At 38.2% G+C, this 116,028-nt stretch overlaps 3 protein-coding genes across 7 annotated transcripts; 1 reads left to right on the forward strand and 2 right to left on the reverse strand.

Moving 5' to 3' along the window:
• The first annotated feature begins 7,206 nt into the window (after nucleotides 1-7,206).
• Nucleotides 7,207-27,751, forward strand: ift20 (intraflagellar transport 20 homolog (Chlamydomonas)). Of its 2 annotated transcripts, none has more exons than XM_039757099.1 (6): nucleotides 7,207-7,223; nucleotides 7,416-7,543; nucleotides 12,116-12,267; nucleotides 12,379-12,464; nucleotides 20,364-20,467; nucleotides 26,707-27,751. In XM_039757099.1, exons 3-6 carry the CDS (start codon nucleotides 12,141-12,143, stop codon nucleotides 26,786-26,788), a joined length of 399 nt encoding a protein of 132 aa, XP_039613033.1. In that variant the 5' UTR covers nucleotides 7,207-7,223; nucleotides 7,416-7,543; nucleotides 12,116-12,140; the 3' UTR covers nucleotides 26,789-27,751. The 2 variants fall into 2 exon arrangements, with proteins under 2 accessions (XP_039613033.1, XP_039613032.1); XM_039757098.1 differs by having other exon boundaries at nucleotides 7,213-7,274.
• A 28-nt stretch (nucleotides 27,752-27,779) lies between these two features.
• tmem97 (transmembrane protein 97) lies at nucleotides 27,780-34,166 on the reverse strand. The gene is made up of 3 exons (XM_039757101.1): nucleotides 33,830-34,166; nucleotides 30,812-30,956; nucleotides 27,780-29,828 (listed from the first exon to the last, which is right to left on the reverse strand). Exons 1-3 carry the CDS (start codon nucleotides 33,947-33,949, stop codon nucleotides 29,548-29,550), a joined length of 546 nt encoding a protein of 181 aa, XP_039613035.1. The 5' UTR covers nucleotides 33,950-34,166; the 3' UTR covers nucleotides 27,780-29,547.
• Nucleotides 34,167-37,861: 3,695 nt separating this feature from the next.
• Nucleotides 37,862-93,729, reverse strand: si:ch211-167j9.5 (tyrosine kinase receptor Cad96Ca). Of its 4 annotated transcripts, XM_039757105.1 has the most exons (13): nucleotides 86,583-86,776; nucleotides 82,647-82,895; nucleotides 69,351-69,437; nucleotides 68,864-68,966; nucleotides 66,766-66,973; nucleotides 64,530-64,668; nucleotides 64,197-64,295; nucleotides 63,868-64,028; nucleotides 61,012-61,149; nucleotides 60,806-60,917; nucleotides 53,868-53,967; nucleotides 42,634-42,733; nucleotides 37,862-38,722 (listed from the first exon to the last, which is right to left on the reverse strand). In XM_039757105.1, exons 3-13 carry the CDS (start codon nucleotides 69,415-69,417, stop codon nucleotides 38,663-38,665), a joined length of 1,287 nt encoding a protein of 428 aa, XP_039613039.1. In that variant the 5' UTR covers nucleotides 69,418-69,437; nucleotides 82,647-82,895; nucleotides 86,583-86,776; the 3' UTR covers nucleotides 37,862-38,662. The 4 variants fall into 4 exon arrangements, with proteins under 4 accessions (XP_039613039.1, XP_039613036.1, XP_039613037.1 ...); XM_039757102.1 differs by lacking the exons at nucleotides 82,647-82,895; nucleotides 86,583-86,776 and adding an exon at nucleotides 93,533-93,729; XM_039757103.1 differs by lacking the exon at nucleotides 82,647-82,895.
• Between the last annotated feature and the right edge of the window lie 22,299 nt (nucleotides 93,730-116,028).

The raw sequence follows: 116,028 nt of genomic DNA on the forward strand, positions 1-116,028 counted from the left end.
GCCATTTAAACCTTTGTGGGTTATTAATAGAATTTTATATTCAATCCTGTAAGACACAGGGAGCCAGTGAAGGCGGAGCAGGATGGGTGTGATGTGCTCACTGTTGCTGGTTCGAGTAAGGACTCTTGTGGTAGAGTTTTGAATAAACTGTGCTGTGATATGAAATTAGAAGGGGCACCTGCCAGCAGAGATTTACAATAATGTATGCGGGATATGATAAAAGCGTGGACAAGTTTCTCAGCATTAGAAAATGAGAGGAATGAGTGAACATGGGATATGTTACTGAGGTGAAAGTAAGAAAGTTTCTTAATGTGTTTTATGTGGGTGGAATAAGAGAGGGAGAAATCAAAAATGACACCGAGATTCCTTGCATCAGAAAAAGGTCTAATGAGATTGCTATCAAGTGACTGAAAAGGAGCTCATTTTCTTAAGTAGCGCTTTAGTGCCAATTTGCAGGAGTTCAGTTTTTGTTGCAATTTAATTTTTTAAAGAGTTCTGCTCCATCCAGGCAAGTTGTGAGCTGAGAAAACTCTGATGAAGTTGCACTTTTGACATTGAAATAGAGTTGAGTGTCATCTGCATAAAAATGATAACCCAGTCCATAGCTACGAATAATACGGCCAAGGGGAAGCATATAAATACAGAAGAGAAGAGGGCCGAGGACAGAGCCCTGAGGAGCTCCTAGTGTGACTGGTGCTGAGCTGGATCTGCTGTTGCCAAGACTAACAAACTCTTGCCTATCAGTCAGATAGGACTTAAACCACTGGAGGGCAGTGCCAGAGATACCCAGCATGTTCTCCATTCTGGACAGTAGAATGTCATGTCTGACAGTGTCAAATGCTGCACTGAGGTCTAACAGAATTAATATGCTGTAAACAGTTTATGTTTGGATTTTAAGCAACATTGTTCATAGATTCAAATGGTCACATTGTTATATATAGGCTTAAAAAATTAAGGTGTAAAATATAATTTAAAACACTTTGATGTTGTCTTTAATTTGGACAGGATGTAGCTAATTTATTAAGAAGTCACTTCCTAAATATATATAAATCATGAGACATGAATTCAGATTTTCCATCCATTAAAATTGTTAAAAAAATCATTATAGTTTATAAATAATATTTAAATGTGCTGACTGGATAAACAATGGATTATGATCATTATCATATGTTTCTTTTTTTGCTTTATACACTAAATTAGCAGTATCCTGGTGACTGATAAAAGAAGGCAGCTTTTTATCTTCAGTGATATTTACTTTCAGGCTACTCTTCCTCTAAAGCAGAGATTTCAACATTGGCAGCTTGCCTCACCACAAACACCATAAACTATCCATGTTGTGGATAAGAGGGGTTAAAAGGATTTACTGAGAGAGACTTCTCAGAATACATAACATCAATTACTCTCTTTACAAAATATTGACAACTTGCTAAAGAGGCACCAGCAAAGCAAAACCTATTACACAATTAAGGACAAGAGGACAAATTAATGCTGCAGATCGTTACAGAAATGAAGAAATTACAAGGAATGAAACAGCCCTCATCACAATTAAAAAGAAGTTAAATAATTATAAGACAAATCCTGACAGCTAAAGTTCAAAACAAGATCCCAAAGCAATGTCTTACCAGAATTAGAAAAAATGATAGAAAAACTCAATCACAAAAAGAAAGATAGTCCTAGCCTAATCTTGATAATACTTCTACACCGGGTAAAATTCCAAAACTAAACTAAATCCTTCTTCAAAACTAAAATTTCACAATAAAAAAACACTGTAAAAATTACCTTTCAAAGAACTGCCCAAACTTGAAGACTGACACGTACAAAGATTAAACAAAGAAGAAGACAATGCTGTAGCCAAAAGATGAGGCCAGAAGGACCCTTAAACACAATAGTCTCAGGTGACAGCCATAACAGTTGCACATCTGAGTAAATGGGGCCCACTCCTCAGGCTCAGTTAAAAGCAAGAGGGGAAAACAAATACAAAAAAATAGCAAGGCAACTAATAAGAAGTCAAGCAAAATGACACCTTTTATTGGCTAACTGAATAGATTACAACATGCAAGCTTTCAAGGCCTAAAGAAGGGGCCTTAGCTGCATTGAAAGCTTGCATAATGTGATCTGTTCAGTTAGCCAATAAAAGGTGTCATTATGCTTGATTTCTCATTGCACCCATAATAGCTAACACAGCATAACACCCTACTAGAAGGGAACTAATAGAAAACTATGAACAAAACTAAAACCAATAACTGATGGAGATTATAATTTAGTAAAAAAAAGGAAAAAAATAAAACATTTAATGAAAATTAAGCAAGGGCCAGAGCCCCAGTGAAACAGTGACAAACCAATTAACACAGTGGCCAAGTTAGTACAACTTGTTAAGGCCTCATATTTTGTGGGAGGCAGTACCATCTTGATCTCAAAGATAAAAGAGGCCCTACATTCTGCACTTCCATTGAAACAGAAATGAAAAGTGTCACAGTCCTGCTGCTGCAATACCAAGAAGTTAACATTTCATTATAACTAGTGTTGTATTTAATGATAAATCAAACAGCTGTTGTTCTTCTGTTGTGCTCAATGTGCCTTTGGTGATTTATTTTTTATATTAATCCTATACCAAAATTAATGATGAAGAACTTGATTATCACTTGTGACAGTGAGGCTCTGATCCACCTCTTGAACCCTCAGGTATCACGCTGGACTCTAGGTGAAGATATCACTAGTCTTCTTTTATCGACTTTTACATGCACCATGCACCCTCCTCTGCACACTATTCATACCTCAAATAAACTATTAAACACAATCACAATTATCACTCCTCCTCGCCCAGACACTTTGTCCCCCTCTACCTCCCAGCTCAGCTCAGCGTCTGGGTTTTCTCTGTGTCCTTTTATATCCCCTGACCCGGAGGTGTTCCTGCCCAACAGTCCACAAGTCCTTATTCCTTCCAGGTCAGGGTAAACAATCCATATTTTCCCCCCGGAAGCACGCCGTCTCTTCCTGTCCTGGGATTGTGACGCACTTCCGGGGTATAGGGCACATACGAGTCCACGGGCCCCCCTACAGTGACCCCCAGCGGCCCCCACAGTATCCAGCAGGGCCTCGCGTAAAGACTACAAAGTCCATAAGGCCCTACTGGAATTCAGGGCCCGTCCACGCCGTCAGGAGAGCTCCTCCTGGCGGCCTGGGGGTGAGGACCGGAACTTGAAGCCGGCCATCCACGACACACTATTGAAAAATGTTGAATTTAATGCATGTTTAGAATGGAAAATAAAAATGAAAGATTCACATAAAAAGTAAGACTTGTTTAAGGGACCAAGTAGGATGCAGGAAAAATATTTTTAAAATGTATGTATTCCCATAGTGCAGTAAGCTGGTCTGAAATTAGACCAAAATATTTTTTTCACATTTGAGAGGTCTGCTGGCCAAACCCTGACGCATTTTCTTGTTTGTTTGTAACCCTTTGAAAAGCCCTGTGTAGGTATCTAAACATGGAAAATACCAGTATGCAAAATTTGAACCTGCATTATTGATCCACCTAACCTGCATGTCTTTGGACTGTGGGAGGAAACTTATGCAGACATGGCGAGAACAAGCAAACTTCCCTCAGGGAACACCCTAGACACAAATCCCAGTCCATCGTAGGGTGAATCTATGTCCACAAACACACACACTTGGGCACATTCAGCCACATCAGTTATCCTAACCTGCATATTGTTGGACCGTGGGAGGAAACCAGAGAACTCGGAGGTAACTCACGGAGATAAGGAGAGTATGTAACTTCACCAAGAGCACCAGGGATGTGAACCCCATTTTCATTATTGCGAGGCAGCAGTGCTGAGTCTGTGCCACTGTTCCACCCTGTACTGTAAATATGCTTATTTGGTGTTTACATTTTGTGAAATAGTGATGAAAATAATAATTTACATAACTTTTTTAATTATCTACAGGCCTGTTTTGTTTGACAATAGAAACATATGAAATTAAACAAAACTGAATATAAACACCAAGCATTTCAATAAATATTATTGTAAAATAGTGTAAGTTGGTATTTTGTTCTTTTTAGCTGGGTGATCTTCAGTCAAAGTAGCTTGCAATCATCATGTTTCTTTTGGTTTTTTTATTGGGTAATATATGTTTTTGCTACATTGACAATGAACTGGCTTCCTTGTCCAGTGTTGATTCTTTCCTTTGCTGGATGATGCAATGATAGCCCAGCCACCCAACAATTATGTGAAAGAAATAGTACTTTCAGAAACTTAATGGATAGATTGATCTATGCATAATTAATTAACTATTTTACTTTTTAATATTTGTTAGATTCTTATAAAATAATCAGTGAAGTAATTTGTAGTCACAGTTTGCAAAGACCACGTGTTTGGTGACCTCTATACACATAATTTCCCTTATTAAACAAATTCATCTATTGGTCTTATATTGAAGAGGACGAGTAACAGTGAAAGTTGATGCTTTTAATCTAATGTTCATCACTTTATTTCTGATTTTAACTGACAGTGATATTATGTATATATAGGTGTAAACTATCCATTGTGGAGGACTGCCGGCTTTGTGCTCCCGCCCTCACCCCCAGGCCGCCAGGAGGAGCTCTCCCGACAGCAGGATCGTGCCCCAAGTTCCAGCAGGGCCTCATGGACTATGTAGTGTTTATACACAGCCCTGCTGGATACCTTGGGGGCCACTGGGAGTCGCTGTAGGGGGGCTTGTGTGCACTTGTGTGCCCTGTAACCCGGGAGTACGTCACAGTCATGTGACAGGAAGGAACGACGTGCTCCCGGGTTGAAGAAAAGGACTGTTTACCCTGACCCGGAAGGAATAAGGGACTGTGGTCTGATTGGACAGGAACACCTCCGGGTCAGGGGCTATAAAAGGACGATGGGCCAGTCCAGACACTGAGCTGAGCTGGGAGGTAGGAGAGCGAAGTGTCTGGGTGAGGAGGAGAGAAAATTGTAGTATTGTGTTGGTTTACTTTATGAATAGTGTGGAGGGTGCTTTGTGCACGTTATTCTTAAATAATAAAAAGTCTTGGACTTGTATCCGGTATTTGGCACACACCCACACACCAGGGACAATTTAGAATCACCAATGCACCTAACCTGCATGTCTTTGGACTGTTGGAGGAAACCCACGCAGACACGGAGAGAACATACAAACTCCACGCAGGGAAGACCCGAGAAGTGAACCCGGGTCTCCTAACTGCAAGGCAGCAGCGCTACCCACTGCACCACCGTGCTGCCCATGTAAAACTATAATAATTAAAAATACAGTTTACTAACTTTCTTTCATTTGGATTCAATCCAATTAAATATTAGTTTTATATAGGCAATAGTCAATTTATTAAGGTGTCTGTTTCCAGATATACTGTATATAAATTATTAGACATCAAATTTTCTGTCACATAAAATAGCTTTAAAAATGAATGTGCTTTTTGTAACAATGCTATTTCTTCATTTTATTTTATGATATTCTTACTTCACCTGGCAGTGTTAGCAATATAGCTTTATACATCCTTGTGGTAACCATTTCATGTATCTTCCATGGATACAGCATGAATGTAGCAACAGGTAAATGTAGTAACATAACCCAATAGAACAGGAATTGCGAAGAGTGCATAGAATGTGTGGTGTCAACTACTTGCCAAGTGCATAAACAATCCCTCCATCCATTTTCAAAACCACTTAACCTGAGCAGGGCTCGTGGAATAGATGGAGCCTATCCCAGCAAGCAACGGGACAAAATAGGAACAATCCCTTGGCAGGGTTACAGGCCCATTGCAGGATGAACACACACTGCAGCCAGTTTAGGAATGCTGGTCCATCTAACCTGCATGTCTTTGGACTGTGGAAGGAAACCCACATGGACATGGAGAGAACAGGCAGATCATCCACATTAATGACACTGATGGCTGCCATTTGGTAAAGTATCTCCTAAATGAAATCACACCTCATTTGAAAATGTGGCTTATCTTTCACTGTCATTAAGTCAATGTATTTTTTATTTTTTGTAGGATCTGGGTTATTTACTTTCTTATGCAATGCATTCAGTGGTGTTTTCAAAAGGTGTTTATTTGAAGTGAAACGTGTACTGTAAAAAAATTTTAACTAAGAAATTTAAAGAAACTTTGCAATAATAATAATAATAGGCACTGCACTATAAACAATGACTAACTAGTAGCCAATTAATATTTGCTTAATGGTAGTAGGGACGTGATTCCATCCATCCATTTCCCAACCCGCTGAATCCGAACACAGGGTCACGGTGGTCTGCTGGAGCCAATCCCAGCCAACACAGGGCACAAGGCAGGAACCAATCCTGGGCAGGGTGCCAACCCACCGCAGGACACACACATACACACCCACGCACGAAGCATACACTTAGGGCCAATTTCATCCATCCATCCATCTTCTAACCCGCTGAATCCGAATACAGGGTCACGGGGGTCTGCCGGAGCCAATCCCAGCCAGCATAGGGCACAAGGCAGGAACCAATCCTGGGCAGGGTGCCAACCCACCGCAGGACACACACAAACACTAGGGCCAATTTAGAATCGCCAATCCACCTAACCTGCATGTCTTTGGACTGTGGGAGGAAACCGGAGTGCCCGGAGGAAACACACGCACACACGGGGAGAACATGCAAACTCCTCGCAGGGAGGACGGGACGTGATTGAAATGATTAAATAAAGGTAATTTTATTTAATCTTTAAGTTGTTTTTCATTTTTTAACTAATTAATATATCTGAATTCCTTTCCATTTTTAATGCATTTGCTAAATTAATACAATGTAGTAAAACAAAGGTTACAGTAGATAAAAGTGTTAAGAAAAAATACATACTCATATATATAAGAATATAAATATATTCTGGAAATAATTATAATAATAATAAAATTAAAAATTACCACATCGCTCAATGAAGAGATTAAAGGTAAAAAAAAAAACCCGTCTGTTTTATGAAATGAAGGAAACTTTATCTCCCAGGATGCCTTGCATTTGGATTTTACCAACGACCATACGTCAAAATTGAAATTTGTGTATTTTATCTTTGGAAACGTTAATTGAGAATGAAATAAATACAGTTACTTTTAATTATACAAAACGTGCCTGATTTTTTTCTAAATATAAATACTGAAAAACGGAATATTTTGTCCAGTTACCGTGTCACCCCCGCATCAATGACTTGAAGCAGTCGGATCTCATTACAATTGTTTTGGGTGAGCTGTATTTTCATTATGTTCAGAGATGAAGATCTGTATTGAAAACAAGTAATGACAATTATATTTACATAATTTTTTCATGTATATTATAATTTTAACGTAGTCATTAACAGAATAATCTGTGTTTTTCTATTATTTTCATAAATGTTTACAATTTCTTCCCCCTTCTTGTTTCAATGGACATGTCAGATAGACGCTGCGGAAGTGCCATGTTGGTAAGCGGAATACAGTTGGAGCGTCGCCTTAGTAGCCGGGGAAACAAGGAGGAGTTTGAAACCGATATCTAGTAGTGTCTCGAAGTTAACGGTTAAAGTCAGGTAAATTTATCTTTTTCTTGCTCCGATTGTTTTTTACTGAGCCGTTTTATTTGTTTCAGTGTAATTCTTGCCCAAAGAGAGAAGGACCTACTTAAGTTACTGGCTTGGATGTAACATCTGGCCACGTCTCCGGCAGTGCTCAGTCTTATTTAGGACTGCACAGTTTCCAAAGATTTGCTTTGATCTTGTAGATTGTGTTTTTAATGCGACACCAAAGTAGATATTGTGTATAGTCGCGCTTGTATCTAACTGTCCATAATCTCTTGTCCCCAACTTTTCATATTGTGCCTACTGCATAGGTAGTCACACTTGTTGTTGACACGTGCATACACGGTTACAATATTTTTAGTTAATATCTTGTCTTGTGCTAGTTGTGACTTTGAAAAATTAACTTGACTTTTTGAAAATATTTCAATTGTAGTAGTTGTTAACCCTTTTCCTACCGGAATTCTCATTTGGCAACTCTCTTTAAACTTTTTTTTAGAATGGGGGCGGGTCAGATTTGGCGATGAGCGATGTTGTTCATCTTAGCTTTAAAAGAATAATTTTCGTATTTAGTATAACGCATTCGTACCTCGACTCTTCTGGGATAACTTGTCAACCTCCAAGTTAAGACCACTGCTGTAACATGTACATTTAAAGTTGTATCTTTTGTAATCCTGATTGTCTTTCTTTTTTACACATGTTCAAGGTGTGTGTTGTGCGATCTTCCAGAAGTGAATTATTCTTCATTATTTTGAGTCAATTCATTTCGTCGACAAGTATAATACCTGGAAAGGACAGACTAGGGCACCTCAATACCGTAATGATTTCAAAGTTCCTCCGGCTTGAATTCGGTTTGACTCTCTGGGTGGAATTTTTCTCCAACTGTTCCGCGTGACGTGGTTGTTGGATGAACTGGCACCCATTCCAGTCCAGGTTTGATTCCTGTCTTGGGCACACTGCAGCTGGAGTGGGGCTGGAAATGTGTTAAGGGGGATTGAAAATGTCATCTTAAATCAAAATAACTGCAGTGCAGACTTAAACCCAACTAGGATATTCTTCTTTTGAAACTTTAGTCATTTGCAAATGTTCATGCATTTGCTTAAACAAATTAGCCATCCAAATCGTCTGGGCTCTTTAACTGTGACACTTTTAATTGCAAATTATGCGTTTCCAAGAAGTGTTTACGGGATGTCATTGAATTCAAGTTTACATAGCTGAGAGTGGCAATCCTCGGGCACTGCTGGGTTTTACTCCAAAAACGGTTTCCAGTTTTCTTCTTACGTCCTCAAAGTCCGCTAATCGTTCATGATTAATTATGTCGCCATGTCTTAAGTTCGATCCTGCTTTGCAAATGATGCTGACAGGACTGGCTTTAGACTCCCATTCATGATGTAAAAATAAGTGGGTTCACAAAATGGTGCACAGATGATGCAGTAATGTGTAGCATCAATTGTACATTCCTAATTGACTGGCACCCCAAGGACTACAGTGGTATAAAATTGTCAGATAATACCAGACTTTTAAAATTGTTACAACACAACATTTTTTATATTTATATGGTATATATTATGTCTTACAAAAAGATAGACAATATCCTATTATTATATTTATCCTTATCTTTCCCAGCAATGCTGAAAGTGATTGCTGTTGTCTAGGTTCAAATGAACACCCTAAAGTAATATTTAAAACAACAGAATCCAGAATAGTGTTATTACCATTAAATACTTGTCTATTCTGTATGACTGCTTTTTAACTTCTGTCAGTTATGATGTCACATTCAGGATTAAAAATAACATGACCTGCCAATGCAATGAAAAATCTATGTTTTTTACTATAATAAAAATCTGGTTAAAGGACAACAAATAATTAATTTAAGTAGAAGTTTGGGTCCACATTTTACCATACACAAGAAAGAGAAATTACACATTCAATTAAGAAATATTTGTCATTTTAGTCACAGTGGTATTGTAAGCTGTGTATAGTTAAATATCATAGAGCCTAAAAACGTTGCAAATGCAAGTAGTGAAAGGGTTTATTTTTGATATTTTATATTTATGCCAAGTTTCAGCTGACAGTTTTTATTACTTTTTAAAAAAGTTAGGTGTTAAGGAAGGCTGAATAAAAATTAACACAAAAGAACGACTACAAAAAATGTATCAAGTACTTCATGCATAGCCATATAATAAGTAAATCTTAGTCAATTTGAGGATTGAGATGTAATTAACTTATTTGGCATAATTATATTTATCATGGTGTATGCATGTATTTATACACTTGGTAGGGGTCTGACAGCAAGGCTTTAAAAGTTGGCAATGAACTTTAAATAAACTGCTGACATTTTTTAAGAAGTTAAGCATTTGAGAGGTGCTGAAGATATATTAGCACCTTTTAACTGCACTCAATACAGTCCATAATGTAAGATGGTAAAAGTGATGTGCTTCCTAGTGTAATATAATAAGCATATAAATATGTGAGTGCAGGATAAAGAAAACAAAGTTGATTCTGTCTTGTACACAGCAAAAACATGACATGTACTAATGGGCTGTTCATCTTTTGTTTTGTAAACTCTACACATTAACTGACAGTTTCTAAATTATACAGTGGTGTGAAAAACTATTTGCCCCCTTCCTGATTTCTTATTCTTTTGCATGTTTGTCACACAAAATGTTTCTGATCATCAAACACATTTAACCATTAGTCAAATATAACACAATTAAACACAAAAATGCATTTTTTAAATGATGGTTTTTATTATTTAGAGAGAAAAAAAATCCAAACCTACATGGCCCTGTGTGAAAAGTAATTGCCCCTTGTTAAAAATAACCTAACTGTGGTGTATCACACCTGAGTTCAATTTCCGTAGCCACCCCCAGGCCTGATTACTGCCACACCTGTTTTAATCAAGACATCACTTAAATGGGAGCTGCCTGACACAGAGAAGTAGACCAAAAGCACCTCAAACGCTAGACATCATGCCAAGATCCAAAGAAATTCAAGAACAAATGAGAACAGAAGTAATTGAGATCTATCAGTCTGGTAAAGGTTATAAAGCCATTTCTAAAGCTTTGGGACTCCAGCGAACCACAGTGAGAGCCATTATCCACAAATGGCAAAAACATGGAACAGTGGTGAACCTTCCCAGGAGTGGCCAGCCGACCAAAATTACCCCAAGAGCACAGAGACAACTCATCCGAGAAGTCACAAAAGACCCCAGGACAACGTCTAAAGAACTGCAGGCCTCACTTGCCTCAATTAAGGTCAGTGTTCACGACTCCACCATAAGAAAGAGACTGGGCAAAACGGCCTGCATGGCAGATTTCCAAGACGCAAACCACTGTTAAGCAAAAAGAACATTAGGGCTCGTCTCAATTTTGCTAAGAAATATCTCAATGATTGCCAAGACTTTTGGGAAAATACCTTGTGGACTGATGAGACAAAAGTTGAACTTTTTGGAAGGCAAATGTCCCGTTACATCTGGCGTAAAAGGAACACAGCATTTCAGAAAAGAACATCATACCAACAGTAAAATATGGTGGTGGTAGTGTGATGGTCTGGGGTTGTTTTGCTGCTTCAGGACCTGGAAGGCTTGCTGTGATAGATGGAACCATGAATTCTACTGTCTACCAAAAAATCCGGCCATCTGTTCGTCAACTCAAGCTGAAGCGATCTTGGGTGCTGCAACAGGACAATGACCCAAAACACACCAGCAAATCCACCTCTGAATGGCTGAAGAAAAACAAAATGAAGACTTTGGAGTGGCCTAGTCAGAGTCCTGACCTGAATCCAATTGAGATGCTATGGCATGACCTTAAAAAGGCGGTTCATGCTAGAAAACCCTCAAATAAAGCTGAATTACAACAATTCTGCAAAGATGAGTGGGCCAAAATTCCTCCAGAGCGCTGTAAAAGACTCATTGCAAGTTATCGCAAACGCTTGATTGCAGTTATTGCTGCTAAGGGTGGCCCAACCAGTTATTAGGTTCAGGGGGCAATTATTTTTTCACACAGGGCCATGTAGGTTTGGATTTTTTCTCCCTAAATAATAAAAACCATCATTTAAAAACTGCATTTTGTGTTTACTTGTATTATATTTGACTAATGGTTAAATGTGTTTGATGATCAGAAACATTTTGTGTGACAAACATGCAAAAGAATAAAAAATCAGGAAGGGGGCAAATAGTTTTTCACACCACTGTATATATAGCTGATAAGCATATACTGTTTTTATCAATACCTACACTTCTAGCGAATATACCTGTAGTTATGAAACATGACCTAAATAGAAACATGAACTGAATTTCTCCTGATAGGTCCAAGTAAGAGGTGAACACTGAAATACATGAGTTTACTGATCACAATATTTACTCTGCACGGAACACCAAATGAAGCAGGGTGAATTGCAGGCCTGCTCCACTTTGACACTGCTGCCTGCCTCCTTGCTGCTTGCTGAAGCCATTGTTGTTATCAAGGCCTGGGTTAACAACCCCCTGTTCTGTCGAGTGCATGGGTTCATGGTTACAATCTGTGTAGAAGTTTTTATGTTCTACCGATGTCTCTTTAGTTTATTGTAATTTTTGTGCTGCTGCAGGTTTTAAGGTTAAGCTTTGCAAGCTATGGCCAAAGACCCCTTAGCCGATGCAGGGCTTCATTTTGATGAACTGAACAAGTTGCGTGTTCTAGACCCTGAAGTTGCACAGAAAACAACAGAGCTTAAAGAAGAATGCAAAGAATTTGTAGACAGTAAGTCACTGCCAACTGCACTTTTTAATGTGATCTACTTTTATTAGTGAAATATTATTGTATACTTCAGTTAATATATTGGTTTTTTTTGTTTTTGTTTTTTTTTTTTAGAAATTGGTCAGTTTCAAAAAATTGTTGGAGGCCTAATTGAACTTGTCGATGAACTGGCTAAAGAAGCAGAGACAGAAAAAATGAAGGTAAGACTTTATAGCAGTCATTCATATGCCTGAGAGCAAAACTTGAAACCATCTGTTAAAGTGATCTCAGATACACAAATGTTAGCTTATAGCAACCAATGTGTAAATTCTTCTTTAACTCAAAGTTTTGGGAATGCGTTTGAGAAAATTGAATGCACAGTGACAGAAAATGCCTTCTTAGGGATGTGCTGAGCCTTGGTTTATTTCTTACTTGTGTTTAAGTTCTCCATTACATTGCATTCTGTTCACAATGACTGCTAAACTGGTATACCTTCCAAAAGACCTTATGGATCACGCTCTGTTGTGTTCTTGAGTATTAAAAGCAACATTTATATCTTGCAGAAAGTAATTGCTTAAGTCTTACATTTGCTTTTTGAAGTCTTTTGAATTTTAAAATCAGTTTTCTTCTTTATGTGGAATGTTTTAAATATAAGTACATTTTTTATTCTGGTTTCACCTGTGCACATCATTTAGGCACATTGTTGACAGTTGCAGTCTGTCTTAATGTCTCGCATTTTCTCTGTCAATGATAATTTGTGCATGGAGTGTGAAGTTCATTCATTGCCAATGAGTCATCTATTTAAAAAAAAAAGTTCATTGATTTATTCCTAATTCAGCTTATTGATTTTATTATCACCTAGTAACAAAAGAAATAGGTCAGAGTTGTGCAGCTCCCATTATGATAGCAGCCTGCCCAGTAAAAACTGCTTTTAAAATAGAAAACAGTTAACTTTCTGCCAACAAATTGCTCAGCAGAAGTGTGTCAAGAAACACTACTGGGCTCCTTTATACCAACAGCAATATGTCAGCTTAATTCCTCACTGGGACCAAGACTGGGATTGCCAAGTCAGAATTTCCTTTTTTTTTTTCTTGCTTTACAGTCATTCGGGTGTGTGTTTAGTCTAAAGTATGTGTGTAACTTACTTACTTATCTACCTATTTATGTATTTATTTATTTAAAGAACTTCTATTAAAAGGCAAGTTTTCCCTTGGGAACAAATAAAAGTTCTGTCTATTGATCTATCTACAGTGATGCTTGAGTGTTAGTGAAATCTTCAGAATTTCTGCATAAATAATGATTTAAAACATCATCAGATTTTCACAGAAGTCCTAAAAGTAGATTTCGAGAACCCGGCTAAACAAATCAGACAAAAATATCTTACTTGGTCATTTATTTATTTATGGTTCACATGGTTTTGCCACTCACAGATGTGTAATACTGGGTGATCTTTCTCAATAAATAAATGACCAAGTATAATATTTTTGTCTCATTCGTTTAGCTGGGTTCTCTGTGTCTACTTTTAGAACTTATGTGAAAAACTGATGACGTTTTAAGTCATATTTATGCAGGAATATAGGAGATTCTGAAGGGTTCACTAACTTTCCAGCACCACTGTACTTATCTATCAGTTGATTGCACACCCAACCACATATTAGGTTATGTTAATTATATTCTTACCCATTTTCAACAGCTTTGCATTTATAATCCAGACAGTGTTTACCATGTCATCATAATATCTATTAAAACAAAAAAAAACAAGACTTAATTATTTTGTTTTGGAAAAGTGTTTTAAAAAAAATGTAAAGCTATTAGACTCCTTGTTTGATCCTTCTTTCTTTCATTTTTTGTAGCAAAAATGGTTGTTGTAGTTTGTAGTCATTTTCAGTGTATAGCTCTATATCAAGTCTTTTATTTGCTTTTCCTGAGACTTAGTTGAGGTAGGTAGTGTGTGTAATACCCCATGGTAATCCAGGAGGTCCTGTTACTGCTCCAGTGTTGGCTTGAACACTGACATTTTACTTTGAAATAATAATAACAATGGCTTACAAAATGTACATGATAATGTATTTAAAAGCAGCATGTACTCCTGTAGTGTCTTATTAAATTAGATTATTTGTACTGTAACTAGTCATCCCCCGCGGCCTCGCCCACGTATTAGTGAAACAGGACAGTGAGGAGGGCCCCGCCCAGCTTTCTACTCCTGACGTCTCTCCTTCCCCTTCCCTCGGCCCACAGTCTCTGTCTCAGATTAGCGCAAATATATCGCTCCTGCAAGCGAACTATGATTCTTAGTGCAATGAGAGAAGTCGCAAAATCAACCGGAATGTTCAAGCAAATTACAGAAAAAAAAAGGATTTAAAATCCGTGAAGTAGTTCTCTCGTGAAAAGTGGACAGACATACAAATGGGTCTAAAAAACTATTAAGAAATTTCGAACTTTGGCCATGAAATTTTTAAAACCGTTTCTTAGCGAGCACCTATGGGCCAAGGGTAACCTACATTCCAAATTTCAAGTCCCGAGTCTTCATGGTTCGGGAGATTTCGGGATGAGTGAGTCTTTCGTGATTAGTTTTTGACTTTAATATACATAGATTGTATATTCAGTAATGAATTAAAAAAAAACAATAAAGCAAAAAGTGTATGCAAATAGATTAAGGATTGCTATGCTGCTTGTAGAGAGGCCTTTTTTCCCCCTTCATTTTAGCATTCATATTTGTTCTCCAATTTCCAATGCCATGCACAATTGCAAGTGTACAGTTATACATACATTTTTAATGAAGCTAGTACTACATTTCTTTGCAGAAGTGTTTTTCCCCCCATTTTTGTAATTTTGCAGATTTCCAGCACATTAAAATATCTTTAGTAAGTAAACACACTGCACTGACCTTAATGAAAAGTGGAAACATGTTAGGCAGGTTCAACATACTGACGGAACAATACAAATTGTTTATGATGAGTTAGCTAAAGCATAATGGATGTGTCAAGCAGCCCTCATTGTAAAGTACTGCCCAGCATCCCCTATATGCAGGTAATGGGGCTGCTTTAAATTAAAAAAAAAATAAAACCTCTTTTCCAGGATATGTGGCATTTAAGGTTTCATGGCTACACTTTTTCCCATGTTTATGGGGCTTTATTCCTGGTATTCTGGTTCATCTCTCACACAGGTTAAGTTAATTAGCAGCTATGATCCAACTTAAATATGTGCTAGAGAGAGAGAGGGAGTGTGTGTGTGTGTGTGTGTGTGTGTGTGTGTGTGCACCGTACAATGGGCTAGCCTCATGTTCAGAATTGCTCCCTGTCCCGTGGCTAGTACTGTACAGATCTGCTCCAATCACCTGTAACTCTAAAATTGGGTTAAATAATTTTGAAAAACTGATCCACTAATAGTTACTTGCTTCAGTGGAGACAATATCTCTCTATTATAATAAAAAAAAACTTGGGTCGAGATGTCATTTTTTCGGAGACACTTTAACGTATCACGAGACAAGGGAGTGAGACAAAAGGACAGCTGCTCAACAGGCTTCTAAATGATCGACGCACAGCGTCGGCACAAGAAGCAGCAGCAAGCCAAATAATCAAGCATAGAGGAGGTAAAAAAATGTATTTGTTTCCCATTGTATCACCGTTTAAGAGGGGGTTTTGGGGAGCGAACGCATCTCCTTAGTGTGCATTCAGCCCCCCTCTTCACAACGCGAGAGGTAGAGACGCGAAGTAGCTGGCACGTAGCGCGCCCAGGGGTGAAGGGGGAATAACTCATTCACTACAGCTTTATTACTGGCAAATATCAAGAAATAAAAAATGAATAAAATGAAAGTAACAATTTATTTAAATTGTATATCCGGTTAACCAAACCCGGGGGTGGGCAAACAAAGTGAGCAGGGGGCAGAGCCCCCTAGTACTAATAAACAAACTGCAAGTAAAGATTTTATTAAACACTACACCCATATTACATAATCAATACTGAAGGACCGCTGAATATATTACATTTCATTTAATTCTTTATGTAGTCCATTCTTTTCCTATTGGTGTTAAATAAATTTTGTAAAGGATAATTTAAGTAGCAGTAGCTGACTCTACTATTTGCTGAGTGTAAGCATTACATATTTCCATTGCTAAACGGCAAATAAAATAACTAAGTTAAAATGTTAGATATTGTTGGCCAGATATTCTCTTATTCTTTTCTCTGGAATAATTGTGGCAGCCTGTTTTCATCCTAGCCACTTAAACTTTCATTGAATCTCTAATTAAAATCCTTACCGGATGCTCAGTAGAAAGCATGCAGTCAGACTGCTGAATAATTCTTTTATGTCTATAATTTGCTATTCTCTTTTTTCAGTTCTTTTAAGATTTTCTTTAAAAGCTTGTGGGTGGGTGCAGTTGAGCATAGTGCCAATATAGGTTGGGAGCTTATTTTGTGTACAATTTTCACAATTTAAATGTGTGTCTGTTATTATTCAAAATACAGTATATGTTTTTATTTTCTATTTTGATATTTAATTTTAATTAATTTTTATAAAATTTGAAGATTTTTTGGGGGGGCTGTGACACTGTGATAAACGGCCGGCAACTCAATCTGGCCGGGATGTCCCTGAACTAACAGGATACTGCCTCCCCTAGAATGCTAGGTGGCAGCTCCCCTGGACGGTAGCCGTACCCCAGATTCCCTCGTGGCATCCTGGGACAAAGAGTCCGTTTCCTCAGCCCTGTTGGGTGCCGTGGGTGCCCCCAGGGGAAGCTCATAAAGGACCTAAGGACCACTACTTTTCGTAGAACCGGAATTACTTCGGAGTCAGGAGGATGGAAGCCCACAGTACTTCCGGGCTGTTTAAAAACTGATGATGTTTCATTTGACCCGGAAGAAGAGGAGGAGCACTTCTGGGTCAAGGAATATATAAAGTATTGGTCGAGACTCAGCAGATGAGCCAGAGTTGGGAGGGTGTGTGATGGAGCTGCTGGGAGAGGAGGATTGTATTATTGTGATTATTGATTATTGGATTATTGTTAATTGTGGCGACTGTGGTGCTTTGTGCACTTTATTGGAGAAAGTAATTAAAAATTCTAGTTGGCGCTTTTAAACGTGTGTCCTGAACATCTGTTTGTTGGGTTTCACTGGGCAACATGCGCCCTCTAGCATCCACAGTGTATAAGAACAGTATAGTGAGCTGGAAACTAAGGCTGAAATTCAGTGTTTTTACTGCATTTCAACTACTCCATGGAGTTCAAGGTGTACAAGAGTCACAGCCTATATTGCTTGCAGTTAATTCAGGATAAAACCATTTCTGGAAAGATTAAAGTCTTAGTAATGAAATGAATGATAAATAAATTAAAGTATATAGCAGATTTGCAAATTTGCTAAAGTAATTCTGGTGATACCACAGTGAGTAGCACTGATGCCATATAGCTGTATAGCCCCGTGTTTGTATGCTGGCTTGGGATTTGCGCACATTCTTCTCGTGTTTGGGTGGGTTTCCTTCTCTCATCCCAAGTCATGCTGAGAGAATTAGTGACTCTGATTTGGCCTGTTATGAGTGCACATGTGTGAGTGTACCCTGTGATGGACTGGCACCCTAGACAGTGCAGTTTGTACATTGAACACACTAATGTTATGATCTGTGAGGTCCCTGCACTAAACTCGATTAACTGGCTTTAAAATTCTTGGTACTGTATATATAATATACTGTAGGTGGCTCTGGGTGACATGGTGGATTAGTAGTTCATGCTGCTGCCTCACAGCTGTGTGACCCTCAGTTTGATGGGCTTCTTCACTGTGCTGTGTGGAGTTTGCGTTCTCTGTGTTTAAAAACTAAAATGCTTTGGTTGCACGCACTACTGGTTAAATGTTTTAGAACACCTTCATTTTTTCAGGTTTTATGGAAATGCATGCAGTTAATATGTTAATGTCTCATGAAATGAAGGGGCAGAATAAATAAGCAATGGCAAATAAAAAATAACTCAAGGAATTATCAAGTGTACAAAATTCTATACACAAAGTAGCCACCTTCTGCTGATATAACAGCCAAAATGTGGCAAATGTTTTGACTCAGAATGCCAATCAGTCTCTGCGAGTCAGCAACTCTACCCCCAGCAAAAAAAACCCAGACCGTCACACTTCCACCTCCATGTTTGACAGTTGGTGTCACATACTGAGGAACCTTTCTTTCATTAAATCGACGACATACAAACACCCTGTGGGATGAACTGAAGATCTCAAATTTTGATTTATTGGCCCATAAGACTTTCTTCCAGTTTGCAGTAGTCCACAGCCGTTATTTCAAGGCCCTATTTTGTCCTTTAAGGAATGAGTTTCTTACTGCCACTCGCCCTGTCAAACCTGCAGCACAAAGTCTCCTCTTCACAGTAGAAACTGAGACTTTGTGTTTTGACCACTGTTAAGCCGTGCTTGAAGCTGTTGTGCAGTGAGGTGTTATCACACAAGCTGGTGACCCTCAGAAGCTTTTCTTCTGATTGGGTTGTGACTTTCGGTCTGCCAGATCTTTTCCTATCACAGTTTCTTCCAGTTACTAATTGGCTTTGGAATGTGTAGGACACCATACTCACTGACACTTTGATTTATTTATTTTTTTGCAATTTCTCTAAATGAAAGCCCTACACTTCTAAGGATAACAATGCTGTGTCTAATTTCTTTAGTTAATTGCTGTTTTCTTGCCATTATCACTGAAATTTCTACAGAGTAATATTGTCTAAGTAGTTCTTCAGAGGGTGTAGTAACAGTCTGTTCCAACTCTCCTTTAAGGCAGACAGAGAGGTTGCAAGTAATCAACAAAAGTTGGGACACCTGTACAAATTGCTTGCTTCAACTTGCAAGGCTTAATTTACTTTAAGTACTGCAGAGTATCTGTAGGTTGTAACCTATTAGTTGTTCTTTGATGAAGGCCCATTTGTAATATTCTGAAATTTCTTTTTTTTTCCAGTTTTTGCTAACCTAAACTTTAAATATAAAGTTTTTTTGGTCAAAACTTCAGCTGATTAAATTTGAAGAAAAATCAAGGTGTTCTAAATCTTTTGACCAGTAGTGTATATGTAAAAACCACTTACCATATATACTCACTTATATGTCAGGTCTTGAAACCCGACAAATCGATCATAAAATCAGACCCCGACTTGTACACCCATTCAAAAATGCGATACTTAATTTTTTTGCCACCTAAAATCTCGCAACAGTTTCTCAGACACATCGAATTTTGTTGCAGCAGCACCGTTACCGATTTCTTTTGCCACTTCAACAACTTTTAATTTAAAACCAACTTCATATTTTCTTCTGATTGAACGCTCCATCATAGATAAGGGATGCTCTTACGATAAAGGTGCATGAGAGTGTGAGATACAAAAAACGCAAATCAGTGCAAACGTTGCTTTGGAATAGTTCGGGTATTACTGTGTGCACATGTAGGCACAATAGAGAGAGAGAGGGGTTAGGAGCAGACGCTGATACAGCGTATTGCCACACCCACATAAGAAAAAAAAGGCTGCTTGCTCCATGGTTACTCTCTCAGGTGGGCGTTAGCATATCATAATCCCTTGTACCAATAGCGTCAGTTTTCCACATTCATCTTGTACGACCAACATTATAAAATACCAGAAATTATACTGTAAAATCAAGTCACGGCTTGTCCATGAGAGAACTTAAACGCGAGTATATACGGTACCTAATACTTGGAAACAAATTTTGTATTAATTACAACAGCAGATCTGTTTTTGAATTGCTCTCAGTCCTCCTAGCACATCAATTGGCCATTTATTTTTTCAAGATCTTATTAAAGATGTAAAGAACTGACATGATAGGTATTGATTTCTGCTTCTACATCAACAAAACAATTTTCAGCAAGCGTGCAGACTTTAAATATCCACTGTGTATGGTTGTCTGGTTATGACATTCAGAGTATGAGTAGAGAAGGAAGCCACCACATTATAGGCAGGGGTTGACCTTTGATCAAGAAATCATTCAGATGTAAGATAACAGAAATGACTTCCCCAGAAAGTGTTTAAGAAAAAGTACAAGAATAATGAAAACATATAAATGTAGGTATTTTTATCAATGTGCAAAGATTATCTGTAAAGTGTGTGTGACTGATTCCTGTCTTTTTTTTATTTCAATAGGCCATTGGTGCCAGAAATTTATTGAAATCTGTTGCCAAACAGAGGGAATCACAACAGCAGCAGCTGCAGGCACTCATTGCTGAAAAGAAAATGCAGCTGGAGAGGTTTGTGTCTTTAATTATAGACTTACAAAAATGATATGTGGTGTTTTGTCATGAAAAACTTCAGAGCATAGATGCAAGTTGTTACCAATTTTAGATTTCCCATTTTTATCTTGAAATTCACTGCACTCAGGCATTGGCAGTTTTTTGACTGCTGAAAGTCAGCTCTCCAGAAAGTGACGTTATGCTTGCGCTACATTCATTCAGCAAGTCCTTTTCACTGCCCAGTTGTACAATAAACACATAACTGTTTAAAGAAGCTGAAGATATGTGCCTTTAAGTGTTGAAAAGTTTCAGTTCTCGATAAAGGTCTCAATTATAAAGGCGTTTTTTAAGGTAAATTGTCATACTTTGTGAAATACAACCTGGTCTAAAATGATCTGATGACATCTCAAAAGACACAGGGACTGAGGCTGTAGAGATAATACCTGAATATTACTACCAACAGTTGTATAAGACGCTCATCCATATTAAGTCTCAACTGACCAACACTGTAAAAAGATTTCTGTTGTAACGTCAGCAGTCAAAGTGCCCTAGCAATGGAGCTTTTTTTTCTGTGGTGGCACATATTTTATAACCAAAAACATCCTAAGGCACACCACTATTTTACTAACCACAAACGTTACATTGCGTACATTTGCTTAGCTGTCCAAAGGGGTGGGACTACCAGAGAAAACTGTAAAAAAGCAGCTCCGACATCAGCATTCACAGACCACTTTGGTTGCATCGCCCATCTCCTTTGTCGTTTGCAAGTCCATCTCTGCCTCAGAGGCAATTCATATGCCCACTATCCACTGGTCCTGTGAGACTCACTGGTGACCACACACCCAGGTAGACGGACTCCAGCAGCCGGGAGACACATCTGACGTGCTCTAACATTGCGATCGCAGAGCTGTTTTTATGCTAGCTTCTCCAGGTAGACTTGTCCTCCATGGACAGGTCTCGACCACCCAAGGATCTTGTCTCTTTTTGGTTCAGACCCAAGTGCGCTACACTATTATTTCCATGGCACATCTGGGTAGCTTTCATGGCACACTGATTGAAAAACACTGGTCTAGAGGGTCTTTGTCAATATTTGTTACACTCTGATTTCCACCTTGTCCTAGTAAATTAACCCTACTTTTACAGTTTTAAATGTGTCTATTAGCAGGAGAGGGGGAATCTCTTTTCCACACTTCTGTAATCTAACAGATATCACTGAGCATATACTCATATACACTTAAGGCCACTTAATTAGGAGTAGCTCTCGTTTGTACCAGTTATGACCCATGTATGTCTACAGAACAGTTTAAATTTCAGAGACATAGATTAAACAAGGTGCTGGAAGCATTGCTTAGATCAGTGGTCTCAAACTCGTGTCCTGGAGGGCCACAGTGGCTGCAGGTTTTCATTCTAACCCCATTCTTAACTGTTGACCAGTTTTTGCTGCTATAATTAACTAATTTTCCTTTTATTTTAATTGGCTTGTTTTTTAAGATTTGTTCCCCTGATGATTCCTCTAAATTGCTTCATTTCTTTCCTTAAAAGGCACCCAAACAGAAATGAAATGTGACATGAGTGAGCCAACAGAAGACCAACTGAGTCAGGGACTCAAACTCCAACCAGTTGCTTAATTAGGCTCTGATTCTTGTCATTAATTAAACCCGTTCTTTAATTCGATGTCTTGTTGCTGCTCTCATTATGCAATAGTTCAGGCGCCAAGTCCAGTCCTGAAGGACCACCGTGGCTGCAGGTTTTCATTCTAACCCTTTTTTTTAACGAGTGCCATGTTTGTGCTAATTAACTTCTTGTGAGTTAATTTAAATTGAATTGCTTTTTTAAGATTTGTTACCCTGAACGTCTTCATCATTCCTCTGAATTGTTTCATTTCTTTCCTTAAATGGCACCAAACAGAAATGAAATATGAAGTGAGGGAGCAAACGGAAGACCAACTAAGTCAGGGCCTCAAACTCCAACCAATTTCACTCTAACCAGCTGCTTAATGGGGCACCAATTCTTGTTGTTAATAAAACCCGTTCTTTAGTTTTGTGGCTTGTTGTTGCTCTTATAGTGCTTTAGCAGACATTTCCAAAATTGTTGATTTTCTCTTTTCTAAGGGCACTGTTAAAGTGTTTTGTGGACCTGAGCAGATCAGCATTCCTGAGACCTTTACCTTTCTTTATTTTCAGATACTGTATGATGGACACAGTTTGCTGGTCATGTTTTGGCTCATTTTGTATCTAATTATTGTTTGGCTGCTGATTAAGGAAAAAAAACAATTAAGGGGTCAGAGTCTTCAAGAGAAAATCAATTAAAATGAATTCAAAAGAAGTTAATTAGCAGCAAAAACAGGTCACTAATTAAGAAAAGGGTTAGAATGGGAACCTGCAGCGACTGTGGCCCTCTAAGACCGGAGTTCGAGACTACTGGTTTAGATTTTGTTCCAAGCAGACTCAACAACACACAATTCGTGCAAGTTCTTTGGCTACACATTCATTGTATAATCCTCTCATTCCACCTCATATTATAGATTTCTTATTAGACTGAGAAATAGGTACTGTACAGTCCAATGGATTAAACTGAAGTGCCAAAGGTGTCTGTGGCAATGTGGTGTAGTGTAGTGGGTAAGACTTTGAAGTTCAGACTCTGAGGTTGTGGGTTCAAATCCCACTACTGACACTGTGTGCCCATGAGCAAGTCACTTGAACAGCCTGTGCTCCAACTGGAAAGTCAAAACAAATGTAACCTTAAATGTTGTCTCGTTGGATAAAGGCGTCAGCCAAATAAGTAAATGTCTGTGAAACCAGCTTGAAATGATCCATGCTTGGTGACATGGTACATAATCTTTCCAGAAATGTCCATTAAAAAAACAGACTGTGGCCATAAAGCTGGGGTGTCGAACTCCAGTCCTGGAGGGCTGCAGGTTTTCATTCTAACCATCTTCATTACTGACCAGTTTTTGATGCTAATTAACTTCTTTAGCCTTAGCTTTATTTAGCTTGACTCAGGCCCCTTAGTTGTTTTTCTTTAATTAGCAGACAGTAATGAGAGATAAAACAAGCAGGACATGACCAGCTCACCTGTACTCATCGAACAAAATCTGAAAATAAAGAAGAAGGTCTCAGTAAGGTTGATCCCTCAGGTTACCAAAACATTTTAGGATTTCTTAGAAAAAAAACAGAATATCAACAGTTTTGGAAATGTCTGCTGTGGCAAAAAGAGAGCAGCGACAAGCCATGGAATTGAATAACGGGTTTAATTAACAGCAAGAATCAGCTTCTCATTAAGGAACTGGTTGGAATTTGAAGCCCCGATTTAGCTGGTCATCTGTTGGCTCGTTTCATGTCTCATTTCTGTTTGGCTGTCATTTAATGAAGAAAAGAATCAATTCAGAAGACTTAATCCTTAAAAACAGGGCTATTAAAATAGAGGGAAAAGGAGTTAATTAGCAGTGAAAACTGGACACTGATTAGGAAATGAGTTGGAATGAAAACCTGCAGCTACTGCGGCCCTCCAGGCCCAGAGTTTGACACCCGTGCCATAAAGGGATGGATGTGTTCAGCAACAAAGCTTAGATAATCTGTGGCATTTAAATAATGCTGTCTGTGTTAAGGCACCTAATTGGTGTCAAAAAAGCATTTCTGAAACCATTAAACTTCCACCACCAGACGGAATGGATGAAATAACACAAGTTGGATCCTTAGATTTGTGCTGTTTGACACCACCTTTTGCAGATTGCAGGAGAAATTGAGATTTGTCAGACCAAGTAACATTTTTCCAATCTTTATTCCTCCTGTATTGCTGATCCACTCCAAAGTTCAATATGTTGTGCATTCAGAGATGCCCTCCTGCACATCACTCTTGGAAACACCTGAATATTTATGGAGTTTCTGTTAGATAGAATGAGTCTGGCAATCCACTGTGACCACTCCAATTAACATGGTACTTTTGCCCACAGAACTGCCATGCTCTCTGGATATTTTTTTACATTATTGCCCCATTCTCTAAGTGTAGGGAAGTTTATGAAAAATCTCCAGGGGGCAGCTGTTTCTCAGATGCTGGACCCACCATTTTTGGCAGCAGCAATCATATTACAGTCAAAGTCACTTAGATAACGAGGCTTGCCAATTCTGTTGTTTGGTCAAACAATAATTACAATTTTTGATCATGCCCACATGCTATATACAGTAAAGTTTTATTCTATTTCACACTCGCAGTGCAATTATGGTCTTTAAAATATGTGAACAACAAGTCTCATTACAGAAATGTAAAATCTCACTATTTTTCCTTCTTAAATTTAGTAAACCCTGCCCCTCAATCCTATCCACCCCAGGACCAGTGTGTAGAATGAGCGTGTTACTCGTTCAGTGTTAAAACATTTTGTGTGGTGTTTGAACAAGAAATTAGCACTGCACTTTTGAAAATGCCTCCTCAACATTTGAAACTTAGCCATTAGTTGCAAAGTTCATATTCTGTGCAATATTTATTTGTGTATTTAAGGGGTTTATACAAATAAAATCATTCATCGTATATAAATCTGCAACAACTAACCCATCATTCATGTGCATTGTATGAAGAACACTTTGTGCAGGGTACAGTATGCATTAATTGTATATAATGTGGTGCCAAAATAAAATAATTATATTTAAGACTGTATTAAGGTTAGCTAGACTTGTATGGTCGTATTATTTAAAATTCATGCTACTACCGGCACACAGTACTGTGCCAGACATACAAGTAGTGATCACCCAGAGAATTTCTATAGCTTAAGTGTTTAAAACGAAGATAAAATGTCAATTTTTCACTCCCTATGACTGGGGAACTACCTGCTAAGCTTATCATAAACTGTTTCAGAGACTTGTCCAGAGAAATTTCTTCAGGTGTGGTTGATGCTTGCTTTTCTGCATTAACATAAGTAGATTTTATAGGCTATATTTCTTTTTTTTTATCCTAGTCTAATTTTAATTGTGATTATTGTCCTGAAAGCTTTAATCAATAAACCTTATTATATACATATATCATTCATTCTTGGTGGAAGTAAATGTTCATAATAATTAATCTATTGACTAAATAAGCTTTTATGATTTTCCTATAAATGCATCCAAAGCTCAAATGTAGGGTGTAAGACAATAATATGCTTATGTTATTAGCTGAATAATTCAGTCTGAATTTGACATTAACAGGTACATTTTAAAACAGAAGCATAGCACCTGCTGACTCAATAACGAATATCAATGGGGAATTTTAATTCGTAAAAACGGTAGTGGACGGCAAATATTGGATGCAAAAATAAAAAGAACTGGGCAGAATTTCTTTTCAATAAAGACCTAATTTAAGATATCTGCACATGCATTTAGTAGAATTATGTACTAATAAGTAACGTGAAACCTAAGAATTGCATCAAGATCGTCTTATGTGTAAGATTCATGATAAAAAGGTTAATAACACAATGATTTGGATGTTTAATCTTTTACTCCACACACACCACCTTTTTTAAACCTTGTGAAAAAATCTAATTTCTAACTAGATGTGTTCATTAAAATCCGGTATCTATGCAATACATTATGACATGTTGGTTATTATGCAGTTTTTGAGGGATTTTGTATTGTTTTAAAGCGATGGTATTCTCTATGAAATTTGCTATAGATACTGATTGGTTTATCTCTCTACTATATAATAAAACACTAACCAGTCCCTCAAAGCAAATCTGATTGGTCAGTTTGGCTTTGATGATGTGATTGAAAGGGGAAGCATCGGAGGCATGATGAGAGAGTCCGCTTCAAAGATGGGAAGAATATAACTGGGCATGAGGCAAGAAATTAGCTAGTCGGTGACGCAGGGTTTACGGAAACGCAATCGAGAGAACGATTGCTGGTTAACAGAGGGAAGGAGCTGAATGTAGATGAGAGCAAAAGACAACAAATATTTTCAAATTATTCTATAACCTGTCTCTGACAGGTAGCATGGCCAGTTGAATTAAAAAATTCTCAGTAATCTAATGATTTAAGTCCCTGGTTACTACTTAAATTTAAAACACAAGTAGATTTAGATTTTATGGGAAATGAATAAGTAAGAAAACACCTGAGTAAAATGCAATGCACTTTTCTTAGATTTGTTCAATTTTCCTCCATCTTGCTGTACATTTTGAAGATACATTTAATACTGTGTGCAATACATATTTTCTTAAATTTGTCTTATTTTTATAATACTCTACATACTCTGAAAGGTGCCTTGAATCTGTTTTGTCATACCCCATTTTCCAGGTATCGAATAGAATATGAAGCCCTTTCCAAGGTTGAAGCAGAACAAAATGAATTCATTGACCAGTTTATCCTGCAGAAATGAGGTTCCTTTTGAGTTGTTCATCGTTTTTGGTTCAATGAAGATGCTGACCCAGCATTCCTCACTTAAGACCTGTGGATACTGATATTAAAACATTGAAAACGCCTTTGTTGTGATAAAAACGACCACATCAAAATGGACAAAAACGACTGGAGAAAAAATGAAAACCATGACATTCCAGTGGAATATTTTTTGAAATCTTTCCTCAAAAGGAGAACAAATATTTTGGGGGCATTAAAGCATGCCAGGAGCATAGCCACTTAAAAATGAAACATTTCATATATTTATATTATTGTATTATTTATACTTCACCACCTTAAAAAAAGAGAGCTCTCTTTTCTAGTTTATATATACTGATGAAATTACTAATATTAGAATGGTAGTAACAATAAGAATAAGCAACATATTTTAAAAGCATTTTGTTCTCTTGGTCAAAGAATTTGCACAAATGTTTCCTTTTTACACAGTTTAAGGAAGCGGCAGACCAAAGTAAATGTTATTATGTTCAGATGTGAACTCGTGGTTAATTCATAATGTTTAAGGTACAATGAAATCAAGTACTGTACATCTGTTTTCTATTTAACCTTTTCCTGGATGTTATTCTGCTTCCGAGTGGCAATATGGTTATCTAGTAGATATCAGATTATTACTATACTGTATAATTATGTAATATACCTTATTCTTATTTGTTTTAAAGTCTCCATTCACTGTGTGCAGAGCCAGTTCAATCGTTCTGCCAGTATTTTCCTGATTGTACAGAATATTCAACAAAAGATGTTGTACAATGGCTAACTAACTGCTGATAACTGGCAGTACGACAGACAACCCATCTACTTACAGTTCGCCTGTGCCTACTACGAAAGTGTGTAAGGCACGAGTATTTTATAAGGAATTATTTTAACAAATAGCAGCATTCTAGAGTATTCTGCAATTTTTTTAAAAGTTTTTTACATTATTCCAGCATTAAATGTTATTTTTAATAAAACATTAAAAAAAACAAAAATTATTTTATTTATAAATCAGTCACAATTGAACAAGTAACAAAATAAAAATAACATTTAATGCTAACACCCCCAGTTCTATTGTGTAATCATAAAGTGTTTGTTTGAAGTTTACTCTCATTACTCTGATTTTATAAACCCAATACAACAAATTTTATTCAAACAGACTTGAATAATAATGTGTACCTTATTCTCAACAAATGTAAATCTTCATATGCTCAAGAAGAAACAACTGTGTTTTAAAGAGTGCATATCAGCAGCAACAAAAAAAAGAAGCATTGGTGGGAATTCAGTGTTTTCTGGATTTTGTTTTCCTGTTTCAAGCCAGCTGCTTCTACAGAACCTACAATTCAGTGTTTGCAGATCAGGGAGGGGTCTGTGGTGTCATTCATTCCTATAACTTACTTTCAAGCAAAATAGCTTCATTTTTATGAGATTTATATATATTTTTGTCAGGTAAATGGTATTTATTTCTGAACGCAGATTTATTTTTTCTCCTCACAATAGGTCTTTATTGTCACATGTACAGAGTACAGTGAAATTCTTGCTTGCATGTGTTAATCTCGTAACATGTCATAATTCTCTGGTGCTATGATTACAGATGTGACCCTTCTCTTCACTTCAGGTATGCTAAAGTAGGGTATTGGTCACCTTACTTTACCGTTACACTCTCTACATTACCTCTCTTGTGTGCAAGTTCTGAAAACAAGCATGTTAGCATGAGGTTGATCAAACTCCACTCTGGCTAGACAGATTTGGACATCAGGAGTGATGAACAGATACTGTGTTTTATGTTAATTTTAAGGAGTTGAGACATGGATATAAATTTTAAATAACTCTTGACTTTTACACAAAAACAATTAATGCATAACGTTCCCATATTCTCATAAATTTCAACGGAATTATTTTACTGGATTTTGGAGTGGCAACTTTGGACTGAGTGTTGACATTCTTAAATTTACCAACCATTATAAATCTTGTCATGGAATGCCTCTTAATGAGGATTTACAGTTTTCTAATGACAGAAACTAAAATTTGCCTTAAACGTTTTACCTCTTTGTAAAGGAGGCAACAAATGTTCTGGTTCATTGAATGATGCCTGCCCCTACAATTTCATATTAAAGAGATGTTCTAATATTTCCCCATTTAATAAGAATGTAGGACTGTGCAGTGTGTCAGCTCATGTGATTTTCTTATTTCCCATCTATGTTGAACTTAATTATTTTTATTAATGTGAATTGATCCATTTATTTTACAAAAAATATGATGTATTTTCAAAACATTAACTTTGGATATATAATATTCATGTATGTAGCTCTGAATATTGGAACCAGAATGAGTGAAGGAATGTGACTTCTAGTCCTGGTTTTCTGTGGGATATGCATTATGTTAGTCTGAACTGTAAAGAAAGCAATACAAAAAAAAACTGGTAATGGAAGAACATAAGGCAAGGCCTGGCATTATCATTTATAAAACAGTTTTAGCATTATAAAAAAGTGAATGAAATTACTCTTTGCATGGGTACAAAGTAAAAATCCAAATAGAACAATTAATGGAACAAAAGATCACCTGGAACAAACAGAACCCGTTACCCTTTGACTAGAAGCAGACCTGATCTGGGTGAATGTCCAGAGCAGTCTTGCCAATAGAACAACCTCTGATGACCATGTAGTGTGTGAGCCCTTTACTTTGTAAAGGCATTTCAATTCAAAAAAGTACTGCATACTTCTAAAACACACACTAAAACAGCTATCCCCTTGCTCATTTGCCTTTCTTTTTGTCCACAGATCCACCTTTCCCACCGCGCACCTGTATGTTGTAGGCCTTACTATAAAGCATGGTGAGCAGGATTAAGATGGGAATGACCAAATAAGGTATATAGATGCCCATAAGTGCCACTCGTTCTCGTAGGGTCTGAGGCCCTGGGAACATTCCATCCTTGGGGAACTTGTGAAAGAGAATGTGACCAAGGATGGGAATCAGGCTGGTGGCCACATGAGTGGAGTAGAGAATAGCTGGAGTTCGGATCCATCTACAGTTTCCTAAATAAAACCAATAACAAAACAAAAATCAATATAGCAATTGTTGATGAATACTTAGGAGTATAATATTAGTGACATGTTAGTTTTAACTATTTGATAACTGAGGTTTGGAGTAAGCATTGGTACAGCTCAATGGCGCACCCACCACATGACAAACCCACTCTGGATCCCAGATTAGGACCCGAGTGCAGCCATGCAATGGGTGACACCACCTCAGCACCACACTAGTTCAGATGGAATGGAACAATGGGAGGTTTTTTTATGGTGGCTGGAGTGCCAATTCTGCCACCAAACCCCAGGTTTTCACTGCAGGTTGGAGGGCCTGACATGCAGGGCTGGATGCAGATTAACATCATACCCAGGATGGAGCAAATTGTAGGTTAATAGCTTTGCCCAAAGGCCCAACAAAGTAGAGTCACATTTATGGGATTCAAATTGGCAACCTTCCGATTGCCAGTGCAAATCCCTAACCTCAGATCCACCACTTCATAATTCTTACCAAATATTTGTGATAATGAAAAGAATTACAGAGAAATTTAGTTAAGTTTAACCTAAGGCTTCAAAATACACGATCATTTAAAGGTTGGACATATATGTACAGTAAAATAATTCATTTTTCAAATGTGCTTATCCCCATATAAGGTTAAGGGAATCACAGCATATTGCAACAATAGTGTGGGAAGCAGGAACCAGCTGTGACAGAGTGCCAATTTCATCTATCATCCAACCTGCTATATCCTAACTACAGGCTAACGGGGGTCTGCTGGAGCCAATCCCAGCCCTGTGTTAGCTTGGATTGGCTCCAGCAGACCCCCGTGACTCTGTAGTTAGGATATAGCGGGTTGGATAATGGGAATGTAACAATTTAATGCATATAACAAGAAAAACAATAAATAAGACTTCAGTAACAGTGAAATAGAAGGGAGACCTCAAAAAGCCATTTACAAATCAGCTTGGACAAAGTATTTTTAAATTGGTCATACCTTTATAAAAAGCGTAAGCTGCAATTGGGAAGAAAGGCAGCTGTAAAATGGCTTCACAAAATATGAACGATTTGAACCAGGAAGGAGGATTCATTATCATTGGATCCTTGTACGTCTGGGCATACCACTTCAGAAGATCTTTTAGCTGAAAATAAATGAAACATACTCAACACATAAAATAAAAAGTAATGCAACTGTAAACTGATCTTTACAATGGTAGTAAAAGAAATTTAGAAATCCACAAAATGTGATTTTATTGCTTATTTAAATACAGACGTTGAAAATATGATACTGATTATGTAATTATCCCAGTTAATAGATGGCACAGGATTTAGCACTGCTGCTTCACAGCTTCCGGATTTTGTCTTTTCCACCACTGTCTCTTTGGAGATGGCATGGATTTCCTTCAGGTTCTCTAGTTTTCCTCAAAACAAAAAAAAACCCTGCAGATAAATGAGAGCAGTTGTCCCCACAATGGACTTCTTCCCAAGTTTTGGCAGAGTCCTGATTGATGCTGATGATCTAAGCTCATTCAAAAATAAGAGATTAGAGGAATATTAACTTAAGGTACATTTTTTTTTTTTTTTGCTGATGGTGTTTACAATGACCCAATATAATGATGTAGAAGTGAAAAGAACCCATGAAGCATGAGACACTAAAATGAGTGAATTTGAAACTGGGAGTCCACGTTCCATGTACAGTAGCTTGCACAGTGATTAGATGCTCAGCTTACCCACTCTCTGTAAAATTGTTTTATTAATAATGAAACTACAGAACGTTTGTAATCCACAATAATTAAATTAGGGCCTGAAATGTACCAACTTGGGTGGCATAGTAAAGCAAGGTTTAGGGACTCCAAGAATATGGCTTTGATTGAAGCTTTCCTTTTGCTACCCCCAGCTTTCTTGCACATTGCAGTTCCACGCACATTAGCGTGACTGGCAAGTCTCAACTGTCTCATGAGTGTCAGTACATGCACTTGTCCGAACATCGTTCAATCATAGACTGGTGCCAAATCCCAATTTAATATTCTATTCCTGAAATGGGAATGGAAAACAGATGGGAACAGCGTATAGGTGGGATGGTTGACCTTAAGATAAACAGAAACTTTTTAACCCCAAAAAAACTGTAGAGTTGCAACAGGAGACAAAAAATGCATACATTACATTTAACAACTTCCTCCAGGGGACAAAAAAAAAGTTTGTTTGTTCTATCTATGCAAGCAAGGCAGCAGGCTTTGGACTTCAAACCTAAGGTTGTTGGTACAAATCCCGCTACTGACATTTCACTTCACCTGCCTGTGCTCCAATTGGAAATAAACAGATGAAATGCAACCCACTATATCTGAAATGTTGTAAGTTGCTTTGAATAAAGGAATCTGCCAAATAAGTAAAGGTAAATACACAAATATAAGTTCATTAACAAAGTGTAGATATTTTCTAAGCGTAGAGTGATTAGAATTTAACACACTTTTAGGCTACAATTTCATAGTATGGGATGTCAATCATTGGCACAGTATATTTGCACATAGCGCAATTTTCTACTACGGTATATGCTTAGACCAGCTTAGTGCCAGTCAGCACACAGGGAACAAGACCACCTCTGCCAAGTGGTGACTCATCATAAGAGCCTGATGGCTGACAGTAGAAACGAATTCACAAAGCACTCCTTGGAGCAACACAGTGTGTAACTGAATATGCTTCTGCAGGGGGTTTGAATCATTGTCCAGAATAGTAAGCAGCTTCTTGAGTGACCTCAGTTCTAACACGTCCTCCAGTGATTCCCGAGATCGGACCATCCATTTTAATCAGTTAAGGTGGAAAAGACCACTCAGTCGCTGGCTTAGGGGTACTGGACTAATGGTTAGTCTAAAACTTGAACAGCAAATAATCAGCCCTATTTTTCTTCCATTCGCCTATCCGTCAACTTACTTTATAACCTTAGTATGTGGTCCAGGGTTCAAGTTCTGGTAGCATCTGCTGCAGAGTGCAGCCCATCTTTAAACAGTCGTGCAAACTGTGTCAGAGCTAACACTTGCGCACCCACCTTACCACTACTGCAATTAACTTTCCAGAAAGGTACAATTAAGTAAAAAAAATCTAGCAGATTCGCATCATAAGCCCACGGGGTTAGAAATTTTCTACTCATTTGTTGACATCCAGGTATCTGTTCTCAATTCTGATTTAAGTCTGACATGTCTGAAGATGGCGGTAGAGTCAAAGAAACAATATTAAGGAGCGCTTTTGCTTTGGAGTTTTTGTTGTTATTATCGAGCGAGAGAGGGAGAGCGGTACTTTACAGTAATGATTGGCAATATAGCTCTACGCCTCTAAAGGATGTAGCTCACTGTCTGGAGTTTTTATCTGATCTGCGTGTCCGCCTGCCTGTATTTTCTTGATGTTCTGCACTGTTAATGCGGCTGGGAAGAATAAATGGGATGAACTGATGTGCACGGACACTAATGCGCGCAACGGTGGGATGGCTTCTTCTCCCAGCCTCCGGGTGACTCCCACCTCGCTTCAGGGTCCAGAATAGATTAGTCACTAGTCCCTAGGGGGCTTTGATGGTAGATGGATGGGTTATTTAATGTACTTGCGTGGCATCTTCTGGACCTAAAAGTGACTAATTTACTCACAACAAAAGTGAACGAAATGTTCATACATTTTCCGTAACTGGTGCATTAACTGGTTATGTGTTTCAGTGCATACTATTATCAAATGAAAGCTGTACTTGTACACATTTATCACCAAAATTATTATAACCATTTAGATATACAAGTCTTAACATATCAATTTTAAAAAACGCGACATTCACCAGATACCCTCGTACCAACACTCGGGGGGGCATCAAAGCCTCCCCACATGGACCGTTTAATGACAACGTGCACACGAGTTTCGCTTCTAATCACATATTTCAATGAAATGCAGAAAATGACGCTTAATTTTGTTGGCTCGGCAACGGATGACACATAACCTAACTTCTCTCGCCCTCCCGCGCGCCCTACCGCTCAGTACTTACGCTCTGTGGATAGACGTTGCTGGGCAACAGAGCCTGCAAATCAATGAACACAGTAATCGGGATGTGAGATGCAAAATACAAGAAGAACACCCACTCCAGAAAACGGGTGCAAGCAGCCATCGCGGCACAATTTAAGATGAATGACCGAAATGAACAAATAAGCACACCCCCTGAGATAGTCTGACAAATAAGCGGACGGCTGTGGAGTTGTTATAAACCCTTTAAATTCAAAACGGTTTATAAATCTAGGTGTGCTGAAATAATAACAAAACAGTCAGTCCTCCGCGTCCGAACGAATCTGGAAAGTGCCTTTCCAGGAAGAGACGATGGGCGCCCGATGCTCCAGTAGACATCTGATTGGCCGCCTCGTTTATACTCGGCGTCTCATTGGCTAATGTTTCATCTTTTGTGGCGCGTCAAAAAGTAACGCTTATTGGCTGATGTCTTTGCGTTCAAATGACACGACTTGTTTAAAAAGCATTGGTCGAGGCGAACAGTACAGACACAAGCAGAGAGCCGAATGATGCACAACGCACTGCGAAACTAAGAATAAATTAATCAGAAAAGCAACAAGGAAAAACGAAAACAATACATAAAAACATACAAGGAAAAATTAATCCAAATTATAGATAAAGGACTCATAAATTTAACCAGCCCAGATCTTGACACCAGTTGGTTTAATTTCTACTGAACTGAGCCTAAAATGTCCACAGTTGAAATTGTAACCACGTAAATCGTTAAGAAAAAGTGAACTTTGAACTATAACGTTTATTAAATACAGTTGTAATAATAAATGAATTTAGTTAATTGCACTAGACAACATCAACAGTGCTTAACATGTCACTTCTCTGTAAATTGGTTGCCTGAACAGATCTCCTTCTACATAACAAGTCTATGCTTGTTTCTGCACTAAGGTGCAGGTTGTTTTCTTTAGACATTTGATGAAATACTTACTACATACCATGTTTAATTTCTTTGGTTTTGGGGTGAGGAGGAGGAGGAGGAGAAAGTTTAGAAGCTGCCCAGCCAAATAGGGTAAAACCTGCACACTTCTTGGCCCAGAGTTTTCCTTTATTCTTGGTTTATTTGAAACTTTCTGTCCCTTCCAGATCGCATCATGATACCTGTCTATTTAAATATTTCAAAAATTAAAATACCAAAATGGTTGTTTATGTGCTGGTGAATAGAATAGTGGAGTCAGAGGTCTTACATGTTTTTGGAAGAAGCCAAACTAAGTTATTTAAAACAACATAATATTCTCAGGCCTACTTAAGGGTTACATTTGGGAGCATTTCCTCGTGGACCAGTCATTCGCATATATAACAGAGCTAAATCACCAGATACAAACTGGTACTCACTCCCTCCAAATGAAAAACACCCTAGGCTATAAAGCATTCCACCTCTGTTTTGGAGTTAATGGATGAGTGATAGATAGATAGATAGATAGATAGATAGATAGATAGATAGATAGATAGATAGATAGATAGATAGATACTTTATTAATCCCAAGGGGAAATTCACATAATCCAGCAGCAGTATACTGATAAAAAGAAACAATATTAAATTAAATAGTAATGAAATTGAAAAAAGAAAAAAAAAATAATAATAAAAATAAAAAAAGCAGACAATAACTTTGAGTAATGTTAGCATTTACTCCCCCAAGTGGAATTGAAGATTCGCATAGTGTGGTGGAGGGACGATCTCCTCAGTCTGTCAGTGGAGCAAGACAGGGACAAAAGTCTGTCACTGAAGCTACTTGAGTGCAGTTTCTACACATGACCTGGAAGGGAATCCATCTACTCTAAGACAGACTTGGAACAGCTATGTATTTGTCTGTTTTTTTACCTTCCCAGTACATACTGTAGACATGTATATTATGTAGACATACAGTATATTTAGATGTCAACATTTAACCTTCAAGTTTTCAAGACATTTACACATTAGGCCACTTGTCAGTCAGGGTATGAGTTCTTGGGCACAATAATTCAAACATCAATCACTCCATCCAAATGAAATTTGCTCCAGTTATTAGCCATTTGATTTGATTCAATAGATTTGACTCTACATCGATACTCATGTAGTACAACTAAGGAGGTAGAATCAATTTTTAACAGCATACTATTCCTCCCATTCATTCCACATTATAAAATACTGGTTGCAAATGTTTACATCTTTATGTACAATGCATTCAGAAAGTATTTAGAGCTCTTCACTTTCTGCACATTTTATTGTGCTAAAGGTTTTATATTAAACACATTTGCAGTTTTTACTCTATAACCCACACATTTACAGTATACTCCATAACCCATGATGACAAACTGAAAAAATGTTTTCTGTAAGGTTTGCAAAGTTATTATAAATCAAAAACATAAGTCTCTTGATTCATGTAAGTACTGTATTTAGACTCTTAATTCAGTACTTTGTAGAAGCCCCTTTGGCAGCAATTACAGCTTTGAGTATTCTTAGTAAGTCTCTACAAGCTTTGCACATCTGGATTTGGGAAGTTTACCCCATTCTTCCTAACAGATCCTCTCGTGCTCCATTTGAATTGGATGGGAGGTGTTTGTAAACTCCCATCTTCAGTTCTTTCTCCACAGATGTTTTATGGGGTTTAAGTGTGGGCTTTGTCTGGGCCATTCAAGGACAGTCAGTCAGTTCCAAAGCCACTTCAGCATAGTCCTGGCATTATGTTTCAGGTCATTGTGCCAAGAGGTGAACTGTCACCCCAATTTGAGGTTGTGTGCAATCCAGAGCAGGTGTTCTTCATGGACCTCTCTGCATTTCGTTGAACTCATCCATCATTTAATTCTAACCAGCCTCCCTATCCCTGAGGCTGAGAAGCACCCCATAGTGTGATGCTGGCACCACCATGCTTCACTATAGGGATGATATTAGGCAGGTGATGAGCCGTGCCTGCTCTTCACCAGGCATAGTGCTTGGAGTTGTGCTCAAAGTCTTAAATGTCTCATCAGACCAGACAATCTTTTCCTCATGCTCTCAGAGTCCTTTGAACTGCCTTTTACTCAAAAGTGGCTTCCATCTAGCCATAAACACCTGATTAACGGAGTGCTGTTTTTCATTGGTTCTCACATTGAAGCAGAGGCCTTCTGAAGCTCTGTTAGAGTGGCCATTGGGTTCTTTATCACCTCCCTGACCAAGACCCTTCTTGCCCAGTTGCTCAGTTTTCCTGGATGGCCAACTTTAGGAAGAACTGTGGTGGTTCCATACTTCTTCCATTTCACAATTATTGATGCCCCTGTGCTCTTGGGAACACGCGAAGCTTTAGAAATTGTTTTGTGCCCATGTCCTGATCTATGCCTCATCACAATTTGCTCACAAAGGTCTACAGAGAGTTCCTTGGACATTGTGGTTTGTTTTTCGTCATGACATGCATTGTCAATCGTGGGACCTTATATACACAGGTGTGTGCCTTTCTAAATAATATCCAATCAATTCAGTTTGCCACATGTGGACTCCCAATCAAGTTCAAGATGCATCTCACGGATAATTAGAGCAAACAGAATGCACTTGTTCATAATCTGGAGAGCCACAGCAAAGGGCTTTTCCACATATATAGATGAGTAGTTTGAGTTTTTGATTTTCTAATAAATTTGCAAATGTTTCTGAAAACATGTTATTTTGTCATTATGGGACAGTGAGTGTAGACTAATGGGCGAAAGTGACAAATTTATTCATTTAAAATTAATAGTATAACATTATAAAGATCAGAAAGAGCAGGGGTCTTAATACTTTCTGAATCCACTATAAGGTGAATGATTGGGTTTTTAGCTTCATTTTCCAAGGTTAATAAATCTTGATCCCTTTGAGATGATTGCAAAAAAATAATATGTCTATCAGGTAGGTTACAGATGAATATAAATTAAACAGAATCCTGATCTTCTTACTGTGAAACAACGTCCAAAAGGACATGGGACTGGAGAAAAGAACAAAGGCATTGCTGTATAAGTTTATTGATATTCCACAAGGGAGGTGGCAGATGAGTTGCAGGGTATCTCAGGGTGCAAGTCCAGGTTCATTTTTGGATAGATGTTTTATTCTTTAAATGTGCAAATGACTTAGTCAGTTCAAGCTAGATGGGGTCTCATAATACAAGTGGGATACAGTTCTGACTGTTTATGCAGTTTTGATTTCATGTACAGTTCCAAGTGCAATCACAACTGACAAACACCTTTAAAATAAGCCACAAGTGTTAACAGACAGTTTAAGGGCCTCAGTGTTAACATCACTGCCAAAATCTGAGAATGAAAATCATGTGAAAATATGGGTGCCTGGTTGAATTCACACTTCTGCCTATGCTTTTTCAGCTTATGTCACTGTACGTTCAGCCCCAATATCCAGTTGATTTGTTCCATTTGTAGGAAAGCAAATAAATGTCTCTTTTTAAAATATTTGACTTGTGACATTTGTAGCAGACTGGTGGACAAAGAGTAAGGTACAGCAATTGAAATAAGAATAAAATGACATCAACTGGCTACTTACGGTCAGGGACTCGGTCAGAGTGAAGAGAAGATAGGTAGCCACTGACCAAGGATCAACAAAAAGTGAGACTATACCATTTGGATTTCACAAAGAGTGCATACAATGCATCTTGTTGTTCACTGTAATGAACAGGTATGAATTCCTAATTTTGAGGAGCGAGTCAACAGTTTTTAAGTGGTGCACTGAAATCTCACGCTGTTACTGCGATAAAGTCTGGTGGTGGCCCATGTCCAGAGCGACTGCAGTCTTTTGACTCATTGCCAGCACTTGACCTTTCAAAGCCTCGTGCATTCCCAACACAAGCAGAGTGGTCCCCATTGTTTGCTCTCTGGTCTATGAATCCAAGTCTTCCATATCATCTTCCATCGGCATGTTGTCCACCTTCACATAGTCCTATTTCAGAGACATTGAAACATTGCAAAAAAAAGAATGAATAAAATATAAAAGTCAATGCAATTGCTGTATTTTTAGTGTTTCATAGTAGCAGAATTTCAAAATCCAGTCTTTCCACCATCTATCTATTCAAATACCCACTTAATAAAATTCAGGATTGCCCGGAGCCAAAGAAGCAAGAGATACATGACGTGGATTTGTATTTAAACACTGAGACACCGGCAGGCACACAGATGAGGGCAATATAGATTTTCCCAAACATGACAAGAATGTGCATGCTCCACACACACGGTCCCCTTGCCCTTATATGGAAAGATAATTACCCCAATATGAAGGATGTCAAAAGGTATCACTGAGTGTAGCACAGCTTTATGTGTTTGAGTGCCATGATTTTGTTCCTTTAACACTTTGTGCTACATTTCTGTCTTCTTCTTCTTTAGGGTTTGCCACAGCAGATTATCTTCTTCCATATCTTTCTGTCCTCTACATCTTGTTCTGTTAAACCCATCACCTGCATGTTCTCTCTCAGCATATCCATAAACCTTCTCTTAGGCCTTCTTCTTTTCCTATTGCCTGGCAGCTCTATCTTTAACATCCTTCTCCCAATATACTCAGCATCTCTCCTCTATACATGTCCAAACCAACGCAATCTCGCCTCTCTGACTTTGTCTCCCAACCGTCCAACTTGAGCTGACGCTCTAATGTACTCATTTCTAATCCTGTCCATCCTCGTCACACCCAGTGAAAATCTTAGCGTCTTTAACTCTGCCACCTCTAGCTCTGTCTGCTGCTTTATGGTCAGTGCCACCGTCTCCAACCCATATACCATAGCTGGTCTCACTACTGTCCTGTAGACCTTCCCTTTCACTCTTGCTGATATCCGTCTGTCATTAATTACTCCTGACACTCTTCTTCACCCATTCCACCCTGCCTGCACTCTCTTTTTCACCTCACTTCCACAATCCCCGTTACTCTGAATTGTTGATCCCAAGTATTTAAACTCATCCACCTTCGCCAACTCTACTCCTTGCACCCTCACCATTCCACTGTCCGCCCTCTCATTTACACACATGTATTCTGTCTTGTTCCTACTGACCTTCATTCCTCTCTTTTCTAGAGCATCTCCACTTCTCCTGGGTCTCCTCTACCTGCTCCCTACTATCGCTACAGATCACAATGCCATCAGCAAACATCATAGTCCACGGGGACTCCTGTCTAATCTCGTCTGTCAACCTTTCCATCACCATTGCAAATAAGAAAGGGCTCAGTGCCGATCCCTGATGTAATCCCACCTCCACATTGAATGCATCCGTCACACCTACCGCAAAACCTCACCACGGTCACACTTCCCTCGTACATATCCTGCACAACTCTTATGTAGTTCTTTGCCACTCCCGACTTCTTCATACAATACCACAACTCCTCTCGAGGTTGTATGTATCCCATTTTCCTTTGGAATATTAGCTATTGCCCATCATGATGAAACACCTTGGCATGGCCCATGGACTATTGGGTGATCTGCCTACCCATTAAATACTTTTCAGGCCTCACTCCATATTGATTTACAAATATTAAGTGAATTATTTAAGTAACATTTTACTAGCTGTTATAGTGAAGCACCTTTTGATGGCATGCTGTATTACATGATTTGAAAATTGTTCATCTGGGTCAACTTAAAACTTTTTTTGGGAAGCTTGTAGCTCATGTCAGTTAGTGCTTTTCAGGGCATGTATGAACTTAGAAGCAGTCCTATTCTATCCCAGCTTTCTTTATGCATGATCTTATATAGAGATCCTCAGACTCAAAGCTGTAGAACCACAGCGTGTGCTGGTTTTGAGATAAATAACAGTGATACATTGGCTGTTGACTGGGTTTGCATCCATACCTGAGAATTATGTGTGTGAATTTTGCACACTCTCCTCCTGTCTCTGTGGGTTTTTTTTTTCTCTTGGTACTCTGGTTTTACTCTTACACCCCTAAAATATATATTTTAAGTGATCTGGGAATTCTAAACTTGCCTTAGAGTGTGTGAGTCTGAGCATGGCCTCAGATGGGCTGGCAGTCGGTTAAGGGTTAATTCCTGCCTTGTGTGTGATGCTATTGCTGTTCTGAAGCTAAGGCTGATGTGGAGAAAGTAAGAAAGAAGGAACAGGAATGAAACCGATGTCAAAAATAAAGCATGGGTCAAAACTAAAACAATCAGTTCAATTTTTCATCAAGCTACAAAGGGAGAGTAATAATCAAAGTCCAAAGAGCTAAATGCAAGTCTTTTGCCTGAAAAAATCTTTAAGGAAGTTGCACAGAGTAATTCACCAGGAATCCACCAACTTGGAGAGTGAGATCCCTGTGGTGCCATCTCATAAACTGAAGACATCACCTAATGCGACTTCGAGAGGCACATCCCTCCTGATCACATTCAAGCAACAGGAACTCAAAATGGTGACATCCATAAAAACAAAAATGGCATTGAAGCAAAAATAAATAAATAAAGCTTGAGCCAAGATAAGTATTTTAATGCTAGAAAATAATGTTAACCCTGAATTCCCAGATGTTCAAAACATACATTCATACTAAAGACACTGGTTAGAAAAAAAATGGAAATGCCCATAAAAAGTTAAAATCTAATGAAATCCTAACATATGGGGTAACTGTCATCATTACAACTTAAAGAGCTCTTATCTACCACAGAGTAATAATAATAATAATAATAATAATAATAATACATTTTATTTGAAAGCGCCTTTCAAAACACTCAAGGACACTGTACACAGTAAAAAATAATAATAAAAGTAAGAAAATAAAAAGCAGGCAAAAGAGCAGGTAAATTACAAGATCATAAAACACAAAACATAAAACAGTTCCAAGATAGGAAAATGGAGAAAGTTATGTGGGATAAGCTATTTTGAATAGGTGAGTTTTTAGTCTAGACTTAAAAAGAGAGAAAGAGGTGATGTTTCTTATTTCAGGAGGTAGGGAATTCCAAAGTCGAGGAGCAGAGCAACTGAAAGCCCTGCTCCCCATAGTGGCAAGACGGGGGACAGGGACAGAGAGAGAAAGAGAAGAAGAGGATCTGAGAAGAATGCTTAATGGCTACAAATTCAACACTTTTCATCAACCCAGTTTCTACTGAGGAGGAGAGCCAGTGTTAACTATGGAGTATTTAAAACATATTACAACATTAGGCCAACCAATAAACATCTGGCCACAACACATTTTGTTTTTGTCTCTTAATTTGTGCTTACAGGCTTTATAGCAACAACAACAATAATTATTTATTAAGCACATTTTCATACAAACAGTAGCTCAAAGTGCTTTACATAATAAAGAATAGAAAAAAGACACAATAAGAAAAAAAAATAAATCAACATTAATTAACATCGAATAAGAGTAAGGTTCAATGGCCAGGGGGGACAGAAAAAAAAAAAATAGCGACATCTTAACCAGTAAGGACAGTAAAAGAAGACAGAAAAAAAGAAACAAAATAGTAGAAACCTTTTTAAAGTACAGCACTGCTGGATATTTTACATCTGACAAACTCAAAATTTTATACCAGCCATCTAAATACACAAATGTAGCTAAAGACACAGAAGCTGGTTTCTGATCTAGAAATTGTCATGAATGAAAATCATCCATCACTAAAAAATTCATGATCAGAGAGAAAAAGGTAGTAGAGTGGATACGATATTTGAATAAAGATGACTTCAGACAGTTTTTAGAGAAAAAAATGGCACAAAAATAGTGTGTGGTACAAGGCAGAGGTAAAATATAATCAGCAGAATCTGTGAAAAATTGTCCATCTTACTTGCTTAAATGAATTCCTATAAAAATGGAATGCAAACATCTATAGGTGATAAATATTTCAGAGATAAAGGATCGGAGATAGTAAAATAAAAGGTTGCATCTGTACTCACTGCTTCCATCTCCAGGATGTCCTCCAAAGTCTTGACTATACTAGAGAAGGTGGGGCGTAGAGTTGGGGACGTGATCCAGCATTCCTGCATTATCTGAAAGCTGGTGAGAAGGTAACAAACAGAAGAGCTATTACGTCCAATTAGACTCGGCCTTTCTCCAGTCATCCTAAAATGAATTTTCTACTTACTGCTGAATAATCTGGCAGCCTGGTGGCAATAAATGCTCCTCTTAAAAATTTAAAGAGCTATCTGACAGATTTAGAAGGATGTTTCAAAAAGACCCACCATATTTCATTGTGTTCAGCACAAACAATAATGCAGCTCAAAAGATGGCTGTAATGATGGTGTGCATACACATGAGCAGCACTTCATACATTATATTGCTGACTGTGTATGGAGCAATCTGGCAGAAAGACTTCAGCCCATCACAGGGTACAGTCATCCACACACCCCAAACAATGACAATTTAATGTCACTAGATTACCTAAAGCATTGGTTTGTAAGCTTGGTCATGGTTGTTCTGGAGGGAGTCTGTTGTTAATTGAATGGTTTGTTTCATTCTGCTATGTCAGAAATTGCGGACAAGGTGTCTTTTACATTTTTGGGACAGTTAACTGAGCATTGTATGGAAAGAAATGTATAATTACCTTTGAAACTTTAACTTTTTTCTCTATTGTACAGTCAGGTCCATATGTGTTTGGACAGTGACACAATTTTCATAATTTTGTCTCTTTACACCACCACGATGGATCTGATATAAAGCAATCACTATGTGACTGAGGTGTAGACTTTCAGCTTTCAGTTAAGGGGTTTACCAAAAATAACATATGACAGTCATTGTTACACATGGTCCTCCTATTTTCAGGGGTTTAAAAGTATTTGGACATTTGACTGATAAGCTGTTCCACAACCAGGTGATAGCGGTTCCCTCATTATTTCATTAACTATTAAGCATGTCATTGGAGTTGATTCCAAGTGTGGAATTTGCATTCAGAAGCTGTCTCTGTGAACTCTCAATATGAAATCCAAAGAGCTGTCCATGCAAGTGTACAAACAGGCCATCATTAAGCAGAGAAAACAAAACAAACCCTTTACAGAGATAGCAGAAACACAAGCAGTGGTCAGATCAACCATCTGGTACATTCTTAAACAGAAGGAACGCACTGGTGAGCTTAGGAACCCCAGAAGGCTTGGAAAACCACAGAAGACAACTGTGCAGGATAATTGCAGAATTCTGTCCTTGGTGAATAAGAAGAAGAACCTCTTCACAACATTTAGCCAAGCTAAGAACACTCTCCGGGAGGTAGACCTATCATTGTCAAAGTCTGCAATCAAGAGAAGACTTCATGAAAGTAAAGACAGTGGATTTCCCAAAAGGTGCAAACCACTGATAAACCTCAAGCATAGGAAGGGAAGATTAGACTTTGCCAGAAAACATTTTTTAAAAGCCCGTCCAGTTATGGAACAATTTTCTTTGGACTAAGGAAGCTAAGATCAATATATACCAAAATGTTGGAAAGAGAAGAGTATGGAGAAGAGAAGAAACAACTCATGACCTGATGAATACCACATTATCTGTGAAACATGGTGGAGGTAGAGTTATGGCATAACCATCCATGACTGCCAATGGAAGTGTGTCACTGGTGTTTAATGATGATATGACTGCTGGCAGAAGTAGCAGGATGAATTTTGAAGTGTACAGAGCTATACTATCTGCTCAGATTCAGCCGAATGCTGCAAAACTGATAGAACAACGCATCACCATACAGATGGACAATGAGCCAAAACATACTGTGAAAGCAAACCAAGTGCACTTCAATGCGACGTAATGGAATATTCTTCAAAGGCCAAGTGAATCAACTGACCTCAACCCAACTGGACATGCATTTCCCTTGCTGAAGACAAAATTGATGGCAGAAAGTCCAACGAACAAGCAGCACCTGAAGAGAGCTGCAGTAAAGGCCCGGCAAAGCATCACTATGGCGGAAACCCAGCACTTAGAGATGGCCATGGGTTCCAAACTTCAGGCAGTCATTGGCTGTAAAGGATTTTCAATTAAATATTGAAAATGATCATTATATTCATGATTATGTTAGTTTGTCCAAATACTTTTGAGCCTCTGAAAATAGGGGGGAACATGTATAAAAATGGCTGTCATTCCTAAACGAATCATATGATATTTTTGGTAAACCCCTTAAATGAAAGCTGAAAGTCTATACTTCAATCACATAATGATTGCACAGAGCCAAAATTTATAAATTGTGTCACTGTCCAAATACTTACGGACCTGACTGTAAATATTGTCCTTATCCACTACTTAATGAAGAACATTCAGATGAAAACTGCAAGTTAGCTGATACAAGTATTTGCCACCATGCTGTATGCACCTCATTTTTAGAAAGCTTCCAGATAAAAAAGGTTAAAAACAATTACTTAGAATTCTTTTGTGTGGTTGGTCTTACTTCCTACTTTGAGGAAAGTCTGTCCTGGTTTTGTTTTTGTTTGTTATGGAAAATCATATAAACTGGGCATCATTATTAAGGGAATTAGTACAGTAGATCCAGACTGTTACCTTAAAATGAGCTCAGCAAGAACATGATGGCACAGATGGAAATGTGTAAAGTGTTTCTTCACACAAGGAATGATAGACATATAGAATAAATGACAAAGTTTTGTGGTAGAGAGTAAGCTGTTACAGACCTTCAAAACTTAATGTTATTTTGGTGGAATTAGGTAGATAGGATTGGTAAGTTTTGTTGTGCTGAATGGCCAATTTCCATTCAAGTTTTTCTAATGTTCAATTTTCTTACCAGGTTCATGAACTTCATATTACAAGGGCATTAAAACTGGTGGGTGCAGACAGGACAGTCTGTGTCACATGTTACAGATGTTCTATTGGAGAACCATGTTAGTGAATTACATATATTTCTTCCTAAACCTAGTACTTTTTTCTTTCTTTATTTTTCTGATGAAATTCAATTCTAATGTTGAATAGTAGTTGAGAGTCTGCTCCACATACAATATTTTCCATGATGAAATGTTGTATGCAATGTCAGTTTTAGGGTCATGTAGTCCCATTTCTCTCTTACCGGTGCTATCACCTCTAGTAAAACTGTTTTGAGTGCCTTCTGCTTCAGGCACACTACTGACATACAGTATGTTCAGATATTTTTTGCAAAAGACTTTGCAGTACTAGTGACCATATGGGTACACCTTTTTGGCTTACAGGATTGAGGTGAGTTGGGAAAACAATTGATAAAAGTCATCTCCACAGTGAAAAATAAAAGGAAGGGTAGTGACACAACATTCCAGCCATGAACCTTCATTTGTGTGTGAGGTCTTAAATAATAAGTAATTATAAGTAGCTAAAAAGAAATCTGTGCTATCATACCATAACAAAAGTATTAAGACATCAAACTGAGTGTCTCTGTCAAACAAATAAAGACCCATAGAAGCTCGCCTTGCATTAAAATAGAGAAACGTTAGAATACCATAACTCACACAGCTACTGTAGGTTAACTTAATTGTGAGGGCTGTTCATATGGTCTCCATACTTTTTTAGATTCTGAGAGTTTGGAACATTGCAACCTTTGTCCTGGTGGTTTGGTATCATATTGACCTTGCTGTGAGTGTCGGTGGTGTCTTTACTTCACCAAAGTGTACACGAACAGATAGAATACAGAGTGCTCGATCGAACAACTCTAAAACTAGAAATTTTATTGTGTGTTTTGAGAAGTTACAATTTTAATTAAATGTAATGTCACTTCTCAGACAGAACCAAGAGATTATATTTGAAAATAACCTCATTCGTATTTTCCATGATTTCTCACCCTCAACAGCTGCTAAGCATGCCTCTTTTTATAATATTAAACAGCGCTTACGAAAAGCCAATATCAGATACAGCCTCTTGTATCCTGCCAAACTGAAAGTGGAGATTCAAGGCAAACATTATATATATATATATATATATCAGTAGAAAGTAAACGGATAAAGAGTTAAAAAGCTGATCCTCACACTTTCCTGAAATACAGTGCATCCGGAAAGTATTCACAGCGCATCACTTTTTCCACATTTTGTTATGTTACACCCTTATTCCAAAATGGATTAAAATCATTTTTTTCCTCAGAATTCTACACACAACACCCCATAATGACAACGTGAAAAAAGTTTACTTGAGGTTTTTGCAAATTTATTAAAAATAAAAAAACTGAGAAATCACATGTACAAAAGTATTCACAGCCTTTGCTCAATTCTTTTGTCGATGCACCTTTGGCAGCAATTACTGGCTCAAGTCTTTTTGAATATGATGCCACAAGCTTGGCACACCTATCCTTGACCAGTTTCGCCCATTCCACTTTGCAGCACCTCTCAAGCTCCATCAGGTTGAATGGGAAGCGTCGGTGCACAGCCATTTCAAGATCTCTCCAGAGATGTTCAATTGGATTCAAGTCTGGGCTCTGGCTGGGCCACTCAAGGACATTCACAGAGTTGTCCTGAAGCCACTCCTTTGATATCTTGGCTGTGTGTTTAGGGTCGTTGTCCTTCTGGAAGGTTCTCCTCTCTCCACAGATGACCTCTGGAGCTCTGACAGAGTGACCATCGGGTTCTTGGTTACAACCCTGACTAAGGCCCTTCTCCCCAAATCGCTCAGTTTATACGGCCGGCCAGCTCTAGGAAGAGTCCTGGTGGTTTCGAACTTCTTTCACTTACGGATGATGGAGGCCACTGTGCTCATTGGGACCTTCAAAGCGGCAGAAATTTTTCTGTAACCTTCCCCAGATTTGTGCCTCGAGACAATCCTGTCTCGGAGATCTACAGACAATTCCTTTGACTTCATGCTTTGTTTGTGCTCTGACATGAACTGTCAACTGTGGGACCTTATATAGACAGGTGTGTGCCTTTCCAAATCACGTCCAATCAACTGAATTTACCACAGGTGGACTCCAATTAAGCTGCAGAAACATCTCAAGGATGATCAGGGGAAACAGGATGCACCTGAGCTTAATTTTGAGCTTCATGGCAAAGGCTGTGAATACTTATGTACATGTGCTTTCTCAGTTTTTTTATTTTTAATAAATTTGCAAAAATCTCAAGTAAACGTTTTTCACGTTATCATTATGGGGTGGTGTGTGTAGAATTCTGAGGCAAAAAATGAATTTAATCCATTTTGGAATAAGGCTGTAACATAACAAAATGTGGAAAAAGTGATGCGCTGTGAATACTTTCCGGATGCACTGTATGACCGTGAGTCGTACCCTGTCATGGCATCGTAAAAAAGATATCACTGGCTGTCTGATCCGCTTGCAATGACACTGGTACCGTAATTATACATCCTTTTTCCTTCTCGGTCACTATCTGTTTTTGTTTTAATTACAATTTTACATGTTTATGTATGTATGTGTGGAAGAAATTAAATTAGTAACCCTTTTCTTTTTTTTTTTATTTTTTTATTATTCTAAAGGAGACTGTTAAACATCATACCCTTGGTTTATTGTTATTATTATTGCACTAGGGCTTCCTATGCTTATCCAGGGCCAGTATTTAATACCATTTCCTGGGTTTACTATCTTAACATTTCAAGAATGTTGAAGATTTTCTTTTCTTTTTTTGTTTTTGTTATGCTTATAGTATTTAGACTGTATTGGCAATAGATATCTCAATTTTAATTCACATACACCGCTGCTAGGGGGTTTGTTTTGTTTTGGACGTGCTCTGTCTCTAGGTATGTCAGAGGACTGGGACTTTGTGAAGTGGGGTTCAGCCTTACATGGGGAGGCAAAGTGGGGGGAGGGGTGGACAGTGACTAGGGAGGGGGAGAAAGAGAGCAAGCTATCTCTAATCTATCCTTTTAATCCTTATAATTATAATTACCAACATAAAAATAGACTGCATAGCAATAACCCCTGGGAAAATTGGAAATCAAGTTTAAAGCTGTCTCAATTTTGGTTAAGACTACAAAATGACATCAAAAATTCTCTCACCTAACAAGTCTAAACGCTAAAATAGTATTTTTACAGGAGACTCACTTATTAAGCAAGGATCAGTTCTGGCTGCAAAAAGAATGGACTGGCCAAATGTTCCATCTTTACATCCAGCTTTATAAAAAAAACTAGAGGTATGGGAATCCTTATACATAGAACAGTCTCATTTGTCTCATCAGTCTCTCACATGTTGTATCTGATCCAGAAGGGAGATATGTGATTGTTATGGGTAATTTATTTAATTGTAAAGTGATTTTGATAAATGTTTATGCACCCAATGTGGATGATAGGGAATTCATCCAAAATGTATTTGCATCCATTCCCAATTTGAACACTCATAAAATTCTAATGGCTGGGGACTTTAATTGTGTTCTAATCCAGACCTAGATAGGTCTCCTGTCACAGGGGCAATGACATCTAACACTGCAAAGACAATTACACAATTTGTAACTGACCACAACTTATCAGACCCCTGGAGATTTCTAAACCAAAATTCAAGAACATATTATTTCTACTCACCAGTGCATCATTCTTTTTTCAAGAATTAAACAAAAATGTTTGTAGATTGCCATTTCTTGCTTATGAAGTACAACACTATTGTTATTTCCAACCATGCCCCTCTGATCTTGGAGATAAAATCATTATGCCCCACATACTCATCTCGCAGATGACGTCTTAACCCACTGTTATTAGCAGACGAGAACTTTACAGAATTTATAGCAAAACAAATCAGTTTTTTTCTAGAGACAAAAATATCCTCAGAGGTCTCTGCAGGAATACTCTGGTAAACCCTGAAGGCCTTCTTAAGAGGACATATTATCTCATATCTTTCTCACAGAAATAAATTGGAAACCAAACAGGTATCAAAGTTAATTATGAAATTACTAGAATAGATCAAGAACATGCCAGGTGTCCAAGTGAGGCTCTTCATAGGACAAGGCAGGCTTTGCATTCAGAGCTCAACCTCTTGACAACTAAAGAAACTGAACAACTCATTTTTAAATCAAGGCATCATTACGATGAACATGGGGAGAAAGCTAATAAGCTTTTAGCTCAACAAATCCACATGCAAGAAGTTCGCAACGCAATCCCAGCAATTACCAACACAAACGGAGATAGAATCATTGGCCATAAAAATATAATGCACACATTTAGAGACTACTATAAATCCTTATATTCTACTGAGTTTAAAGAAGACAAGACACAATCTAATGCATTTCTGGATGCATTAGAGATACCACAAATAGATACTCTTAGTGTAGAGGAATTGGATAAACCGTTGGCACTATCAGAATTATTAGATACTATAAAGTCACTTCAGAATGGGAAAGCAGCAGGCTCCGATGGCTACCCTGCCGAATTTTATAAGAAGTTCTCCAGTCAGCTAGCTCCCCTCCTATTAGCAACATTCACAGAAGTTAGAGACAATACAATTCTACCTCAGACTTTTCGTCAAGCATTAATCACTGTCTTTCCTAAACAAAATAAGGACGTATTACAATGTGCATCATACAGACCAATTTCACTTCTGAATAATGATGTTAAGATACTCTTCAAAGTCCTAACTAGAAGGATGGAGAAAGTGCTGCCTTCAGTAATATCATAAGATCAAACTGGATTTATTGAAGGCCGACAATTAGCGTCCAATCTTCGACGACTGTTTAATGTAATATACTCACCCGCAAAGTCAAACATCCCAGAGATTTTATTATCCTTGGATGCAGAAAAAACATTTGATATGATTGAATGGAACTACCTTTTCACTACATTGGAGAAATTTGGGTTTGGCCTGAACATCTGTGAATGGATCAAACTGCAGTATACCAATCCAGAAGCTTCAGTTTGTGTTAACAACATTAATTCAGACTACTTTAAACTAGAACGTGGTACCAGACAAGGATGCCCCTTGTCACCACTACTTTTTGCAATTGCCATTGAGCCACTGGCAGTTCACTGTCAAATTGCTTATGAGATAAAGGGGATTATCAGAGAAGTAGTTGTACAGAAGATTTCTCTGTATGCAGATGATAAGGTACTGTATATATCAGACCCACAAAATACTGTGCCTGCAGTCTTAACAGCACTAACAGAATTTCAAAATATTTCTGGTCTCAGAACTAATTTGATTAAAAGTGTGCTCTTTGCAATGAATTCTCAAGCACACAATATTAAATTGGACACCTTCCCTTTTATCATTGCAGATCAGTTTAAATATCTAGGGGTAAACATCACAAGTAAACAAAGTTCTTTATCAACAAAATTTCATTGTCTGTATGGAAAAAATCAAGCAAAACTTGCATAGATAGTCAACCCTTCATCTCACTTTAGCTGGAAGAATTAACATTGTTAAGATGAATATCCTAAGCTTCTCTTTTTATTTCAGAATAGTCCAATACTGTATACATCAATAAATCGTTCTTTAACAAATTAGATTCAACCAATACCACATTTATTTGGAATTCAAAACATCCATGTATCAAAAGAGAGACCCTACAAAGGCCAAAGGCAGAAGGTGGCACGGCTCTACCTAATTTTCAGTTTTATTACTGGACAGCAAACATACAAGCTATAAAAACCTGGACGTTGACACAAATAGATGAACATACACAGGCTTGGTCCGCAAAAGAAATAAAATCCTGCAGTTCCTCTTTATATTCCCTGCTTTGTGCCTCAATAAATGCAAATTATCGCCAATATACTAATAACCCAATAGTGCTTCACTCACTCAGAATATGGAACCAATGTAGGAAGCATTTTAATTTAGAGAATCTTTTATCGGTGGGACCTCTGCATGAGAACCACCTTTTTCAACACTCGCAAGCATATGCAGTTTTTAATGTCTGGAAAATATTTGGGATTAAATCACTTAGAGATCTGTACATAGACAACTTTGCATCCTACAAACAATTACATTTTAAATTTAACTTTCCAGCAACACATTTCTTTCACTATCTTCAAATTAGAAACTTTGTTAAACAGAACCTGCCCAATGTTCCTCATCTCCCACCTTCCTCTATGCTGGAAGATATACTGATCAGTTTCAAGGACTCATACAGCATCTCTGCAATATATAAAACCATTTTACAGTCTCTCCCTTTCAAAGATCCAAGAGGACAATGGGAAAAGGATCTCTCCCTCAACATATCAGAAAATGAGTGGAAGGTAGCACTGCATAGAATTCACTCGCGCTCCATATGTGCATAGCATACAATTATTCAACTCAAAATTCTATATCAAACACATCTGTCTCGCTTAAAATTGTCCAAAATGTTTCCAGGGCAGGATCCAACCTGTGAACGCTGCAATCAAGTTCCAGCCTCACTGCGTCACATGTTTTGGCCCTGCATCAAATTAACATCATTCTGGACCAAAATCTTTAAAAGCCTTTCAGACAGCTTTGGTGTCACAATCCCTCCTAATCCACTAACAGCTGTATTTGGTGTACTTCCAGATGGGCTTAAGTGGAGATGGACAAACAAACTGTAATTGTCTTTACTACACTACTGGCACGCAGACCTATCTTCTTCAACTGGAAGAATCCTAACTCTCCCCTTTTAAGTCAGTGGGTAACTGATGTTATATATTATTTGAAATTGGAAAAAATCAAATTCTCACTTAGAGGATCTGTGCAGAAACTTTTCAAAACCTGGCAGGATCTAATCAATATCATTTTAGAATAAGAATTTAAAGCACTGAGGAGGCAAATTCTCTCCCTATTCTTTTTTCTTTTCTATTTACCTATATTCACTTATTAATTTATTTATTTACTTATTTTTACTAGGTTTAAGTTTTATTCTGCTGCCCATGCTCTCTTTCTCAGGGGTGGGGGTTGATTTGTTTTCAATCCTATTCTTGTAAAATGGATCTATTTGTATGGAATGTTGTGTGATTTCAATAAAATCAATAAAGTAAAACAGAAAAAAAGAATGCAGAGTGCTAATGATGCTTCAGCATCAGCAAGTGATAAGAAATCGGAAGAAGCCAACAGATGAGCAACGACAGAGAAAAATCACACCACAGCTAGAAGAGGTTGCTATTTGCAGGTGATGAGATGAAAGAACTGGTGCCTAATAGTGTTTGCATTAAATCAAATCACATCTTTTTAAATAATTCATGATTTTTTTTTAAGGAAGGAAATATCAGCTTTAAATGAGATACCCCCATTAGCCCCCTTGATGGGTGGCCAAAGTAATTCAGCCTCATTCGTAAATTCTTTGTATAACTGTACTGAGAAGCACAGAGAGTGTTTTGAGAATAAATGAGCTTCGGACCCTTTGCAGAACAGTATTACAATCATGCTTCTGGAATTTGGACACTAACTCCTTGAATTATGTTTGATGGTGTGGGTGATGGGCTTATGGTTAACCTCTAGATTTAAATTAATTTATCCCGTATATAGGGTGAAGCCTGTGTTTTAGGCTTGTACACTATAGTGGTATTTTATGTTTTACTACTTGAAAACAACCTCACCAGCCAATGGACATATTTAGGAAAAGTTAGATGGCTGTGGTTTACAAATGTATATTTAGATAACCACAGTAAAAAATACCAATTCTGCAAGCTACATAAATTAAATTGCTAACCGAGGGGCGAGTTCATTTTTGAGAATTAAGGTCATACTGTAGATCAAAAAGTCTGGGTTTAACTAACAAAGGTAAATGCCAGACAACAAAGGAAAAAAACATTAAAGTAGGACTATTTATAACCTAAAACATTTTAGGCTGTGTTCACCATGAAAGGTGCCAATAAAGATTATTTCTGCAAATGTTTGCTTAGTGAAATGTGTAATGAATTTGTAACATACCGATTAATATTTTTGTAGTTAAAATAAACAAGCGTACTTATTGTTATTGAATTTTTATTGCTTATTTGCTTAGACTCCTTACCCTAAGTCAATTGCAAGATCAGGATACTTCACAGTTGTTCACATGCAGTATATGTTTAGCTTTACAGCACATGGAGAAAGTAAGACTTAGCAAAAAATAATTTGCAGAAACACAGTTACTCAACAGTGAGGTGTCAAAGTCCAGGCCTATGATAAATAAGTGCAAAGATCTCTCTTTGTCCCTTGTCACTTCTAAAGATAGCCTCATTTCCTAATGAACTCTGATCCACATAGACTTGTGGCTTTTCAAACTCATCTAATGACTGACACACACCCTTCCCATTCAGCACTGAGTCAGTGAATAGATTTTTCTACAGTATTTTCTATTCAGCACTAAATAGATTTTTCATGAAAAATGTAAAACTTACACTTCAGCTTTACAGTTTTCAGGATTCTTCAACCGGTATCCAGAACAGACGTGGAATACCACGTCCTCTGACGTGTGCAGATGGTCATAAGGTAGACAGCCTAGAATAAAATACATGAAAAGGCTCATGTTGGTGGAATACAATATTTTTATTTCTTTTTTTTTTTTTTTCTAATAATAGTCGACCTGCTTATATTTTATTCTGTGTAGTTCAGTACATGATAGCAACAGTTTTAGGACAGTAAACACCTCTGGAAAGAAAATCAATCCACCAAAGGGCACATTCACTTATACTGCAACAATCAATCTGACGATCACTTAGATATAAAGGAACCCAAATTACCTTAAGGTAAATGCACACAAAAACAATCTATAGGTGGTTCACGCTGTACATCAAGAAGAGCAGGTTGGGGTTTAAACCCAGCTTTCTGATGCAGTGAGAAAGCAGCAGTCATCAAAGCACCACTGTGTCAGTCCTCTCAGAACAATAGTAGAATTCATTTTAAAAATCCACAGTACATATTTTATTAAACAATTGCAATAATACATAGTTTTTTTAACAGGATCCCAATATTTTGTAAAATATTGAGCACTATAAGGTGGTATGATATAAAATGGAATGTTAACACTTTTACACAGCTTGGAAATATGGGAACTCTGATTTAATTTTTAGAAGCACCAGACTGCTGCAGTGTGCACGCACTTTTCCATCATTAAACACCATAAGGTTTCTACTGTTGTCTCAGCAGCCAGCTATTGTGATTCATACATGCATACTGGATTACCAGTAAAATGTCAGTTACGTTGCCATTAAATGGTTGGTTTAATAGTGTTCTTTATTCACTGTTAATTTTACTTTTTCATATTTGTGTTACATTTTTAGCAAGACCCTAAAGGCACTGACATGGTGTGAGACTGTGCTTCTTAACATAACACACAAGATTGCCCTAATGTAGACATTACAGGTAAATCAAAGCAAAAACCTTACTGGTGTCTGAGGTAGGGACTCTTTCCTTTTTATTAGTCTGCTTGCTTTCTACTTAAAGAATTTTATGCTTTGACATTTTTTCATGGTCCCATGATGGTGCAGTGGTTAGCTCTTCTGCTTTGCACCACCAGACACTTGCGTCTGAATACTGACCCAAACACTGACTGCCTACATGCTTTTTTTCTCCTTCATCCCAAAGACATTTAATAGATCAACTGGCCCAGATGAGTGAATGTGGGTGTGTGTGTTCTGTGATGACCTGGTGGTTCATACACAGTTGTTTCCTGCCTTGTGCATAGTGTTGCTGGGGTAGGCTCCATTTCTACGACACCTGAACAACATTAAGTGGGTTTGATAAGAGATGAGGGGTTTGTTCATTTCATTTAATCTTAACATTACTTCTTGCAGATGTGGTGCTGATTGACTTTGATCTGGAGTCAGGTCTGTAGTCCATTGACATGCAGCCATACCAGCTTTTAACACTACTGTATATTTTTTTGGTTTGAACACATCTTTGCATCCAAGTGTTAAATTTTGAAATGTTTCGTTCACGTCCTGTGCCAATTTATTTATAATACTTGGAGCTAGCACCCAAACCCAGCCACAGGGGATGCACAAACCAGTGTGTTTCTTCGTGCCGGTCCCAAGCCCTGATAAATAGGGAGGGTTACGTCAGGAAGGGCATCCGGTGTAAATTTTTGCCAAATCAATATGCGGACAACAATACAAATTTCCATACCGGATTGGTCCAGCCCCGGGTTAACAACGACTGCCACCAGTACTGTTAGTTAACAGGGTGCTGTCAGAAATTGGGCTACTGTTGGCCGAAGCAGAAGAAGGAGAAGAAGAAGGGGGGAGATGTGTCCGGAGGCAGGAAGAGAGGAGGAAAGTAAAGAGAGTGCAACTGGAGAGAGTACATGCAGGTGATGGGTGTAACAGAACATGATGCAGAGGACAGAAAGATATGAAGAAAGATGATCTGCTGTGGTTAACCCCTAATGGGAGCAGCCGAAAGAAGAAGAAGACATGGAGCTAGCACCCACAAATCTAAAAAGAGTTGCCCTTGCGTTTAGTGGCAGCATGATGACTTAGCTGATAGTTTTGCCTCCTGATATCTTGCATGTCAGCCAAACTATATTTCATTTGTGTGGAGTTTGTGAATGAATGTACCTGGTGACTGACTAGCATCCTACCTCCTGAGGCTTTTGAGGTGGGCTCCATTTCCCTAGAGACTCAACTAATATGAATCAAGCTAAAACAAGGACCAGACTTTACATTTCAGTGTCAGTATTAAATGTAGTCTTGCAGGACTTACTGAACATTTCTGAATAATTAGCTTTCCTTTTATATGATGTAAAATGTTATAAGTTATCTGCATTATTTTTACTGAGCCTTACTTATATTGTTGTGTTCTGTTCAATTGGTGCAAACTAAAAAGCAACAACATGGCAAACAGTCTTTTCTGTAAGGTACTTTCAAACAATCTGTGTCAATAAGGTAAGAAATTATACAATTATGTATAGTTTAGGCACATTTTTCTAACCAAGTTTTGCTTTAGAACAGAGAATTTGCCAAATCTTGAAAAGATGAACAAGTCTCTATTGTTTCTAGACACAGTATGCTTAAACAAATACCTGCAAATGTGAACTGTACAGCATTTGAGTAGATCTGTCAGATTATTAGGCTTAACCCCTGAATGCTCTTGGGTAGAAGTCATGAGGTAGAAGTACATAATAAACAAGAATAGTTATGTCACATATCTGAAACATTAAAATGTGTGCTTCAATTTAATTGTTTAAAGTCTAAGGCTCCAGCAGACCCCCGTGACCCTGTATTTGGATTCAGCGGGTTAGAAAATGGATGGATGGATATTCTCAATTGTAACAGAAATTTGTCTCTTTTCACCCTTAAAAATAGCTCAATAGAAGGCTAAATTCCTAGTAAAGAATCTAAATAACATCAAATTCATAGTCACTGGCCTTAAAATAGTCTAAAATGATATCCCGGGTAATGTTCTCCCCGTGTCTGTGTGGGTTTCCTCCCACAGTCCAGAGACATGCAGGTTAGGTGGATTGGTGATTCTAAATTGGCCCTAGTGTGTGCTTGGTGTGTGGGTGTGTTTGTGTGTGTCCTGCGGTGGGTTGGCACCCTGCCCGGGATTGGTTCCTGCCTTGTGCCCTGTGTTGGCTGGGATTGGCTCCAGCAGACCGCCATGACCCTGTGTTCGGATTTAGCGGGTTCGAAAATGAATGGATGATATCCCATGTGCTTATGTTTGAAATTGGTCATTTTTAACTTTCTCAGAGTGACTCTTAAAAGTCTCTGGCTGCTGGTAAAGAATCATATCTGAGAAATATTATCATATTTGTTATCAGCAACCTCAAAAATCGCATAAAATGACACTCTATATGCCGATAATACTGATCCTAATTATTTACAAAATTTTTGTGACTCCTCATATCCCATTAGGGGGTGATATGACCCACACAACATCAAGCCCTTCTGATCATTTTTGCTGAAGACATCTATTGGTTTACTCTTTATCATAAGGTGTCATTTCCTGCCTAAAATAAGGTGCAACAATGGCCTAATGGTTTTCAGATCTAGAGAGCTAAAAATAGGAGGGAACACCAAATAGCTCAACATCTTGCATAACTCGACTTCCGGACAAGTCAAAGAGTCTTTCATAGGTGGGGGTTTTCTCACCCCGGTGAATCAGGAGGCGCAAGTGATTTCAAAGCGTTCATAGGTATTTCTTTTGAACACAATAAATTCGATACAAAAGTGGGCTTAAGGGCTCTAAAACACCTATTTGCGCTAAAACCCACAAAAATGATAGAAGCTCCACCACCAAATGTCAAACTGTGGGCTTGTTCTTAATCACCACTCTAAAGGCTTAAGTAATTAAACAAGAAGTACAGTAAGGAAAAAAAAGACCTTCTGATTGCAGTGGTAGGTGCAATGAAAAAACAGCCGCTGCCATTCTGCTGAGTGACACGGCTTCACAGAGATGGCGCAGCTACCAAAGAAAGCAAAGAACGCATTTGTATTTTAGAAGTTCATTTTCTAAATATATTTAGAAAATACATTTTACTGCAGATCTGTTAAAATGTCTTACTTTTTGATTTGGCCATCATCTCTATTTTAAGTATATGCAGATGAACAGGAAGTTGTTTTCTGCTATTTTAAAATGCAATTAAAGTATCTGTCTTTTACTTTAGGTTAGGACACTTACTATAAGTTAATTGGCAGTTCTGAATAGGCACTGTGTAATGTCTAAGTGTGAGTGTGTGCATGTGGGGGCCCTGAGGTGGACTGCTGACCTGTCCGGGGCTGTTTCCTGCCCTGTGTCCAGGGCTGCCCGGATAGGCCCAGGCTCTTGAATTGGATTAAGGGGGTTAGGGAATGTTATATTAAAACTTTAAATGACTCCGTTGTTTTAGTGTGCATTTACAACCTCTGATTACTGAAGCTAAAAGCAGTCATTTAATGATATTTCAGTGCACAATCCTAATTACTTGCTTCCTATTTCCTATCCATTTCAAACGTAATAACAGATTTCGTTAGTTGTAAGCAAATTCGATAGGGGGACCATGTTGTTTGAAGCCATTTTATTTATCCAAGTATAGAACATAAATGTTACTAGAATTCATGATACAGCATACGCTTTCAAGGCTGTGACGACAACTTTAAGCAGGCAACTGATATCATAATAAATTATTAACGCAAGGCAAGGTTTTTGGATGTGTTTCAGAGCTCTGTTTGAGGGTCATACGTTAAAGATACCGGTCTGTGTTCCTTTCATGGTGTTTTGTCTTTTTCATTGTTTTATTTGCTTTAAAACATAATTGCATCAAAATAAAAATACATTGATGTTTGAATTTTAGCAGAAAAACAGGATATCTGTTAGGTTTCTTTTATTTTTCATTTTTTGTTTTCCACCTTTTTGCAGTTGCTCCATAGATAAATTGATAAGTACCATCCATCCATCCATTATCCAACCTGCTATATCCTAACTACAGGGTCATGGGGGTCTGCTGGAGCCAATCCCAGCCAACACAGGGTACAAGGCAGGAAACAAACCCCGGGCAGGGCGCGCCAGTCCACCGCAGTGGTAAGTACCATGTTTTATTTTTTTTGTTGCTGTTACACTTCCAGCTTGGTTTTGTAAGAAGGTGATCTGAAATGCTCAGTGAATCCCTTTGTAGATTTCCAGCAATTGCTCTCCATGAGCTGCACTTCTGTAACTGTTTTTGGAGAAATTCAATATTTAAATTTATATGCTCTCTGTCTGTGGGCTGCCTATTTCTTTTTACTGCAAGTCTTCATCCTACTGGTTTTGAATTGCTGTACAAATGAAATGTGTGGGCTTAAGGCTGTCAGTTCCTATTGGTGGGCAGAGGAGGTGAGAGGAAGCACACATTCCTCATGAATGGTTTTCAAAAACACCATTTTTTAAATACAAATGTATATCTCTGTGTGTGTTTACTAGTCTTGAGGTTGTAAAAAAGACATTGTATAGGCATATGATATATTACAAGAAATATGTTTGTGTTTTAATCTTGGGAATTCCTTTTCTGCAAACTGTGTACCTGCAATTCTCATGTCATTATTATTTAGAAGCAAAAGATTGTCAATGACAAACATTTTTAGAAAGGACTGGTCAATTATTGGAATTACATCCTTCATATATTTTTTGTGTATGAAAAAACATATGAAAATAAAATTATATTTTAATATATTTTCATGTAATGGATAATATATACTCAGATCTAACAGACTGTAATTCGCGTAAATTAAGTGCTTGATGCCTAGTGAGACATATCTGGAAATTTCTAGTTACATGCTAAAGTTTACCTATCCATCTTATTTCACATCCATTTATTTTGGTTCAGTTTGCAGGAATGAAGCATATCCCAGGAGTACTGAGGACAAGACAAGACCAACAATGGACCATAGGGATGGTTCTTAGCAGGGCCCACTCACACATCTATCTATACACAGAAAAATTCCAAATCTAACACATCCAGTACATCCTACAAATGTGGGAAGAAAACCAAAATAACCACAGAAAATCACAAGTTGACATGGGCAGAGTTTGTCAAATCTACAAAGAAAGTGACGCAGCCAGAAACTGAACGTAGGCTCTGAAGTTGTGAGGAGCACTGCTAACCACATTGAATAAAAATTGAAGAATTCACTGGACATTTTGTGACATATTTATGAATATAAACAGAATTTGTTTTAAATGTTTTTATATAAAATAAGACATATTAGGTAAACTACATTTCTTTTGTCTTTTCTTGTGGGTAGATATTAGTTTGTATTTGGCATTTCATTTGTCAATATTTGTACATTTTATATTTCTTATTGATTTCTGTATGTTTTGATGAATTATACACTAAAATATGAAAAATTTAAAATACACTGTATGATACAGCTTACTGCACATAACATTTTTAGTAAAATCTTTCCTAGCAATATTCCCAGTATTAATGGCATTATGATTTACAGAAGGAAAAAATAAAAAATAAATAAATAACAACAAAAAGTCAATCTACGTAAATATAACTTCATTTGTTGGCCACAAACACACGTAAATTTAATTTGTGTTTTTAGCTGAATAAAAAGAAGTTATGTAATTTGATACATTTGTGTTTATCATGATGCCAGAGCATGGAGACGTGTTGCATTTTGATTGGACACACAAGTAGGAATTTCACTGTACTCCGTGCACATGGCAATACTACTATTAGAATAAGTCATTCTTTCATTTTACTAGGTTTACCAGTTTTTTATTATTGCCAATGACACATGGAGACACTTCTATCTATCTATCTATTTATCTACCATAGTGCCATTCATATCTATCTATCTATCTATCATTTCATAAAGAAGTCTATGTACAATATTTATCATTCACATTAAGAGATGTATCTTTTCATCCATACCATATGTATGCAGTTCCCAAAGAAAGATGCCAAAGGCCCAGATATCCCCCTTGAAACTGTAGTAGTTGTGTTTGAAATACTCTGGAGGGTACCACCGAAGAGGCACCTGGTCCTGGAAGACAAGAATCAAAACCTCTCATAACTGTCAATCGACTGTACTGGGACATGCACAAATTTTAACATAGATTTTTCTTACTGCCTATTACCATATTTTGCCTCTTGTGGCTGCTTCGCCGGCTCTTCATGCGAGAGAAGTTTTTGGCCAGTCCAAACTCAGTGATCTTGCACTCTTGAGGAAAGCGGCCAACAAGGATGTTTCTTAAGGCCAGATCACCATGAACCACCTGTACAGCAACATTGTCATTGTCAGTGACCACCAGATTTTCAGAATATCCACTGTTTATTTAGAGTTAGAAGATATTAACCTATAAACTAATGGTGAGAGTTACACACATAGAATCTGAAAGTCTGAGCATTTGTAAGGAATATAAATGACAGAATATTAAGTTATTGTTTGAAGATGTTCTTGACCTCAAATTGAGTGATTATTATAGAAAAGATTGTACTGCTTAATTATCATATATAAAGTAAAATGAGGTCGGCACAGTGGCACAGTGGTAGCGCTGCTGTCTCTGAGACCTGGATTCGCTTCCCAAGTCCTCCCTGTGTGGAGTTTGTATGTTCTCTCTGGGTCTGCATGGGTTTCCTCCAGGTGCTCTGGTTTCCTCCCACAGTCCAAAGATATGCAGGTTAGGTGGATTGGTGATCCTAAATTGTCTCTAGTGTGTGCTTGGTGTGTGGGTGTGTGTGGGTGTACCCTGTGGTGGGCTGGCGCCCTGCCAGGGGATTGTTTCCTGCCTTGTGCCCTGTGTTGGCTGGGATTGGCTCCAGCGGACCCCCGTGACCCTGTAGTTAGGATATAGCGGGTTGGATAATGGATGGATGGATGTAAAATAAAAATGAACTGATAAGCTTATCATTTAATTGAATGTACTCTCTTCCCTATTACTAGTTGACTGTTGCCTCATCTTGAGGAGCATGATAGGAATTGTGCGGTTCCAGACACAAGTCAGCTAGCCCCTTGCTCTAAGTATCCATAGTAAAACATATCTTATCCTGTCACTGTGGCCAAATAGAAATCTAGCCAAGCCATTAATTTGTTATTGGACTCTATAGTTAAACATACCTTCTGTCCAGATTGGAGACCAAAACAATTTATTTTTAAGTTGTTTTCCTCATTTTGGAAATATCTTTGAGCAGAAAAATATAGATATTCATTATTTTGTACATGAACCTAAAAATGTTAATAAAAGAACTCAGTGGTCTGTAGGTGGATGCTGTTAGTATTCCTCCAAAATCTCCAGACTGCACCTTCAAAGTTAAGATTTTCACCAGTGAATACCCTTGTTAAGTTATGCACAGTAAAAATGACAATGTAGGTGGAGTTCTTTTGTTCATTTTCCATAGTCTTTTTAATTCTCCATCTGATGACATTTTAAGCCTGAGACTCCTTCAATACCACTGCTCTCACTCTGCAGAATGTTCATCAGACCCTAAGAGGTGCATTTTTAAGTAATTAGTGAATTCAATTGTAAATCATTATATTATAGGAAGTCAATTGGGAGTTTGTTTTTTTTTGGCTAGAAAGACCAACAAGGTTTGGCTAGAAAGACCAACAAGGAGTTTGTCAATAACTCAATAAATATTTGCCAGGAAGTCACCACAGAGCTTAAGGTTATAAACCCACACTGCTGGTTTTCTTCAGGTTGCAGTGAGATGAATTGTGGCAGATATTGATTCAATTGACAACACAATGTTCCATTTGCTAACATTTTGAACATGTGAAAGAGATGAAACATTCTTAATTAAGAAAGTCATAAAATTCTGTTAACACAACAGTGAATATTCTGAACTTTAGTAAGTGATTAATTTTTATATAGTATGTTTACACCAGACCCTTTCCTTTCCTGAGTTATTCTGTAATTTACAGTCCTACACGGCGTTACCAGTAGTCTCGTCTCTTCAGGTGACGTCTTGCTGCCTGCATAAACCAGTGTCATTTGAAAAGTATCTATCTATCTATCTATCTATCTATACCAGTCCTATCTATCTATCTATCTATCTATCTATCTTCAAGATTCCGGCATATTTCAGTTCCTATGTTGATTTTCTGAACCTGCTTTCTCTATATGACATCAGGCTTGTGGGGACTCAGGGCCTACAAGATAACAGTCCATTGCCAGGCACACTCATTTGTATTTTGTTGCCAACAGATCACAGATTCAGAGCTTGATATTAGCAGGATATATCAACATATATCTACACTTCACGCTACTGGGGCTCCTTTATACCAATAACAATATTCTTGCTTAATGCTTCACTGGGAATGGGACTGCCAAGTCAGTTTTTAATTTTCTTCTTTTGTAGTCATTCTGGTGTGTGTTCAGACCATAAGTGTGAGTATTGATATTTTTTTATTTATCTGTTTATGAATATATTTATTTAAAGAGCTTCTGTCAAAAGCCATGTTTCCACTGGGGTCAAATCATAAAGTTCTGAAGCAGCACAGATGTACATACTTTTAAAAAGGCGTTCAAAAGTACAGCCATAAGAAAATGTATCTCTGCACAGCCTTGTATGCATTAAGGAGACTTCTAGTTATATTTTATATGCCAGTCAGTCATTTTCTAACCCGCTATATCCTAACACAGGGTCACGGGGGTCTGCTGGAGCCAATCCCAGCCTATAAGATTTTTTAAATTGGAAACATTTGCGTTGTTAATCATTTAACAGCTTCAAATTGGTTTACATTGCCAAGCAACTTTAAAATTGCTCTGTACATATTTTGACTTTCTATTTACAGCATTCTGCTATGGACTTTCACTACAAGCACTTCGCAGTTCTTATCCAAACTATTTTAAAAATGAAACAACCAGGCTGAAAAGCTCAGATTACTCTTTCCAATAGACATTCATATAGGCATGAACACTGTAAGTTTTTAAATTCTGGGTGCCATTGCCCTTCAGCATCATAGATTCAAAGAATTCTCATAAGAGGTTTACCATTTTGGAGCGAACGTATTCCATTGCTAGTGCAATGTGGTAGGCTGCCACCATGAGCAAGTGCTGGGAATCTTTGCTGGAACTCAGTGGCTCCTTGTACCGCTGGAGGAAACTCTTCAGTGTGCCTTGGTTTACAAACTCCATTAGAAAAACATAGGGCTCTGTAAAAATACCACAGCATCAGTGCACATCAGCTCCTTACTTGACTTCATACGTAGCCTCTTCCACCTTAATTCTTACATCATAAATATAATACAAAATCCATACAATCCATAGTTCCATATTTGCAGTATCATATTTTAGGTAACCTTCATGACCAAACATCTTACCTCTGGAGGTATTCCAGTCCAGCAGCTGTAGTATATTATGGTGATGTCCTAGCTTCTTCATGATTGCAATCTCATTTTCTACTGTCTTCAAGGAGACTCCTGTAAAAACAGTTTGTTACATTATTCATTTGTCAAGTATCTGAAATGGTAATGTGACCACCACAGTGTGATACCATGTTTGTCTCAAAATTTAAACTTATTCCAATCTAACATTCAGCAGTTTACCCAAAGTGTCCTCATACTCTCATTTGTAAGGTTTCTCTCTGCTACCATTCAGTCGAGTCATGATAAGTATAGAGAAATCTAAGCAACACGAGGGCAGAGCAGTAGCACCTTCTTTGAAGATCTTGCAGGTGGTGAATTTATGTCCTTTGCATGTTCCCCGACTCAGCTTCCCTTTGTAAAACAGTGCCAGCTTCCCAGCCTTTACGATTTGGAGCAAGGAGAGGTCATTTACTGTGAACCTTGGAGCCTGAAAAATAATTAATTATGAGAGGAAAGTGTGATGGAATATGATGATAGGATTTCAACTAGATAATATGAATTATATGGAAGAGAGTCTCGATTCCAGACATCCAGAGTTCCTTGCTGATATTTAGAATAAGCTCAATTAGACAGTGCATTTTGATGGTTTCATTGTTATAAGAGTTTAAACAGATCAGCCAAGGAATTCAGAACAACAACCCAGAATTATTTATTTAAATATATTGCTTTCTTAAAGATAGATTATGAAGAAGGCAAACTTGAACTTTTGCTTTTTGTGATGTGTCAGTTTTTTTTAATCATCTTTTGGCATCTTTATTTCTACTTTAGCTCCAATTAAAAGTATCACAACAGCTTGGATAATGAGGGTTGTCCTACACCGTGATTCACTATTATATAAAAACACAAAAGTGTTGCCCCATAAACCATATAGATATTATTTCATGTCCACTGTTATTCATGATTGAAATCCATTTAAAATTTCTGAATGCTGAAAGAATATCTGCAACTTATATATTACCAAGAATCAAGGGTACTCAATTACGCTTTGGACTGCTGTCACCATTTTGAGTCACTCCTCTTGTTGCTTTAGCTGTAGATCAGAGCTGTTTAAATATGGGCAATAATATAATCCTATTGTTGTGGTGTAATAAATTCAAGTGTAGCAAACTGCATGAAATCAAGGCTTTTTTTAAGCAATCCCATACAGTGAAGAATTTTTCATCCACCTATGGTAGCAAAAGACATACGATTATCGCACAGATCACAGAGCTGTATGCAGTCTGCATCAGTTTAGTGTTCTTGGTGGAACCCAAAATACATGAAAGAAAAAGGATGTTGCGCTGTATCTGAGTGTCAGACCGATTTCCATAGGCTGATAGCAACAGATTTCCTTATTAAAATTGAAATCTAATATTAGCCTTGGTCAATAGTGTGGAAGAATAATTTTAGGGTAACACAGCAACATCCAGCAGCTCTGTGTATGACTTTATTTTCCTACCTTATTTTCTATTTTACTGATCACTCCTATCACTTTCTTTATGTGGACTTGTTCCCTGGAATTTAATATTTTTTTTTATCAGTATGCTGCTGCTGGAGTATGTGAATTTCCCCTTGGGATTAATAAAGTATCTCTATCTATCTATCTATCTATCTATATATCTAATCTAATCTAATCTAATCTAATCTCATTCATTTTAAGTACAGTACACTGAAATACTCATTCATCTTAAGTACAGTACACTGAAATATAGGATTTGGTTTAGGAAACATACTGAGATGGTCATGTAAATAAAGACTGTACCAGAAGAAAGGTTGATTTAATATACAAAATGCACTGAAGGATGACTAAGAGATGACTAAGAAATCAGCAGATGTCCTATAAACAATGAGAATGGACAGTTGTTATATGCACAGAAATTTCAAGGGTGGTGGCTTATCTCAAAAGGTATAATAAGAACCAGGATATAATATAATAAGACTTTTACTTTATATAAACAAACCAACCGCAGTAAAATGTATGCATTGATTGACACTGTATGTAAATTCAGCAGTTAATAACATGAACCTCTATTCTTTGATTCTCTGATCATTATGGAACAGACTGCTTCTGATGATTGCGTCCTTCAAGGCATTTTGCCGAGGAGTAATTAAAAGATACAATGAACAGCTTTTCTCCTGCCCGATTACTGAATTGTCCTGTTACAGGATGTTTCTTTCTTTAATAAGATGTTAAATTTTGACCATAACAGCCCATTGAAAGAGTCCAATGGCAGGCGGGTAAACTGCTGCCATGAAGGGATGCACTTCATCTGCAACTGTGTCCTGATATCCCTGTGCCCTTCATGTTCTGCTCTAATCATATCAATGAACCCAATGTGTGGTATGAAAACTAAGGCCATGCCATTATACCTTCATCACCAGCTTATTAAGTTCTGTGTGCCTTGCCTTAACACGGTGTCCAAGAATAATGTATTTTTTTCTGTCTACCTAGAAGTGGAATGCTGTTCACAATGTGGTTTCCAGATGTGTATGTGGTGTGTGTATGTTCCATATACCTTCAAATCCCATCATCTTGCATACTTACCATTGCTGGAGGCTTCCACACAGATCTGTTGTAATGTGGCTCTGTTTCCCTGTGTAAGGTGCCACTTGTTATAGATTCCATCTCAACCTGGTAACGCATGCAATGCACAGAGGCATCCGGCACATTTTCATGGGACATGTCGTTGGAAACTTGAGTGAGTTTGTTGGCATGTTGGAGCTGTTTTAGCTCTTGGTATAAATGCCGGTACCTGTGGGAATATTTTTGGAATTTTAAGTTCATAAGGTTAAAATATTTAATAAACTAGGGGAGAGGCCCCATATACTCATAGCCAATGGCACAGTGGACTGTTTGTGCCCCTCAGAAGCTCTTCCTTAACTACACATCACTTCCCTCTCTTGTGGTCTGTAGCGGTCACAAGAATGTGAAGTTCCACACCGTACCAAAAGAATGATTTATTTATTTTATTACTGGTAGCCCAGGAACACACCCAGCATTGGCTGGGCACACACACACACACACACACACACACACACAGAGGCACTGATAAAGACGCTCAATTAATCAATCAATAATAGAGATACACTAAGGAAATTAAAGTTATAGTAAGCAAATAATGAAGAGAAAAAAAAACAACACAATATTAAAAAAAACATTGTCCCCACTGGTGATAATATTTTATGAACAATATGCAAAAGAAACCTAATGAAACCCTAAGCACTAGACAATGAACAATCAACACTTAACAACACAGTCCAGTCCAACAGGCGTGGATGAAGGAGAGCATGAATTGAGATGCCAAGTGAACAGTTTCATGAATGATATGAAAGGTTTCTCCTACCACGTTCCAGATGTTGTGTCAACATCTGGAAGGGTTGGGAGCAAACTCAGACAAAAATCACATAAACAAGCAGGCTCAAGACAAACACATAAATCCAGAATAAAACCATAATTCAATAGTAAGTGATGCAGAGAAACAAATATACAAAGATGATTGCGGTTCCCTCAGTGTCTTTTTGGCTCCTTTTTAAAGAGACTGCTTAATTAACCTTCTTCCCAGCAACCCCTGCACCCTTCGAATCTGCCCAATGGCATAATACCGCCGGGACTGATGTCTATTGTTGATTAATTACAAACCCTGTGTCTGTAGAGAAGCACTGCTTTTTATACAGGTGTTCTAAACCTTTTGACCAGTACATTACTCAATTAATAATAATAATGATGGAAGAAATACGGTGGAGAATGGACAAGATGATCATTGTGCCCATTATCGTCCTACATACACTACACAAACGCCTACAGACATTAGAAACCAATACACATACATAAAACTACAGAAAGCACCTGTTTTAAATATATTTCACACAGTGAGGACATTTCTTAGCACAAACACAATCTTCTAAAACATACATATACAGTACATCCATCCATCCATCCATTATCCAACCCGCTAGATCTTAACTACTAGGCAACAGCAACAGGTCTATCGCAGAAAATTCTTTAAATATAACAATAATAATAATTATAACAATATGATTATATATAATGTAATATTACAGTACAGATGGCCTTGTGATGGACCAGCACTGCATCCATGGCTGCTTCCTGCCTTGCACTCAATGCTGCTAGAATTGGCTCAGCGCCTCACCACCCTGAATTGGATTAGGTGGGTCGGAGAATGTTATGTAATGTTATGGATAAATGATCTTTAAAGAGGACAGAGCAGGTTCAGACAATCGATGGACAGTTAAAGCATATCTAAATGACACTTTATATCAGAACAAAGTGACACTGTGAACAGTTTTAATGATGCAGTCAGTCATTTTTTAAAATAATGTAATCCTGTTTTCCCTGTAAGTATATAAGCAAGACTTCTTAATCTTTTTCAATTAAATCAACAATATAGAAAATACAAATTACTGCACTTCTAGAAACAACCTTCATCTGTTCTGAGAGTGTTTAGTATGTTACACACATCTTTTTTTATTTGAATGCAAAGGACATATATGCATACATCTTCACAATCCTTTTGCTGAGGCATTTGACATTTTAGTGCTCTGCTTAGGCTTAAGTGTGGCTTTTTTCATCCATTGTTCAAGCTATACAATAAATACAGGAAAGATAAAGTTTAAGTACTTACTTTTTACAGTACAGTACGAAGAGCAGGGCTATTGCCAGGACTGTGGCAATCCCGAAAGCGCCAAATAGGTATAACTGAAAATGACCATTCATGCTGTGTTTCTCTGGAAGAGTGAAAACAGTTAAGTTAGCAGTCAGACTAATGAGAGAAGACAGGATTGACATTGTGCGCCCACCCAGGTCAATATTTGGGTAGAGACAGACAGAAATAATGTCACATAGCGGCTACATAAGGTTCTGCATTGGGTAGGGTATTGTCAAATTGTTTAGGTTCATTGCCAGTTGCAGAGAAACATGGCGACATCCTGCTCACATTTATATAAACATCCAATACTGTACACGGTGTCATTCTTGGCTGATGCTGGACTTTCTTTGAGGTGAAATGGCTTGTCCTCTGTCCACAGATGCCAAAATGAAGTATAGTTTATTTTCACTTCAGCACAGCAAGTGGGCCAGCAGCCAGGGGCAGATGAGTCTTGTTAACTTACCTGTGCCATTAGATAGTGTTGCAGGAGTAGTAGTCGTATTATAAAATGTCTTGTTGTGCAGTGACATCTATCACGGCTTGGAAGGGACTAATGAGAAAAGAAACAACAAATGAGAAACATTGCTTTGTTTGTAAAGGAAGTTATACAGCACCACTCTTAAGAATCCTATTAAGAAAGATCCCTCATAAAAGATGACAGCCTGTCTTCTTGGAGAATGCAGGGGTTGGTTGGTGGTTCAATTGCATACAGATACATTCCATTTGATTGCAAGGCATCTCCTGCAGTCAAACATAATACACAAGGTTAGCTGGCCCAGACATCTTGCCACTCCGAGTCACTGACCACTAAGCCACAGCCACTGAACTTGGATTATTCTGGAGGTTTTCATTTGTACTTCACCCATCACCACCGTTAACTGTTTCCCTAATTCTGGTCATCTGTGAATGGAGACTCATTTACCTATTTTCTGGTCACACACGCTGGGTTAATCCACAACATTTATTCAGGCTGCCTAATTTATTACATTACACAAGTAGAGACAGCTGCTAATGATGCCTGATCAGTTTGTACTAATCAAAGGGGCATGTCCTGCATATTAGAAAATGGCTGCTTTCTGCAGGGGCAGCACTCATACAAAGAACACTGAAGGAACAGCATGGCTATGCACACTAAATGTGGTGAGAATAAAATAAAAGTGCTGGCATCCCACTCAGGACTGGCTCCTTACTTGTACGCAATGGGATAGCGTTTTTTTTCCAAAATGGAATAAATAAAATAGTAGTTATAAAATAAATTATCGTATGGAAAAATACATTATGTCAGTTATGAAAAAACATGTCTCTCTATTATAAAAGAAGACCTTGAGACGAGACTTTTTCCAAGAGATTTTTTCAATTTCCGCCCTCCTCTCAACCATTTCCAACCACGCCCACGGTCCTCTCACCTCTCATTCGCGTGAATGCTTTTGTCAGGCACAGTCCCTGCATTCTCGGTTCTTATAGATTTTTATGTTTTCCTCACTTTAAGTTCCCAATAAAAAAAGACTTATTATGTCTAAATCTTATTGATGAATTTCATCCCGAAGGGTTATCAACAGAAGAAATGAGTACACGGGCAATCCTAACACCGATAAACGATGAAGTCAAGCGAAATAACAAAAAATTGTTGATTGGTTACATGACATGTAAAATTTTAACAGGCGTCAAGAAAATTACTGTAGTACATCTTCTGTGGAAAAAATTAGACACCAAAGGATATCTTAATATGACATTCGTATTAAAACTTTTACAGTTCCCTATTAGAATAGTTTTTGCTATGACAATAAACAAATCACAGGGACAAACATTTGAAAAAGTCAGTTTATTAGAGAGAGTGAAATGATATTCACTAACAGGCAGTTATTCGTTGTGTTGTCACAATAAATTTGCGATACAGTATTGACAAAAAGTTCATTAAAAAAATTGTTTTACAGCAAAAGTGTAAGTTTAAAAAGTATTTGTGTGTTAATTTCAAAGCCAAACAGAATGAAAACGTATAATGCAATGAATACCTCTAACGCAACATGAAACATAATTTTCTTTCAATTCATTACGTTTTACTATTTTTTACTATGGTTAATTACTCACTGTAATGTAAAATAGTTAGTTCTATTATGCATATGTAACAATTCCCATGAAAATAACAATCTGTTTAAATTGTACATCCATTTCCCCATTCGCAAGCAGTGGTTGCAGAGCCCACTAGTTAATTAAATAAAAGTCATCTAATTATTATGAAAAGACAACAAACTAATATGAAATACAAAATCATTATGTTATTATTATTACAGAGTTTATTTTACAATGGCCTTATTTGTAAAGACCCTTTTTTATTTCATAAAGCGACTTTTCTGAATGGCTCTTTTATGAAGGTTTTGTCCAACTGGCTGGACCTTGGGTTATCCAAAAATCTTTTAGCACTACTTGTATTTTCCTCACATTCAAACCAGCAAAACACAGAAGCAGTAAGCATTATGATACTTAATTTTGCAGAACAAATGTATAAACACAATTTAACATATTGTAACTGTACCAAGCAATGGGTACATTTATTAAATGACAACAGACTGAACATTAAAAGCCTAACGACTTCACTGTTCTCACTGTTACAGTCCAGGGGATACACCTGCTGCTGGTTGCGCTCTGTCCCCCTCCTTAATGTAACACTGCCGGTGGTAGCTGTGATTGTCCTTTCCCAGTCGTTCTGTCTCTCCCTCACTTTCCTTCTCCCCAATTTAACAGTAACAACCCATTCTCTATTTGAAAGTTTCTATCCATCATCTTGAATGATCTCAAAGCTTGTGGAATACAAGGGTTCCCTCTTTGTTTGCTTCTAACAGGCTTACTGTCAGTCAAGCATCTAGCTCTGTGGCGGGGTGCTGCCAATCTGAAGAGCTGCCTGTCGGCCACAGCGTGATGCCGTTTTAAGACAAATTGACAATATATTGGGAATGCTCAAATGGAAAACTGATCCTCAAATTATTCACGCTGATGAAGAGATTCTGGGTAGCTGAAGATCAATTGAGCCCATTGTCTGCACAGAAGATCGTCTGGAAGTATCAGGTCAGGTCAGGTTGGGGAGAATGCACTGGTACAGTACGTTGCCACACCCACCACAGAACAGCTCAAGATTCTGGTTGGCAACCCCCCCAGCCAGTCCCACCCTCTGGAAATGAGCATCTATCTGCTGCAGCCAGGAGTTACATGGGTATCCCCTTGGCCGAGTTCAGCCACTCAAGTTCCTCAGCAATGAGGATTCAGCGAGCTGGATCACCTTCAGGGAATTGCGCCAACTGGCCGTAGTGCCATAACTGACACTCCCTCAAAATGCAGGTAATGTGTCTCATTCAGGACTCAGTGAGCAACTGCTCATTTGACACAAAGTCAAACTAGTGGTACTCATGGATTCTCTGAGGAGACATAGTACTAAAGGAGTCCAGTCTTTGTCTCAGGATGCCGTCCATGTCTCGCAACCATATAGCAAAACAGGAAACACCAGGACTCTAAAGACTTGGACCTTTGTCCTTTTGCAAAGATATTGGGAGCACCACACATCCCTTTCTAGTGACCTAATGACTCCCCATGATCTCTCAACCCATATACTGACTCACCAGAGAGTCACCAGAGACGTGAAAGTCACTGCTGAGGTAAGAAAACCTCTCAATGAGGTAAACATTGTCTTCACAGACAGACACACTGCTGATGGCTCTGCCCAAGAGGTCATTAAAGGCCTGGATCTTGTTTCTTATCCAGGATGCTTGCAAGCCCAGACAATCAGACTCCTCACTCAGTTTCTCAAGAACCCCAATCAGCCTCTAGACCCCACGACCCTGCCCAACACCCAATCCATGCAATTGAACAGAGTAGGAGCAAGAACACACCCTGACGAACCCTAGAATCAACTGGGAAAAACACAGAGGTTCTGCCTCCACTCTGCACAGCACTCACAGTACCCGTGTACGGGCCGGCCATGATATCTAGCAACTTCGGGAGGATCCCACAAAGCCTCCGGATGTTCCATAGGGCAGCTCAATCAACTGAGTCAAACACTTTATAAAGTATGCCAGGAAGAATGTCAGGTTGAAATTTTGGCCATTGACACTTAACATTAATGCATGGCTATGTGAATTTTTCACAGGCATTTTTTTGTGAGTAAAGGCTCTGAGTTAGTCTTAAACTGCTAAAGACTTCAACAACATCAACATTTTTAAGAGCACTTAAGTGTCTGAGTATTTCCAACCAGGGAAAAGTAATCGACAGCAAAGGATTAACCAATAGAAACAGGTTAAGCCAGGTGGTTTTTATGTTGCGTTCCATTTGAAGTGGGAAGTCAGAATTTCTGAGTTCCTAGACGGACTTCTCAACTGGAACTCCCCCTTAAGCTGAATTTCCAACTTCAGGCTTATGCAAAATAATAAAAATATATGTAGCATAAGCCTTTTTAATTCTAACTCTTACATCTTAATGCTTAGTGAAATATTATATCTACTTGTCTCATGTCTCAATACTTTTCTAATACATGCAAATTACCAATTTTAAGAACACAATTTTCTATAACAGATGAGTACAACTAAAGAGTAAATGTTAAAGAAAAGTGAGTGAGAACATAATGGGGAAGAGAACATGCCTTGGACTTGTGCATATCTACAAGCAGAAGGTCAAGTCACCTATGCAGTTCCACAGACCGCTGCAAAATAATCCCGAAGTACTTGAGTTGTGGATATAAATGCTGATGTAATGACAGAAGGCTAATTGGTCTAAAATTTAAAATGCTTGCTTGCGTTTGGGTGTGTTCCATTTTTATGTACTTGGCCATTTTCCGAAGGTGATTTAACCACCTTAATAAATGGATGTCTGTGTCTGTGTGTTCGTCCGATTGCTATGTCTCTGTCATTCTAAAAGATGGCACAACACGGACATTTGTGCTGATAAAACAGATGGTACATCACAAACATTAACAACGCTTTTATGAATCCCATAACAAATATAACAGAGACATATGCATTGCATTATGCACTACAAATGAGGTCAATGTCAATTACTTAGATTTCATCTTGTGTTAGATGGGCAACACAGCTAGCTCAACAATTTTAAAGTAGAATATTTATGTTTGGGGCATTGTGAGCATATGACTGGATGACTTAAGATGTGGATTATGTGACTCGAGTAACATAAGGATTTTTTTTATAGGTGTATGATATTGTTTGTTGTTGTCCACCATTGCTCACCATAGACATTCAGTTCTGTTCAGAAACTTTTTTATCTCCGTTCTGGAAGTAAACATGAGATTAAAATCTTTTCTTTTCTATCACTATAAACTACATTGTGTAAGTAGGATATAAAAAGTCTTTTTTAGGGTGACACATTTCTTCAACACACAAGTCTTTGAGATCCAAGAAGATGCTGGATAAGTCAGATATCTCTGCTCAGGAAGTCACTTAAGGAGACACTTCCACTAATTCAGTCACGTGTCCTCCTAGACATGGTTGCAGTGGCAGAGACTGAACCTGAGATACTGGATCATCTCCATAAGCCAAATGGCCAATCGGGCTGTTAACAAGGAGCCTTGAGCACAATGGCAGACTCTCTCACCCTTCCATGTACACTGAAGAAAAACCTATAATGAAAGCTGCCAGGTCAGGATCACGATATGAGACTTCAGGCTCCCAGAGTGGCTGTTTTAATACTGAGGGGTCCAAGGAGCAAATTAGTTTGTAAAAGTAACTGGGGCCTAGAACTGGAGTGATGGATGGCAAACAGTCCAGGTAATTATCTACAGATAAGCTCTCAGTTTGATCTTTTATTACAGTAGGTAATTAACACTTCTTTGCACTTTATCAAAGTGGAAAGTCAAGTAAATTTCGATGCACTTGAGTGCTCACGTTGCACATGTACAGTGAGTGCATTGTCACCCACATCAGTCATGGGTCAGAGATGGTCTTCTGCAGAGCCTTTTCTCAACGACCACATCCTTTATACAGAAAAAATGAGTCATAGACGGGCAAAATTCAGTAACGCCTGTATGTGAAACAACTGATAAAACCAAATCTGTAGCTGTAAGAGTCAGAGAGAAGGAAACAACTGAGAAAAACCACAGAAAGAGACATGGCCGAAAAGGGGACAAGATAATGGAAGATTCTCTCTTAATGAAATTGTCTGCTTGATAGGTGGGGTATATTGTGTTTGAGGGCAAAATAAGACAGCCAGAAATACCTTTTCTGATGGGGAAAGAAACAGAACTCTTTGATAAGTCATATAACAATAAATAAGCTGCTTGTATGTGAAAAAGCACAGGGCTTTATAATTAAATTGTACATTTCTCTTAATAGTACTTTTGAGAAAAAAAAACCTAAATCGTCAATAAAACGTGATGGCCTGATGGTGTGCTGCTTCACCCTGCGGTCTCGCACATCCAAAATCCTAAATCTGAATGTCTCAAAGCAAGTTGTAGTCTTTGTGCCATCTGCACACTCTTGACATGTCAGCGTGGCATTTTCTACACACTTTTCCTTCTACATCCCAAAGCAGTGTCTGTGCATTCGGTTAATCAGTGATCCTAAGCTGACCCCACGTGGATGTGTGCGTGACAGGCCTCTGTGATGCAGGGTGGGTTCAGGATGGGCTGTAGCCCCCCACAACATTTATTTGGATTAAGAGAGTTTGAGAATGTTGGGTAGTATGAAAACAACGATTTACCTTAGTATTCATAAAAAATATTATTAAAATGAATATATCATGAAATGATTCTTTCATATTATATATATATATATATATATATATATATATATATATATATATATATATATTCTTTCAATATTCATAGTAGTAAAACTCACACTAAAATAGGAACTGGTGTACCGCATCTTTCAAAGTAAATTTTTTAAATAAACTCAAATACTTACAATTTAGGGAACTTAGAGAACTAAAACAAATTCACTCCTTTTCCATATCAGGTTATTCAATTCGGAGTCACCCTTCATGGAGAGCAAGGCAGGCACCAACCCTGGACAGGACACCAGTCCATTACAAGGAACTTATTGCACACATGTCCACTCCTACTCATACAGGGTCTATGTAGCAATGCTAATTATTAAAATAATATTTCATAACTTTGATACAATAATTATTTTTTTTACATTTTCAGTGAGACAAACTGGCAGATCTATAATTGAATATAATAACTGTTCCATCCTTCCATCTCCTGAAGTCACCTTTACTGTTAAAGTGACCTGACATGCCTGAGCTAACAGAAAACACACTGCAAGCTGCTTGGGAAAGACAGCAGTTGGCTGCAGGGCATGAAGTCACACTATGCCAGCTTAGAGGCACAATTTGGGCGGTGTTGGGAAAGCCAGACAAACAAACATAAAAGGGAGAGAAGGCAGCTGAGCTTGTACAGAAGTACAGGGAGACAGCAGGGCGGTTGATGGTCAATTTAAATTTTTTCATTTCCAAATAATCGCACCAACAGTTGTCACCTTCTCACCAAGCTTCTTGCTGATAGTCTTGTAGCCCACTCCAGCTTTGTGCAGGTCTACAATCTCATCCCTGACGTCCTTTGACAGCTCATTGATCTTGTCCATGGTGGTGGAGAGGATGGAATGGAAGAAATTGATTCTGTGGACAGGTTTGCTTTATACACGTAACGAGTTGACATCATGATTGATTGAAATCTGTGTGTCACATGGGTTTTAGGGGATCAAATACTTATTTCACTCAATGACATGCAAATCAATTTATAACTTTTACGTAATTCGTTTTTTCAGAATTTTTGTTGATATTCTGTCTTTCTCCATTAAAAACATTAAAAAAAAGTGAGCGAACTTACAAATTCAGCAGATCAAAAACTTATGTCCCCCACTGCACACACACACACACATTATATATATATATATATATATATATATATATATATATATATATTTACTAGCAAAATACCAGCTTAAGGCGAGAAGTAGTATGTTAAAGAAGCAATGAAAAGAAAAGGAAAAATTTTAAAAATAACGTAACATGATTGTTAATGTAATTGTTTTGTCATTGATATGAGTGTTGTTCTCATATCTATCTATCTATCTATATATATATATATACCCGCTTGGCAGCGGAGAAGTAGTGTGTTAAAGAAGTTATGAAAAGAAAAGGAAACATTTTAAAAATAATGTAACATGATTGTCAAAGTAATTGTTTTGTGTATTTGGCGCAGCGTCACAAAGTTTTTTTCGTCTAGCTGCATCAGAAAATGTACCACGACGTCTGACACGCCTCCTTTTTACTGTTTTCTCACAGCTTGGATTGCTGCTGTCATATATATATATATACACACACACACACACACACACACACACACACACACACACACATATATATATACACACATATATATACACATACATATCTTCATATCTACATATCTATATACATATCTACATATACACATATATATATATATATACATACCTATCTACATCATATATACACACACACAAATTATATATATGTGTGTATGTATGTATGTATGTACGTACGTACATACGTACGTACGTATGTATGTGTGTGTGTATATATATATGTATATATATATATATATATATATATATATATATATGGATATATATATATATATATATACACATACATACATATATATACACATACTTATACTTGTGTGTATGTTTGTATGTGTCTATATGTGTGTGTATAGCTTTGGTCACTGAGTGCAAGTGAGAAATAATAAAATATAGTCTATAAGTTATTAAACAGTAAAACATTAACGTTTTAAGAAGTACAGGTACATTGATCACTACTGGAGTGGTTGCGGGTAAACTACATTTTAAAGACTGTGTAACACAACAGGTAAGTAACTAACAGCAGCTAAAATGTATATGGATCATCTCTCGGTAGTACATCCCTTTTGAAAGGCGCTACACGACGGCTGTGGTATAGAAATTACATTTTTATGTGAGCGTTCAAATTTGTGCCTCTGGTAATGTGCCTTACCGGCATTTAAAGAAAATTAGTTTTGTGTCCTCTGCAGTGTTAAGCGAGAAAGGCTTTGGTTTGGGATCAAAGGAAAAAAGGTGTAAAGAAAGGAAAGTTGCCTTTTTATTTTATATAGTATAGAGAGATGTGTTCGCTGGCGTTATGATCGGCTTTTGGGGACAGTCGCGGTGGGTCTTGTGTAGACTGGTGAGCCGTCCCTGCCATTAATCGGCTGTGATGGCACTGTGAGTCCTCCACTCGTATGCGTGTGTTCATAATCCGAGCTGAGGACCTGATAATCGTATCGTGCAAAGAAAGTGTGAATTGCCTTAATATTATTTTGCCGTGGTGTAGAAAAGGGGTCCGTGTTTGCACTTGTCTGGGCTATAGCGCAGGGGAGGATGAAAAAAATTAAAAGTGCTCACTTTGACTTAAGGCAGAAGCGCAGTCAGCGTCTCAAAGGCCGGCACAGCTATGCACGTGCTGGCTGCTCGACTTTGCTGGGCAGGAGACCACAGTTTTGCAGACTCGTTCATGATATCAAAAGTCTCAGCGATCTTTGGAGGTCATTCATATATTATATGATATATATATATCAAAATACCCGCGCCTCGCAGCGGAGAAGTAGTGTGTTAAAGAAGTAATGAAAAGAAAAGGAAACATTTTAATAATAACGTAACATGATTGACATTGTCATGAGTGTTGCTGTCATATATATGCCTGCCTAAATAAGTCACCTCGCTTTGCTCTTACTTTTTACCGTTCATTTAATCATGGCTAGTGGCGGAAAAATTATAAAATGGAAGGAGGATGGCTTTACCAAAACAATTATTGATGGCGAATCGATTATTCATAAAGCTTGAATTGGTGATCTGTTTTTCTGTGTTAACCTCATATTTTTCATACTTCTTCTCAAACTAAGGTGGTGCGAGGGTAAAATGAATTGGGATCGCTGATCAATGTAATCTGCTTGTAATGCAAAGTGTGATTAAATGCATTATTTTTTAACACGTTATGGAGCACATGCATCGAAGCTTCTCAGCTGTGCTTGTGCTAAGAAAAGGAAAGTTTTAAAAATAGCGTAACACGATTGTCAATGTGACCTTTTGTAAGTAGTGCCTGGAGGATTCAGTGTGTAGAAACTCTAGAGACAGCGTGTGTATTAACTTGTGGATTTTTCTGTGAGTATTTGGTGGCAGTCTGACAAAGTTGCTTCGAAGACGGCGTTAGCCGCGGAGCTCAGCTCAGAGCGAAATTAGATGAATGGGAGGGGATATGATGACGTGACTCCCCCACCCGTCTCTCGGAATTTGCATTAGCACACCCCTTCACCTACAATTTTAACTTAGTTACAAAGTGATCAAAACTCTCGTTTATATCCTCGTCCTCTCATTAAACTTGTATCCCGCATTACCTGTGGGCATGTGAAACGCCAGCGTAGCCTGTCTATGAACTTAATTTAAAGTTTAGGTTTACACCTTGCTTTCTTTTAGGTAGCATCACTCATGAATATGGTAGTATATGTCACTCGCTCGCTTCTTATTGTTTAGCTGCCTTCTCAATTATATAATGCATGTTTTCTTAAGCGCTTTTTGGAGGTCTTCCTGGTTTTCTACGCACTGCGTTGACAGTCAGCTCACGTGATTACGTGGGAGGCGTGATGATGTCAGACGAAACTCCGCCCCCCCACGTCATTCCAGCTCAACTCAATTACAGATAATGGAGAAAAATACCTTCCAGTTATGACCATTAGGCGTAGAATTTCGAAATGAAACCTGTCCAACTTTTGTAAGTAAGCTGTAAGGAATGAGCCTGCCAAATTTCAGCCTTCTACCTACACGGGAAGTTGGAGAATTAGTGATGAGTGAGTGAGTGAGTGAGTGAGTGAGGGCTTTGCCTTTTATTAGTATAGATATATATATATATATATATATATATATATATATATACAGTATATATATTTATTAGAGCTGGGCAAGGATTAAAACTATTTTAATTATAAACACGATTAATCACAGACAATCACATTGTTGTGTGCAAAATTCAATAATGAACTCAAAAGTAGTGTATTGCGTGTAATTAGTTTGCAAACACTTTAAACAAATAAGGTGCTCTTTAACAGCAGTATTCCCTTTACGTAGTAGCAATTAAAATATTTCTTGTAAATCTCAACTTAAACATTAATGTAATCAAATCAAATATAAAACCAAAGCTATTTTCCACTGCCAGGGCATCAACATTTTATTTAGTTTGTTGTAGAAAAACAAGTTACCCTCAGGGTCCAGAGCCGCGATCGCAACATATACTGTATATACAATATATATAAAAATAAGGGCGGCACAGTGGCGCAGTGGTAGCGCTGCTGCCTCGCAGTTAGGAGACCTGGGTTCGCTTCCCGGGTCCTCCCTGCATGGAGTGTGCATGTTCTCCCTGTGTCTGCGTGGGTTTCCTCCCACAGTCCAAAGACATGCAGGTTAGGTGGATTGGCGATTCTAAATTGGCCCTAGTGTGTGCTGGGTGTGTTTGTGTGTGTCCTGTGGTGGTTCCTACCTTGTGCCACATGCTGGGTCATTCTCCAGCAGACCCCTGTGACCCTGTGTTTGGATTCAGTGGGTTGGAAAATGGATGGATGGAGTTTATATATATAAATATATAGAAAGAGAGAGTTATTGGTGAATCCACTGTATGTTGGCCCAGTGAGTCCTGTATGGCTACAGCCAATGCCAGATGGACCACTTGCCCATCCCAGAGTATATGCACACACACTTTTATACCGGGGCCAAACTAAAGCCCCCCAGTTTAACTAACATGTATATCTTTGCCATATAGGAGGACAATGACAAAGCCAAGGTGAGAAAGTACAAAATCAGACTGGAATTCTGTAGTCGCAAGGCAAAAGCACTAAACAATGGCCAACTGTGTCATCTCAGGTTTAACTTGTTCATCTTCTAATTAGTTTAACTGAAAATACCTGTCATGTAGTGGAGGTGCCTAACAAAGTCTTCAATTTATAATGTTTGGACATTTTCGTAATTTCACTCCTAAAAAGCAAATACTACAGTTGTCAGCTTGTTCCTCTATTGTTGACTACTTAAACCAGTAAGCAAAATGCTTAGAAATAAATATATGCAAAAAATATATAAGACTATAAGCTAAGGAATATTAGTAAAATATTTGAAAAGGCTTTAGCTTGAGGAGATACAGAATGCCAGCTGCAGACGGCATTGCTGCTGGGTCACTTGGCTTCATTACCAACAATGCCATCTTCCATGCTGTGTGCATTTAGTGTGACTGCACCTGAAGACATCTGTGAATTATGGCACAATATATATTCAAATATGTGGATATTATAGTTGCCTATGCTTAATGCAATCTTAAAATGACAAAGAAAACATTACCATATGCATCATTAACTTAGACATTAAAGCCATCACACCTCCATTTTAGCGTCAACATGTGACAGAGGAAAGCATTCAAAGTGGCAGAACCCGAGTTTGAATATGAAACTCGCACAATCACTTACCATAATTTAATTTCTATATGTAAAAAATCAGTATGGAAAAGTCCACACAGAACTTCCATTTAATTTCAATTTAGCAATACCACAGGAAATCACTCAACAGATGATTTTACAGTATAACAAATTGTACTGTGCAATAATATACAATTATATACATAACTTATATAATACTTACTATGAACACAAACAAATGTAGAGTCAAATGAACAGGAAATTGAATCAAGTGAATAACTTCAGTAATATTTAATTTGAAGATAAGAACGTTGAGTCACATGAAGTAACCAAGCTGCACAGACACACAGACTGGTTGAGGGGGGCTTACTGCCTCTATGCACGTTGATCTTTACAGATGTGTATGTGGTGTCTGTGTGTGTTCATGAGTGTGCATTTCTTTCTTTTTATCAACCAGCATGTGCTAAGGTAGGGCAAACAAACTGTCAGCTATCTTCACTTATTCATTTTTTGGAGTGTGTGTGCTTGCATGTGTGCGTACCTGTATATTTAAATAAATAATGTATCTCAAAAACTACTTCTGAAAGAACTTTAAAAATCAATAGGTCTGATCACAAGACTAAATGAAGCAGATGGCAAAAGTCTTTCTTTAAATTAAACTTTTTCTGCTGTAGTTGTCATTGGACATACAGTACATCAGACTGTTTCTGAAGGATAATGAGGTAAGGACTGGACCAAAAGCAACAGGCCTGGAGCCTTTAACAACTGGTTTAGAAAAGATCACCCGATTGTTTTGGAAGTTATCACCGTATATAGGTTTCTACAAACACAATGCTAAAATCAACTTTTCTCTGCATTTTAAAGATCATAGTATATCAGAATCAGAACTTCATTCAGTAGCAAAATTTTGACCCCACGACCAAACGTCCATTTACATGAAAGTAAAACAACACCGTCACATTATTCATTCATCTTGTGAACCTGCTTACTTTAACACAAGTTTGATGGGGTGGCTGGGGCCAGATAGATAGACAGACAGACAGACAGACAGATAGATAGGACAGACAATTATTTGTTCCCAAAGGTGAAATTAAAACACAGAGCAAGGTTATTCATAAAATAAAACAGAAGAACTGTTGCAGTTTTGCTAGCAAATTTTGAAAAGTAGAAAGATTTCTTGTAAAACTTTAGTAAGCCGTACCAGACTACAGCCCTTTCTAACTTCCTTTACATTCGCACTCACCCTACAGACCGTCTGCATCACTGATGTTGTTGTTTTTATCCTTTTATATGACGCAATCATCTTACCAGTGCAGCATGTTCCCCTTTTCCAAACTTTTGGGATTCTTCACTGTGCACTTCTCATCTGAAAACCCTGGCCTCTTCTTGCTGACACTCAGGTTCCATTTCCTTCTTTGCTGACGCACGCTCTGTTTCTTGTGCCAGCTGTACGGTTTTGTGGGAGCTCCTAGCTGGCTTGTCAGCACACTTCTGTCTCTTTCACTTCTCTCTCTTTTTTTTTATTCTGGCATTCACATGAGACTAGCTATTATGAACCTGTGCACAAAGTTTCATACCATTATTTTATTTTTCTCTTTTTCATTTCCTTCCCTTAATTAAGTTAACCTTGTCATCTAATTACAAGCAGTGGTAAGCTAATAACGTTCTAAAACTCACGTCAGTTTTTAGGAGTCAGTTCCTGTGCCATTTAAAGATTTAGTATTTATTTTATGGCATAAAAAAATAACATGAAATAAAACTACCATGAAATTCATCAAAAATACAAAATAACCAGCTTACCGATCGTTATACCACAATAAACAAAAAGTAGGAAAGATTATGTAGAAAAGACACAATTAAGTATACCAAACGAACAGAAAGTGTAAAGCATAAATCAATCTTTTAGTGCAGAAGAACCAATCTATAAACAGAATAACACAGTATATAATTACACTAGTCATGCAGTAAATATATACAAGTATAGAAACATATCATAACATTTAAGTTTATATAAAAAAAAGTCTTGATTTCCATTCAGACATTTGTCGACTGCCTTGTGCTGTGCAGGGACTGACTCAGCTTGTTTCAAATTCCTTCTGTCAGCTCCCGTTTCTGATTATTGCTAGAAAGTTGGATCAACTGTGAGAGTGCCTGGCCTCATACAATTATTTAAAACTTAGTATGCTGTGCCCTGAAGAAGAGATCTTTCCTTGAAACATGTCGGCCAACACATTGTATCACATTTAAGGGTCAGGAGTCCAATGAAACGACTCCCAGTAATTGCTCAGTGCCACACGATCTTCCAGGCCTTCACTGGTCCACTCATTGGGCTCCCACTGTTTTTCATTTGTTATATTCATTTGGCTTGCAATTTTAGACACCCTGTTTATTTTTATTACCCCTCCCTCACTTTTTAAAATTAATTTTCTTTGAAGGTTATTATTCCATGTCCTTTGGTATGTTTATTGGCACTTGCAATCTTTCAACCATTTCACTTTTCAACTTTTGCACTCTTTGTGGAAATTGATGCATTGGAATCTCATTTAAATATACATTAATGTTTCTTGTGTTTCCTATTGCAATGTATTATTAGTTACCAATTGTTTTTTTCTTCAGTTTTTGTATATATTACTTTTTTCTTATGTAAAATTGGTTTCTTTTTTAATAAAAAATAAAACGTATATGGTTCTATGTATATTTACTGTATGAGTAACAGAATTTTACCTTTTTCAGTTTATAGATTGGTTCTTCTGTAATAAAAGATTAATTTATGCTTTACATTTTCTATTTGGGTAGTATACTTAATTGTGTTAACTTTCATGCTAATTCTATATAATGGATAAAAAAGCATGGCCACCATTTCAAACTCAGAATTTCCACAGTACGCTGACGGATTCTGCAATACTGATTGTCACACGTGTGTGCTCAGTTTCTTTGAAATGCTAGCTGTTTGCTTTATTAAAATGCTGCACAAGTCTGACAGGTGAAACAAAAAATGTCAGCTATGAACACTGCATGGGAAAAGGGGAAGATTATTATTTTAAACATGATCGAGCTGATTTGGACAGTTAAGCCGCGGCGAGCTTACCAGTCACAATGTGTCAAGAGTAAAGCGCTTTTTAAACAATTTTACAGACAAGAAAGGTTTTAAAGTGAAGGACATCTTTCATTTGGGCTCATTCTCTCATGTCTTTAAGTGGCGGAGTGCAGCCAAGAAGCCATTTGCAGGTTTTATTCATATAATCTTAGCAAGTCACAGTTTCCAGTGGTGCAGCCTGACATATCCAGTGACTCAGTCCAGGCAGGCGATTTGAGTTAGTCATATGTCGTAGGTGAGGCCGCTGTGTATGCAAGAACTGACAACTAGTGAGCCCTCACCCAGTTTAACGATACATATAATGCGACTATGAGGAATAAGAATCTCGTAAACAGAAGAGAATCTCATCTTTCTGACATCTTGAATTTTATGCACCACGATAGAATTAAAAAAAAAAGGGTGCACAGATTGGGGCTGAAGTCGTCACATCTGTAAAGTATTTGTACAGCCATGGCTCTGTTGGGCAGCCCGTTATTAGCTGTCACGATGTGTGGAGCTTGTGATACCACACAGTTGTCTAACTTGACATACCCTGTTCATTTCTAATCATGTAATCGGACATACTCAGGCGACGAGATCAGCAACTGCAGTCATCAAGTTTGACATTTCCTCCGATTAGAGGTTGTGTAAGGCGCCACTGGCCTAAGGAGTCATTTCAGTCCATTACTGAACCGGTGTAATCCAGTTCAGGGTTGTAGGGAATGAAGCCTATCCGAGTAGCATTGAGCACAAGGATGTGACATTAGTCCATCGAAGCGCACACTTACTTATTTACAGTCATTGAATCAGGGCTCAGTGTGAGACAATGCACTGTGCCACCATGCCATCCCCATTTGGCTCACTAAATGGTGCAATATGTCAGTCAAACACTGAGACACAATAGTCGTGAACATTGACACTAAGTTCCTCAACATACCTTTTAGAAGGACAATGAAGATTCTGAGCTTCTCAATGCGTTTATTCAGAGATGATGTTCTGGTATCGCAATGTGGAACGTCAAGGTCTTTCGATGTATGCAGCAGCAAAGTGACTGACAGCCCTTGATTACAAGTATCAGCAAAATGAGCTACTTTGTGGCTTTCACTACTTTGATGTCAAATATAGAAATAGCAATAAGAAAAGCTCAGTAGATTCTGTCTTGTGTAAACATCAGTCCTCAAAACTTACTTTGCGCCACTCCACTCCACTGATGACTCTAAGGGAATTTAAATATATGAGAAAAACACAGCAGATGGGCTTCTTCCATAACCTCTAAAACTGAATATCAGGTGCCATTTATCTGAAGTCAGGAATTGTGGGCTTAACAGGAGTGTGCATGGCAGTCATTACACTAAGAAATTGCAGTGTCTCAGCAGTGTGAGTTTCCTTTTCACAGCTTTAGGGGTTGAGCTTGATCAAACGGTCTGCACATTCCCCCCATGGCTGCTTGAGGGTGATATAAATTGGCAAATCTAAGATGTTTGTGTGCATGTACTTACCCATCACTCTATTTTACAATAAATAATTCCTCAAAATGAATGAATGGAATATTCAGCATTTATTTAAGGTGAGAATGGTTCATTTATGGGGCCAGATCATGGATGATATACCATGTGTTCTGGTGGTTTTTGCACTTAATGTTAGTCACATGAGGTTCCTTGTATGATGCCTCTGTTGGTGCAATACGCTGGGGTAAAATGTGATTAAAGATTTACAGAGCACTCTCGAAGTGGACTGGGCCTGAAACAAGTATTAAAACAATAATAGTTTGAGTAAAACATCTTCCACACTTTTTAAAATGCAGCTTGAAACCAATTACCTTATTTAGGCCATGTCAGTGACAGGGCACAAAGAAGGGGAAAAGGTTCTGTGCCCGTCCCCAAAAACCGATAAACAATGCCAAAATACAGGTGGGCACCTTGGTTGCTTGAAGTGTTGCCATCTTTCTTAGGTGTTCTCTTCCCAATGGTTTTAAAGGTAACAGTCATGTTTAGGGTGCCCCATGTATGGTGGGTCTGAAGTGTTTTTGGCCATAAGAAAAGCATTTTTAAATGGAGCTTCCTGCCAGAAAATCCTGCCCACTATGCCACTTGTGCCCACTACTGCAGCTCCCCTAACCCCATAGAGAAGTTCCAGGTGCAAAATCAAGGTTTATTATGATAAATTACCTTGCAAAAGGCTTCTTTAATAATCTCAATCACCAATTCAGATTCTTTTCTCTCTTGCTTGCTTGCTCACTTGCTTCTTCTCCTTTCCTCCCAGGTGAGTTTGTCCGTCCACCACACCCAACTTGCCTGGATGAGGCTGTGAGGCTTCTTTTATGTTGGACCCAGGAGTACTTCTAGTGCTAGGGCATATTCTGATGGAAGTACTTCCGGTTTAATGAAAGTCCTATAAAAGAAGGATAATGAATGCCTGCAGAAAATCCTGTCAGCACCCACAGAACCTGACAAAGCTGCCCTACAGGACTGCATTTCCCAGCGTACCTTGCAGATGTTCATGTGGCCCTAGCCCAAGGATGCTGCCATATAGCATATCGGGAGGGCATGCAGTCCTAATAGTTTGCTTCCCCCAAGCATCACACAAGCCTCACACTAGTTGAAGGTCTTTGGTCCATCACTCCGAGACAGCAAAGTGCCCACCTGTATTTTCTGATTTTTTTTTTTATCATTCTTTGTACATGAGCAAGTAATATCTTGCCCTTCTAGGTGCTCCCTAACTGCCATGGCCTCCTGGCTAGGTTTGGTATTGGAACCCATCCTGAAAGGGACGGCAACACATGCATGCCATCCATTACAGTATTTTTATATATACAGTACACAAACACACACATACACATATATACATATAAATATACACATATATACATACATACATACATACACACACATATATATGTAAATGTATGTATATATGTATGTAAATGTATGTATATATATATATGTAAATATTATATATATATATATATATATATATATATATATATATATATATATATATATATATATATATATATATATATATATATATATATATGGTTGAAATAGTTTTACTGTCAAATAATGCAAAGAGTACGCAACACGTGTTTCGCCCTAATTCTGGGCTCATCAGGTGTACACACTCACTGCACTCCCTCCCGGGAATCGAACCTTGGCCGTCAGCAGCGAAGTCTCTCACGTTGCATGTGTGGTTCATTTATTTGACAGTCTGTAGATCGGGGTAATTACATTCAATGCATTCGTAGTCTGAATCACAACCTGATTGTGTGGGTGGTTACCTACCAGGTAACGCTCGTGATTGGTCAGCAAGTCAGCTAACGTCCGCCACGGTGCCCTCTTTCACGGTGCCCGAGAGGGAGTGCAGTGAGTGTGTACGCCTGATGAGTCCAGAATTAGGGTGAAACACATGTCACGTACTCTTTGCATTATTTGACAGTAAAAACTATTTCAACCATTCTATGATCTGCTTCTCGCAACTGAAAGAGGGCACCGCGGCAGACTTTAGCCGACTTGCTGACCAACCACAAGTGTTACCTGGTAGGTAGCCACCCATACAATCGGATTGTGATTCAGACTACGAATGCATTGAATATATATATATACTGTATGTATATATATATATATATATATATATATATATATATATATATATATATATATACTGTATATATATATATATATATACTATATATATATATATATATATATATATATATATATATATATGTCATGCCTAAGATGAATACGATATTCGCGAGATACAAGTTTAATGAGAAGACGTTGGGTATAAACAAGACTTTTCATCACTTTGTAACAGAGTTAAAATTGCTGGTGAAGGACTGTGCTTATGCAAACGAAGATGAGATGGTCAGAGATAGACTAGTGTTTGGCACAAACTCAGCAAAAGTGTGAGAAACTTTTAAGTGCCGGGTCTGAGCTAACATTAAATAAAGCCGTGCACATTGCGAGATCGCACGAGATAACACAAGCACAGCCGAGAACCTTCAATGCATGTACTCCGAGCGGCTCACGTGAACTGACTGTGAACGCAATACGCAGACAACAGGTAAGAGCTTCAAAGAGCGCTGAACAAAAAACGCATTACGCAATTGAGATAGCAGCAAAAGAATATGAAGCGAGTGACGCATACGAGCATATTCATAAGTGCAGCTACTGCGGAAACAAAGCACACGGTGGAAAAAGTCAATGTCCAGCTAAAGGAAGACAGTGTAAAAAATGTGGTAAATTGAACCACTTCGCTAAAGTTTGTAGGACTGGGAAAGGTAAACCCGTGCATGCAGTGTGTGATGTCTCAGATAAAGAGGAAGACGAGCTGCTTATTGATGCAGTAAGAGAGGAACAACCCTCTGAATCTGAACAAGCCTTTGTAGACATATCAATAGGAAAGCAAGGTGTAAAGCTTAAGGTTAAATTAAGTTCATAGACACGCTGCCGCTAAATATTCGCAGGCATATTCACAACTTAATACCGGGAATGCCTGTTAAACATCTTACATTCATGAGTACTGATTTGGGTAGTGAACACTTCGATGAATGAAACCTGTTATCTTTACAACGGTTGACAAACACGGAATGTAACTTGAACACAACACATCCTCCAAATACGAACCTGATTGAAACAAATTATGATAATCAAATCCTTGATGACAGCAACACTCATAACAGTGACAAAACAATTACTTTGACAATCATGTTATGTTATTTTTAAAATGTTTCCTTTTCTTTTTCATAACTTCTTTAACACACGACTTCTCCGCTGCGAATCGCGGGTATTTTGCTAGTATATATATATGTTGATGCCAGAGGTCAGAGGAGAATCGCCAGACTGGTTTGAGCTGATAGAAAGGCAACAGTAACTGAAATAACAAGCCATTACAACTAAGGTATGTAGAAAATAATTATTAATACATAACACATTGAACCTTGAAGCAGACGGACTATTGCAGCAGGGGACCACACCGGGAGCCACTCATATCAGCTAAGAACAGCCAGCTGATGTGACATATCACATGGGCTCACCAAAACTGGATAACAGAAGATTGGAAAGATGTTGCCTGGCCTGATGAGTCTCTATTTCTGCTGCGACATTCAGGTGGTAGGATCAGAATTTGGTGTGAACAACAAGACAGAATGGATCCATCCTCCCTTATATCAACAGTTCAAGCTGATTGTGTTGGTATAATTGTGTGGGGGATATTTTCTTGGCACACGTTGGGCTCCTTAGTCCCAACTGAGCATTGTGTAAATGCCACAGTTTATTTGAGTATTGTCGCTGACCATGTCCATCCCTTTATGACCACAGTGTACCCATCTTATGATGGCTACTTCCAACAGGATAACATGCTATGTCACAAAGCTCACATCATCTCAAACTGGGTTATTGAACATGCCAATGAGTTCACTGTACTCAAATGGCCTCCACAGTCACCAGATCTCAATTTAATCAAGCACCTTTGGGATGTGGAGGAATGGGAGATTTGCATCATGGATGTGAAGCAGAAAAATCTGCAGCAACTGCGTGATGTTATCACGTTGGTATGGACCAAAATCCCACAAGAATGTCTCCAGGACCTTGCTGAATCTACGTCACAAATATTTTCACCAGTTCTGAAGGCAAAAGGAGGTCCAACTCTGTACTAGCAACGTGTACCTAATAAAGCAGCCAGTGAGTGTATATACAGTACATATATAAATAAACAAACAATCATAAGCTGTTTTTTTTTTTTTTTTGTTCGCCAATCAGGCAAAAGTGGCTGAACCAGTTTTCACAAAATTTTCATGTGCGTTGCTGCTGCTCTAACTTAAACCACAGCTTGTTGGTTGTATCAGGAGAGAAGTTGTGATTGGAGGGCAACCCAAAATCCAGTGCTGATGTGGGGACTACAGTTCCCATCAGGCAGCAGGATTGCAATGTTGCTAGTGAGGGGATGCTGTTATCAGTGCACAAAGAGTTTCATACTGGCCAAAACGAGATCTCATCTAAGACCACAGATCTGACTGATGCAACAGGGATAGTATGAGGGATGAAATGAGTGGGAGATATGTGAAGCCAAAAAAAAAAACTAGCCACAATCAAAACCAGATAGATAGATAGATAGATAGATACTTTATTAATATCAAACCAACGTTTCTTTGAACCCAAAACAAAATCCAAAATGAAGTCAACGACGAGCAGAACTTTGTGAACTGGGAAATCAAAAAGACTTGAAGCAATCGGGGAAAAAAAATGTTATTCACAAACTCAGAGAGACAACCTTTAAACTCTTCATGTAATTGACCCTTTCATTTCCCAATTTTTGAGGCCACACTCCTGGCAACTGAGACCCACGTCATGACGATGGGATCCACTAAATGACAACAGAAAAAAGAAAATGGCTTGGCAACAAAATACTAATAAATTACGAGCACTTCCAAATCAGAATCCCTGATTTTTAACCCCACCTTGTTTAGGTCAAAGGATAAAAAAAAAAGAATGAATAATACAAATCATAACACAGATACAGCATTTTCTTTTCATTTAACTTGAATGGCAATTTTATTCCCTCGCTGGATTACAGCTTGTACAACTTTTTGTCTCTTCGTGAGTTGTGTTTAGCCATGTAGAATTTCCTACAATACAGTTTTTTCCCCATTTATTTTCATCTAGGCCCTCTTCTGAGAAATATATTGGTGCAAAAGTGGCGTATGGAGTTGCCAAGCTGTTAAGGAGCGATGTTCTAAAAAATGTTTAAAACTCTAAAACACCCTTTGTAGTGAGCTTGGTGAAACAAAGTTCATCGTCAGTTTCACAAAATTGTATGTGAAAGGAAACTTGACTGCTTTGTTCTCTGCTACCTATTATTTTGTGATGTTTTATTATAAGCAGGCTCAGAAAATACATGGAAGGATATTATATATAAACAACAGTATGAAATTTGTATCACTGGACAAGGACAGTGGTGTCCTGCGGCGTGTTGGTCAAATATGCAGATATGAATTTCATTAGACTGAGCACACGTGATAGTAACTCTGAAATGAGCTGATGACACTACAGTTTTTAATAAAAGCAAACCTTTACACAACTGAAAAAGCCAATGCTACCATACACCGGTAAAACAGAATGAAGGGCAATTTGTTTAGCGCTAACCAAGTCACCGTCCAGATTACGGTAGAAAGAAAGCAAATGGGAACAGCGTGACTGTCTCTTGATGGAACACATGTATTTCAGTCCATAATGAGGCAGTTAGAATTTTAGGTTTGGATGCCCATACAGCATTGTGATTTGTCGCAATTTTAAATCACTGTTGAATGAATCATCTGCCCTCATCTTTATAACATTATTGATTACAATGACTGGTGCTGTCTCCTGTAGTAATATGGAGACCTGCAGCAATGTCCGTGAACTCCAATCTCCCTCAGTGGCCCTACTTTAGATGCTTTCTGTGGTCTATAGGTTCAATTATTCAATAAACCATTCGGTTTATTAATGTGTGACCAAAACATCTAGTTGTGAAACTACACTAAATTCAGAAATACAAAGAGGGAGAGTTCTTGGTTCCCACCTAACAAGGAGTTACAGGAATTATGGAGTTCAATCATACACAAAAAGAACAAATTCTGAGAGCAGAGAAGTTTATAGAGAGGCAGTATAGATAGCAGATGGGACGTTAGCATTTCATTAAGGATATACTGTATGTATTTTAGTAGATTAATCTTTATTGCTGTCCTTCTCACCTTTCAGTCTTAACAAACTGCAGTGAAAGGACACCTCAAGTCAAATACAGCACAAGTATTACCGTGTTCATTTATTCCCTCTGTCCTCTTTATTAAAAAATATGAAGCTCTGAACCAAAATATGACTGACTTCACTCCATTGATTGGCTCTGGCACACTCACCAGATGGCTTTGCCTTTATCCAGAACAGAAATAAAGCATTTAATTGCTCCGTTTATGCAAGACCATCCCACAACCTGCACCATCATACTACCACCACCCGGATGGTCCTGCTTTGCCACATTTCCTGGACATTCTTCCAAGGGTGCAAACTCTCAAGGCCACTAGAGTACAAACAGGCTGGGCCACTCACAGTCAATGACCTTCTCATTCTTGAGGTTGAGTTGTGTATTTTGATTCACACCCTTGCTCAAGGAAGGTTCATTTTCACTCGTAGTGCCCATCTGTTTTTTCAACTAGTCTGACAAATGTGACAGACTTTACTTGAAGAGAAGTGAGGTGGAATATTTGCTATTTCAATTTTGGACTAAAACTTGTACTTAATCTCATCTTCCTGTAAAACACCATCTGCATATTCCTAAACAACTGCTGAGTCTTCATTTTTGTACTTTTGTTAAAATTGATAACATAGCCAGGAAGCCTCACAAAGCCCAGAGACAAACCAGATTATTTTATAGTGCCATAAAGCAAATTTAATATTATGGCTGCCTGCTGTAGCCCACTCATGCACATACCCAGACTCATTCAGGGCCAGCTAATACATGCTTCGTGATGAGTAACCGGAGAAAAACACGCAAAGTCAGTAGGACATGCGGCAAACTCTACAATATTAGCGCACCATGAGAGTGGATCTGTCAAATGAATGTGATAATCACAGCACCACCATTTTAAGGCAACTTGTTTCACCTTAAATTGTAGAACCACCAGGTTATGGGGGTAAAACGTCTAAGCAGTCTGTTTCTTTTCCTTTATTAGTAACTAATTAGTAACTAATTAGTAGAAATTAGTAACTAATTTCTGATTATTTTTGTAAAGGGCACAGAATGTTTGTACAGGTTTAAGCACACTATATATACTCGTATATTCACCTGTAAGCCAACACACTCATTCATCTTTGTTCATCACACCATTGAAGTCGTCTCTCCTGCCAAATCCAGTTGATCATCACTAAATCATCAAACGCTAATTTCCACACAACACAAAAATCCCCTATATGGCGGTTCAGAATTTCTGTCTCACATGCTTCCCTATCATTTACAGAACATGAGAAAGTCAGAAACACACAAGACTCTTTTTAATGGCAGCTGAAAAAACATCCCATTTAAAAGTCTCCTACCCAGCGACAGCAGCCGTCTTCATGACAGAAATACACAGAAATTAACTTACAGGAAATGTCCATCCTCAGTCCCTGGAGCTGTCACAAGTGTCCTCCCATTCCTGTGCCATCAAGCACTCTAACAAGTGCATTTTGCTTGAAATGGTCTCTCTGCGGAGATGGCAGGACTCCACCACAAGGAAGCTCTGTGGTATTTTGCTGAGCAATAAACGTCTTAATTTAACTGAGCAGCAACTCAGGACCACAGTGTGGAAGAAGAAACCTTTATTTAGTGCAAAGTGGTGACCTAATTTAGTCTGCAGAAAAGAGGCGGAAGTTTGCAATTACGAAAAAAAAAAAGTGTCAACTATAGTATATGGTTAGGATTTTACAAGAAGGGCTAGCTGTGTGTGTGCGGGTGGTAGAATGGGTTAATGGCGTATGTTCTGTCTTTTCTCCCTAATAAATAGAATAGCAGGTTTGAAGATTAAGAAAAAAATAATAATCTCAATACATAAATTAATAACATGCGGAAATAAAAGTTAATTAAACAATATGTTTTTTTATTTTGTATGTCCCTAGTTGCTATCTTCCTGTCTCTAAATTGGACAAACTAGATGATTACTTCAGATGTTTAGCAGGATCCACGTACAGGTATGTTTCTTGGGGTTATTCATTCTGTCATAAAGGCATAAAACATGCCATGCAATTTTACAAAATTAAGGGACACTTCTGAAAATATAAGCCTTTACAGAGAACACTTACGGTCACCAAATTGCATTTTTGCCCCAATTAGGTGGGAAAGCATTTACAGAATGTACAGCATCATCAATCAAATTTATCAAACTTTTAAAGGAATACTCCACCTAAAAATATTTTTTTATGTTACTTACTCAGTGTTTTTTTTTTTTTGCAGTAATGGTTGAGAAAAAATCAATAATCTCATATTTTCACAGAGAATGAAGGTAACACAATTACTGATACAATAGGCGTCAAAAGGCAGCAAGACTGAACAACAGCAAACAATATAAAAATATCCATAAAAAAATCTCATTATTTGTGTTGTATAATCCACGGGTCACAAAACTAGTTGTATACTCACAGCATCCCATGCTTTTTATTTTTGCTGAAACAAATCATTTCCTGAAAATCCTCTCATGCATAAAAGTGGAACGTGCTGAAAGGAGCTTTTTAGATGAAAGAAAGAAAGATCTGCTTTGAAGTTATAACAAAAGTACACTACCCTTACCTTTGCAAATATAAACTTTTGTAAATCAGAACCAAGTGCAGGCAAGTAGCATTAAATATGAACAACGTCTCATAGTTTTGGTATTTGGTACATGGTTAATCCCCAATTGCATGCAAGTCTTATGCAGTTTGCACATGTTATAACAGGAAGACATATTTAAAATCATACAAGATCAAATGTTTTTCTCTGTGGATTTTTGTATGTATGCTAACTACACATGTGTACTGTAGGAATGTCAAAGTAAAGCTTTTCTTTTATGATGGCTCCCCCCTAATTACTTGAGTTCTATGGTTGTGATAATCTGTACTTCAGATTGATGTGTATAAATGAGAATAGTAAGAAAAGAAAATGGTTCAATAACAAATAACAGGAAAACAATAACCACTGTAAAGATTAAGATCGTCCGCAGTCTGTTAGTATCTTAGGCAATTGCTCCTTGCTTACGCCACTGCTGCACAGGTCTGGTACACAAAGCCAGCAAGTCTATGTTGTCGCGTTCCTGTGGAGGCCATTTATCTGTTCTCATCCTCCTCGATCTGAGTGCAGCGTTTGATACCATTGATCACAATATTCTTAGAAATCGCCTTAGTCAATGGGTGGGCCTCTCTGGCAGTGTCTTAAATTGGTTTGAATCCTACCTGGCAGGGAGAAAATTCTTTGTGAGTTGTGGTAATCAAATCTCAAAGACACATGATATCCGATATGGTGTTCCACAAGGCTCTATCCTGGGTCCGCTGCTCTTCTCAATCTACATGCTTCCGTTAGGTCAGATTATCTCAAATTATAACGTGAGCTACCACAGCTATGCTGATGACACACAGCTGTACTTATCAGTAGCACCTGATGACACTGACTCTCTCGAATCAATAACACAATGTCTTACTGGTATTTCTGAATGGATGAATAGTAATATTTTCTCAAGTTAAATAAAGAGAAAACTGAAATTTTATTGATTGGCAAAAACGGATTCAGTGAGGTTATCAGAAATAAACTTGACGCATTAGGATTAGAAGTTAAGACGGAAGTAAAAAACTTAGGGGTAATCGTTGACTGTAACCTGAATTTTAAATCACATATTCATCAGACCACTAGGACAGCATTTTTTCACTTAAGAAATATAGCAAAAGTTAGACCTCTTATATCATTGAAAGATACTGAGAAATTAATTCATGCTTTTGTTTTTAGTCGATTAGATTACTGTAACGCACTGCTCTCAGGACTACCCAAAAAAGACATAAATCATTTGCAACGAGTGCAGAATGCAGCTGCTAGAATCCTAACAAGGAAAAGAAAATCCAAACACATTTCTCCAGTTTTGATGTCGCTACACTGGTTACCTGTGTCTTTCAGAATTGACTTTAAAATTCTTCTTATAGTTTACAAAGCCTTAAATAATCGAGCTCCATCTTATATATCAGAATGTCTGACACCTTATATTCCAAATCGTAACCTCAGATCATCAAATGAGTGTCTCCTTAGAATTCCAAAAGCTAAACTTAAAAGGAGTGGTGAGGCGGCCTTCTGCTGTTATACACCTAAAATCTGGAATAGCCTGCCAATAGGAATTCGCCAGGCTAATACAGTAGAGCACTTTAAAACACTGCTGAGAACACATTACTTTAACATGGCTTTCTCCTAACTTCACTTTAACTTAATCCTGATATTCTGTATGTTGATGTACGTGAAAACCATAAATACAAAGAGGACCGTTTCATTTATGTTAGGTAGATTGCCCAGAGGGGACTGGGTGGTCTCATGGTCTGGAATCCCTGCAGATTTTATTTTTTTCTCTGGCCGTCTGGAGTTTTTTTTTGTTTTTCTGTCCCCCCTGGCCATTGGACCTTACTCTTATTCTTTGTTAATTAATGTTGACTTGTTTTATTTTCTTACTGTGTCTCTTATTTTTCTATTCTTCATTATGTAAAGCACTTTGAGCTACATTCTTTTGTATGAAAATGTGCTATATAAATAAATGTTGTTGTTGTTGTTGTTGTAGAGGGGCCCGATGAAGTTACTGGCCATTAGGAGGCAGAGGCTCTTGTGTTCAGATGTTGCAATCCAAAGGTGCTCCGTAGGGTAAGGTGAGGAGAGAAGGCAGGGCAAGACAGCATCTGCACACCAGCATTCGTTCACTAGGGCAACTGTGTGTGGCCTGGAGTTTTCAGGTGTCTAAGGCATGAGCAGTAGGCCCCTAACAGGTCACCTGACTCCAAGACCAGCAGCATGGAGCATGTTCCACTGTCCTGCCACTGTTGTGAGCATCATGTCTGCGAGCAGTTTCAGCAGCAGTAAGGTTTGCAGATCTTAAATAATCTCTCAGGTGGATCAGTCTGATGCACTGGTTTTGGTTTTGCTCCGTTCACCTGATGGCAAACAGATCTTGGACAGTCATCTGTCTTGGTGGTCTTCTCAAAACGTGCCAGCAATCAGGACACAGTGGAGTAACATGATCTGTAGTGTCTGCTGACAATGCTGTTTGACATACCTACCTGCAGCCTGCCACTAGCCCTCTTGTTTTCTTCTGGTAACATTAGGACATTATGGAACACACGGAAAACTTGCTAAGTGTGGCTTTGTCTAGCTATGACCTTAGCTTTAAGGTTTTTTTAAAAGAGACCTGATCAATCAGTGTGAGAGAATAATTTTAGGATAATATGTCATTCATCTTAAACAAATACCATAAATCTATACTAATAAAAGGCAAAGCCCTCACTGACTGACTGACTGACTGACTGACTGACTGACTCACTCATCACTAATTCTCCAACTTCCCGTGTAGGTAGAAGGCTGAAATTTGGCAGGCTCATTCCTTACAGCTTACTTACAAAAGTTAGGCAAGTTTCATTTCAAAATTCTACGCGTAACGGTCATAACTGGAACCTACTTATGTACATATATAGCCGCAGCTCGGTCGCCGTGTGAGGCGGAGTTACGTCCCTCATCGTCACGCTTCCACTTAATTGTGTGCCTGCCCATATAAGGCTGTTCGTCAGCGGCAATCCAATAGAAACACTCTGCCACTAAATATTCGCAGGTGAAGCACTGTGCTTATGCAAACGAAGATGCGATGGTCAGGGTGGTGTTTGGCACAAACTCAGCGAAACTGTGAGAGAAACTTTTAAGTCCCGGGTCTTAGCTAACATTAAATAAAGCCGGGGACATCGCACGAGATAGCACAAGCACAGCTGAGAACCTTCGATGCATGTACTCCGAGCGGCTTACGTGAATAGTAACGCATACAAGCATATTCATAAATGCAGCTACTGTGGAAACAAAGCATGGTGTAAACCGTAAGTTTAAATTAAGTTTATAGACACACTTCCGCTGGCGTTTGTCATGCCTACGACGAAAACGATATTAGCGAGATACAAGTTTAATGAGAAGACGTGGGGTATCAACGAGACTTTGGATCACTTTGTAACAGAGTTAAAATTGCAGTAACGGAGTTAAACTTGCTGGTGAAGGACTGTGCTTATGCAAACGAATAGGACAGCAAGGTGTAAAGCTTAACTTTAAATTTAATTAGAAGACGCATTGCCGGGTCTGAGCTAACATCGCACGAGATAGCACAAGCACAGCCGAGAACCTTCAATGCATGTACTCCGAGCGGCTTACGTGAACTGACTGTGAATACAGTACGCAGACAAAAAACAACACCTCCAAAGAGCGCTGAACAAAAAACGCATTACACAATTGAGAAGGCAGCAAAAGAATATGAAGCGAGTGATGCATACAAGCATAATCATAAGTGCAAGCTACTGCGGAAACAAAGCACACGGTGGAAAAAGTCAATGTCCAGCTAAAGGAAGACAGTGCAAAAAAACCCCGTGCATACAGTGTGTGATGTCTCAAATAAAGAGGAAGACGAGCTGTTTATTCATGCAGTAAGAAAAGAATCGATGAATGAAACCTGTTATATTTACAACGGTTGACAAACACAGAATGTAACTTGAACACAACACATCCTCCAAATACGAACCTGATTGAAAGAAATAATGATAATCAAATCCTTGATGACAGCAACACTCATAACAGTCACAAAACAATTACATTGACAATCATGTTACGTTATTTTTAAAATGTTTCCTTTTCTTTTTCACAACTTCTTTAACACACTGCTTCTCTGCTGCGAAGCGCGGGTATTTTGCTAGTTTCTTATATAAAGAAGTACTGCAAGATTTTAATTTTACTGCAGACCAGGCTTGTGGATAATCATCGATCTGTGTCGATGACCAGGTTATTATACCTTGTATATATGCTACCCAGTAATAAAATTAAAAGTTAGGTAATGCCATGCCCCCTTCTGTTTTAGGTCATTATAGAGTTGTCCTTTGGATGCATGGACATTTCAGATTCCAAATAGATGAGGATATGATTGAATCTAATTTCTTAAAAAAGAGCTGTCAATGTATATGGGGATGGTTTGAATTATGAAAAGAAACTTGGGAAGGATGTTCATCTTAACAGTGTAGATTCTCCCTGATAATGTGAGATGGTGGGTGGACCATCTATTCACATCTTGTTTATTTTTTTTTCCCAGTGCAGACAATAAAATTTTGTTATATTTACTTGAGAGATTCACCAATAGATATATAAAGTGATTTGCTAAGTTAAACGGGAAGGCATCCAGTCTAGTATTGTGTGCTAAAGAGTGCATTGGAGAAAGTAAACTTTTATTCAATTTAATTTTGAGTCCAGATATCTTTTGAAAATCAACTAGTGCTTTTAGGACTGCTGACACCGATTTTTGTGGGTCAGATATACAGTATACAGTACCATATCATCTGCATATAATATTTTCTGTTCAAGTCCTTCTCTTAAAACCCTCTTTATCTCTGTTGCATTTCAAAAGTAAACAGCAATGGCTCAATAGGGATTGCAAAGAGCAATGGTGATAGGGGACATCCTTTTCCAGTACCGTGCTCTAGTTTGAGGTAGTCCGAAATAATGTTGTTATTATGAACTGAGGCGTCTAGACTAGTATAGAATAGTTTGATCCATGCACATAAGTTTCGGCTAAAACCAAATTTGCGCAATGTGGTGAATAGGTAGTCCCATTCAACCATATCAAATGCTTTCTCTGCAGCGAAAGATAATAAGATCTCTGGAGTGCTAGATTTAATGGGTGAATATATTATATTAAACAAAAATTAAATAATAGAAGCTAAGTTTCTGCCTTTAAAAGCCCAGTTTGGTCTTGTGATATTACAGAAGGAAGCACTTTCTCAATCCTTCTAGCTAGAACTTTGGAGAGTATCTTAACGTCATTATTCAGGAGTGAGATTGGTCTGTATGATTCACATTGTAGTAAGTCCTTATTTTTCTTAGGAAACATGGAGATTAATGTTTGATGTAAAGTTTAAGTAAAATGTTGTTGCCTTTAGATTCTGTAAACATTGCTAATAATAGTGGAGCTATCTTATTTTAATTTTTTTTATAAAATTCCAGAGGGTAGCCATCAGGGCTGGCTGCTTTCCCACTTTGAAGTGAGTTTTTAGCATCCAATAATTCTGAGAGTGTCAGAAGTTTATTCAGTTCCACAGCACTAAGTGTATCTAGCTGTGGTATCTGAAATGAGTCAAAGTACTCATTAGATGGTGTCTTATCTTCTTTAGATTGAGTAGAATATAAGGACTTAGAGTACTCTCTAAATGTGTAAGTTATATTTCTATGGTCTATGTTATTATCTCCGTCTGTGTTGGTGATTACTGTTATTGCATTGCAGACTTCCTGCTTGTGGATTTGCTGAGCTAAAATCTTATTAGCCTTCTCTCTGTATTCATAATAATGATATCGTGATTTAAAGATGAGCTGTTGTATTTCTTTAATAGTCAAGAGGTTAAATTCTGATTGCAAAACCTGTCTTTTCCTATAAAGTACTTAATTTGGAGACCTGGTGTATTCTAGATCTATTCTGGTAATTTCATTGAATAACCTTCCTAGTTTCCAATTTGTGTTTGTGAGAAAGATATGAAATAATCTGTCCTCTTAAAATGCCTTTAGAGTTTTCCAGAGTAATCCTGCAGAGACCTGCATTTGTCTAAAGTAAATAATCAATTTGCTTGGATATGAATACTGTACAGTGCTCAGCGGCTAATGACAGGGGGTTAAGATGCCAGCTATGAGAGGAGTGTGTAGGACATAATAAGTTAAGCTCCATAACCAGGGAGACGTGTTCAGAGATAAAAATACTGATATACTTACACGATATGATAATGGGCAAAAAATTATTATCTATGAAGAAATAATAAATTCTTGAGTAACAGCGATAAACTTATGAGAAGAAGGAATAAGTTCTTAGGTTAAAATTTAAAAACCTCTATGGGTCTAATAGGTTCTGATCAATTACAAACTGTGTAATTATTTTTGCAGTATTAGATGTTATCACTGCTGTAGTTGAAGACCTATCCAGGTCTCGATTTAAAACACAATCAAAGTCTCCAGCCTTTATAGTTTTACGAGTGTTCACATTTGGAATAGATGTGAATACGCTTTGGATCAAATCTCTATCATCCTTATGTACATACATCATATCACTTTAGTATTACACAAATTGCTCATCACCATGACATCTCACCCTTCAAGATCACATATTACATCTGATGCTACAAATGGGATAGATCTGTGTATTAAGATTCCCACACCCTAGTTTTGTTGTAAAAAGAAAAATCTGGCCAATCCAATCACGTTGCAACTGAAACTAGTCCTTAATTATTATGTTAATCTCCTCTAAAATATTATCTTGGCATTTAAACCTGTCAAGTGAGTGAATACTTTCTTTCTCTTTAATTCATAATTGATAACTTTGACATACTAGCTCACAAAGTTTACTGTTTGGTCATAAAAACATTGCTTCTGAACTTTTGTTGACAATTTGTTAAGGTGGTACATTTGTACATATGATAGCTTTGACCTAGATTTCAAATTATTGCCAGGTGTTATGGCTATGAAGTCTATTGTTGTGTTGGCATTGATGCCAACATACACAGACATTTCTGGGTTGGTGGCTCAACCCAAATGGTATAAGACATACCAGAATATAATAAACTAGACTTTTATTAAGTCATTTGGGTGTAAACCAACGAACCAACCACAGTAAATGTATACATTGATTGACACTGTATGTAAATTCAACAATTTACAAATCAAATCTCTGCCCTCTGTCTTTCTGACCATTCAGAACATGCTGTAACAGACTGCTGTGATGGATGCTCCCTCTAAGGCATTTACTGAGGAACAATTAATGACACAATAAACAGCTTTTCTCCTGCATGATCATTGACTCAAAGGGTGCACTAGTAGAGGATAAGTTTCTTTTATTAATATCTTTGATTTCTAATACACCATTGTTCTGTCTGAATCTTTCTTGCTAAAAGTACATCTAAAGAGCTTTTGTATATTTGATAAGTTGCACTTCCTTGCTGCACAAGATGGTGCACTGGTGGTCAGAATGAAAAAGAATGAAATTGGCATTATATATGCTATATACAATTTTGGCTTTGGGTGATGTAAACTTTGAAATCAAGACAAAGCATATGACACCTTTATATATTAACTAATAACATTCTAGTGGAATTCAAAAGGTATAACTTTTAAGGAATATGAATAAGATAAAAAAAAAAAACTAAATTTCAATGCCATGGTTGTGTAAGCGTGAATGGCCTTGTAACAGGTGCAGCAGTAGTAGTGCTATAACATGTATGAGTTGTAACAGTTTTCCGATTTGATCAATTATTTTCCAGATATTCATTAAAGTGATTTTTATTAGCACATCTAAAATTAGATATCAATGTTGGATTTATTACACAGAAGAAACATGGATCTATGAAATGTCATTATTTAAAGTTATGGATCATGAGAGGAAGATGCAAGAATTTCAAAAGAGATTACATATGTCATGGAACGCTGTGAAGAAAATGATTAAGAAGCAGAGGGAAAATGGCACCACTAGGACACTGCAGATCATGAGGTCTTTCTCAAATTGACAAAAGAAGCCAACAACAGCCTAAAAGGAGATGTAGGAAATTAAAACGGTAACTGGAAGCGCTGTACATAACAACAATTTTGCATATTCTGCACAAATCTGAGCTATGCAGTAGGGTAACGAGACAAAAGCCATTCCACACAAAAATAACATCTAAGCCAAAATACATTTTACAAGAAAATACGTCAACGTCTTAAACCCATGTGGAATGGTTTGAAGAGATGAAGGTAGCACATTTTAGTCTCAATTATTAAAAAAAGGTCTTTGATGCTAGGACAGCATTGCTCATCACACAAAGAACACATTATCTTTCATCAAGAGTGATGTTAACATAGGGCAGAGTGGTGGCTCTGCGCTGGTATCCCAAAGGTTGCCAGTTCGAATCCCCATCACTGCCAAAAGAGATCCTACTCTGCTGGCTCCTTGAGCAAGGCCCTTAGCCTGCAATTGCTCCAGGGGCGCTGTACAATGGCTGACCCTGCGCTCTGACCCCAAGGGGTATGTGAAAACTAACAAATTCCTAATACAAGAAATTGTATAAGGTGAAATAAAGAAAAACAAAAGATGGCTGCTTCTCATAAGGTGCAAAAATACACAGGTGAGTTTAAAGGGGAAAATAAACAACTAAAATATATTAAGAAATTTTACTATGAAAACTGCTGCCCACTGCCTGAAACCTGAAATTAAAGAGGAATTTCAACTCTCTGCACAGCAATGATCCAAAGCAACCACACAACTTCAGGAAGGAACACCTTGCAAAAAGGAAGTAAAAACAATAAAAATTGTAAGTTTTACTTTTTATATTTTACCATTTTTATTGTATAGTGTGATTTGCAAAATCTTATGTACTTCTGAATAATTACAGTGCATCCGGAAAGTATTCACAGCGCATCACTTTTTCCACATTTTGTTATGTTACAGCCTTATTCTAAAATGAATTAAATTCATTTTTTTCCTCAGAATTCTACACACAACACCCCATAATGACAACGTGAAAAAAGATTACTTGAGGTTTTTGCAAATTTATTAAAAATAAAAAAAATTGAGAAAGCACATGTACTTAAGTATTCACAGCCTTTGCCATTAAGCTCAAAATTGAGCTCAGGTGCATCCTGTTTCCCCTGATCATCCTTGAGATGTTTCTGCAGCTTAATTGGAGTCCACCTGTGGTAAATTCAGTTGATTGGACCTGATTTGGAAAGGCACACACCTGTCTATATAAGGTCCCACAGTTGACAGTTCATGTCAGAGCACAAACCAAGCATGAAGTCAAAGGAATTGTCTGTAGACCTCCGAGACAGGATTGGCACAAATCTGGGGAAGGTTACAGAAAAACTTCTGTTGCTTTGAAGGTCCCAATGAGCACAGTGGCCTTCATCATCTGCAAGTGGAAGAAGTTTGAAACCACCACGACTCTTCCTAGAGCTGGCCATCTAAACTGAGCGATCGGGGGAGACGGGACTTAGTCAGAGAGGTGACCAAGAACCCGATGGCCACTCTGTCAGAGCTCCAGAGGTCCTCTGTGGAAAGAGGAGAACCTTCCAGAAGGACAACCATCTCTGCAGCAATCCACCAATCAGGCCTGTATGGTAGAGTGGCCAGACGGAAGACACTCCTTAGTAAAAGGCACATGGCAGCCCACCTGGAGTTTGCCAAAAGGCACCTGAAGGACTCTCAGACTATGAGAAACAAAATTCTATGGTCTGATGAGACAAAGATTGAACTCTTTGGTGTGAATGCCAGGCATCATGTTTGGAGGAAACCAGGCACCGCTCATCACCAGGCCAATACCATCCCTACAGTGAAGCATGGTGGTGGCAGCATCATGTTGTGGGGATGTTTTTCAGCGGCAGGAACTGGGAGACTAGTCAGGATAAAGGGAAAGATGATTGCAGCAATGTACAGAGACATCCCGGATGAAAACCTGTTCCAGAGCGCTCTTGACCTCAGACTGGGGTGACGGTTCATCTTTCAGCAGGACAACGACCCTAAGCACACAGCTAAGATATCAAAGGAGTGGCTTCAGGACAACTCTGTGAATGTCCTTGAGTGGCCCAGCCAGAGCCCAGACTTGAATCCGATTGAACATCTCTGGAGAGATCTTAAAATGGCCATGCACCGACGCTTCACATCCAACCTGATGGAGCTTGAAAGGTGCTGCAAAGAGAGATTGGCGAAACTGGCCAAGGATAGGTGTACCAAGCTTGTGGCATCATATTCAAAAAGACTTGAGGCTGTAATTGCTGCCAAAGGTGCATCGACAAAGTATTGAGCAAAGGCTGTGAATACTTATGTACATGTGATTTCTAAGTTTTTTTATTTTTATTAAATTTGCAATAACCTCAAGTAAACTTTATTCACGTTGTCATTATGGGGTGTTGTGTGTAGAATTCTGAGGAAAAAATGAATTTAATCCATTTTGGAATAAGACTGTAACATAACAAAATGTGGAAAAAGTGATGCGCTGTGAATACTTTCCGGATGCACAGTATGTAAGGCAGGAGTGTTTTCAAAATTAATATGCCCTAAAACTGTATTAATCAATAAACTCCACAGACAGTGTAGTAAATAAAAAAACAAAAAAAACAAACAAAAATCAATATTTCTCTTAGGTCAACTTGAGTGACGTTTCTGAAGGTACTCACATTTTAGGTTGTTCACAAGCCTCTTGGAGAACCTGCCACCATTCCACTGCAGACTTTAGCCGTCTTTCTTACTTCGGTTTCTCCAGGTAATCCCAGACTGCCTTGATGAAGTTGAGATCAGAGCTGAGTGGAGGCCACACCGTCTGTTTCAGAACTCCCTGTTCCTCCTATCGCAGCAGTTGTTTTTATGATTCTGGCTGTGGGTTTGGGGTAATTTTTAAGCAGCAGAATGAAATTAGGACTGATCAGATGCCACTCTGATAGTATTGTGAGAGGGATAAGAATCTGCCTGTGGTTCTCAGTTGTTAGTGGGTCACCAATTTTGACCAAATCACCAACCGTTTACAAAAATGCACCCCCAAACCTTCAGTGAACCTCCACTATGTATGTATGTATGTATATACTAGTGAAATACACAGACCTCCAGTCGTCTGCATGTCTTTGCCTTTGTCATTCTTGCATTCTGCATCTTCCACTTTACTGAAATAAAACACACACATGCAGGTCAGTTTGCAGAGGTTGTCTCTACATTCAATTCTTTGAATTTCCAAGTCATAAAGCTTTTAATCAAGACCAATATCAAGGAGCCTAGCAATTTGTGCCGGACTTCTGGGACCGTTACCCAGCTGGGACACCTTGTTAGTGGAAAGAACAGGGGAGAGAGTTTATTCAGGACATTGTCACCCCACACAGAAGTGCTGTTGGAAGAAGCTTGTTGGACATCTGGAGTGCTTCTGAGTGCCCTACAAAGGGAACCAGCCATCAGAGTCAGGAGGAGGAGGAGGACGACAAAGCTTTCCTGGGAGAAGAGTGGAGATGGAGAAATAGAAAATAGAATAAAGAAAAGTAAACAACTGGGCTTTGGTGCTTTCCTTAATTATATTTTGCTGTTATGAGGAGTAAGGAAAAAGCGCTTCCCCACTGAAATAATGTGTTGTATGCTGCACTTGTGTCTCTGCCTGTCTATGTTGTGGTGGCTGGAGTGCCCCTGGTTTCCACAATACTTATATATACTCTCACAATTAGACTGAACTTGAAGTCTTCTACAAAGAAGATTGAAATAAAATTGCAATCCAGGGGTCATATTTATAAATCTTGCTCATGTGCAAAAAGAGTCCTGCTGTGTGTATTTACATCTTTCCACGAAAAGTCAGGATTTCTAAAAGAAATCTTCATAAGAATCTTTCAGTCAATCTTCACATCATCATGCCAACTGATGCGTTGCTAATTTCAGTTTCTGTATAGTGTGGGTGTACAGGCCAACATAAAAAGGCAGTGTTTGACAGTTTCCAGTTTTCCTAATGTAATCTTAGCAACTTGCTGCACTCCTATTGCAATGAGGGCACCTAGCAAGATGGAAGCTGCCTTTGTTAACTGTAAGCAGTGACACTCCATTCCATTAATGCACAAATCATCTGTGATGACAAGATGAGACTGACAAACATCATGGCTCAGTGCCCTGGGTTTAACACAGGATTCATTCATTTTGATGTAAAGTAGCTTTATCAGACGTGATGGCATTGTACATGGTAGCTGGTTTGTTGGTAAAGTAACTGGCTGGACTCTCAGTGTTTCGTATGGCCTGCATTATTAATTGCAACAGCAATCACGTCATTACATGTGCCAGGTGATATCTGTTTGGATGTTGGTACCTTATGCCTTTCACTGACCCTGTGGTTCAATGCTGTGCTGAGGGTATCATAAATGAAGGTGGCAGTGTCTTGCTGCGTCATGTGGGAGGTTGCTCTTCCAGCCAATGACGATATGCAGGACTGCACATGTACGAGGTTGATTAGCATAGTCCATATATGTTTTTTCATGGTGGTAACTGCACAGGGTTCAAAGCACATTCATGAATGCATATCTACAAGATGATTGCTATTCATAAACTGCATAGAAATGTGCATACGCTATGTTTTATAAATCTAATTTTTTTTTGCCATTTGCATTGTGATGGAGAGATATTTTGTATGGAAGTTGATTAATATTTTTTATGCCTTAATTTGTGTGTCAGACAAAGCAAACGTAGTATTACTGTTTAAGGGGGAATGTTCTATTTCATTTCTGAAACTAACAATGCTTTCATGTCTACCTAACCAAACCCTGAGTCTTTAAGATGGACTCAGGATGTAATTTATTGTATTGTTTGGGTGGGGGGTGTGCCTCAAGCCGGTATGGCAAGCGGGATTCTCTGCAGGACATTCTTAATAAGCCAACCCCCACATGAAGGCTATAAACTGTAACGGATAGCTGGGATTCTTACCTGGCTGGGACACCTCCATAGCAGAAGGACCAGGGGAAGGAGCTTACACAGGGCAGTACCTCCCCCAGGATGACAGAGGGCAGCCCCCCTGGTGTGCTACAATGCCATGAGTTTGAAGCACGGAAGTTCATCCCTTCTAGGGCCTGTGGCCACCACAAGGGGGTGCATGGAGAACGGCTGAGCTCTACTTGGCAGACACCTGGAAATGCAGTCGAAAGGAGATCGTGGAACACCTGGTGGACTTCCATGTGCTCTATCAAAGGGGCCAGCTGCCACAACTCAAGGAGCCAGAGTCGGGAGGTGGTGAACAAAGCTTGCTGGAGGAGGAGTGGAAGCAGGGGAACAAAAGGAAAAAAAGAAGAAAGGGACAGTGCATTGGTGCTTTGTACTGTACTGTGCTGTATAGTGGGAAGCAAAGGAAAAGCTCTTCTCCACTTAAAATAAACAGGTGCTGTGAGGCAAGACTGGCTCTGTGTCTGTTGTGTCCGAGTTTGGGGAGCTGTACACCCCTGGTGGTTTACAAAACCTACAGTAGCTGGCAAGCTTTAGCTCGACAAATAGTCTTGGGGGCAGGAGTGAAAAGGTAGTGTGTGCACCCGTTTATGGCTGATTTGGTTTGGTTTTGAATCAAAGGTCCTCCTGTACCAGGACGCCCTATTGTCCTAAGGATTTAGACAGGGTATGTTTAAATTTTGGTTGCTTTACCCCTCCTTCTCTCTCTCTCTCTCTCTCACACACACACACCATCGTCATGAAGAGAAGACCTTAATGAATAGCGCAACTCGGCAGCCATATTGCGATAGGCATGCGGCTGGTCCTGAAAAAAACAGACTAGAAATAATGACTTGACCAAAGACATTTAAGCAACTACAAGTCTGTGTGCCACCTGAAACTACACTTTGCTTCATTATTATTATTTTATAAATATTATCAATAATACCATTATTAAAAGTTGTAACTTAACTCCTGCTTGTTTTTTACTCTATGCAATTGCCTAAAGTTCTAGATGAAGAAGGGAAGGTGGGGGAGAAGTTATAAAGTACAGGTCAAATTCTGTTACAACGAAATTTTCATTACCACAAAGTATTTTACAGTCCCAACAGTTTCCCCATAAGACAGAGTCTATAAAAATCTCATTACTACGAAATACATTCAGCAGACATTGTAAATTATTCTCTTTCTTCAAACTTTCCTCGTACTGTTTTTCTGCTGTTTTTGTTTTCGGTTGTTTTCAGTAATAACTTTTGCTTATTGCTCGTCAACTTTTGAAAAACATCCACTGACATTTAACTCATTGCCGCGTTCCTATAGAAATGGCAGACACGAAAAAACAACAGTTCACATTAGAAAGAAAAAAAACTTGACATTTTTGCAGCTCTTGATTCTGACAAAAAATAAAAAAAAGACATTGCCAATGAATTCGGAATTTTGCCATCGACATTGTCAACTTTCTTGAAAGACTGAGCAAAATAGAAGAAAAATCTCAGGTTGCAAACTTTGGGCCTCAGCTCAAAACTTATGCAAACTGTTGCATAGGAAGACTTCAAAAACGCAGTTATTACCTCTCAACATTGGCATGTCGACCAGTCCTCTGTGGTTTAAGTGCGTTACATTCCTTCCCTGCAAGTACAAAGCAAACCAGCAAGCTTAGATGACTCAAGAAATTATGGAAAACTGGTGGCAACAACTTGACAAGGATATTGTGATGCGCGAGTCACTGTCTTGCACCCCAAAACATGAGGCCGAGTCTCAGTACTTCAGTAAAACCAGCTTTATTGAGCTTGAAACAGGAACAGCATGGTTATTTATTGTAGCGTGATCTGCCCTTCTCCTATACACAGACACAGCAATCAGGCAGGGCCGTGGCTAGGATAGTCACCAAATAATACTGTTCCCTGCATTTATAATGTTCCTTACATCACCCATCGGCGATACCACGACCGACTCAAATTTGCTTTTGCGGCGCTCCGGAAAGAGTTCAGAAACCTCACAGTATGAAGAAGAAAAGGAAGATTCTGTTTCTGATTGATAACTGCTGCTCACAGCATGCTTCTACATTTAGGTAATGTTCGAGTTGAGTTCCTCCCACCCAATTACACAGCAGAGCTTCAGCCATTGGATTTGGGCATCATTCACACCCTGAAAATATATTATTGCAAAGGAAATGCTGAGAAAAATTCTCATCAGCATAACTTGTAGACAGGAGGAAATAAAAATTAATGTGAAAGAGGCTATTGAAATGATTACAAACGCCTGAATGCAAGTTAAAAAAATCTCATTACTACCAAATTTTCATTACAACAAAATATTTTTTAGGTCCCTGGCACTTCATTGTAACAGAATTTGACCTGTACAGTACCTTATAAACAGTGGTGTCATTGTTTTTGTTTTGTTCTAATTTGACCCATCGGACTTTTTGACCTTTACCTTCAGATTACACTGCCCTTTTCGAATTTTATTTACTACACGAATGCCATTGGTGATTGCCTAGATCACACGTGCTTCAGTCCTGTGCAAGACCTCTTCCTTCACTTCCGTTACTGCCTTCGTGGCGAGTACGAATCTACTCTTGCTTTGTTTGCAGTCGAATGTGCAGCCTGCCCGCTGTGCTTTTCCTTTTCTAGCTGGTTATGCAGTGAGATCTGGGTTGGCTAACATGCCAAATGGAGTTAGCATGGTGTTGTGTGGCATTCTGTTCATTCTTGACGGTGTCTGGATAATCTTAGCCCGTTCTGTCTCTGGTTTGGAGTTCTGATACATGTTGTCATATTTACTTTTTTAGCAATGCAGCTCACATATTCTCCATATGAACTTAAAACATCTTGACTGTCATTCACGATTGGTCTCCCTGACTTATAGTATTTGCCAGTCGCATGGAATTACTGTGTCCTCGCTATACTCAACGGGCTAAAAGAGGCCCCTCATGGATCTATGGCTCAGACGCGTCGATTCCAACTATATTGACATCTCACCATTTTCCCTGGCATAACGCTACGGCTGTCCAAGGAATAAACATGGGTCCTCTTCAGGAAATGTCTGCATCCTACTCTCCCAGCTGTTCCAACTTTGAGCTCGCCCTATTGAACGATCGCTCCATCACTAACAAGACTTTGCTGATTAAAGACCTCATGTCCCATAAGTAAGTGGACAGGTTTCTTCTTACAGAAACTTGGTAACAACCTGGTGACTATTTACATTTAAACTTGCTGTCTCCCCCTGACTACAGCCACATATCTAATCCCAGGTTTACAGGAAAACTGAAGCCTGGCTGTGGTTTATAAGTCTACCTTAACAATGAAGGAACTCTCCTTTTTTGAAATCACGTCTTTTGAATATAATGTTTTGAAACTGGTTTCCTCCCCTCCTGTGCTGCTATTGTTAGTTTATCGCCCTTCCAAATCTGTGATGAACTTTCTGTCTGAACTTAATGAACTGCTCACTGTAATCTCATCTCTTTGCCCTACTGTAATTGTACTTGGTGACTTTAATATGTATGTTGACATCGGCTGCTCTCTTACAGCTGAATTCATCTCAAATTTGGATTGTTTTGACTTGACACAGCATGTGGATTTTCCCACTCATGGACATATTCTTGATTTGCTTCATTCAAATGGCTTGAATAATGTCTCTGTCACAGGTTCACTCTCTGGTATTTCTGATCACAAACTTATTGAATGTACCTTTAGCATTATTACCACTACATCTGTCTAGAAAAAGTCTGTCTCTTATCGCAACATTAGGTCTTTTAATTCTGATTTGTTTGCTGCTTCCCTTCTGTCTTCTGCTCTTTTTGAATTGCATAGTCTTTCCTCTCCTGAAAACATGGTTTCCCTTTATAACAATTGTGTTAGATAACTTTACTCCCTTAAGGACTAGGCAGGTACCAGCCACCCGCGACTGTCTCTAGTAAACCCATGAGCTCAGAGCTATGAAAGCCACTAGCCGGCGTCTTGAGCAGCTTTATAAGAAAATGGGCCTCGTAATTCACTCACAGCTTTACACTGAGCACATACTCACATATAGGGATGCCCTTAACACTGCTCACTCCAACTATTACTCCTCTGTTCATAAATGGTGCTACGTCTAGGCCTAGAACTCTTTTTTGGACTGTTAATAAACTCTTCCAATGATGCCCCAATACAGTCAAACAGTGTCAGGCTTTTTTACATTTCTTTAATACAGGAATTGATCAAAACTATCACAGTTTCCCCCTCCACACCTCAATCACTCACTCATTACAATCTGCCATCTCCATCATCGAGACTCACTTGTTTCTCCCCTGTTGACTCTCTTGCCATCTCTGAACCCATTAATAAGTCGAATTTCTCCTCCTGTCCGCTTGATCCTGCCCCCACTTCTCTGCTTAAGAAATGCTCATCCATAATTAGTATTCCTGTTGCCTCATTGATAAATGCATGTTTTATTTCAGGTTCTGTTCCTACTGCCCTCAAAACTGCTACAGTTACCCCAATCCTTAAAAAACCTAACCTGGATCCTTCTTCTCTCTCCAGTTACAGGCCCATCTCTAAATCCCCCTTTTTGGCTAAGGTGATGGAACGTGTGGTTGCGACAACAACTTCATGCTTTTCTTCCTGACAATACATTCTATGAGCCTTTTCAGTCTGGCTTTCACACACAGCACAGCACCGAGAAAGCTCTTCTCCGGTCTGCAGACTATGGTTCACTTAATATTCTCCTCCATCTTGACTGAAGTGCAGCTTTTGACACTGTTAATCATGAAATCCTCCCGTCACATCTCTCAACTGTAGGGATCTCTGGCTTAGCCCTTCAATGACTCACATCATATCTCTCGAATAGGCAACAGTTTGTCACACTTGGCCGATATAAATCACCACACCCGTGTTGCATGGTGTCCCTCAGGGTTCAGTCCTTGGGCTATTACTTTTTCTATTTTATATCCTTCCTTTGGGTCAGATTATTCACAGACATGGCCTTAACTTTCACTGTAATGCAGACGATATACAGTTATATCTTAGTACAGACTCCCCTACAGATTCACCTCCCAGCACACTCACTGACTGCATCACTGATCTTAAGCTATGGATGGTAAATAACTTTCTCAAACTTAATGCCAAAAAAACTGAAGTGTTACTGGTAGGTCCAAACTCCCAACTTTCTAAGGCAACCAATTTTTCTGTCTCTGTTGATGGTACACTTGTCAAACCTGCTCCTGTTGTTAGAAATCATAGTGTTTTGTTTGATTCATAACTTAACTTTGAGCTACATATTAGGTCTCTTTCCAAAATTTCATTGTATCATCTCCGTAACATTGCCCGCCTCCGTCCACTTCTGTCCTTTAATGATGCTAAAACTCTGGTTCATTGTTTTATAATGTCTTGGGTGGATTACTGTACTTCCTTCTTCATCTGCCTCCCTGCAAAATCTATACAGAAGCTACAGTATATTCAGAACTCCACAGCCAGAGTCCTCACCCACACAAAGCGTTTTGCTCACATCTCCCCTGTTCTCTCCCAGCTTCACTTAGCGGTTATCAGTTCCATCAACGACCATCTGCACCTTTAAATCTCAACTGAAAACTTTCCTCTTTCCATGAACTTTTGTCTACTGTGTAATTTTTTTTTTTTTTACTCTGTAAAGCGACCTTGGGTTTGTGAAAGGCGCTCTATAAATGCAACTTACTGTTATTTTTATGGGATTTGAGGCATTCTGACAAAGCAAGTGGATTAATATACAATGTATGACTCCACCAAGACAAAACAGTATTTTCCTCTTTTTGGTGTATGCTTATTTTTACGCTCCATTCAACACATATTTATAAGGGAGATCCCTGGTGGTCTAAGTTGATCGTGAAATAGACTAAGTAAAGCATAAAGTGCTTCCACTAACTTTAACACACTTACATAACCACATTTTTAACTTCTTTCTAAAAATTATCCATTTATTTAGTTTCATCATTAGTTTTGATCTTATTAAAGGTGTTATTCCTTGTTACTTCTGCCTTTACATTAACAGGGTGACTTTGGATATCTGCTGTACTGTATGTGGGTGAATGCTTCTGATACTTCATGCATGAGAAGAGAAGACAGGGGCCGACCTTTGATTAGGAGTTCAGTCAGATATAAGCTACCAGACAAGGCATCCCCAGGGAAGAGATTAAGGAAACCCCAAAAAAAGGTCTATCTTTAAGCACAAAATGCTCCTTTGCAACAGAAGAAAGCAAAAAATGGAGAAATTCTAAATGTAGTTATTTCTATAAATGTAGAGATGATTCCCGCAGTTTTTATTTTAATATACCTTCGATGCAAGAAAGCTGTGGAAATAGGTTTAAAGATAGAACCACAGCAGCAGCTACAGACACAGATTGCAGCTGGAGAGGCAGGTCGCAGAAAATATGACCAGCAGAGATTCAAGCTGTTTATGGAGGAGGGAGCTGCCATAACAATGGGGTGGCATGTTTGCTCTACCTTACTGCTTTAAAAGCTGAAAGCCTGGTGTTTGTGACGGTTTAAAAAACATTTGTACACTGTAAACATGAAAGATTCTGCTCACTTTTTAGGTAGGAATTCTGCATTACACCATAGCATAATTGTGAGGAGAAGGAGAGAAGTTTGTTGAGTCTTGCATCTGTAAAACAGAAAAATCTCACAGTCTCATTTTAGAGTATGTATGCCTCGTATAACAGCTAATACTGTATGTAGACTTTCAATAATGAAACACAAACAAGAGATGCAACAGTTTAGGCCACTTCTTGCTATATTAGGATTCCAGACCACTCGATACAGAGTCTATTTTAATGCAGATAGCACCTTTGGTTTGAGATATTAATGCCTTCATTTTACAGTCCCCAAATCCACCTTAATAAAATGATACGTGTCTCCATATATACGTGTCCATCCGGTAGCCATTGCTCTGTTATTCCAACAGATGGTGCATCACCAACATTTTCTGTAATGTCTTTTATTACTACAGATGTTGGTGACGCTCCATCTGTTGGAATGACAAATGCAATACATTTTATTACTACATACATTACAAAATAAATTCCAATAGATGGTGCATTGCAAACATTAACGCTAAGTTCTACGTTGATCACTTACATTTCAACCAGTTGTAGATGGGTAGCACAGCTAATTATGATATATGAAAGAATTCAGAATTGTATAAAAATATTTTATATTGTACTCTTTGATGAGGATTATTATTTTGTCCATCTTTGTTATTTGGCCTATTGGGATTGTAGGTAATTTTTACTTTATTTGTATAGTTGCTAGACAGTCAACACTTTTGCTCTAAATCGCAGTGAAGATGGTGACATGCTGTACTCTGCCTGAAATTAAGTACATGATGCAACACCAAACGTTGCACAACAGGGACTGAACAAATGAGAACATGAATACATGTGACAAAAATGAATGGTCCGTGACAGGGTGAAGAGCCTAACGTGCGAGAGGAACTCAGAGTAGAACCACAGTTTCTCTGGATTGAGGTGGTTTAGGCTTGTCGTTGGTATGCCACAGGACATCAACATTATATGGTTAGTTTTCAAACACAGTTTTTGAGGATAGTAGTATATAAAACTTACAACAGAAACAATTACTGGTCAGATTACATTAAGTGTAAGGTGATGTCCTTGTGTCTTGTATTGTTCTGGGTCCATAATGTTTTATCAGCTCTGTATAGCTCCGTTATTCTGCTTAAAACAAATTAATTAACACAAGATTCTAAAACTCAAATTCTGCCTGTTAAATCAGCCATATGGGAAGAGCATAAATGACTAAGATCAGTTTTTGCACACCTCTTCAGCTTCTATAAATGCACATTCAGCAAGTATACTCTTTATTTATAACAAAAAACAGCAGGGTACGGCACAGATCCGACTCGTCTTAAAGCCATAAACCATTTTAAAAACATTTTTTCTCCTTTCAAGTGATAAAGAAAACATATTACAGCCCATGACATTATTTTAATCCCAGAAATGGTGTCCTCTGAATAATGTTGTGTGATTCCAAATGTTTTCATGAGTTTTCTTGGGTTACTCAAATTCCTCACTGTTTCAATTTTAATATAATGTAACGTATTTATTTATTCACTTTAAAATCTTTCAATGTATTTTGAGCCACATGCTTTCTAGGAAAATGTGCTATAGGAATAAATATTGCTGTTGTTATTTAGGCAGGTCAAGAGTGAACCCACAGATTTCTAAATAAAAAGAAAAGTGTTAACAAAAATGCACATTTACTATGCAACACTTGCACTCAGGAGCACACACAGAGATTCATCTATCTATTATTGAACCGACTGGCACCACTGGTCTCAAGGCAGGAACCAACCCATGATTGGGAACCACTGCATCCGAAAGCTTATCCACATTCATTCACATCAATTTGAAGGATGCTGAGAAGTCTAGAACGTTTCTTTGAAATGTGAGGGGTAAAACTAGATAG

This window comes from Polypterus senegalus, chromosome 6 (genome assembly GCF_016835505.1).
Source record: "Polypterus senegalus isolate Bchr_013 chromosome 6, ASM1683550v1, whole genome shotgun sequence".
NCBI lineage: Eukaryota > Metazoa > Chordata > Cladistia > Polypteriformes > Polypteridae > Polypterus > Polypterus senegalus.

Bases quoted from the DNA above. Each gene is read 5' to 3' on its own strand.
- ift20 (XM_039757099.1), top strand. From the start codon at position 12,141: ATGGCCAAAGACCCCTTAGCCGATGCAGGGCTTCATTTTGATGAACTG. The intron at 12,268-12,378 runs GTAAGTCACTGC...TTTTTTTTTTAG, and splicing joins ATGCAAAGAATTTGTAGACA to AAATTGGTCAGTTTCAAAAA. The intron at 12,465-20,363 runs GTAAGACTTTAT...TTATTTCAATAG, and splicing joins CAGAGACAGAAAAAATGAAG to GCCATTGGTGCCAGAAATTT.
- tmem97 (XM_039757101.1), bottom strand. From the start codon at position 33,949: ATGGCTGCTTGCACCCGTTTTCTGGAGTGGGTGTTCTTCTTGTATTTT. The intron at 30,957-33,829 runs GTAAGTACTGAG...ATTTATTTTCAG, and splicing joins GCAACGTCTATCCACAGAGC to CTAAAAGATCTTCTGAAGTG. The intron at 29,829-30,811 runs GTATGACCAATT...GGTTTTATTTAG, and splicing joins AGCTTACGCTTTTTATAAAG to GAAACTGTAGATGGATCCGA.
- si:ch211-167j9.5 (XM_039757102.1), bottom strand. From the start codon at position 69,417: ATGTCACTGCACAACAAGACATTTTATAATACGACTACTACTCCTGCA. The intron at 64,296-64,529 runs GTGCTACTGCTC...CTGTTTTTACAG, and splicing joins CTGCAAGATCTTCAAAGAAG to GAGTCTCCTTGAAGACAGTA. The intron at 60,918-61,011 runs GTAATAGGCAGT...CTTGTCTTCCAG, and splicing joins GCCACAAGAGGCAAAATATG to GACCAGGTGCCTCTTCGGTG.